Source organism: Setaria viridis, chromosome 5 (assembly GCF_005286985.2).
Source record: "Setaria viridis chromosome 5, Setaria_viridis_v4.0, whole genome shotgun sequence".
NCBI classification, from domain to species: Eukaryota; Viridiplantae; Streptophyta; class Magnoliopsida; order Poales; family Poaceae; genus Setaria; species Setaria viridis.
Window position 1 is genome coordinate 6,120,031 of NC_048267.2, and position 136,899 is coordinate 6,256,929.

Sequence of the window (136,899 nt, forward strand, 5' to 3'; positions counted from 1 at the left end):
AGGAAAGTTGGCTCCCCGCTACATTGGCCCTTATGAGATTGTGGAGATCTGTGGACCCGTTGCTTACCGGAGCCAACTCCCAGAACAGCTATCGGCCATACACGATGTCTTCCATGTGTCTCAACTGAAGAAATGTGTCCAAGTCCCAACCGAGATCTTAGAGCAAGAGCAGCTTCAGTTAGAGCCCGACCTAACCTACGCCGAGTACCCAGACAGAGTTCTTGACCAGAAAGAGAGGCATACCCGGCGCCAAATGGTCAGAATGTACAAGATCCTCTGGAGGAACCACACGGAGGATGAAACAACATGGGAAACAGACGAGTATTTCAACAAGCACTTCCCAGGTTTTCTGTCTCGTCAAGGAGGTAAGAACGGTACACCTTACTCTTACACCTGAATCTCGGGACGAGATTCTTTTTAAGAGGGGTAGGCTATGACGACCGACCCCGAAATCTCCCGAGTTAATCTTAATCTGAGCCCTGATCACCTGTCTTAGTTTTCCAAGCCTAAGTGTTCAACCTCCCGACCGGTCCCAACCCCTGAGACCCGACCCCTCTCCGCTGGCCTCCAGTTCCGACCCCGCCGACCCCAACTCACCCGTCGGATTCTTCTAAGTCTTCCCCAACACCTCCCTTCAATCTGACCGGTGGACCCACAAGATCTTTTCCCCCCAGATCCCCCGCGACAGGCGCACTCGAGTTGCATGCTCGCTTCAGAGTTCCCCCGCCGCGTGGCTCAACTCCTCCGACGTCCGCCGCTCCGCCTCGTCTTCGGCCCGCGACCGAATGGATTCTCGCGCCCTCCTCCTCAATCGCAGCGGAAGCCCCTCTGCAACCTTTCTGCAGCACCTCGCCGCCCGCGCCCATCATCACATCGCCAGATCCCGGCCGCAGAGCCCGATGCCGCCCGTCTTTTCCGTCACCTCGCCACAGTCGCGCCGCCCCGGTCTTCGCTACACGACGATTCCTCCTCCGCCAACCCCGACCATGGCAGCGACAGCTCCTTTTCCCGCCCTGTCAGAAGCCGCCCGACAATCTGTTGCTCCGCGCTCGCCCGCGCGCCCGCAGCCGCCTATCTTCTCACCTGTGCGCCCTCGATCCTAGCGTCGTTTTCCCGATCACTTCCATCAGCTCCACCGCACGACGATGCCCGCCTCCGCCAAATCTCAACCACCGGCAAACCCGCGCCTGCGCCGCCCTGACGCCAGTACCCAATGACCGCCGGCGTCATCCCCGAAGTCCTGCTTCACCGCCCTCGTCGCTCAATCGCCGCCCGGACAGAGCACTCCATCGTTTCTTCCCCGACCTTCGCGCCGCTCCCCTTTTCACTTCCGCGCCGCTATAAAAGGGAATGCCGGAGCCCAGCCGGAGTCCCCTTCGCCATCGCTGCCCTCCCGCCGTTCCTCTGTTCGAGTTCCCAGCGCCACCACACTAAGTCCCTGAGGAACTCTCCTCTCCGCTCCACGCCGCTTTCCCCAATCCACCCAGCCGCTTGCTCCTCCGTGCTGCGTAAGAGCTTACTTGTGATCCACAAGAAGCACCGCCACCGTCGGAGCACCGCCGGACATCTCCGCCGCAAGCCTTAGTGTTCCAGTTCCTCCGCCTGAACCTGCTCTTCCCGACCCCAAGCTTTCCTTGTAAGACGAAGGTAAGCTGCTGACCCCTTTTTCCGCCTCGTCCGACCCTTCCGTCCGCCCGACCCCTTTTCCGTCTCACCCGACCCTGTCTGTTCTGCCGACCCTTGTCCGCTTCGCCCGACCCCTCTTATCCGCCCGACCCCGGTTCCGTCTCGTCCGACCCTGTCTGTTCCGCCGACCCTTCTCCGCCTCGTCCGAGGACTCGGCTGTATCCTTTTTCTTCGAACCGAGGGTGTATGTGTAAAACTTGGGGACCTTTCAGCGTTGAGTCTGAGGACCCCTAGCACAGCTATTCCTCTAGTCTAAGGATCCGATCCTAAATCCCTTTCCTCCAACCCTTACCTCTTGATCTCCACCAACTCCTTTGAGCCTCCCCACCCTCCTGTTACTTGTCGCAAGTTTCTGGACTCATACTTGCAAGTGTTGCTGTTGAAATAACCGTCTATGCTAATTCTTGAATTGCATTCGTGTAGAGCTGCGTCTCGCCGACGGCTACTACGAGCTGCACCCGGCGCCAGAAGACGACGGTGTAGCCGAGCTCCTGCCCCCAGAAGCCGAAGCTGGCCCAGAAGTCGAGCAGTTCCCTTCCTCCTTGCTCGAAGGCAAGCCCCGGATGCATGAAATCCCTATGTTTTCTAGACTTGCGCATGCCTTCTGCATCTTGTTTGTGCATTTACGTATAGGAGTTGTTTGGAACCATAGATGTATAACTTAGATCCCTTCATGTGAACACTAGCTGTTGGACCGAGTAGCTGCTTTGCTTAAATAGGAAGCGGTAAAAGTCGAGTGATTTCCTGTTGCTCGCGAGTTGTAGGAGTTGGTTGTCTTACTCCTATCACAACTATAAGGACGATGGACGGGGCAGGGTTTTGGGTAACTCTTTGGTGGTCGGTTGATCGCCCCGTCTGTCTATGAAACTTGCTAAGGCCCGACAGTGGTGGTGTTCGTGATCAAGTGTTTGAAAGTACTAACCTCATACTTAGTATGGGATAAGGAAACCTAGTACCGGATTGAACCTAGACGTGAGCGGTCGCCCCATTGTTCTTGGAACGGAGTTTCCCCTACTAGTTGTCGCACGTGGTGGCAAGCGTGGTCACAGAACGGTAGAGGCCGGGTCTGTGGAACCTTGCACCAAAGGAAATGGGCCCGACACGGGTTAGGGGATTGATGGGGAAGGCCGACACAGGAAGCGACCTCCGTGGTGCGTGGATGTCGTGAGGTTAGGTTCACCATGCATGGTTAAAGAACTCGAATCGATTCGTCTGCCTCTCACAGTTTGAGACTGTTTGATTGCTATGCTACCCTGAGTAAGAAAGAAATATGATGATGACATGGTTTTGTTGATGATATATATACCTTTTGGTTGGTTCTATGTTTGCTTAGAGTAAGTTGCTAACTTGGACCGGATAATGAACTTAGAACCTGAGCTAAAACTTGAAAATAGGGATCTACATAGTGCTTTTGGCAAACAAACCCCTCAGCCAAAGAGCCTGGCATGTCTAGTTTTTGTGGAGTAGTTACTCCCTGTCGGTTAAGTCTTGTTGAGCTTAGTAGCTCAGCCTTGTTGTGGCTCCTATTTTTCAGGTGAAGTTGCTGCTCCCGAGCCTTCTTCTGCTAGCACTTGGCCGCCCCAGCTCCCTCCGAGTTGGACGGTCGAGTGGGATCCCTCCTCGGACGGCGAGGAAAGGGATCACTGACGTCTTGGCTGGCCTCACCAAGGACGTCCGACCCCCGCGTTTAGCTTCCGCTTGTTGTTTTACCTTCTGTTGTTTTCTTTTGAAACCTTGTAAAACTCTGATGATTTGTTTTTCTGGCTGAACTAAATGGTTAAGTTGTTCAACTTGGTGGACTTGTTGTATTCTCTGGAACCACTCACCTTCGTGTGAGTTTGCTAACTCGATCCTGTTCAAGTGGTTAATCGGATGAAATCCGACAGCACTTCGTGTTAACTTGGCTTAGGCATGGGTGTCGCATGTTAGGCGGCTTAACTCTGTTTAATCAAGCTAATCCGAAGTGGATCCGCCACAGCTGGCTTGCAGGTTTCCAATAATATCATGAAACTATCCAAGTAGCTACAACAAAGTGTGGTATTAGCAATAGTAAGTAATTTTGTACCTTATGTATGAACAAAATAAGTAATCGTTAATGACTCGTGGTATCGAACAAAATAGCCCTTGTAATGTATATGCAAATAACGTGCTATCAAAATGCAACATTGACCACGACCACGCACGCACACTCAATGCAAATGACATATTACATGTTTTATCAACAAATAATTATAATTCTCACAATAAACACAATTCTCTCACAAATGAACATAGTTTTCACAAGTAATCATGGTTCTCACAATAAACATAGTTGTCTCACAAATGAACATAGTTTTGACAACTAAAAAGAAACATGATCCAACTCAATCAACACGTTCATCTAGTTGGAGTCACTTTCACATAGTAACTCATCATCACCATCATCCCCCGCAATAACAACTTCCTTACCTTTTTTATCCACATTAACCTTATTGAGTGGTAAATCGACAACAAATGCCTTCATCGCCTCCATTTGTACCTCTTCCGCTTTTTCTTGTAACTCTTCCATTTCAATTCTTCTCTTCCTTACCCTAACCTGCTGCAAATATTCTTCCCATAAACTCTTAGAGTATTTCGTATTCGGATCAACCACAAAACCTATGCAATCTCTATCCTCCCTCAACCTTTGTTTCTCCAACTCCATCTCCTCCTGCAACTTCCTCCTATTTTCTCTCTTCTCATTTTCAGTTAGAGGTTGTGGATACTTGGTTCTGTTCGGCCTCCAATACTTAATAATAGTTTCCTTTGCATAAAATCCTTCAGGCTTCACTCCAGTCTCCCGAATCATGTCTTGGTATATGTTTCCCCAAAGCAAGTTGCCATCAGGTATAGGCACATCATACTCCTTCCTAATCTTTTCTATCAGTTCTTGTGTTTATCTTGACTTTCATGATTTCGATGTACTACCCAACTTTAATAATAAATCACAATAACCAGAAAAGTCTTGCAAATCACATGTCCTTCCCTCCTACAACAAGATTTTCATATTCTTATAAATTTGAAACAAGATCCAAGCTCAGTAACACAAAAGAGATGAGTAGTTACTCACCCAGTACTCGCCATGTGCATTGCCACAGAATAAACCATATCCAAGCTCAAAAGGCACCACACCTTTTGTTGCCAATATACCACACTTGCATCTACGACTAGAAGAGAACACACATGGCCATGGTGCCTTTCCACTCTCGAACTCCCGCACTTGCTCCTCCATTGACCACATCGCCTTTGGCCCGTAGATATACTCATTAAAATCACATAACGGCCACCCATCCTGCATAAAACCGGTGACAAGATTAAAAGTGACCATAAATCAATAAAACTATCACTACTTGCTACACGTCATACTAACATTCTCCTAATAAACTTACATGAGTCTTTAGTGAGCATCAAAAGAATGGAGTGAACTTAGGTGGAACCCCTAAGTTAGGACGCATAAGCTTAGTAGCAACTCCACACTTGCACATGGGAGGATCCCTCACACGCCTACAAACAGCCTCCTGCTTCTCCTCCTTGGTCATTCTAGATGGGTTTGGTGGAGCAGGACCCAACACCTAAACTGATAGTATGGTTTAAGCTCTGTGCTATGGTATGGGAATAGACAGATCTTAGGATCATATTTGTCGGGTCCATCTATCCACTGAAAGAAATCACAAGGTGCGGCAGGCATTGGATCAAAAGTCCACTTGCACACATAGAAGACTCTTCCGGCTGTCTTTGTATGCCTTGATTGTTTCACCTCAGCTTGCACGCCACATCTACAAAGAGGTACCGGAAGGGTAGGAGGTACGGGAGCACCAGCATTAGACTCGCCCACGTAACGCACGTACCACCTACGCCGCTTGTATTCATAACTACACGACGTCATCTCACCTACACGTCAAGTGCCCATAAATTAATACGCAAATAAACTTTAAACACATAATCCATCTACTCTACCATACGAACTATATACATCAATTCGACAAAATACAAACACTCTACAAAATACAAACACTTAACCATATAATCTATAGCAACTATATTAAGAAATAAAAATATTGGATAAACTAATTGGACATATTGCAAAAAAAACGTACTCATGTCATGTACACTACACAATTGCATACCAACTTTCACAATTCCACCATCAAACATACAAATTAAACAATCCATCTACAAAATATAAACACTTCACCATATAAACTACAGCAACTATATTACAAACTAAATATATTGGACATATTAATTGGACATATTGCAAAAAAAAATTACACATGTCATGTACACTACACAATTGGATGAATATATACCTAAATCGAACCATTCAACAAGTTCTACACGTCAATATCGCGGGCAAAGACTCTATTGCGTATGAACTACGCATCATCTAACTCATAACAACATTACATTTCATCAAAATTTCAAATCAACAACTTAACCCTAGCTCACCTAAACATCCTCCGATCTACCAAATGGAACACTAAATCAAGGGAAAAAGTTGAAGGATACCTTCCACACGAAGCGTTGACCAATTCTCAATTTTCCCCCACCGAAATTGCTGGATTTTGGGTGGATTTGAGGGTGGAGGCGGCCGGTGGCATGTGCAAGGGTTGGGCTCGGGATTACTGGAGGAAGAAGAAAGGAGAGAGGGAGGAGTGAGCCGGTGTGGGGGCAGTAGAGGACGCTGCCACGGCAACCGCCTCCCTACGTCAGCGCCTAGCTGGCGTCGTGCCAACGTGGCGGCATCCGCCATGCCAGTGCACGTGGCGTGGTAGAAGCTTCCGCCGCGCTAGGCGTGCTGGCGCGGGAAAAAGGGTCACCCGATGTAAATAAACTCCCGGACAGGTTATTTTAAAATTTTTATTTAAAAATAGGTTAAAAATAAAAAAAAATTCGGGAGTAGCACACCTGATAGGTGCGACTTGTGAGAAGTGCTTACCCATTGGCACTGGACTAGTCTTTTGTGGGGAAGTTGCGCAAATATTACTTTGTTCTTGCTCTTCAAATTAGGCCGGCTTGTGTAAAGCAGCTCGAAAGACCTAGGGAGCAGTCACCAGTAACTCAGCTACCTTGTCCCAGTCCGAAACTCTCACTTTTCCTAGTGCTTTGCCGTGCCAGCTTCACGAGAGTTTATTTCGCATTTGCACTAGGAAAAAAAAGGGCAGGACACGACGACAACATCCCGACGTCCGATCGTTCGAGCATTCCAACTCGGCCGCATCCATCGCCGTCGAAGTGTCGAACCAACCTGAATAGCACAGGCCGCTCCGACGTCCGACCCGCGACCGCCCCACACCCACCAGCTGAAAAACCCTCGGCGCCCCTGCACCCGCCTTCCACGCGGGCCCGGACGCGCCTTCCACCCCATCCATCCACACGCCCAAAACCGAAACCGACCAAACCCCAGATCCCAATTCCCCCCCTCTCTCGTCTCGTCCTTCACTCCGCACAACGCCGAGAGAGAAGCCAAAGCCCCCCGAAATCTTAAAAAAGCGGAGGGAAAATCACACTCCCCCTCCCCCTCCCCCTCCCAGCTCAAAAATTCCCCCTCCACTACTGCTCCAAACCCTAAGCTTCTGCTTCTAGGCGCCGCGCGCGGCCCCCTCGCTCCCCGCCGCTCCCACAGTCTACTGCGGCTCGGCGGCGGCGGCGCTCCTCGCTCGACCCTGCGGAGCGGAGATCCACGCGGGCGTGGATTGGTTTCGTGTCGTTTTTTGTTGGTAAGTGATCCTGAGCTCGCATGGATGGACTCCCGTTTCGTAAGAGTTGCCTTGGTTCTCAATCGAACCGCGCGTCCACTTCATTCATTTAGTCGGGGATTTGTGTGCGGCGCAGTGGTTTGGTTGGTGGATTCGATTGAGAAGTTCTTATTCAGTGCGTAGGATCGGCATTGGTTGACACCGTACGATTTATTGGTACCGATTAAGTTGCTGGTGCAGTTTGTTTCCCCGACTCGGTTCGGGGGTCCAACTGAATCCCCATTCCCAACCAAGTGCGCCCCTGTAATGGAACAAGGCATCTATAGGCCTCACATTTAGAGTTCGCTGGAACTTCCTTTGGTATTTCCTCTAATTAGCTTGACTGCAACACTCATAGCTAATTAGCGTGACCGCAACACTCGTAGCAATCTGTCTGTGATTGGTAAGGGGTGCACGGATGACAGAAGGTACAATTTTAGCATACATTTGCATTGTGCAGGTGTAGACTCTGTAACTACATTTGAATTGTACGGCTCTGGTTCTGGAGTCAGCTGTTACCTAAATGTTTTAAGTTGTTGTCATAATGGAAACAAGCTCTATTGAGCTGACATGGCTGCATCCTTGCTTAGAAATGCCATGCTTTAGATGGTGTTGCAGTGCATGGTGAGGCGACTTTGACCATGGAACTTCTGAATCAGTAGTTTAAGTGTTGTTTTTAGCAACATAATGGACCTGTAGGAGTTGACTAATCAGACCTCTACTACTTGCTGCAATCCTAATTGTTAAAATGAGTAAATGACTAACCAGACATACTTCACTCCATTATTCAGATATGTTAATCATCTCCTACGCCTGATGGTTAAAGTGATTAGCCAGACATATTTCACGCCAATTTTCAGATATGATAATCATGTCCTTACACCTTATAGTTAGTTTGTCTGAAATCCATTTACTTTTGCAGTGCTTGTGGGCATACACTTAAATCCTGAGCAGTTATCACAACATTTCTTCATTCCCATGAGATGTCACTGCTAAGTAGATTCTTCTACAAGAGGCCGCCTGATGGACTATTGGAGTTTATTGACAGGATCTATGGTACGCATAGAGGGTTTTGCTATATTGATCGCGTTCTTAGATCAGATTACTTATTTATGACTGCTTCAACTGATCATATCTTTTGGCATTCTACAGTTTTTGATTCATGCTTCAGCACTGAAGTTTTGCCTCAGGGAATGTACCCAGTCTATTTGAATGAGATTCTTACAGAGTTGCATGAAGAACATGTAGAATCCTCATTCCTGGCGATTAACTTTAGAGATGGAGATAAGAGAAGCCAGCTTGCTGATATACTGCATGAATACAACATTCCAGTCATTGATTACCCCCGTCATTTCGAAGGCTGCCCTGTCCTTCCTCTGTCTCTTATTCAGCATTTCCTTCGTGTCTGTGAGCACTGGTTATCTAGTGGGAACAATAAGAACATTATATTACTCCATTGTGAAAGAGGGACCTGGCCATTATTGGCTTTCCTGTTATCTTGTCTTCTCATCTACAAGAAATTGCATGGCGCTGAGCATAAAACTCTGGACATTATTTATCGCGAGGCACCTAAAGGGTTCCTACAACTCTTTTCTGCACTCAATCCAATGCCATCTCAGCTCCGTTACATGCAGTATGTGGCCAGAAGAAATATATCTCCGGAGTGGCCTCCAATGGAAAGAGCACTCTCTTTGGATTGCCTGATTCTTCGAGCCATTCCAAGTTTTGATTCTGATAATGGATGCAGGCCATTAGTCCGCATTTTTGGGCAAAATCTTCTTGGCAAGAATGCGAGCATGGTCAACATGATTTTTTCTATGCCAAAGAAGAAATCTCTGCGGCACTATCGGCAGGTAGGTGGTGCATGGAATTCAACATGAACAATTCAGTTGCTTTCTGTGACTCTATTTTGGGTTGACATCGTTGGGGGTGTTATCATGCAGGAGGATTGCGATGTGATAAAAATTGATATACAATGTCTAGTCCAGGGAGATATTGTTCTGGAGTGTGTACATCTCGATCTTGATCCAGAGAAGGAAGTTATGATGTTTAGGATAATGTTCAATACTGCTTTTATACGTTCAAATGTATTGATGCTGAATAGCGATGATGTGGATATACTCTGGGGTTCAAAAGATCGCTATCCGAAGAATTTTAGAGCAGAGGTAAAAATTGATGCACAAACTTCTTTGAAACTACCCTGAACTAAAATGGATCACTAACATGAACTTGAAAATGTAGGTGCTGTTTTGTGAAATTGGGGGCATGTCTCCCACAAGAGCTCCAACAGCAACACTGAACGGTGATATGAAGGGTGGTTTACCAATTGAAGCCTTTTCAGCTGTTCAAGAACTCTTCAATGGGGTTGACTGGATTGAAAGCAATGATGATGCTGCCTATTGGTTGCTCAAAGAATTCTCAGCAAACTCGCTGCAGGAGAAATTTCAAAAGCTTATACTCAATGACATGAAAGAACTCTCAAAAATGCAAGCTAAAGTTGGTCTACAGATGCCACTGATGTCTCCACTTGATTCTGATGAAGAAAAATATTCCGTGGCTTCTGATTCTGTTGGTTCAGCTGATCATGAGAAGGTTCAGCATGGTGGAAACTCATCTGACTCGGAGAACATTGATCGTGATCCTACTACTGAAGATTCTGAATCCAGTGGTATAACTTCTTACATGAACCAATTTCTGCTTTGGAAACTTCATGATAATGGTACACAGTCTATACATGGTTCCCTTTAGGAGAAACTTTGCTTTATGTTTCATGGCGCCACGGATTTCAGGGTCCCATCACTGTCCTTCTTTCTGTTGTTTTTCTTTTATGAACCTTTTTCGTTTAACTAAAAGTCTGATTCTAAACTATCACAACTTTTGCAGCTACTCTATCAATGAACAGCTCATCCCCGCCTCAACCGCCTCTGCCTCCGCCTCCTCATGGGGTACCGTCTAGCCTTTTGGATTCATCTGTGCCAACAACTGGGCCAAGTGGACCCCTAACAAAACCACCGCAGGAGCTACCAAGTAACAGGCTACCATTTTCACCACCCACTCCACCGCCGCCACCGCCACCACCACCACCAAGTGGAAGTAAGCATGCTTTCTCATCGCCACCTCCTCCACCTCCACCACCACCTCGGCTTAGCAGCGTAGGTCCTCCACCGCCTCCTCCACCACCGCCACCCCTGAGTGGAAGCAAACATATTCTTTCACCACCACCTCCACCGCCACCGCCACCTCCTCGAATTAGCAGTATGGCTCCTTCACAGCCTCCTCCTCCTCCTCCTCCGCCGCCGCCTCTGCCAAATTCTGGGGCAGCAAAACAGCAAAATGTTTGTGCAGCCCCACCACCACCTCCACCACCTCCGCCACGAACGGCTCATGGAATAGCTAATAAAGGCCCTCCGCCACCCCCTCCTCCCCCTCCCTCTTCTAGCAAAGCACCTACAACTGCTGCTGCTGCTACTTCAAAAGGACCTCCACCTCCACCTCCACCCCCACCCGGTACTTCATCAAGAACTGCTGGTCCTGCTGTTCCATCCCCACCCCCACCCCCGCCATTGCCTGGTGCTAATAAAAAAACTCCTCCGGCCCCACCACCACCTCCCCTGATGAATGGAAAGAAAGCCCCTGCACCCCCGCCCCCACCACCTCAAGCACCAAAACCTCCTGGAACTGTACCTCCACCACCCCCAAGCACAAAGATCTCAAACGCAGCAGCGCCGCCGCCTCCATTATTAGGAAGGGGACGAGGCAACACTACTGGATCAACTAAAGGCCGTGGCATTGGATTGGCGCAGCAAAGTAACCCTCCCAAAAAGGCTTCACTAAAGCCTCTGCATTGGGTGAAAGTTACTAGAGCAATGCAAGGAAGTCTCTGGGCTGATGCCCAAAAACAAGGGAATCAGGCTAGGTAGCTGCTATTGACATATTGTAGCATGATTTTCTATTCATAATATGTCCAACTGTTGATTTATTACTGACGAGTTTAAATTTCTCATACCACTAGTTTATTAAGTATGAAATATGTTATTTGTGACTATTACTAGCTAATTCTAGTATGTGCTATTTTTCATCATAAAATCTATCTTTTATTCTGGGCTTGGTAGTTCCTTTTACTTATTTGAGATATGGATCATCTCTTCACTAAAGCTGTGTTGCACCATTTGTCAGGGCTCCTGATATCGATTTATCCGAGCTGGAGAGCTTGTTCTCCACAGCAAGCGTAACCAGCACAAGTGAAAAGGGGGCGACAAAACGTGGTTCAGCTATTAGCAAGCCAGAAATTGTTCACCTGGTATGAAAATTCCCATTCGTCTGTCGTAATGTTTTCTCAAAACTCCTAAAAGTTTAATCATTCTCCCTATCTGTGGGAAATTTGGCTTTATTTAATATATAATGTTTTAAAGTTGTTCCCATGATGCTACTGCGATCAATTGCTTCCTCACACTTATTTTGTAACATTTTCTTTTCTCATTTGATATATTGGAACTTTGGAACTTAGACTGTTTTATTATTCTCAATAAAACTACTGCATGCTATATGATGGCCACTCTTTCATCAGTGAATCTATTTATATTTTTTTTTATCTTCACGCTTAGCTGATTAAAATTAGCCCACATGAAGTTTTTAGTTCCATTTGGCAACACGGGTAATAAAATGCTGGATAATTGTTCATTGGTGTTGTATATACGGTACAAGCATGTTGCCTTTGTTGCCCTCTTTATGCACACACTCCAAATGAAGCTTTGAAATTAGTTTCCAGTGTAGTGCATTTATGAAATCTGATTATGTAACTGGATCTGTGATATTAAAAAAATACTTTTCGAGTCAAGTTTACACACTTGATTTCATGCGATCCAGAATGTCTCTTTCATGATTGAAGGGAGTGTGTGGGTTATTTAGCTTTTTTTTTGGTTGTTTCACAAACATACATCTTGCACATGGCACAGCCCCCCAAACACAACTGTGAGTCTTTGACCATTGTTTTATGCTAACATGGATGTTCAAAAACCAAATAAAACTGTGATATTAATTTTGATAGGGGGGTATATACAACTTAGACCATTCATGACATTAATACATGAAGATATTATATGTCAAACTTAATAATTAATTGATTTCATGCTCTCCAAAGTGTTAATTTTTGTGGCTGGATGGAGTATATGTGATGATTCCAGTTGTCTGTGATTTTCCTTTCATGTTGGTATGCTCAATAAATATTCACTCAATAGAAAATGGACTAAGTTTTTGTTAGCTTCATTTCAGGTTGACATGCGGCGGGCAAACAATTGCGAGATTATGCTTACAAAAATTAAAATGCCTCTACCTGATATGATTGTGAGTTTACTTTCTGGTTCAACCTGTCTCTACCGATAATAGAGGAGTGGGCACTCCAGTTCCCCTTTGTGACACATTGGCAATTCTTAGTGACTGCTGTTATTCTGTGTACTTACCACGCTAACCTTATATATATCATAATCAATTGATTTCGTTGTATTAAAAAAATCAGTCACATTGACACTAACTCCCTACAATTATATCATGGTTTCATAGAGCAGACCGTTTTTATTGATGCATGGTAAATTTGTGGGTACCCAAATATGAGTGCCATAAAATATTTAAGAAGTCCATTTTTGGTCCCCTGGGCTATTGCGGAACTCCAATTTTGGCCCTTGGACTTTAAAGCCAGACCTCCGTGACAGTTCAAGGGCCAAAAATGCACTTGTACTATGTGATCATCACGTGCTATAGGCTTATAGCTACTGCTGAACTGTATTAGATTTCATGATGCATGTTTTTGTTTCTTAGGTAATTTATAACACCTATGAAATTGCTCATCGTTTTATGTTGTCACTTCCATTAAATTCCTGACAGTCTGGTACTTGTTTTTGTACTCCATGTAATTTTCTTTTGTGATTGTGTCTGGCAGAGTGCAATCTTGGCTTTGGATTCTTCTGTTCTTGATAATGACCAAGTGGAAAATCTCATTAAATTTTGCCCTACAAAGGAAGAGATTGAGATGTTAAAGGTAATTCTTTTCACTTGTTTTCTCTTTCATACCTTATGATTTGACTTGCCTTCCTAATCAGTATTTGACATGTTTTTATCTTAAATGGGCTTTTTTCTTTTTTTTCTTGTCTCTCGTTTCAGGGTTATAATGGCAACAAAGAAATGCTTGGGAAATGCGAACAGGTAAGTTCAGCATTTTGGCATTTTGGTTTCACATAGTGCCTCCTTTTGTGTAATGACGGAAGCTTTAAACTACACTGTAGTTCTTCCTGGAGCTAATGAAAGTTCCACGTGTGGAGGCCAAGCTAAGAGTTTTTGCTTTTAGAATTACTTTCTCAACACAGGTTTGGTGACCCCTTTCCCCAAGCCAACTTGCTTGGAATATCTTGTATTCTCCATAATTTTGCAGTATGTGATTGAGATAACTCACCTTGGCAGGTAGATGATCTAAGAACTAACCTAACCACCATAAACGACGCAACAAAGGAGGTACGGTGATACCCTGTTAAAAAATTGAGACATGTTTATACCTGCATGCTTGCTCAACGGCTCAACTTATGCAGGTCAAAGAGTCTTTGAAGTTACGGCAGATAATGCAGACCATTCTCACATTAGGAAACGCATTGAATCAAGGGACAGCACGAGGTACCTTAGGAAGGTGCTTCTATGCTTCACCCAAGACTGAATTTGAACCATTCGCCCCTTAGAGGGCTTTAAGAATCGTGTAACTTCATTGAAGGGGTGAAGCATGGAAGCATAGTTCCTGTCAAACAACTGTAGATAAATCATATGCAATGCCTTTTCTCTGACAATTTTGCCCAATGCCCTGATCTGTTGATTGATTAAACAGGATCTGCTGTTGGATTCAGATTAGACAGCCTTCTTAAACTGTCGGATACTCGAGCTAGAAATAATAAGATGACACTGATGCATTATTTATGCAAGGTATTCACTAATCACTGAGATTTGTTATAAATGTACTATATTCGCATGCTATTGATCTTAATTACATATGAAACGATCAAGGTCTGTTCGAAATGTCCAAAGCAGTAGCATGCCCCTAAGGCCCTACCCTCTCTTCTATAATATGGCAGAACACCCAAGATTATACTCCAGTGGGCAGTGACCCCTTTACATGATGTCGTGCTAATTCTGAATCACACTTTGTTAATATTTATCAGCTTCGTTCATCTTTATCCATGAACTTTTTAGTCCCCTAAATAATCACTATTATTAATGCCTTTTGTATATTTTTTCTTTCTTTTCCCTCTTTGTTGGTGGCTCATGTTGGGTTTCAACTCTAGCCTACCCCAACTTGCGGTGGAACTAAAAGGCTTTGTTGTTGTTGTTGTTGTTCGTTGACCTAGGCTAGTCTCAGTGCATTGTATCATGCACATTAAACAAGTGCCACATAGGATTTTTAAATTACATGTCATGAAGAGAAAGAGGAAAGTTACAGCCTAGACATGAAATCCAACTTGTTCAAAACTGAACCATACAGGTGACCTAGAATTCATAGTCACAAACATACGCCTAACAATTAATTATTTTGTGGGACCTAAGAAACAACCTATGATGCTATGCATTGGGGTAGTTGTATCTTCCATAGTTTCATATGACATGGCAGCTTTTGGAGATTGTGACAAGATACGAAGTATTGGGACTAGCGTTCCAGGGAATGTTATATAATTGCTTTTGTTGTAGTCATTGACGCATGCTATACATGGCTAGTATCTGTTTGTTACATGGTAGCGCAGTGCACTCTAAATTTTCTTTAGATTATTAATTAGTTATATCTATTGACAAACACTGATAAGTAAGAGAGCAATGCTAAGATGCTCCAAATACTCCAAAGGTCAGTTGTCACCAGATGTCCATGCTGATATTGCTTAAATGGTAAATGGATTCGCATTGTAACTAATCTTAGCAGTCCAATCAGATTCAGCACCTAATATGTTGACCTTGAGCCATTTTCTTTTGAGAATATCTCCCATGCAAGTTACAGCCCTGGGGAGGTGGTGATCAAAGATTGCTTGTGTGTTTTAAAGGTTTTAGAAAGCTGATGGTAAATGGCTGAAAACCTGACCAAGGTTTGGCTAAAGCTTGCTGGGCAGGTTTATGTCTGAGTCATCATTAGTTATTGTGCACTAGACTGATTTACACTGCTTACAAAATGAGTTAACCTAATTTACTGCAAGTCGTGGTTTTTGGTCAGAAATGTGGGTGGTTCCCAGTAAAGTGGTTGTGTCCGGGTACTGGTCCATTTCTAGTTTTCCAAACACGGGTGCTTTACATGGGCAACTGGGCAGTTTAAAAAGCAAACCTGATCTTACTTTGCTCTTTGCATGTCAAATTCATTTGGCTGCCTTATGCCTGTTAGTCTGTCATCTTTTTTCCCTTAATTTGCAGTGTTTACGTAATTTAGCTAACTTCTTTCCATTTCTGTTACGTGCCAGCTTCTTGCTGAGAAAATGCCTGAACTTCTTGATTTTGACAAAGACCTAATTCATTTGGAAGCAGCTTCTAAGGTATTTCAATTAGCTTATGTTTTGCACTTCTGGATGGATATTGAGCTTTCTACTCATCAAGTATGTTACAGAACAACTGAATTTCTTAATTCCCACAGATCCAACTGAAGCTGCTTGCGGAAGAAATGCAAGCAATAAACAAAGGTCTTGAGAAGGTGGAGCAGGAGTTAGCTGCTTCAGAAAATGATGGTGCAATTTCAATTGGCTTTCGTAAGGTATGAAAGAGTTTATCTCTTCTTTTAGCACTTGCTGGATGCCTGAAATTAAATCAGTTTACATCTATCCATCATGTTAAGATGCTTTAGGGTCAACTCATTTAATGCAAAAACGCCAGACTACTTGTCTCCAGATTGTGCACTCACTAGATTTCCTGTATTTTGCTTCCTCATCTTCTTACCCTGCCATCTCAATGCCTCTAGCCTGGTGGATCTCTCCACCACTGGTGAAATATGAGCAGTTGTTTGTGTATTTTTCTGATTTGTAGTTCTATAAGTAGAGCAGTAAAAGTACATGTAAATGTATGTACCAGTGACATACTTTACATGTGCAGTAGGTGAACGATAATGATGATCTTTTACAACTGAACTGAAACTGATGAGTTCTACAGGCATTGAAAAGCTTTCTTGACGCAGCAGAAGCTGAGGTTAGGTCCCTAATTTCCCTGTATGCTGAAGTGGTGAGTCACTGCTATAAAAAGTATTTACCCCATTTTTCTGTTTTTATTATAGATTCTGATAGTTTGTCTTGCAGGGAAGGAATGCTGATTCCCTAGCTCAGTATTTTGGTGAGGATCCTGCACGCTGCCCTTTCGAGCAAGGTATATTTTGGCCTTTCTACTATTTCAACATTTTACTTGTCATTGGCTCATTGGTCATTATTCATGCTATCCTGTCTGAATGTGCAGTGATGGAAGTTGATGCCAATGAAATTTTCTTTGAACTAGAAGATTTAAGCTTAGATTCACCTTTGAGTGATCCTGATTACATCATGTCAAAACATAATTAAGAATCAATGTTGCAATGTTTCAAAAAATCATCACAGAAATCATGTACCCCTCCACTTTTAAATAATCTGCATGTCCTAAATGTCATATACTTAAAATTGGAGGTAGTATGCAGTGCGCACAGTTAAATAAACCTGCAGAAATTCAATCTGAAATTGATCTTTGATGTCGGGATTCAAAAGGCACAAGTGTTTGTCCACATCTGATTAACAGTGCCAGATTAACTGCTTATCTGTTTTGGTTCTTGACATTTACGACAGACTTAAAACTGACTTGTTGCAGCCATACTTAATTTTGTGTATGTAATACACAATCTTTTGATGAATTTTTTAAACATTGCAAAATGATACATTCACTAAATGGGATGCCTGTACCCCTGGATACGAAATCTGAACTAATTAATACTCCCTCTGTTCCAAAATGTAGGTGTTTAGTTTTGTCCTAAGTCAAACTTCTCCAACTTTGATTAAGTTTATAGAAAAATCGATTAATATCTACAATACAAAACGTATGCACTAAAAAGACATTTCATTGTTGATTTAACTATGTTGTAGATGTTGGTGCATTTGTCTATAAACTTGGTCAAATTTAGAGAAGTTTGACTTGGGACAAATTAAAGCGACCTACATTTTGAAACGGAGGAAGTATTATTCTCTCAGCCCCTTTAAGTCTCTGCAGTGATTTTTGTTTTGGCCCAAATGTAACTTTTATTGAAGTTGCTAATATCGACATATGATTAGCTACTTGAACTGGAGGGAATAATATTCCCTTATCCCCTTTAAGTCTCTTGGCTTTGTCGAAACTGTAACTTTTATCGAAGTTGCTAATATCGGCAGTTGTTTAGCTACTTGAGGTGACCTGACTGCTTTGTCCACTAGGAATTGAACTTTGATTGGCAGTAACCTATTTTCTTGCACGGCTGTTTGTAAAGTTCTTATGTTTACCTGACCAGTTATTGCTCGTTTTATTTTCAGTGACATCAATTTTGGTTATTTTCGTGAATATGTTCAAAAAATCGCGTGACGAAAATGCTCGAAATGCGGAGGCTGAGAAAAAGAAACTGGAAAAGGAAAAGGAAAAGGCAAGTGTGTCTGCTAAATAAGGCTTGGAATGAGACTAATTGTGGACTATTTTACAAGGACCGGCCGCATAATATGTGGCACTGCAGAACCAGCTTCAAAATATTTTGTATATGAGAGGTGTGGTGTCAGGAATCTCGCTAGCTGGTCGCCATCTGTTAAATGGTAGGCACTTTAACTACATTCCTTACATATCTGTACTTAAGTTTTAGCGATTGCTGTCTGCGTGAATTTCTGGTTTGAGTTTTATAAGAACGCAGTATTTATTAGCTGTTGCCGCATCTTTAATACTGAATTCAAATGTCAATTTATGACATTTCACATACTCATGCTGTCCTTTCTTTTTTTTTTTTCTCAGGTTGCCTTTGCGAATGCCAAGATTTTGGAGCTCTCTGTGCGCACGTCCTGTCTTATGGACATCAGATGACTGAACAAACGTACGGACGCCACGGCTGCTGTAATTTTGTATGTAAATATAGCAGTTACTGGGGTATAGCTGTCTTACTTGTACATAAAATAGTCCAAGGCCCCACGCGGGAATGAAGCAAACAACACGAGTGTTCTTTTTTTTTCTTTTTCCCGAGAATAAACACGAGTCTTGTACAGTGTTACTGTATTACCGAGGAACAAACAAATCAGAGGCATTTTAGTTCAAATCCGTTGCGCTTCATGCTTCTACGCAGTGTTATCGATCGTACCTGACTATTGCGCTGCTAAGCATTGCAAGGCATTTTAACTGTTTGCCTCGCTAGAAGCAACCATAGGTCAGGTACGATCCGGTAACTGGGAGGTTTCCGTCAGGAGAAGAGGTCACCTCGTCTTATATATGTTTCGTCGTGCACTTCAATTAACCAACTATGTCCTGAAATAGCCTGTCACAAGTCATAACCCCGGTTTCAGGACTGCATCAGGCCTTTCTTGCGATAGATGCACAAATAATCCCATTGGAGTTGAATAACAGAGCAGCACAGCTTGCTTGCAGTCCAAACAGAGGATGCATGCTCATGTACTGTAAATTCAGAAAAGTGGCAGCCACTTACACGACCAGTATTTCCAGGTGGAGTGGAAGTCAAGCACTTGTTAACAGCATTGCCAGCAAGATGTGGTTACAGCCAATCGCAATTTGGGCCCACACACGATGACAACTAACAGCTAAAGGGAACCTCACAGTGAAATAAGATTACATAACATAACAGGACACCTCACTACCTCAGTTGCATCTGCAAATCAGGGTGCTAACTTTGCACAACACAGGATGGCCACATTTACACCATAAATCAAGCTGCGAGAAAACGCACTGTTTACAACAAACATATATAAGAGCTGGTCATGAGCGTGGTGATGCATGCTGTGCTGCTGCCCTTCTCCTGGTTGTAGGCCCCGGGCTACGAGATGTGTCTGGAGCTCTTGGAATGGAAGCAGCCTTCCTTCTCGTTGTTGATCCGGGAGTGCCTGAGGGCATAGATTTATTCCCTGATGTCTTCTGACTGTCAGGAAAACAAGTTTTCGTTGAAGGCATTCTACACTGAATTATAAGGGAAAGTGAAAAGGATTTGGAAATGATTATTTGTCAAACCTCTTTCGTTTGTTAGAGGCTTGTGCTGCAACACTATTGGAGCTTAAAGGACTAGCTGCCCCTTTCTTCTTCCTGCATTCCAGTGATGAATGTAGCAAATGGGGGGAAATATGAGCAATATGACCAGTTGTAGTAGTAAATGACCAAATTCTTAACTGAAATCAGTTTCAAATTACCTGTTCTCAGCGAGAACGGGTGGAAGAAGCTCATCGCCTAGTTCAGCACGGGTTTCACAGCAGTTCTTCCCACCACAACCGAAGTGGGAGCATCTTTTGCATGGGGAAGGGCTCTGAATCCGTTTATCACCAATAATTTTTACCCTTTCAACTGCCGCTGAAGCAACTCCAATAGCTCTTTTGCCCGGTTGGCTACTCAAACTTTGGAAGCCTCCATTCCCTTCATCCAAGCCACCTAAATACAGGACAAGATGAATTTGTCAAAATAAAAAAATATGCAGGTATGACAAGAAAACTACAGGCAGACATTGCAGGATGGGCTTTATCGAAAAAATATTACAGAATGGGCAAAAACCAAATAAAAAAAATGTTCAACATGAATGTGCTTCCACCATGTAGTTTCTTTGCACGAATTTTCCAATCACATTCCGTGCACAGATTTTGCCCTGTACCAATCTGTCACTATGCAATATTTTGGACGCAAACTCTGTTTTGACAGAACATTGCCTTACGGATAGCATATATCAGCAAATGTGGAGCCATTCTCTATTTCTGGATGTCTTGCCAAAATATGGTGTGAGGAGCATATAAATCTAGAGCATCAAGCACAACAGCTTAGGTGCAAATTCTCTTCCATGGCACAAATCTGATTGTTCCAAGGAAATAGGCATTGTAGCTTATTTGCTAGTACACATGCCAGACAGTGAGAACCTTCACCGGTGTTGATCAGGGATATCCTGCTTCAGATGCAGCCCTTCCACCAGATCCCAAACATGAAGATACTCTCTTAGGACTTGGACAGTGAGGGCTATATTGATGTCATTAACTTGAGCCACAGTGCAGTGCTTAAGTGCTCTTTTTGATTCAGATTCCTAAGATTTGTAGCCAAATATGAGATAGTTTTGCCCCATAATTAACAGTCTGTCAAGACTCCAGAACATAGTGGACTTCTCATTTCCAACAATAGACTCAGCTGCAACATTAAACAAGGCCTGAGTGTTTTGTGGAACTTGAATAGGTAAACCAGCCCACAGGCGATCAGCATCAGTTTTCTGCAACCATAATCATCTGAGGTGAAGTGCTCAGCCCAGACTTTCAAGGTTAAGAATACTAAGGCCACCATACTGGATTGAATGCTGAACTCGTTCCCAAGAAACAAGGCAGTTGCCACCATTGGCCTTCACTTGGACCTTCCAAAGAAACCCCCTACACCGCTTGTCAATGGCCTCTATCACCCACTGGGGCAAGTCCATTGCAATCACAAGGTAAACAGGAAAAGCAGTGAAGATCACACGTACTGTAATGAGCCGACCAGCACGATTCATGAGGGAAGCTTTCCACCCAGGGAGGATATCAGCAATCTTGTCAACTAGGGGAGTATTCTGCTTTGGTAGGTTTTCTTACTGTCAGAGGAAGGCCCAAATATGAATCGGCATCTTTCAGTGATAAAGTCACAAGTCATTGCTCTAGGCCTTCAGGGACTTTCATATCCTCAAGAGCATGTCTGCCAAAAACAAATACAATCGCCTCGACAGGATTTTCCAACAGATCATAGACACAACTGAGATGGTACAACCTTAATATCCAGATCAAATGGTACCAGAAACCAAAAGGAAAAGGTTGTGGAAATGGAAAAGGTGGAACTTTCCAAAATCTAATGGCTTAGTTGTAAAATAGTGGGAATTCAAACTTTTTTTCAACATAATGTGCCCTCTAAGCAGCGACAAGTCGAATTCCGAAAGTGCAACATGACAAATCACAAACTATATTATGCTGTATGTGCTGAATTTCAAAATTCCAATGTTCAGAAAGTAAGAACTACATGAGGAAACAATCATGAAAATACTTCCATACACTGATATGGTTCAAATACTTGTGATGAATACCAAAATAAGCTTAACATATTCCGATTCAAGATACCTAAGCTAGTTACACAAGGTCAATTTTGCAACTTGGGGTGGGGTGGTGTGTGTGTGTGTGTGTGTGGGGGGGGGGGGGGGGGGGGGGGGGGGCATCAGCAGAAATATCTGCCATCCTACACGCACACATGCTATGAGCATCCGCGACAACCAACACAAACTATCTTGACAAGAAACAAGCTATCTAGACAACCAAAAGTCCAAAACAACTAATAGGGTTATGAAGTGCCTAACTGGTACCGGGTTCAGCCTGCTCGTGAGGGTCGGGACTGTACAGCGAAGCCACAAGCTCCCGCGGGTTGCCCCATACCGGCAGCACGGCTATGTGATCCACGATGGCCGCCTCGTGCGCGTCGCAGAGCGCGTTGATCTCGTCGCACAGCTGTGATGCTTTCTTGAGAAGCTCCGCCTGCACATCGGCCTGCACAGCCACCCGTAATAGAGGAAGGTCACTAAACTCCGAAGCAGGAAAGGCGGAAGAAGCGAAGAAGGCGGAGCAAGCCAGGCAGCCAGCGAGGTGAAGGTTACCTGCGCGATGAGGTCGTCGAGGACGGAAGCCGAGGCGGCGGTGGCGGTGGCGGCGACGGGATGCGGGGAAGCGGGAGGAGATTGGGAAGCCGGTGGCTGGGGAGCGGGGAGCGGGGCGAGGAGCTCGGAGGCGAGGGCCTCCCAGCGGGAGAGCTGGCGGAGGCGCTTGGCGCGGAGGCGGAGGAGCGCGCGGCGGCGGCGGCGCAGGCCGACGATCTCGGGGTCGGGGCCCGTCGCCGCCCCCGCCGCCTGGGTGGAGGAGGGCGCGGCGTCGGGGTAGAGCCCGCTGGGGACCTTGTAGACGAAGCCCTCGTCGTTGCAGATGTCGAACTCCTGCTCCTGCTCCGGCTCCTCGCCTCCGCCGGCGGCGGCGGCGGCGGGCGCGGCCATGGCCTGCGACGGCGCGGGCACGGGAGGGGGCGTGCGGGGAGGAGGAGGAGGAGGGGGCCTCGGCCGAGGGGATCTGGGCATCGGGTGGCGCACGGGCGCGCGGTGGCCGGTGGATTGGGGGATTCGGAATTTCGAATTGGGTTTTGGGAGGTAGGAGCGCGGCTGGCCGAAAATGTGGCGGCCGAAGACCCGTCTGGTCCGCTCGGCTGACGAGCACACGCGCACTCTCGCACAGGCGCACAGCACCAGCTCCAGCTGGGTACTGGGTTCGGGAGTTCGCGTGGGATGCAGGTTTAGAGAGAGTTCCCATCTTGAGCTAAAATTCACATAAATATTTAAAGATTAATTACAAAGATTAAATATAAGTTAATTATAAAATTAATTATACAGATGGAGGATAATTCACGATACGAATCTATTGAGCCTAATTAATCCATCATTAGTATATATTTACTGTAGCATCACATTGTCAAAATATAAACTAATTAAGCTTAATAGATTCGTCTCGCGAATTAGCCTCCATCTATGCAATTGGTTTTGTAATTAGTCTATATTTAGTACTCCTAATCAGCCTTCTTTATTCTTCGTAACCAAACGAGACCTTACCTTTGTTCTTCGTAGAAGAAAAAAAAAAGTTCTATTAACATGCCTTATCCAGCGTAGCTAATCAGATTGGTTCCGTCTACGCTTTCCGCGAAGAAAATGTTTTGGGTTTGAACCAACTCCCAAGGTTAGATTGACTGGACCTACGAGAACATATCCGGTGCTGCCGTCCTACCAAACACGGTAGCACGGTTCTCCTGTCTGTTCGTTGAAAACAACTTGCTCAATTAGGAAAAGAAGCAGGCATGTTGCATTTTCATTTTCCGGCTTGCATTGAGCATACTCTATTTCTAAGTTTTAATTAAAGATATCTCTTCTTCGAGGAAAAAACTGTGAGCTAAAAAGGAGGTAAATTACCTCTTCTTTCCCGTGGACGTGTTTTCCCACTTTAATTTCTCAGGGGACCCCAAAAGCTGTGAGCTAACGAGTAACGAGGTAATTACCAATGGGCTGCTCCGCCATCTTCATCATGACTTAACGGATGCAATAAATGCTGAAAAATTAAGCATTTCTTGGCGAGCTATAATGAATAATCAGATTTATCTCTTGCATGCTCGTCCTCGTCGACACGCATTGTATCGGCTTGGTCCTCGTTAGCTGGGCTGGTTTAAGAAGCCCACAGATGACTAGGAGGCTAGTATATGGGCCTGGAGTAAGCCGTCAAGATTCTGGCGAACCTTCTTGGGCCTTTTCTCTTAAACGGGCCGTAGTTCTAGGCCTGAAGATCAGAAGACATCAAAGGAGAGATCATCAGACTGATCAGAAGACCTTCTTGGGCTTCTTACCAGCCAAGCTCCATGCCCCTGATCTTATCTTACTGCGTGCTTATCCACGACTGGAGATCAAACTGTAAACGTCTCTCAGGCATTACTGCAGAGATGAACATCCACAGTTCACACCGGAGGAGTAAAATGTCTAAAATTAACAGCCCTAAAGTAAACGGATGCAATGAAGACCAACACAACCAATTTCCGCGGAAGTTGACAGTTAAAATCGTTGCACAACTTTTTATCACGCCAGTCCAAGGGATCTTAAGTCTTATCGTTATCCATGTCTACACTCTCCAGTCCGATAGTCCCCAATGATTCGTCGAGCTTGTCGATGCGTCGGCAGCTTGCGCTCGTTCACATCCAGACCCATACCTGCTGACAAAAACACACGTCGCTCTCCTGTTGAATCGTGCCTTCCTTTCTCGCGTAACTGGAAATGTGATGCAAACCAGCATCCCTGTACACATTTGATGGGCTATGAAAAATCAACATTCTTTGAACAGTTGTAGTGTCAGTTCACTAGTTCGATCAGGCTGGGAAAGGTCCATGCAGAAACCATTATTATTTCTCCCAGCAAGATGGAACTACTAAAGTACCAAAAAGGGACTTTAATGTATGAACACAGGCGCACTCCATTTCATTTTCGACCATTGTTTTGGGGGTATGCACATTAATTGTGTGCTCCAATACATGACAAGGTTAATCCGCTTGATCAAGACTGTACAAGGACGAGGAGGATTTTAAATCCACTCCTAAGTTGGACCATTGGTTCCAGCCAAAAAAAAAAAGTCATGCAATTGAACAGTAACTTTTTTGAACCTGCCTGACACAAGCTAATACTAGCTAGCCAGGTAATGGATTAGCTGGATGGATCCAAATAGGGTTTTTGTCTTCCTGTTACCATGTGTAATCGTTGTTTGCAAAATTTAAACACCCCATCCTAGGATCCATGTCCCTCCAACCAAAGACATTATTACATTCCTCATGGCAGTAGATCATACTCTTGTGGTGCCCAGCAACCAGCTAACAGTGATGATATTACTCCCATTAAATGTACAGTTTGGTAAACAAGTTGATGTTGTTACTTACATTGAATGCGTGTACGTACTACAGCAGTAATGAAAAAGTGGTGTAATTTGACTTTTGATGGATACACTAAGATACAAAAAGTGGTGTATTTATTTAGGAAAAAGGTACTCAAAATGCTAGAATTTATTGATAGTTCAAATTTATTGCCAAAAATATTCATGAATCTTAAAACAATTTACAATATCATACATCTTGATTCACGAATCAAGAATATAAATGTGTTATGATGAAAAAAACATCTTAATGAACATAACCTGCCATGTGCCCATAATACACTCTAATCACAAATATAAACCATTTCCTACATTGACACGCACTATAAGCTATAACTTTAATAATCAATATCTAAAAATTATATTATTTTAAATAGAGGATGTTGTACGTTATGATATTACATTTCATGATGAGTATTATGTTATCAAATTTCGATTCTTTAGCTGTTGACAGTAGTCCAAACTTGAAAGTTGATTTGATGACGCAAACCTAAAACTAATTAGATTTGTGATTAAAGGGAGTATAATGATTTAGCCTTTTTCTATATCCTCTAGACCCATACCAACGAAACTTTACCATCCAACCAGGTTGCAAATTATTTTAAAATTTTAAAGAAAGATTTTTGTATAGAATGCATCATATTAGAGTTGGGCCTTAGCTACGTCATGCCAGTACAGTCCGACCCTCTTGTGTCTCGTGTTGCTTTAGTCGGCATAGTGCCCTATTCATGTTGTGCCGTCTCTAGGCCAAACACGGTCCATGGCACAATTTAAGTCATGATAGTCTGAGGCTAACCCTAATAAAATGTAACTTTATCTTATCCCGAATCAAGATTTCTCCAGACAAGTCGTGCATTGATGTATAGCATACGCCTTAGGATGAATGCTGTTGATGGATTAGTTAGCACCAAGTTGAATGACATATTGACAACATGTGGCCGTAGTGCGGTGCAGAGTCATCTACCTATCATCCTTTGTGCCTAGAAATTAATTTGTTTGCATTTTGTTCCTCAAATTTAGATACAAGGTAAACTATCAATATCTTTAAGAAGGATATTATTTTTAAAAATAAATGTTCTATATTATGATATTACGCCCTTTTCACATGAGTACATTGCAAAACTAATTGGAATTTTGCTATCAAAACTTAAAAACTTTACTTGGGATAAACCTAAACTAGTTTTGCTATCAAAAGGAGTAGATGATTGTGTCTTTTGTTATAAGCAACTAGTATTTATCTAAAATCAATGCAACCGAGTTAGTCTTTCCTTTTCTTGAATGCAAAATGTGCCATTTGGAGGTTTTATATATATGCTTCGCAACTAGACGCCATAAGGTTTTTATATAGATGCCTCACAATTAGAGATGGAATTGGGCTTATTATTGTCAGCACAGTCCGACCCTCTTGTAGTATTGTGTCTCGTGCCATATCATACAGTGTTTTAGTCGGCACACTGCTTTCATCATGTTATCCCGTGCCAACGGCCCATGGCACACCGTGCTTTTCATCATGACATGCTAGTCCAAGGTACAACCTTAATAAGATGTAATCTATTTTTCAGTCGATCACGATTTCTCCACGCAAGTCGTACAATTTGTAGCACGAAGAGGAAAATAAACACAAGGGAAGGATAAAAGATGAAAAGAATGCATCATGCCATGCCGCATAACTTGTCGAGATCCTACGCATGACACACTAATGTGTTCATGCTGCGGTTGCTTTGGAGCATGCCAAAAAGTTGTGTGATGAGCAATGTTATCAAGATCCCGATCCGTGTCCTAGTGTCTTACGGTACTATGAGATCCTACCAACCGAAAAACGAGACATATCCCACCTTATATATTAAATTTTATAATATTTTGATTCTACGTGAAGGTTCCATGTGATCCTACATGAAATTTCATAGTGTCCACTGCATAATAATTGCTATACATGACTCATCACTGTGATAAAAATATTATTTAAGTTCAAGTACACTGGAAAATGGACAATTAAAATTGATCAAAATTAATATTGTAGGCTTCAATCTATATAATATGTTATCAATCTTATATAAATGTATAAATGTTTTAGAATCTGATAAGATCCTAATAGTACGATCTGGTTCTACGATACGATATTGTCATGGAAAAAAAGATCCTACATAGGATCCCGATCCTAACAAACTTGGCAATTAAAATTGATCAAAATTAACGATATACCATCAATCTTATATAAATGTATATTTCTTTTAGAATCTGATAGGATCCTGATACTAATTCTACGATACGATATTGTCATGGAAAAAATATCCTACATAGGATCCCGATCCTAACAAACTTAGCGATTAAAATTTATCAAAATTAATGTTGTAGGCTTCAATCTATATAATATATTATAAACCTTATATAAATGTATAATTTTTTTAGAATCTGATAGGATCCTAATACTAATTCTACAATACGATATTGTCATGGAAAAAATATCCTACATAGGATCCCGATCCTAACAAACTTGGCGATTAAAATTGATTAAAATTGATGATGTAGGCTTCAATCTATATAATATATTATCAATCTTATATAAATGTATATATTTTTAGAATCTGATAGGATCCCGATACTAATTCTACAATACGATATTGTCATGGAAAAAATATCCTACATAGGATCCCGATCCTAACAAACTTAGCGATTAAAATTTATCAAAATTAATGTTATAGGCTTCAATCTATATAATATATTATAAATCTTATATAAATGTATAATTTTTTTAGAATCTGATAGGATCCTAATACTAATTCTATGATACGATATTGTCATGGAAAAAATATCCTACATAGGATCCCGATCCTAGCAAACTTGGCGATTAAAATCGATTGAAATTAATGTTGTAGGCTTCAATCTATATAATATATTGTCAATATATAGATATATAAATTTTGCAGAATCCAATAGGATCTTGATACTATTACGATGTTGTCATGGAAAAAAAAGATCCTACGTTGGATCCTGATCCTAATAACCTTGTATAGAAATAGCACAGCCCAAGTATTGTTGTACGGTTCATATTCACATAAGTGAAGGGGACAACCAGGACACATCTACCCGCACCATTCAACATGTTTGTAAAGTTGCAAAGCTTGGGACTAGCTGGATGGCTACGGTTGCTTCTTCAAACAGAACAGATATGGTAAGCATAGCCTAATTAAGGGATGAAATTCTGTTGACGGCAAAGCATCAATGTTTGCATGGCATACCTGCGGCTGTCACGGTGCGGCGCAGAGTCATCTACTACATTTTATCTCTGGGTAGAAATTAATTCGCGCCTTTTGCAATTTATTCCACATTTTATTATTCCCAACTGTCTACACAATGCCTCTTTTACGTAGCTACGAGTAAATATTATCCTTTTTTGACATACCATTGCTAAGCATGTATCGGTTCAAGTTGCATACCGAGACGTGTCGAAAATCTTTTTGGTTTTCGAGAGGGAACAAAACACGTTTTCACGTTAACGTGCCTTCGCAAAAATCCGCATGGCAGCGGAGAAGAAGTGCGCGCTGAAGTCTAAGACCAATCCCGTGCCGTGCCGTTCTGGACGCGGCGTGCTACAGGCGACGACAGACACTCGTGTCATACGTACGTGGTGCTCAACCAGTCAACCACGAGAAGCGGTAACGGGCAGTCAGACTCTGGCTCGTGGTGCACCTTGGCATCACCGTCACCTTGCGGCCCCTTGACCACGGAGGATAGGAGAGGAGTAGAGGACGGGCCAGCCAGCCCGATCGCATTAAGAGCTCTCCGAAAACGGTCGCGGTGTGGCGCACTGGCACACAGCACAAGAGGGAGGAGGGAGGCCATTTAATTAGCCGAGCTGGTGGTCGCCGCGCGGGCCGTGCCGGGCGGACGGACGGACCCGACCGAGCGAGCGGGGGCGCCGGTCCAGCCAGCCGAGACGTACCCGCCACCAAACCGCGAGCCGCCATTGAAGCGCCTCAATATTCGTGTGATCGCGCGTCCTCCGCCGCCCCACCGTCGGATCCGACTGGGCCCCGCCCGGCTCCAGCTCGCAGCATTCATTCACTGGGTCAGCGGCCCCAACGGCCCGCCCTGGCGTGTCCGCTTCCCCGGAGCCGGAAGGCATTGAATCGCCCACCCCCGCGGACCCACCCCCTCCCCCGTCCGATCCAGATCACACGGCCCCCACCCCCTCCCCGACCCGTGCCTCCCCCCCTCCCATCCCCTCCAGCGCAGCGCAGCGCGACGCAACGCAACAAAACAAGCGGCCCTGGCCTTTGACTGCGCTGCCTGCGCCCATCAGGGAGGGGAGCGTCAGCGTCGTCGTCGTCTCTCCTCTCCTCCAACCCCAAGCCTTTTTCACGCGTCCACACGACGGGACGGGACTCGGCTCTTCGTCTAGAGAAGCCAGGCCCCGCGCGTCGCGTCTCCTCCACTTGCTATTTTGACCCCCACCCCTCCCGTTCCTTTTTTTTTTCTTTAACAAATCAAATCCGCCCCGCTGCTCGCTATCCCTAGCTCTCCCCCTCTCCCTCTTCCTGACTCCCTCCCTGCCTGCCTACCCCCGCCGCGGAGGGTTTGGGCTTTTGGCGGAGGCGCGGAGGGGAGCGAGCTCGACTCGATCGATCTCACGCGCCGGGCACGAGGACGGGCGGGGCGAGAGCCGACAGCCGAGCCTTCTTCTCTTCTCGCTCCATCCTGATGCGAGGGTAGTAGGAGTCGGTGCGCGGATCCGGTCCTAGCGCTCTCGAGAGGCTGCTGCCTGCTTGTCCCTCCTACGAGCGTGGGGGGAGGCGCGGCGGCGGCATGAGCTTCGGGAGCCTGTTCGACGGCGGGGCGGGCGGTGGCGGAGGCGGCGGGATGCAGTTCCCGTTCTCCGGCGGCTTCTCGTCCTCGCCGGCGCTCTCCCTCGGCCTGGTACGTGCGCGTGCCTCTGCCTGCCGTGCCCGTCCGACTTCCAACACGACCGGCCGCGCATGTTTCGCGACGCGCTGTTTGCTGCGAGTGATTCGCTATTCATTTTATTTTCTGTCTGAAGTGAAATGCGGTGCTATCTCTCGTCTAGCAGGACAACGCCGGTGGCGGCGGCGGCATGGGCGGCGGGCGTGCGCTCCCCGGTGGCGCGGGCGACGGGTCGGCGAGGGACGCGGACGCGGAGAACGACAGCCGCTCCGGGAGCGACCACCTCGACGCCATGTCCGGCGGTGGCGAGGACGAGGACGACGCCGAGCCAGGCAACCCGCGCAAGCGCAAGAAGCGATACCACCGCCACACGCCGCAGCAGATCCAGGAGCTCGAGGCGTAAGACCCGGAACCCACCCCCTCCTGCCATTCGCGTCATCCTCCTTGCAGCCTTTTTCCCTCTCCTTGTCATCTAATGCATGGATTCTCGCCCCGTGTTGCGTTGCGTTTGCGTAGGCTCTTCAAGGAGTGCCCTCACCCGGACGAGAAGCAGCGCGGCGAGCTCAGCAGGAGGCTCGGCCTCGACCCGCGCCAGGTCAAGTTCTGGTTCCAGAACCGCCGCACGCAGATGAAGGTATTTTTCGTGTCGTGCCGATTTTTTTCTACCTCCCTGATTTCAGCCCGTTGCTTCTTTCGGTTCCTAACATGGTTCCCGTCCCGTGATTTCGCCTGCCAAGACGCAACTGGAGCGGCACGAGAACGCGCTGCTCAAGCAGGAGAACGACAAGCTGCGCGCCGAGAACATGACGATCCGGGAGGCCATGCGCACCCCGATGTGCGGCAGCTGCGGGAGCCCCGCCATGCTTGGGGAGGTGTCCCTGGAGGAGCAGCACCTGTGCATCGAGAATGCGCGGCTCAAGGACGAGCTCAACCGCGTCTACGCCCTCGCCACCAAGTTCCTCGGCAAGCCCATGGCCATGCTCTCGGGACCTATGCTGCAGCCACACCTGTCGTCCCTGCCCATGCCGAGCTCGTCACTCGAGCTGGCAGTCGGTGGCTTCCGTGGCCTAGGGTCTATCCCCTCCGCCACGATGCCTGGTTCCATGAGCGAGTTTGCTGGGGGTGTGTCCAGCCCGTTGGGCACTGTGATCACACCAGCACGGGCAACCGGATCTGCTCCGCCGTCTATGGTGGGCATTGACAGGTCCATGTTGTTGGAGCTTGCCATCAGTGCGATGGATGAACTAGTCAAGCTGGCACAGATTGATGAGCCTTTGTGGCTTCCGAGCCTCAATGGTTCTCCCAACAAGGAGATGCTGAACTTTGAGGAGTATGCCCAATCCTTCCTACCCTGCATCGGCGTCAAGCCTGTGGGGTATGTGTCCGAGGCCTCTAGGGAGTCTGGCCTCGTCATCATCGACGACAGCGTTGCCCTTGTTGAGACTCTTATGGATGAGGTTCGTGCTCATGTTTGCCATTTCTGTTCATACCATTGTTCTTTTGTATTATGATGAATTGTGCTGATGTTGCATGCTGCTCTCTCATCCATGTTTCAGAGACGGTGGTCCGACATGTTCTCATGCATGATTGCTAAGGCCACAATCCTAGAGGAGGTGACCTCCGGCATTGCAGGAAGTAGAAATGGTATGCTGCTGCTGGTGAGTGCCTAACAGTTCTCCGGGCTTGATCATATGCTCACATATATTATTGTGCCCACGAGTGTCTTCCAAATAGCTAACTTCAGTTTGCTTTTGCTTTTGTGCAACAGATGAAGGCTGAGCTACAGGTGCTCTCACCTTTAGTCCCCATCAGGGAGGTCACATTTCTCAGGTTTTGCAAGCAGCTGGCTGAGGGTGCATGGGCAGTAGTAGATGTGTCTATTGATGGATTGGTGAGAGATCAGAACTCTGCAACAATATCCAACGCTGGAAATGTAAGGTGCAGGCGGTTACCTTCTGGCTGTGTGATGCAAGACACTCCCAATGGCTACTGCAAGGTACTAACATCCAAACGCCATTTACTTCTTTTCTGTCTGTAGCGTTCGAGCATATCGAGGATGGGTAGTGTAAAATGGGACTCTTTGGACCACCATTCTTCACAGAAGTGTTGGGCTAATGAAGCTAATCGTGACTGTTACTCTGTAAAGTTTCTGAACTTTTACATCAAGTAACTGGTCAGAGCTTACCCCTGAGCTTAGAATGAGATTTGGGCTCTTTGGACCACCATTCTTCACAGAAGTGTTGGGCTAATGAAACTAACGTGATTGTTACTCTGTAAAGTTTCTGAACTTTTGCATCAAGCAACTGGTCAGAGCTTACCCCTGTTAGAACTAACCATGAGTTGTTCCACTTCTTCTCCACTACCTCCACACTGCCCTCACTCTCAGAGCATGGGACTACGTACGACGTTTCTTTTTTAGCACTGTATTAATTTAATGGCCTGATTTGGTGATGCCCATGCAGCATAGTGTTCACAAGTCAAGGCCTAATAGTTTAATTAGGGTCATGAGCCCACAACCCAAATAAATAAACTGCTTGGTCAACGAGGAGGGGTGCTAAACAAGTTGTTTAGAAATAATCAAGTGTTTTGTGGATCCAACACTATTCCCCAAGCATGTTTCCTTCTGGTTGTTTAGTCACAGCACCGGCTTTTTTAGGGGATTAGATGCTTCCACCCCTCGGTTGGAGCACCTTGGGTAACTTCTTGTCCGCAATTTAATCAATCTGTCCCTGCTTGTATGTTGAAATTTGGACCACTGGCTCATGTATCGGGGTTAAAAGATGTCAATACTTGTCCTCGAGTTTTTCACAAGTCTTGACATGATCTTGATCTGGGCCACTGATGAAGGAATTAAATATATGCTATAAACTATTTTGCTGAATACTGGAGAGTTCTGGGGAAAATAAATGTGCTGAAGAAAAGTGGTTTTGTGACTTTGGAGGTGTTTGAAGCGATATTGCCTAATCCAAGAACTTTGGGGGGGGGGGAAATAAATTAAACTATTCTTTTGGCACCTTAGTTGCATATTTCTTATGATGTGGGCTATTTGAAGAGCTCAACAGGAGATCTCTTGGTCTGTTTGTATTGTAATTTGAAAGCTGGGAGTTGGGGCATGTCATAAGGGCATAGTACAAATGCTTGTCAGAATGATGCTAATTTTTTATCTAATCCATGTGCTAAGAAATCTTGGTTTATATTATCACTTTGTGATATGCTCTTATCTAGATCAAGGTGCCATATATGATCTTATTATTTGATTCATTCATGTGGTTTCACATCTCGAGACTGCTTAACAGTCAAACAGCCCTCCTTTTTTCCCTTAAGTTTTTACCCTTGACCCACAGGGAAAAAAAATTCACAAGGTACAAAGAGGACTGCTCTCTCTACTGTGTAGCCACAGAAGTGCTGTATTGTTCTGCAGAGCCCCCTTGTGGACAATTGCATGTGGGCGTGCATTTATGGACTAACGGATGCATTTACCCTGTAGGTCACATGGGTCGAGCATACGGAATACGATGAGGCATCAGTACACCAGCTCTATAGACCACTTCTCCGGTCCGGGCTTGCCTTTGGAGCCAGGCGGTGGCTTGCGATGCTGCAGCGTCAGTGTGAATGCCTGGCCATACTCATGTCTCCTGATACAGTTTCAGCAAATGACTCGTCAGGTACAGAAAAGTTTGAACCTTTTCTTGCTATTTTCCATGTACACCCTGTAAAGGACTGTGTGTGCATATAGAGTAACATGTGCTAGTTCAATAACTGCATTGCTCATATATTAAAAAAAAAGAACTGCATTGCTCATGCATGAATCATTTCTGTTGATGTCAAAAGAAGGCAGCCAAAAGATACTAAGCATTTTCACCAAAGTTAAAAATGTTATATTGGTCGGCATATAGGTGCTAGCTTTAACTTCGGAGCATGCATGACTTCTGAGATGATAATAATGTGTGGGTAAAAAATGGCATATGGGTCAGCATATAGGTGCTAGCTTTAACTTTGGAGCATGCATGACTTCTGAGATATGATAATAATGCGCCGCTCCCATGCAGTTATAACACAAGAGGGGAAGCGAAGCATGCTGAAGCTGGCACGGCGGATGACGGAAAACTTCTGTGCTGGGGTCAGCGCGTCATCTGCACGTGAATGGAGCAAGCTGGATGGTGCGACAGGAAGCATAGGGGAGGATGTGCGCGTCATGGCACGGAAGAGTGTGGATGAGCCAGGGGAGCCACCGGGCGTGGTGCTGAGTGCTGCTACATCAGTGTGGGTGCCCGTGGCTCCGGAGAAGCTGTTCAACTTCCTCCGTGACGAGCAGCTGCGTGCAGAGTGGGATATCCTCAGCAACGGAGGCCCAATGCAGGAGATGGCTAACATTGCCAAGGGTCAAGAGCACGGGAACTCAGTGTCACTCCTCAGGGCCAGTGTGAGTATTGTTTGCTTATAACTACCGTTTTGCTCCTTTACATTGATTGTTTGTTCCAAACGGCATGTCTAGGCATGGTACCACAGCTTACATCACTTAAAAGTTATGCTGGTTGGTGAAATCACAAGTAATTTATGGGAACTCACATAGAATAACGCTTTCAGGGTCTTTAGAGTTACTAGTATCTAGTAAGTGATTTATATTGTAAAACGATAAGGACATTGAGAAAACTACAAGAAAAAAGTCTGGCAGCTTTCTATCAGATACTGCTGGGAGATGAAAAAAAGGCCGTGACTATTGTCCAAAAGCTAAAGCCTACTAGCGTGAGAACTGAGAAGCACCTAACTTTTCACAAGTTCAGTGGAAAAGGACAAACTGGGACCAGGCAGGGTAGGAAGGGCAGATCTGCTTGGAAAGGTGTCAGGTTGACAACTTTGTACTACTGTTTCGTACGTACAAATTGTTAGGATTCAAAACAATTGCTGGTCCAGATCTAGTGAACAGTTTTATTTTCCTTTTCTCATTGGCATGATTCTTTGGATTGTGTGAATGAATATATTTTGTCATGGGAAACCACTAGCCCATGCCCCAGCAGCCCAGCCCCATGCTATCAGCTTTGAATGTTTGCGCGTCAAGCATTAACTATTGGCATTTCTCATTAATCACACAGTAGCCGAGTAGCCTCACACTATTTCAACTTTTTTTTTCTGTACGGGCATCCTGAAGGTTTGCCAAAAGTTTCTCATGCTTTATGCCTTTCTTACCACAGGCCATGAGTGCCAACCAGAGCAGCATGTTGATCCTCCAGGAGACCTGCACTGATGCATCAGGCTCCATGGTTGTGTATGCTCCTGTGGACATCCCGGCAATGCAGCTCGTCATGAACGGCGGGGATTCCACCTATGTTGCTCTGCTGCCGTCTGGGTTTGCCATCCTGCCTGATGGTCCCAGCACCGGTGCTGACCACAAGACTGGTGGCTCATTGCTCACCGTCGCCTTCCAGATCCTCGTCAACAGCCAGCCGACCGCCAAGCTCACTGTGGAATCAGTAGAGACTGTGAACAACCTCATCTCCTGCACAATCAAGAAGATCAAGACGGCGCTGCAGTGGGATTCCGCCTGAGCGCCACAGTGGACATCGCCGAAAGGGGATGGCTGTCGACGAGGAGCCCGAGTCAAGAACGAACCGCGCGCTGGAAAGAAACCTTTGCTGGGTGATAAGGATCCAGCTTCGGCAGGTCCTTAGCACAAAGCAATGGTGGTGGTTCGGGCATTGACTCGGCCTCTACAGTCTGCTGTCCTTCCTGGCAGCCGGTGGTTGGATACAATGCCATGCATACTGGACAATGGTAGATGGCTAATCTTATGCTTCGGTCCCCATCGTTTCAGGGAATCAAACATTGAGAGTTTTTCAGCTGGCTCTTCGTTAGTTATAATACACTGTCCATTCTCTGTTGTGAGGTGAGCTATGTCATCTGTAAACCTTCGAGCTCAGAAATATTGGTTGCTGTCGTCCATAGGTTATGGTAGAACAAGTGTAGCTAGGCATCAAACTGCCAGCCAATAATAATGTCTGGAGTAGAGGGTTTATCTAGAAATGCTTATTTAACTATATATCAGTTGAAATGTATGCTGCGATACATGTAGAGTACATTGCTTCGATTGATTTTTTTTTTTGGTATTGTGGTGTTGCCCTTTGGTCAAATCATGAAGTTTGGAGACCATCTGTTTAGGGTCAATTTGTGGAAGATTGAGACTCTTCAAAAAATTGTGCACGAGGAAGGGTAGTCCTGCATTTGTAGACACTATGCCAGTAGATGGCAGCTCTGCGTTGCACCAGTTGGGGTCATGGCTGCTTTGGTGATGGTGACGGGTCAAGGGTCATTATGCTTACCCAGTTTGTTCGTACAGCTGAAAGGCCTTTGTTTGTCGTCTGTGCCAGTAGTCCAGTCTGCAACTCTCCATAAGATGATAAGAGACGGCATGTACGAGCAACTTGGCTTCTCGCTCTGGATTTTTCCTCTTTTTGTAGGCCTTCTTCTTGGAACCTAGAAAATTCACAGGACAGATTTTGCAAGAAACAAGCAATATGATTTTATTGTTGGTACATTCTGAAATGCTTGTTCAGTTTCCAAGCAGCTAGCGCGGCCGGAGCCAGCGTGCTCTCCAGGCTTGCCGACAGTCAACAACCATGGCGGCGGCAGTGGCATGCCCGCATCGATGACGTGAGTAGTGTACTGTTCATCCCCCGATATCACTCGAACATGTCATGTGCCCGTGCAAGTACTCAAGTACCACATGACCGAGACTTTTTGTACTCCAATAGAAGCCTTTTTCTCTTGACGAAAATGGCACGCATGGAGGCTGCTGAACGCTTGCTGCGACACTGCCGCTTGCCGGTTTACTAGCACGACAGGGTCACAGGGTTGACAGTGCTTTCGGCTTTTGTAACAGCCCGGTGGCCGGTGGTGTCAGCATGGCCAGAAAAGCGACAGGCTAACAGCTCAAGAAATGGACCCCACAGCTTCACAGCTCTCTCTCTCTCCCTCTCCGACCACCAAAACCAATGTAAATGGGCCTCAAATTGGAAGCCTGGCCCATCTCCCTTGTGGTTTGGGTCAGGATCATCTCCAAAATCAGGGACACTACACTCGTGCGCTCTATCTGGGCACCAACATTTTTTTTGTCAATGCTAAACGCTAATCTGTCTGAACAAACATACTCTAGTACTGAACAAACGAGCAGGGAGCAAACCGTTTCAATGCAGTGCGAGGATAGACCACCAAATGGCTTCGTATGATCTTTTGCCGTCAAATCATGCCTGCCATACCTGCACCATAAGTAAACTATGATTAGTGGTTTCGTACCAATGGATCCCTATAGAGTATTCCTGATTCAGAACCTAATAAACCTTAAGTAGTCTAGTCTTGTCTGAGGACTTTGTTTTGTTCAAGCTTAAATTCAGAGCCACGGTGCTGTGTGTTATAGATGTTTTCTGAAAAACTGCACCTTGGCCTTAGCATAAAGCAACAGCTACCTGCAGTTCTATGCATCCATTAAAATACAACACTTGTGTCCTCTATCTTACAAAAGGAAAAAAAAACATTTTCTGCCATAAACGTTTGTAGAAAATACGGTACATCATCACAAACTGAATACAACCATCATCAGAGCTTATGACAACTGCAACCTAGTACTTTACCTCGTACATTTATAGCACAAGGACATATCCATTTCACTCATCATCCCCGTCTATTTCATCCAGTTCGGAGGACAAACAAGAATAGCCCACCGTATGACCGTCCTCATCATCACAGAAGAATGGCCTCGGAGGTATTTGAAGGCCATCGATGCCAGCTTCAAGCATCTCTATGACCTCGCTCATGGCGGGCCGATCCTGAGGCTTCATCTGGATGCACCTGAGCCCAACAATGCATAGCTTCTTCTCCAACTCATGCATATCGACAGCTACACTAATCTCACCAAATACTTGTTGTCGAGTCAACTGGCTGTACACCCACGACGGGTAGTACACTTGACTTGAGTTTGCTGCATTATCAGCATTCCTGCGCCCTCCGGCCATCTCCAACAGCAGCATCCCGAAGCTGTACACATCTGATTTGCTGGATAAGGCGCCAAAGCACCGAAATATCCTCTCTGGAGCCATATAACCTATTGTTCCTGCTTTAGCACTCACCGGCATGAAACTGTTATCCCTTGGGTATAGTTTGGCCAGCCCAAAATCAGCAACTTTTGGAACAAAGTTGTTGTCAAGAAGGATGTTATGTGGCTTGATATCAAAGTGTAGAATCTGCATGTCACAACCCTGATGCAGGTAATTAATCCCCCTGGCGATGCCCAGTGCAATTTCATTGAGTTTGTCCCAGGAGAATCTCTTCTCTGGTGAAAATATGTACTTGTCCAGAGAACCATTGGGCATGTACTCATAGACAAGTGCCCTCCTCATTTCCTCCGAGCAGAACCCCACAAGGCGCACCACATTGACATGGTGGATCTGGCCGATTGTGGAGACCTCGCTGATGAACTCTTCTCCATTGCATTTGGAGTTGCTCAGCATTTTGACAGCAACATGGACATCACCTGGGAGTACCACACCCTTGTACACGGATCCATAACCTCCTTGGCCAAGCTCCTCTCTGAAATGGCTTGTGATTGCAGTGATGTTTGTGTAGGTGTATCTTGTCGGACCAATCATTTGTTGCATTCGCAGAAACTTCTCAACTGCGTCAATTGTTATTCTTGTTTTCAAGTATTTGTGGGCAAGGAAGATCAACACTGCTAGTGGTGCCAGGACGAACCTGCACAATACTGCGTGTTGAACAGGTTTGTATGTTTTTAGTTAGGAAACTGGAACATGCAGATGTGAGATTATCAAGAAATTATAGTTAAAAGGATATACAATGTTGAAGTACCAGCTATAAGCTTCACAATCAACAGGGCAAGTGCTATTCCTTTGCTGACATGAAGCATCCCGTACCAGACATAAAAATCAATCCAAAGGAGGTAGAAAATCCGATGATAATTGTTTCTGTCTTCACGGAATATGCTGCAAGACCAAAGCAAGGTACATAAAAGAGATTAAAGCGGGAGCAAGGCCATATAATTGTACGAGAACGAAAGCTCAGACTCACCGATATAGCTTGGCAAAGGAGATATCCCTGTTTGTCAATTTAGGCAGATTGTGGGTGTATGGAAATCGGACGGCGAATCCATTCCTCATGAATCTCACGACATCTTCAAAACTTGCGTTCTCTGGCACTCTCTTGCCCCAACCACCACCCAGAGGAACCATGGCAAAGTGTCCACAAGAAGCCTCGAGGTCTCCAACATAGAAAGGATTCTTTGAAGTGGCTACATAAACGAAAGAGTTGCTCGTGCTTAGGCAAGCGACTGGTTTGTACCTGCCATTGTTCCATACTGCCTGCGAGCAATTCAAAAAGCTTGCCCATGTAACTTCATTGGAAGGTGCCAAGCTTATGGTGTCCGGCTGGTACCCTGTCTGGCCATAAACTTGAGGAAACTGATCCCAGCTAGAATAAGGGCAGGTGCTGTGCATGTTCAAGTTGGCATCCACCACCCAGAAGGAAGAAGCTGTATAGTTGATGCCAACCACATAGTATGCCCCTGTGTTGATGTGAATTGTTGCCTTGGTATCGCTACAAGCAAGCTCGTACGACAGAACACCGCACCCAGCTGGATCACCTCGTTGACGGAAAGGATGAGACACATTTCTAAGATCCCCGCAGGAGAAAGGAGAACAGGCATATCTGCTTCTGTGATGTCTCCCCCCAACGTTTGCTACAAGAAATACGAGCACACACAAGAAAGTAGCAGAACCATGAAAAGCAGCAGAAATTGCCATGGGCACAACACAAGGACGGTTCACCTGTTTCGCTGGTGTTCTGCTGCTCCGGCTGCTCTTTTCCTTCCTCAAGTCTAGTGTGATAGTACTCGATAAAAATGTACCGTACAGGACGAGTTCAATCTTATATTTTATTTTATAGCTTAGTACAATTCTTTCGCCCTCCGATATCTTCTAGCTTTATTTATGATAAAGGCCTTTCAATAATGACGGCCACGGTCTCCAGATACTGCTTTCGTCAAAAAAGGTAGGCCGTCTTTGACAATTGACTTTATTTATTGTTGAGCCACGTCTGTGACCATTGACTTGCACTGATTAGCCCGGAATGATATCTTTTAGGCACATGTGCTGGTTGACTGGGTGATTAATGAGAAATCAAGAATGAGTATCAACTCAAAGATGATATGTTCTGTTTCTCTTCCTGCACATACCTGACTTGCAGTACCTTGGTCGTCCGTGCCCATCTACACTCTCCCCAGATGAGAAAGATGAGCAAATTTATCCTTGTTAGGATAGCCCTCCTGCTCTGTCTTGCCAACCATTGCATGGACATGGCCACTGCTTGGGATGACGGAGATTTCTCCAGGTACTGTCCACCATCCTGGTGCAGCCAAGATGGACTAGAGATCCGGTTCCCGCTCCAGCTTCAATCTAGCAACGCATCATCACCATCATGCAGCGGTGGCACAACATGCACGAAACTGGAGTGCTCTGAACAAGACACCATCCTGCATCACCCGTATCTTGGCCCATCCAAGGTAACCACAGTGGATTACAAGCATAGTTCGATGAAGATCATCCCGTTCGCAGAGCGCTCCTCTGCGTGCCCAATCCAGGAGCTAGCTCTACCAGCTTATGTCGAGTCCAGCTGTGAATTATACCTCTACGATCCTGGAAAATTGGTAGGCTGTTCAACGGAATTACCATGGAAATCATCTAGTTCTTTTTTCACTTATGTATATTCGACAGCGTTCATACTAAGTGATGCTCAACTTCTCAACTCCTGTGATGACTGCGGTCCTGTTGATTTTGTTGCTGGCCCAATTCCTTGCCTTAGCAACCCAGAACGCTTCACGTATTTGATGCATGCTGGTTTATCAATGCTCCTCCTTCCACAGGGCTGCAAAACCATCTCAAATAGTGTAATACCGATACCCCGCAGATCATACGGGGATCATTCAACATTCAAACAAAGGGCAGAAGCAATCTTCAGTTCCTCTGAAATCACAGTCAGCTGGATTCAGTGGGGAAATGGCAGATCAGACATTACCAGTAATTGCAGAAAGTGTGAACTTTCAGGCCACTACTGTGCATTAAGTTCACAAAGAAATCAAACATTCTGCATGCCAAAACCCAAAGGTATCATTTCTGACTAGCAAGAATTCAATATAACTACAATCGCATTATCCTGCTAAGTGTCTCCCTTTTCCCAAACAAGCTAGTTCCATAAATTTGAAGCCATAAGTTTCCGTTCACAATTTCCTCATGCTAATATATCACTGAAATATCATTCAGCATTCCTGTGATACTTGATGTAAAATCTGTACTACAAAATTGTACTACAAACCATTTAGGTACCAAATGGGAAACATGTTAGTTCATCTAGTCACATCAGACACCATGATCACAGCATACAATTTGGGACTTCACAGATCGTCTAACACTCCAATAAATATACAAGGCACAGAGAAGGATTACAAAATATATTAAAACTAGTGGAGGGAAATATAAACAGAATTTGGTGGAAAACAACAAATACCAATATGTCCCTGTTTGTGTTTGTTATGTTGTGCTGTGAAACCTTCTTCTTCATCTTCACTAATCCAGTTAGATACTTCCTACTGCTATTTAAAAAGATGGTCTTGATCATTTAATAAAACCGCATTGCTAAAGCATTACTCTGAGATCTTGTTCTCTTCTTTGTATTTGCAGGTTCACGTGTCAAAGTTATTGCAGGTATTGCAGCAACATAAACTTTAAATTTATCCAAAGAAAGTGCAAAAAGAAATAAATTTTTCTATCACATATCAATCCTTATTTCTGGCTACTCTAACATTCTCTTGTCCCCATCACAATCAACAAGCTGTAGCTTTCTATCCTATACAAAGTGTGCTGATCTCCAGTTCTCTGTTTTTATTTTCAGTAACATCATCGGTAGCCTCCTTTATAGTTCTTTCTCTAGTTGTGGCAACAGCGTTTTACCTTTCCCTGAAATCAAAGTATAATAAAGAGGTACATTTGAAGGTGGAAATGTTTCTCCAGACATACGGAACATCGAAACCCTCAAGGTATTCATTTTCTGAAGTTAAGAAGATAACAAGACGGTTTAAGGAAAGAGTAGGTCAAGGTGCCTTTGGAAGTGTTTACAAAGGCAAGCTACCAAATGGAGTGCCAGTGGCAGTGAAGACACTAGAAAACTCTATAGGAGAAAGTGAGGAATTCATCAATGAAGTTGCAACCATTGGGAGAATCCATCATGCAAACATCGTACGCCTACTAGGATTTTGCTCTGAAGGGACCAGAAGGGCCCTTATTTATGAATTCTTGCCGAACAAGTCGTTGGAGAAATACATATTTTTGTGTGGTCTTAATACTTCTCAAGAGCTCCTAGTCCCTGAAAAAATGCTAGATATTGCTATAGGAATCGCTAGAGGAATGGAGTACCTACATCAAGGATGCAACCAGCGGATCCTCCATTTTGACATCAAGCCTCACAGTATCTTACTAGACTATAACTTGAATCCAAAGATTTCAAACTTTGGCCTTGCAAAACTGTGCACAAGGGACCAAAGCATTGTTACCTTGACCGCAGCAAGAGGCACAATGGGCTATATTGCTCCAGAGATATATTCTCCAAATTTTGGTGGGATATCGTACAAGTCAGATGTTTACAGTTTTGGTATGTTGGTGCTAGAGATGGTGAGTGGAAGGAGGAACTCAGACCAAAGTATTGAGAACCAAAATGAGGTCTACCTCCCACAGTGGATCTATGACAGAGTAGTCACAGGACAGGACTTGACACTTACTAGAGGAAAAACGGAAGAGGATAAAGAAACAGTGAGGAAGCTGGCCATTGTGGCACTGTGGTGCATTCAGTGGAACCCCCAAAACAGGCCATCAACGACAAAAGTGGTAAACATGTTAACAGGAAGGTCGCAGAATCTACAGATGCCACCTAAACCGTTTGTGCAGTCTGAAAGCCACCCTATGCCGTAAAACATCAAGTCATATACTGCCACGGTTAAGTAAATATATTTGGAGTTATATGTACTCCATGTATGAGCAGCTGAGCACAGTAATGCCTAGCAATAACATGCAATGTATTTAAATTATACCGCTGTATCAACCATCCAAGTTGTCAGTCTTCAACATGTAATGGAGTAAATAGTAACATGTCACGTTGGATGATTGGAGTCAATTCCAGTTTCAGGGTTGATTTGCTGCAGTTATCTGACATTGCTGTTCGCGTGATTTGTCTGCAGCCTTCAATTTTGTGTGCCACTTCTCCCTGAACGGCTGAACATCCAGTAAGGTGTTTTTATCGCCCCCTTTTCATGAGTCAGGGGCTCAGGGCTCAGTATTTAGTCAAAATGTGACAAGAGCATCACCATGTAGGGCAATCGAAGCGTGCGTGCTTATTCCCCACACCCAGGCCACTCAAATTGCACAATGCGAGAGGACGCATTCACATGGGTTCGCACAATTTTTGTGAATTTCGCAACGCAGAAGATAAATTGCAAGGGTTTACCTCTGTCACTGCCGAGCGGGAGGCGGATCCGGAGCGCAGCACGAGCTGCCGCAGGAGGCCCTCACCGGAGCGGAGGGCGGCGGCAAAGGAGGCGGTGGTGCGCGCACGAGGTAAGACGTGCGAGAGACATCCTAACATCCTAACCAGTAACCACCGCCACCGACAAGCTAGGTACGGAGCTTGCTACATTTGGTCGGCCGGTGGCTACGGTCAGCGGCGAGCGGCGGCGCGGCGGCGGCCCGAGGCGGCCGCGCGCGCTTGGTGCCGGCGAGCGCGAGGAAATGCCAGCACATGGCCCATGGGCCTTGCTCGGCTTAGGGAAGTTTTGGCCCGTGTACGGGGAGCTATCACAACAACATCCTCCTACTTCAGAGTTCAGACTTCAGAGTAACTGAGGCGGGGGCAAAATTGAGCTATAACAGCTCTCCAGTTTTCTTCAGTTCGTTCATCATGGATATTTCAGCCTTCAAAAACTAGCAAATAGCAATTTATTTTTTTCGTTTTTCATGCTAAACAACATCAACTTCGGAGTTCATCACGGATATTTTCATCAGGTTTCAAAAATCCTCTACTTGCAAAAAAAGATTTCGTTTCCATGCTAAGCAACAGCGACATTGATTATTCCAGCGAATCCATGGCTAGTTGGCTACAACAGACACGCAGGCGCCGCTCCATTGATTATTCCAGCCATGGCTGAACAATGGCCTGGTACTTGCGCACACAAAAATCCCTTTTTTTTTCAAAAAAAAAAACTTGTGCAGACGAACAGGAGCAACGAACAGCCCGTTTAAATGCGGTACAAGGATGTGTCACCGAATCGTCCGCGAGACCGTACGCACGCCGTCAAGTCATGCCTGCCATGCTCGCACCATAAGTACGCCATGATTACTGATTAGTACTAACAGTGGACCTCCTGCGAGCAAGTGAACTGGAATTGATCCTGATTCTGGAACCTGAGCTTGAAGTAGCTTGGTCTGAGGATTTCTAGAACCTGATTCTGAGATGAATGTGTCTGGGTTGGTTTCAGTTCAGTGCAGTGCAGGTCCACACGCCAGCGCCATGTGCTGCACCAACCCTATCAGGTGGGGGAGTTAAGATGGCCTGCTTAATTGCGCCCTCTCAACAACCGTTGATCACTCCCTAATCAGTCCACCTTGGTAATGACTTGATGCTAACTAAACCTGACGAAATGCAGGAGGAGAGAGAGAGACAGAGAGAGAGAGGAGGGTGAAGGAAGGAGGAAGAAGATGGAGAGAGAAGAGAGGAGGTGGTGGTTGCAGATAGGCTTTGTCGTACTGTGGGTGATCGGCAGTGGGTTCGCCATGTCGGCGTCCCACACGTGTGCCTGCTTGCCGGTGCACGCATGGCGTCTCCAGGGTGTCATGTTGATACACTGACACACACCATGCGAATTCTTTTGGAACTCGTTGATCTGGTGTTTTAAGGAGGAGCATGAACCTGAGAGCATTTATTCGTGTCACTGAAGATCGCCGGATCCAAGGTTGAACACTTGAACGAGCGCATGTGATTGCTGATTGCTAGATGATGTTTTCTGATTCAGAGATTTTCCGAAGAAGAAGGGCAGAACCTGAGGAGCGTTCATTGGTTTCAGACTTTCAGTGGAGCCTGACAACTGAAAATGGAATTCAGAGCCACTGTGCTGTGTGTAGACAATCTCATCTCATCTCGATCACCTCATATTTCTTAGAACTTTCATCAGAAAGCCGAGCAGTAAGAAGCTCATGCCATACGAAGTTATCATTTTTTTTGAAAGAACAAGCAAAAGGCTTGCCTTTTTTTTTCTAAAAAAGAGGAGAGAAATGCGAGTTGGTCTAAACTAATGATCACAAGTTGATCAACAGGAGAAATGGAAATAAAATAGAATAGAATAAGAGAGAAAGAAATTCGTAAGAAGCATCGCATTTAGTTGGATGTTGATAGAACGGGATACATGGGAGCCCTCCTCACTGATTGCTGTATGCGGAAAGCCCAGGCACTCCAGCCAGCAGCCTTATCTGTCATGAACCCACTGTCCTGCCCGCATATGAGACCAACGGCGTGTATCCAATCTCCACCCATACTATACTGTATAAACGAGAAAAAGATCAGAACAATCTGCCCAAAAATTACACAGTGAAAACCAATTAATATGGGGGCAAAAAAGGATCGCATAATCGTTCAGTAGGAACCACTGGGATCATATCGAATTATCGATGTTCCACGATCGGATTGAACTTTGGCTGTTCATTACTTCCTGTTGGGGGACAGTTCAGATCAAATACTAGTACATTATATTATACGAAACATCTGAATTTCAAATAGTTTCTGAAAACAAAAGAGAAGTGTACTGCATGAACAAGTAAGAAGCATGGGCGTCTAACATTCTGCTCTACTGCTACCGCAAATGTGTCGTAAACATGACGTAAAGTCTGCAATTAGGGGGTTGTTCTCAAACTACTATAGCAATGTTGCATTCGTGCATTAGTCATGTCCCTTTAGGACCATCCCCTCACATCCATGCCATGATCCATGTGCCAGGCCCAGGCTAGGACATCCAAAGATAGGGGATGAGAGATGTGGTATGCAGCGGCTAGGCCCTATATATGTGCGCCTTGCAAGCATCTCAAAACACAAGCAACAAACTAGCAAGACTGCAAGTACCAAACTGTAGTGAACTAGTGATAGTCTGATAGACATAGGAAGGGGAGAGGGAGAGGGATGGGGAGGGATCAGGCAGCTGCAGCGGTGATGGCTCCTGAGAAGCTGAAGCTGTTCATGGGAGTGCTGGCCCTGCAGTTCCTGCTCGCGGGGTTCCACATTGTCACCAGGGCGGCACTCAACATGGGCATCAGCAAGATCGTGTTCATCGTCTACCGGAACATCATCTCCCTCGCCTTGCTCGCCCCGTTCGCCTACTTCCTCGAGAAGTTCGTAAACAGCCTTTTTTCTAACATAGCAGTGACTCATTTCTCGCTCCATGTTTTTTGAACTTGTCAGAGTGAATTTCTGATCATCTGCATATTTTGTTTCAGGAAAGACAGGCCACCACTCACCTTCTCTTTGCTGGTGGAATTTTTTCTGCTAGCGCTGTGTGGGTAAGTGAGACAGATTTTCCATGTCATTCTTTATCCTTTTTGTTGGATTCCTGAACTAAGTTTTCCTGCTATTGAATGATTATTGTTCAGGATAACTGCAAACCAAGGCTTCTATCTCCTGGGTCTGTATCACCTGTCACCAACCTACGCCTCTGCGATACAGAACACCGTCCCTGCGATCACCTTCGCCATGGCCGCTGTCCTCAGGTGCTAACTACTTGTCTGCACACAAGCGATGAGTCAAGTTTCCTTAACTAGGCCGGTTTAGTATGCTGCAGTGTTCACTGTAGTTTTTTTCAAGATAAGGAGTGTTCACTGAAGAATGTCTTTAATTGTGCAGGCTTGAGCAGGTCGACCTGAGCAGGAGGTATGGGGTGGCCAAGGTTGTGGGCACGGTGGTGAGCATCGGAGGGGCGACCGTGATCACCCTCTACAAGGGCCTGCCGCTGTTCCATCACAATCTCACCATCAAGTCACTCCTGACGCTGTCCTCCTCGAGCCCCATCCTCAACTGGACTCTCGGCTGCGTCTTCATCCTCGGACACTGCCTCTCTTGGTCCGGATGGATGGTTCTTCAGGTAGCCATTGCTCAGCACATGATCGCACACACTACATGTACATGCAAATCTCATTGATTTTGTGGAAATTTTTGCATCAGGTTCCGGTGCTGAAGAGGTACCCAGCCAGGCTCTCGGTTCTGTCACTGACCTGCATCTTCGGGCTCCTCCAGTTCCTGGTCATCGCGGCCTTCACCGAGGAGGACCTGAGCCGGTGGAAGGTCCGCTCCGGAGGGGAGCTCTTCACCATCCTATACGCTGTAAGCATCACCAACAAAACAAAGAACATGTGCAGTGTTACTCCTGTTTGATCTTGTACTGAAGAAAACGCCATCGATCTTTTTCCCGTAGGGCCTGGTGGCGTCTGGCGTCGCGTTCGCTCTGCAGATCTGGTGCATCGACAGGGGAGGCCCGCTCTTCACCGCCGTCTTCCAGCCGGTGCAGACCGTCGCCGTCGCCGTCATGGCTGCCGCCATCCTCGGAGACCAGCTCTACACGGGAGGGTAAGGGCACACGTGCGCTCGTACAGATACATTCGCGACAACAATGAGATAACAGGATCACATGGATCTCTGACAACAAACATGCCTGCGTGTACTTTGGCAGGATCATTGGAGCCGTGCTGATCGTAATCGGCCTGTACTTCGTGCTGTGGGGCAAGAGCGCGGAGAAGAAGAAGGCCGCCATGAACCACCAGGATCAGGAGCAGGGAGGAGGAGGAGGAGACATGACGAGGCACCTGCTCGGGGGAGACGGCGATGCTTCGGCGAAAGAAGAGGAAGCGCCGGCCATTGACATGCTGGCGTGACGATCGATCGATCATCCAGTCGATCGAGGGCATCCGCAGTTGTGTTGCATACTTGCGTTTGGGATTGTACGAGATGTGATCTCAACTGTTCCATTCAGGCAACCGAGAACAAGTGTGCATGGGTTGCCGGTGTGGAACAGTGGTCATGCTGCCGTGGGTCTGTAGTGTTTACTGTGCAAGTATAGGTAAGAAGCGTATATCGCCCAGAGTTAAATCCACTTCATGCTCTATCACAATTCACAAAGCAGTAGAGAGAATACAGCACAACGTAATGTTTCCTCTCTGATCTGATCGTAAATACAAGTCGTTTTAGGATTCCTGACGGTCGAATTTTCGTGTGTGTTACATCGAGGTCAGGATTTCCGACGATACTGATGAGGCACCTGGAATTAATTGGACTTATCTTACTATTATTAATTGGAGGCTCCTTTTGAAGTCTCTAGATGAAGCCATTAGGATTCTACATGGACACTCAAGAAAAAGAGAGAAATCATAGAAATTCTCACAAAAAAGCAAAACATCCGGTCATCAATCGGTAAACTCAAATCATCACCGCCATTGGATCTATTATATTTTCTAAAAAATTACTCATCTATACCATTATGAAAATAGCCTAAAATAACTCCCTAAATCAATATCTAATTACCCACCTATGCCATTATGAAAATAGCCTAAAGTAGCCCCCTAAGTCAATATCTAAATTACCCATCTCTGCCATTATATAAAATAAACTAAAGTAACCCCTAATCATCATCAAAATTACCACACTTATGCTATTATAAAAAAAATTAAAACAACCCCTAAATTTGCAGCTAAATTGCCCACCACTAATACTTCAAAAATAACTTAAAGTAACCTCTTAAATTTGAATCTATATTACCCACATATGCCATTTTTAAATAACACGAGGTAACCCTAAATTGATTCCATATCACCTTAATTAACAATATATACTAATATGTGATACTAAATCTTTCTTACACTATTACTATATGATATAATAGTTAAGGTATATACGCATATGTGTGTCGATATTTATAATGATACAAAGGAAGTGATGAGAATATAGATTTCTATGTTAAAGTTATAGCTCAAACTTAGGAACTATTAAACAAATTCAAGCATATACCTGCGATACAAATGAAAAGTAATAGATTATAAATATGGATGAAATTATTATAGATTAATTACTAATAAAATTTATAACAATCAGATGAAGATATATATCTATATACTTATTGTGTTCGAATATTTAACAAATGGGAGGTAGCTAAAGGTAATAGTTTTGTAGCCAGTGATCTTATTCTTTTCATTGAAGACTCTGCATTGGTTCTCACGAGACACACGCTAGAAAAAAAGACAAATTCTAAAAATTCTCACAAAAATAATAAGCATCGATCCTCCAAACTCTAATAATCATATTCATTGATCTATTATATTTTATAAAAAGTTACCTACCACTATCATTATAAAAATATTCTGAAATAAACCGTAAGCCTATATATAAATTACCGAGCTATACTATTATAAAAAATAATCTAAAATAACCCCGCAATCTTCTTACTCACGCATATCATTATAAAGCATAATTTAAAATGTCATTCTATATTTGTGTCTAAGTTACCCACATATGTCGTAATTAAAAAATAACCTAAAGTAAACACATAAATTTTAATCTAATTATCATGTTGCATCGTGCAGAAATTCCAAAAGTATACTAATATATGATTCTAAATTATCTATTTATGTCATTGTTAATATATAAATACTAAGTTAAGATATATGCTTACGATGAGTGTCATCATGTAGACCATTTATATAGAAAAAACAGTTCTTTTCAACTTCGTACCTGTATGTGAGAAAGTGATAAAAAAAGTATTGATTTTTATGCTAAACATAATATATGGAGGTGTGATACAAAATGAAAAAAAAAACTGTGAACGTGGATGAAAAAATGTACAGAGTAATTTTCAAATAAAATTAAGTACACATCTATATGGATATTATGTTGAAGTATTGAAAAAATGAGAGAGTAGAAGTTTAATTTTTAAATAATTTTTCAAATACATTAGTTTTTAAAAATATTAGTCCATACGGGAGCACGGGTTGATGGACTAATTGGATAAGCCAGATATAGCTTGGATTGTTCGCACATGCCAACGACAAAGATGATAATAGCGGTGATGCTGAAAGTTGATCCCATTTCAATCAGGTGCCTGTCCAGATAAATACGAGAGGTTCTCATTACGACGGTAGAGGCTTGACAGCGATCGTGTTGCTGCCCACAGGCAGAGCAGCAGGGACGGCCGTGGTCCGATCATGCGATCTTTATTGACGATGACACTAGAGATTTTTTGTCAACTATTCAAGTAGCAGGGACGGCATCAACATCGGCCGGGAACACCAGAAAGAACTGATTGGCTTTCGTTTAACTTAGATATATACCAGGTTTGATATGTACAATCTAATAAAGGTTTGCATTTTTTAAACAGCGGTACCTACATTATCTGAAGAAAAAAACAGAGAGCCAAGAAGGGTACCAAATGCAAGAAACAGAGGATCTAAATACTTGTGCAAATGAAACTAAGATTATGGACCTAATTAACGAAATAAAACTGCAGGTACAATTAGCAAAGTGATACAATTTTAAGTCCACTCGTAAAATGCTTAATCAGCTCATTACATTCTTTTTAGTTAGATTGGATCAACGACCGACTTTAGTTCTACTTTTCTTTTAAAAAAAGGCAAATTACCTATAGTGCACGTAAGTGTTCCTCTCGTGCCTCTATCTATGCTGCTCGTAAGATTCGGCGGTCCGACCGGAGGTTGAACTTTAATGGAACATGGATTTTTCACATATACATGTAACTACATGATCTATCTGCACCATTTATTTTGAAATCGACAATGAGATGAATTATGGATACGTGAGAGAATCATTGGTAAGTAAAAAATTTAACGGTTGGATAGATATCATGCAGGGAAAATGAACGGCGGAGATAACTAAAGCCTTTCCCAAGCCTAATGCCCGTACACCCCATAGTCATTCCGAAGATGTAGTGCAAGGCTTTGACATTCTTGTGTGCGTTTCTTCGTGCTATGATATTCTTTTTATCTTCGTATATTTTCGTGTTTATCACCACAAGTCCACAAAGCCGTGAGCGAGCGTAGTGGTCTTTCCATAGGTTTTTGTAACACTGTGTCCTGTGAAGATCTCATCTCAAAATCACAAACCCTAACAAAAAAAATATCTTGCTAGAGTTTGGGAGGACAACCAAGAGGAAGAAGAATGTCTCACTCAACGAATTGGACTGATCATAAATCAGGCACCCGAGGACTCGAGAACACACTCGATTGCGCATTAACATTTTCCCCTAAAACAAGAAGAAAGATCAAAATCAGGTCGCACTCGGTGTTTTCGCATGAGAACAGGAGTGCGTCCATCGATCGTACACGCATCAATCCGCATTAGTAGGCTTAACAGCCGCCTGCTCTGCTTTAAGAAGACAGCCGGACAAGGGGGGCACCGATCCGTCCTGGTCGACGACTAATGGCAGGGGCAACAACGGCGAACATGAGACGAGGTTCGTGATGACTGATGACAGGATGTCGCCGCCAGCCATGTGGGTCGCTGCCAGTGTCTCGTCTCCGGATGACAAACTGATCGATACCGCCGAGCTAGTTGATGCTATCGATCTGTTAAGACTGTTGTTAGTATTTTGGAGTGCTCTGTATTTGTATAGGAGTGTTAAAATACGTATGCTGATGACGATGACATGACGGTTCAATTGAAGACCCTGCTGCTGGGTGTGCATCCGACAAGATCCTACGAGCTGTCACGTTCCAAATTTTCTTTCTATGAGAGCAATAAATCTTCATAAGTTTTGGTGTCAGTATCCCACGGTTTCCTGTATTTTCAAAGGGAAACGATTCTATTATGTGGAGGATTGAAAGAACACATGAGAGTTGGAATACCGTCGTCTTTCCCCTTCCTTGTTTATATTTTGCCTGCAATGCAACAATGCAATGCAAGTGCTGCCGCTGCTGAAGTGCAACACAAGAAGCATGCAAGCGTGCGCGTGTCTGTATTGAATTATTTCGCTCGCGCGTGTGCTGTCGACCCGGCCGCCGGTTGCATCGCATATCATTGCGTTGCATGCGTGCTGGATCGGAGTCACCGATAGAGAGCTGATTTTTGAGGCGCCCTCTTTTAATCCCGATTTAAAGTAAGTCCAGTATGAAAAGGGTGTATTTGTAATCGGAACTAAAAGTCACCTTTTGTCCCGGTTCAAAAATCAGTCACTCGTGGGGAACCCTTTAGTCCCGGGTGAAAAAATCAGCTACCCGTGGGAGATCCTTTTATCTCAGGTGGTAAGAATAACCGGGACTAAAGGTCACTCTTTTAATCCCGGTTGGTGTTACCACTCGGGACTAAAACTCACGACACCAACCGGGATAAAATGGGGCCTTTTATCCCGGTTGGAAACTCCAACCGGGATAAAAGGATCCCTCACGGGTGGCTGAAAAAGAACTAAAGCCCTCGGACCCTTTTATCCCGGTTTGTAGTACCAACCGGGATAAAAGAGGGTCTTTTATCCCGGTTGGTGTTTCCAACCGGGATAAAATGGTCCCCCACGTGTGGCTGGGACAAAACTAAATCCTTCAGACCCTTTTATCCCGGTTTGTAATACCAACCGGGATAAAAGGGTCCCCACGAGTTAGTATAAAAGGATTGGATCCCCTGTATAGTTAGATGTGATGTGTAGGTGGAATGGCAAAGAAGTTATGCATGAGGCTTGAAGTTGTGGGTTCGAATCCCACGAACCGCGCACGCGCATATTTCACGTGAAAATTACGCGACTTGTAACTTGCGCGTGCGTATTTTATCCCGAATAGTTTTTCGAGAGATTTGCACCCTTCCAACCGGAACTGATACTCAGTTTGAGCGCGCGTGTGGCCGCGGACTCGAACCGATAAGGCCATAACTAGCTGATGGGGCCGTACAGCTCGTACTTGTGCCTCTAGGTCGCCTGCCCTGTCCGCGCACGCGCGCAAACGGACACTGGAAGACCTGGCCTGCACAGCACTGTCTGGGGTAGACGAAGCCGACCATGGATTGATCCAGCAACGATACAGTATGTCCCACCTCGATCTGACTCATGATAGCCTAGATGGATGGATCCACGCCACGCTCATTCATGGCGGGGAGGAAGACAACAAGCCGGGACAGATGGGGATGGGATGGGCGATCGGCTGATCGATGAGGTACACCGGCAGTTGCTGCGAGTGCTGGGCCTCATCACGGTGTCTGGCGTCGACCGCCGCGGTGGATTTGATGCGTGGCCGCTGGCCGGGCCGGCGAGCCGCGTATTCATGTCGCGCCGCTACGACGACAGGGCACACGGCAGCAGCTTTCGGATTGCTGCGTCTTTTGGTCGGAAGCTACGGCGTCGGCTCCACGTCTTGTCCACCACGTCCTCAGCTCCGCCCCCGGCCCGACACCCACACCGGCGCGGGAGATCGGGAGGAGGCCCGGCCCTCGTGCGGTCGGTCCCTTCTCCGATCGACCCTACCTGTGCGTCTTCCGGATCGATCAGTACGTACACGTTGCTGATCCATGCATATCAGTCTCGTCTCCGATCCGGCTGGCAGAGAGAAGAGCTAGCAGCGCTGACCACTCGCCGCCGGCAATGTCGGGGCTCGACAGGGGAGGAAGGGACACGCGTGGCAAGCTGATCTACAGCGTACTGTCGTTGGCTCCGGCAGCCCGGCAGCATGGCCCGGCCACCGCCGGTTTGCTGAACATGCAACCTCAGCATGCATGCATGGCTAGATGGACCTTCACATCCGCTTCACAAAAAAAAAAGGACCTTCGCATGCAAAGCTAGAGTGGCAGGCACGAATTCACGCAGATGCAGATTATAAACCTGACGAAAGATTGCACGGACTTTTTTTTGAAAAATTAGATTGCACGGATTATTATGCTGCAACGACATTCTCCCAACCTTTTATTTGGTTGGAGACACGGGAAAAGTTGTTCGCTGTACGAGACAACACAGAAACGAGTGTTCTCCAATATTTTTTTAATTTAATTTGCCTGCGAAATAAAGGACGAATAGTTTGTGTTTCACCGCGTTTGAAAGCTTGAGCCAACTACGGACTACCAAGCTTGATGCTCATGGTCTCAAGGCTAGCGGCTCTTCTTCTTCATTTTTATTAGGAAAAGACGTCACTACGACTTTGTCGGTGATAAAAAAAATGTTATATAGTCTATGATCCTACTAAGGGTGGGTTTGGCAACTGATTCTCTGCTGAATCCAGCATCAAACAGTTTTTCAGATAGAAGTGATTCTTTGCTGATTTTGTGAAGTGATTCTCTAAAATGAACTAAGAGACTGGGATAACTTATCCTGATTCTGTGAAGTGATTTTCCATCCTGATTGTAAGATTTTATGCTAAGGAATCAAAAAGAATCATTTTCAACCATGGAATTACTTCTCTCAAAAAATCAGCTCCCATTAAAAATTAAAATCAGATGGAGCTCTACCAACCAAATTTTAATAATAAAATATGAGAATTCATTGACCCAATGACATGCAATCTTGTAAAAAAACCAAAATCCAGAGAGAACTGCGGAGTGCGAAACAAACGATATTGGTGCAATGATGTCCAAGCGAAAGCTGATAGAGCCCTAAAAATAGCGAAAGCTAGTAGAGTGCTCGGAGATAGATCCGGGGAATTCAGTTGATTCATTGTCCAAGAAATGCAAATGGTGCGGTTCACGATGTAGCTGGGTCCAAGGGGGCTCCTGTATGAAGAACGGAAGCTGGATATGCACGGTGGTTTCCCGCCCATCAGGCTCATCTTCTTCTCCTCTTCCTCTCTACCAGCGCTGCCGGTTTCTTCTTCCCCAGCAAGCCTCCGCCCCCACCGCTGCCTCCATTGCCCTAGCCAGCGGCCGCCGCGCCGCCCACCCACCGTCCAAGGGAGAAGAAAGAGCACAGGAAGGAGAAGGAGAATCGACGGCCTGCAGCGCACGCACAAATCTTGAAGCGGTGGAAGCCAAGTAACTACGTGGCTTCTGGAAGCCCGATAGGATCGGGTCTAGGGACTCTTTTTTAATAATAAAATCATCCTTCATCTTTCTATGTTGAAGGCCCAACACATGAATGTAATACCAGCCCAGTTATACAAGAATCGACTCCCGGGCTTATATTTTCCACGTGGATTAGAAGCCTACTGGGCCTGATAGCCTGAAGGCCTCAAGATTCCAATTGGGCCTTCTGTTGCACGATTGAGATCACAAAGAAATGAAGAGGAAAGCAAACAAAATGGGAGTCACGAGCTAGGGGTCTTTTCGTAATTCCCAAGGGGCGCATCTGGCCTCGGTGGATCCGCCCGGCGGCGGAGAGAGCCAGGAGCCCAGGAGTAAACAGTATTCATCTTTAATCCTCAACGTACTCTGTATTTGTAGAAAGATACAAACACCTCGGTCTCCAGTTAAAATTCAAATAATCTAGTTGATCCGCTGCAATTTGATCAAGGGGCAATCAGTCAAAATCAAATATAAAGAGTATTGGAAGCTAAGCTCAAATACAATAGAGTAATTTGTATCTGAGGCTTCTGAGACGGCCATTTTGATTCAAAACGTCGGTGGAATGACCATTTTACAGTACAAATATGGGTCAAGGGTTTTTTCCACAAAAAAAAACTTGGATCAAAGTACAGAAAGGGACCTAAAGATAAAATCGCAACCTACTAGTTTCTCTCGCCTGCCACCAACCCACTTCCTCGGGGCTTCATATTCCTCGCCGTCGCGTCCTAACACAGGCAGCGATCACACGCACCAAAACATATAGCGATGGCGACGGTGAAGCTGAGCTCCCCGGCCACAGGCTTGCTCGCTGGCGGCCGCACCCGCCGATCCGCGCCCGCCCGCCGCGCCACGGTGATCCGCGCCGCCGCCGGCTCCTACTCCGACGAGCTCGTCTCCACCGCGGTGAGCGCCCCCCGCCAAACCCTACATCCCTTTTTCCAGAATTGTTGTCCGTCAGTGGGAGTCGATTAACTGCGGGAGGATCTGTTTTTTGGGTTGTTGCACGTGTAGTATGCGGCGATCTGTGATGTGGTGATGGTCCCTTGTTGGTATCTGGTGATCTGTGAATAGTGACGGGGACTTTTCGGCAGGACTAGGTTGGTGGGGGGAGAAACCGAGTCTTTTCTTGGTTTACTCGATTTTAATCAATTTTAGGTTGAAAATTTTCGTGGTAGCTATTTATCTTCTCTTTCACAACGTGGTATGCGTTTCAGAATCTAGGGCGATGTATAATTCAGTCACATGATGTTTTACTTAAACGCAAGCTACCTTACTCATCTCATTGTTTCCATGCAATCAACATTAAGATGACTTAGATATGTTTAATTAGGTGATGTGTAGATATATTGTTTTATTTAAAGATGTAAGCTGCAGTGCAGAAAGTCTTCTACTTGTGCTTGTATCAGCAATTCAGCTCAAATATCCCTTGGAAATATGCTTTGTCGAATACTTGAATCAGATTGACAAGGTTTACTTTACTATTCCTTGTCTCTCCTAGACTTCGAATTGGTTATCATGTGAATAGTGTGCTTATTGACAGGTGTTAGTTTTGATGAACTCTTTACCCCCAGCAATGCACCCACTGTCTGTTACTGCTACTTGTGTCATCCAGTTATGGTTAATATGATTTAGGACTGTCTTGATTGTCTGCCTTTGGATGGCACTTAAAGATTAAGTGCATTTGATTGCTTCAGTCTATCGACAACTTTTCTGTTAGCATAGACTTCAGGGGATGTTGATCTGAAGACAATCTAGGGTCACCAAAATGGTTCAAGGAATTAAAGGCAATACAAGTTTTTGACTTATTGTTCCATTTTTTGCTACTTTAGTGTAGCTACTGTATATCTATTTGTTAAAAATTAAAATGCTGATGTGGGATTCCGTGCAGCTGATTAATGTTTCAATGCAAGGATCTTCAATATACACAACTTACACGAACTGCTAAAGTAGAATTTTAGTAGTTTTAATCTGATTCTTCAATTTTGTTGAACACAGTGTGTTTTCTTTTACACTCTGTCCTCTGTACTGTGGATACATTACAGCTTATGTGATATGAGCTGTAATGCTTCTTTCTTTTTTTTGTATCCGATTAGTGCAAGCATGTCAACCATACTTTGAGATATGTGTTTCAGCTAGTGGAATCAACACTCATGATTGTTCTCTGTGCAGAAATCTGTTGCTTCCCCTGGGCGTGGTATTCTGGCAATTGATGAGTCGAATGCAACATGCGGGAAGAGATTAGCGTCCATTGGTTTGGACAACACAGAAGCTAACCGCCAGGCTTACAGGCAGCTTTTACTAACAACTGCTGGCCTTGGCGAATATATTTCTGGTGCTATTCTTTTTGAGGAGACTCTTTATCAGTCAACTACGGATGGCAAGAAGTTTGTTGACTGCTTGAAGGATCAGAATATCATGCCTGGCATCAAGGTTGACAAGGTATGTGTGTCGTGATTTGATGATCATCATGTTAGTTCACAAAATGCTGCTAGCATTATGATTCTCATTACTTGATTGCTTTGGTTTCATGAATTAGGGTTTGGTTCCACTGCCTGGATCCAACAATGAATCGTGGTGCCAAGGTCTTGATGGTTTGGCTTCAAGGTGTGCTGAGTACTACAAGCAGGGGGCACGCTTCGCAAAGTGGTTCGTTCATACTTTCACTATGCATGTGTCAACTAATCTTATTGGTGTTTTGTTTCTAAAGTTGCTAACTTTCTATGGTATATTGATCTTCTCCAGGAGGACTGTTGTTAGCATCCCTTGTGGTCCATCTGCATTAGCAGTCAAGGAAGCAGCTTGGGGACTTGCTCGATATGCTGGTATTGCTCAGGTAACAAAATAAACTTGCAACTGTGGAAACATCTTATGATAAAGTTTTCAGGCTGTTCGTTTGTGCTGGCTGCATAGGTAGCTGCAGCTGCACGGTATAACAGGCCCACAGGTTAGCCTCATGCTGCTCACTTGGTTGTTGCAGCTGCAGCTGCAGCGCTGCAGCAGCAATCTCTACCGAACACTCTCTTTGTTTGATGGCTCATGGAGCTTTGATGAACAACCTTATCTGTATTCATTTGAACACTTGTGCTGATACTCATTAGTCACGCACTCATGCTGCCGTTAAGGCATGGTGTTCGAATGGATTGAATGCAGGTCAAAGCTTTATTTAGACATGGATGCATCAAACAGGTTTTGTTTTTTGTTGAACCTGTTATGTTTCTAAAACATCTAATGGAGGTTACTATGTTTAGGCACCTTTAACAAGTTAACATGCACTTTTATTAGAGCTGACCTTTTGTTTCAAAAAAAAGAGCTGACACTTTTGTTTAAAAAAAAAAGAGCTGACACTATACAAGTATTCTTGAAGTGAAGGAAAAAAAAAGAAAGCATAGGAGTACATCATAATAGTTACTACAGACTTTTACAGCTCGATGTAGCTATGTGATCTAATACTTTGCATCGTTCAGAAATAATTTGTCATCTTTGCTTATCATGTTTCAACATGAATAATCTGCAGGACAATGGGTTAGTGCCTATTGTGGAGCCAGAGATCCTTCTTGATGGAGACCATGGGATTGAGAGAACTCTTGAGGTGGCAGAGAAAGTGTGGTCTGAGGTATTCTTCTACCTGGCCCAAAACAACGTTTTGTTTGAGGGTATCCTGCTGAAGCCCAGCATGGTCACCCCTGGAGCTGAGCACAAGGAGAAGGCTTCTCCAGAAGCCATTGCGAAGAACACGTTAACAATGCTTAGGAGGAGAGTGCCACCTGCTGTTCCTGGAATCATGGTATTGTCTTCACTCTTGGAGCAAAAGTTTCCATACGGAATCAGATCAAGAATGTTATAACTCTGATTTCTTCTACAGTTCCTTTCTGGTGGACAGTCCGAGGTTGAGGCAACTCTGAACCTGAACGCGATGAACCAGTCCCCGAACCCATGGCACGTGTCTTTCTCCTACGCCCGGGCTCTCCAGAACTCGGTGTTGAAGACGTGGCAGGGGCGCCCCGAGAACGTGGAGGCGGCACAGAAGGCCCTGCTGGCGCGCGCGAAGGCCAACTCACAGGCGCAGCTCGGTCGCTACACCGGTGAGGGTGAGAGCGATGAGGCCAAGAAAGGCATGTTCCAGAAGGGCTACACCTACTAATATGGCAGAGAGATTTCCATGAGAAACACATGTATCGTTTTGGTGTCACGGTTTTTTGAACACTTTGAGTGAATAATCACCAACTTGTTGCCTTGTTGGTGCCAGGGACTTCTAGCACCATTAGCATTTGGAGAAACCTTAGAGCTTCTGAAGTATCTTGAGAATGAAACTTACTGTATGCATACTCTGAGAAAGTTGATGTATTCCAAGCTGGTTAATTCAGTCCTATTTGCAGAATGGTTCATGCCTACTGCCAAAGCGAGCAAGCATCTCATTGGCAGGAGGCCGAGCTGGTTGTTTTTTGTTTGGAAAAAGACTGGTTGCGTTTTTTGCTGGGCCCAATAGGTCCGAAGCGCGTGTGGACAGTCCTGAAATGGAAAAAAGAAAGGTGCCCGTGTAAAAAAGCCCACAGAAATAATTTTTTTGAAACATTAGCCCACAGAAATATCGTGCACCCTCTTTGGGCCCATGTTGATAGCCAATGACAGCTCGCCAAGTCAGGACCCTCGCGGGCCCAAAGCAGCCGTCCATTACCGACGTTCGAACTGCGGCCACGTCGCCCTCGCCTAGCACAGGGCCCGCCCGCGTGCCCGGGCCCGCAATGCAGAGCGAATCGCCGTGTACGTGACGCGAGCTATCCCTCCCACTGCCTAGGACTGCTCTTTTCTTTCCTCACCGCCATCCCATCCTTCCTCCTCCCCCTTCAGCCGCCGCCCCACTCTCCCACCATCCCCCGCAATCGCCGCCGCCGTTTCCTCGCCGACGCCGGCGTCAGCGTTTTATTTTCTCGCGCAGAGCCCCAGGCCCCACAGTATAGCGGCGAGGATCCCTCCGTCGAGCCGGCCGCCCCCGCCGCACGCAGAGCAGCGGAAAGCGGATGGGGATTGCACGAGACATGTGAGCTGGCTGTCGCAGCGACGGCGCTGTTGGTGATGCTCCTGAGCTCCGTCCTGCGGGGTCGCGTCCGCAACTTCCGCCGGCCCCGCCCCCTGACCATGCCCACCCCTCTCTTCCTCTCCAGAAATCCTAATCCTAGCCCCGGCGCGACTAACCCCCACCTCCCATCGGACCCCCGGTCCGCCGCCATGAGCACCAGCGGAGTCTACGTGCCGCCGATGCGGCGGCTCCGCTCAGTTATCGCGTCCACCAACGGGAGCCTCGCGCCACCTCCATCCGCCGCGGCGCAGGCCCAGCAAGCGGCGCGGACGCCGGAGTGGCGGATGGACGAGCGCTCGCCCAGCCCCCCATCTCCGCCTCAGACGCGGCGGCGCGACATGCCACCCCTCCCGCGGCCACCCCAGCCAGAGCATTTCCGGCAGCAGAGCGCTGGGTATGCTCGCTACGCCTACGATGATTTCTCTGAGGATGATTCGGATCGGGAGATGGACCGTACATCGGTTTCAAGCAAGGTGAATGCCTTGTTCTTCCCAGTTGTTGATTGCTTCAACATTTGAAATGATCAGTTGAAAGTCAGTTATGCTTGACTAGACTGAACCAAAGTCTTTCCCAGAACTGGGTCCTTGGGTATTAATTGTAGTGCTTTGTTGCTGTATCTGTCACAGTGGTTTCCTTTTATTGTGTGTGCTTTTTAGCATGATTACCTTGTGTTTGCATCTATGCTGTTCAACTGTTTTCCATTGTTTGTGTAGGGTATTTTGTAGAGTAAATATAGGGAAACCATGGATGGCCATATAGCTGTATAACAATATATCCATGGATAGAGAAATATCGTGCACCTAATAGTTACAGCACTAAATATGTGAAAACCTTAAATAGCTAGAAACTAGAACTCTATTCAATGAAACCTGTGAAAAACCATAAATAGTTAGAAACTAGGACATGCTACATAATGCTGGTACCACTGTAGTGAGCAAATCATCATGCTTCCCATGCTTGCTTAAAAATGTGTAATCAAGAAAAACAATATCTCATGGTAAGTTTGCTAAAAAAATCCTTCCTAAAAAGTAGATGTTTGGCTCAACAACTTCCTTCTGCTTTGATTCTTTATGCTGTTGCTTTTTTTTATAGTTGTACTGAAATAAAATATCCAGGGTGCATCCACTTTAGATAATGTTGATGAATGGAAATGGAAACTGCACATGCTTCTCCGTAATGATGATGAACAAGAGATTGTCTCAAGGGAAAGAAAGGATAGGCGAGATTTTGAACAACTTGCCCAACTGGCTGAGCGAATGGGTTTGCACAGGTACTTCATTGCACCTTTAAGATTCTGATACTGCATAGTATTTTTACTGTAATCTGACAGTAGTCTACATGATGGCAGCCGTCAGTATTCTAGAGTTGTTGTTTTCAGTAAGGTTCCACTGCCTAATTATAGATCAGATCTTGATGACAAAAGACCTCAAAGAGAGGTATGCCATATCTCTAGCAGCTTAAGTGTCTAAGTGTGTATGTGTATTGATGTTAACTAATGTATTTTCTTTATAGGTATCTATACCTGCTGGTTTGCAAAGAGAAGTTGATGCTTTGCTTGGAGACTACATTGCACGAAAGAGAACAAACAGTGGGAACTTCCCTAGTGCTGCCTTCTCAAGGTCAAGCAGCACAGACAGTTTTGCAACTGATGAAGGCTTCTTTGATCAACAAGATAATCAAACTTCCACTAGTGCTGTGATGGAGAGAATCCAAAGAAGGAAAAGCCTACAGTTGCGGAACCAGCAGGCTGCTTGGCAGGTTTGTCTATAAGATTGACTTCTTGCTATTGTTTGTTCTTACCCTTCACATGTGAGGCTCGAAGTTCCTGCCATAATGTTGCATTTATTCTGAGGACATGTGTTATGAACTTTCTCTTTACGCAAACATGTGTTATGAACCTTCTCTTTACGCAAACATGTGTTATGAACCTTGATCTAGATGGCCCTGAAACCAAGCTGTGCGACCTCGCTGATAGGAGAAGCGGATTGGGATAATAGATTGATGTTCTTCTCGCTTGATTCCAAACAGTTTATATAGAGCTGGAGCTGACCATAACCCTAACAACCTAATCTTATCCCTAATAACAAACTAAGCACTGCTGAGGCTACAGTACTCGCTTCGATACAGTACTAGACCCAAAGGGCCCTGCTGGTTGCCCATGACAGCATGCCCCTTTTGAAGTGATACTTCACTATATTACTCCAAAGTTTCTAAAAGAGTGGATTTATGTAAACAGAGGTTCTGGCATCACCATAAGCTAATTCAGCCTGTTGAATTGTGCAAAAAATTTTCAGAAAAATTGTGTATGTAATATGCATATTTAATTAAATCTACAAAAATCTGGTTTGAGATCTATCCTAGATGCCAAGATACAAATTAGACAAGCAATCCTCTGACATTGTTCAGCATGTGCTGACGTACCACTTGTGTTTTAAAGTATCAACATCAAAGTTGAATTTGAAATTGAACTTTATGTATACATATTTTTCTATGGTATGCTTCTTTAATTGTATTTTTGCTAATGGGGGTGCTGGAGCCCCTGGGCAACAACCAGTTTCCCTTTCTAAAATTTATGTCGATTCTCAATATCCTTGCCAATTACTGTCCTCAAGTGGACTGGTTGCTTTTATGTTTGTATGCACTGCTAACTTAGTGCTTAGGTGCTTATCTCCTCTTTTTCTAATATGGTGTCATTTACCTCTTATGGTCTTTAAGATGAAATTACACCGTAATTTTATGCCAGCTACACAACATTGTATGCACTAATAATCTAAAGTATGAATCAGAGTGAGTACTATATTCTTACCATACCTTTGTTTTATGTTGAGATTGCAAGTGTGCATGTTAATCACAGTTTCAAAGTGTTATTTTAAGTATGTGTTTATTAATTTCTTCTGTCTTCGATTTGTACAGATCAGTATTTTTGGGGTTTGTTTCTGAGTCTTTGCTACATGTATTGTTGTATCAGTATTGATTGCCAGATTGAACGATCATACTCTGCTCTTTTGGAAAGAAACATACTCACAAATTGGTCTGTTTAAATTGCTAGAAATTCCATCTTGGATTTTTTTTTTGGTTATAGGTTTGATTTAGCACTGTTGATTTGGTATTATTCTTTCTGCTGCTGTTTGCCCTTCATGGATCAGTTTCAAAGGATGTAGTATCATAGATTCATTGCCCCCTGTTGTCTTGACTTCTCCCCTTTTCAGGAATCGAATGATGGTCAAAGCATGATGGAGTTTCGTCGCAGTCTTCCTGCTTATAAAGAAAAGCAAACTTTATTGGAAGCTATATCACAGAATCAGGTCCTGTTCTTAGTTCTATATATATGCGTGTGTATGTTATAGTATCAAACACTTACAAACTATTGTTATATAGAAGAGTTGCAGATATATATAAGTACGAATATTTACAATGAGAGATGACCATAGCCCATGATGGACAAAAAGTGGTGAAACCATAGCACACATATTGGGAAACAAGCATTAAAAAAATGATCTAGCAAAATGTTTGAACAATTTTACTGCTGAAGCTAAATGAGCTTACCCTTTTTTAATTATAAAACCTTAGAAGCTTGGATTTCTGTTGAAGTAATGAATCTGATATCTCGATTTTGTCCTTTCTACATTTATTTTCCATTCTATGTTTTAATATGTACATCCTTCCATTAATAGCAGAAAGATAGTAAATCAACTTACTCGTGCTTTTGTTATTTTGGAAATTTGCTCTATGCTAGTGGTTAACATGTCTTGTTTGATTGAACAGGTTGTTGTAGTTTCAGGTGAGACTGGCTGCGGTAAGACTACACAACTACCGCAGTACATTTTAGAATCTGAAATCGATGCTGCTCGTGGTGCTACATGTAGTATTATTTGCACTCAACCAAGAAGAATATCAGCAATTGCTGTGTCTGAAAGAGTTGCTGCTGAAAGGGGCGAGAAAATTGGTGAATCGGTGAGCTACTTGTATCTGCAGAATGATAATATTTTCTTTTAATGATGGGAGTATGATTTTGTGGTGATCATGGGTGAATTCAGTATTCTAGTCTGAGGATGCTATCCAAGATTCCAAAAGGCCTAGATCGTTTCGCTGTCGGTCAGTTAGTTGATGTCTGGCCAGTTGTCAAATTCTCCAGGGACCTCTATTGTATTAATTTTTTTTATTAAAATCAGCTCAGAATCACTTACCTTCTACTTGCGTGATCTGCTGAGATGCACTCAGCCTCATACTTCTTGCAAAACTTGATGAATTATTGTCGGGTTATGTATATCATGATAACGAATCCTTAATTTTAGGTTGGCTACAAAGTTCGACTGGAAGGCATGAGAGGAAGGGATACACGTCTTCTTTTCTGCACCACTGGAGTCCTATTGCGGAGATTGCTGGTGGACAGAAACTTGAAAGGTGTTAGCCATGTTATTGTTGATGAAATCCATGAGAGGGGCATGAACGAAGGTTCGCATTAGCCATATTAATTTTCTACTAACTTTAATTTATTTTTTTATGCTAATGTTTTTTGGTCTTTGTGCTAGATTTTCTTCTTATTGTCTTAAAGGACCTTCTTCCACGCCGTCCTGAGCTAAGGCTTATATTGATGAGCGCAACCCTTAATGCTGAGCTCTTCTCCTCGTACTTTGGTGGAGCACCCATGATACATATACCTGTATGATATTCTCTTAAGATCTTTTGCATTCACTCTCGTCTGTCATTTTCAGTCCATGGGCTTTGTATCAGTCCCATCTTTTCCGTTGGCTCAGTGTTTAGATTTTTGAAATCATGAACATAAGTCGCATGCCATAAAAAGTCTCACTGTACCTGCCACTTTGTCAGCCCTACCATCTTGGGAAAGGAAGATAGCATCAACATCTCATGTTCTCAGTTTGGTATCAGTTCCATGTTGCATCTTTTTTATTGTCTTGCTCGAACTTAGTTGAAATAATGTTTCCAATTATTTTACATGCATATTATGCACTCATTTACATCTATTGCTTTCTGACATGTAATATTTATCTCGTTTTCCTTGCTAAAATTTGTTTGTGTTTTTTGCTGCGTAGATGCTTCTTGTGTAAGTTTTGTTAGATATCTTTTCTAACAATTGCATTTATATCTGAACCTAGGGATTTACATATCCTGTTCGGAATCATTTCCTGGAAGACATTCTTGAATTCACTGGACATCGATTGACTCCTTACAATCAAATTGATGACTATGGCCAAGAAAAAAGTTGGAAGATGCAAAAACAAGGTCTACGAAAGAGGAAGAGCCAAATCGCTTCTGCTGTGGAAGTATGGAAGTTTGTTTTTTCTTTGACTGTTTATCTTCTGCTCAAGTGTTTGCTTATTAAGTTTGCTTTTGAACAGGATGCGGTTGAAACTGCTGATTTGAGGAACTACAGTCCGCGAACTCGTGATTCTCTATCATGTTGGAATCCTGATTCAATCGGTTTTAATTTAATAGAAAATGTCTTATGCCATATTTGTCAAAAGGAACGATCTGGTGCTGTTCTTGTATTTATGACTGGGTGGGATGACATTAATGCACTAAAAGAGCAGCTGCAAGCAAATCCATTACTTGGAGATCCAAGCAAAGTTTTGCTGCTCGCTTGTCATGGCTCTATGGCCAGTTCAGAGCAGGTATTACCAGAACTAAAACGATCTGTGTTGCATTACTGTGGCTACTTTTTGAACTTTTGCAACAAAAAAGAAAGCTCGGTTCTTTGTTTCAAGCAATAAAATATTGACTTAACTGTAGTGGTAACCCTTGTCTGATTGGCCAAGTTGTTACTTTACCACTTAATAGTTTATACTCTTTGTTTCACAATATAAGGCCACTTACTCAGGAGTTTTTTATTTCCATAGTACAAGTTAATTGAACAAAACAAGGGTGTTGCTATTGCTACATTTTCACTCACTAACCTTACTTTAATAGTACGAAAGAGGTTAGCTCGTTGTCCAATGCAATTTGAAAGGGGCATGTAGCCATTTTTTTGTTGGCTTGAACCTCCTTGGTCTCAACGAGTGAAACGTGGTGAGTATTGGTTACTCACCAACCACACTTTGTTGAGAATCTTTGGAATGTGAATAATGCTGGTTGTACGGGAAACTCTGTAGATTGATGCTGTGAGTTATATTTGACATATTTAAGATATTAAGATCTTGTTTGTTATTGCTTGTAAATTGCTTTGCTAATGCCTGTTCTGCATAGATGCAGCTGGAAGTTCTTTGACCTGATAACTTATGTTAATGATTCGATTCTTAAAGTCCATTTTTTTTCGTCCTGTTAGCCTGAATAGTTATCATAGTGTTCCATTGCACAATACACATTTCTTTTGTCATGTTATGGCATAATGCTGTGGTCAGGGATGGAAGAGTGCATCTTTTTGTCTCTTATGGTAATGAATATGAATTTATCTGTTGATTATTTTGTCCACCTTTGGTGCAGAAATTAATATTTGATAAGCCTGAGCCTGGAGTAAGGAAAATAGTTCTTGCCACCAATTTGGCTGAAACTAGTATTACTATCAACGATGTAGTTTTTGTTGTTGACTGTGGCAAAGCAAAAGAGACATCTTACGATGCACTGAATAATACTCCCTGTTTGCTTCCGACATGGATATCCAAGGCTTCTGCCAGACAAGTAATATTTTCTTTCTTATTTATATTGCTAACCGTTTTATTTTTGCCGGTGCTTACTTTGACCGATTAAATATTGCCATGGTGACAGATATGTTAATAGGGCAATTGCCATGGCTGAAATTTTTCATTGCCCAACTCCTTTCTATTGCATCATTTACCTCATTTTGTTTTGTTAACTAAATGAATATAATCTAGAGACGAGGACGAGCTGGCCGAGTCCAACCAGGGGAGTGCTACCATCTTTATCCACGATGTGTATATGATGCATTTGCTGACTACCAGTTACCAGAACTTCTACGAACTCCTCTCCAGTCCCTGTGTTTACAAATAAAAAGCTTGAGGCTGGGAAGTATATCAGAATTTTTATCCAGAGCTTTGCAATCACCAGAATCTCTATCAGTAAGTTTCTTCTGATATTTGTTACTATGTTTGCAAACAGATTTCGTCATTTAATTGGATTAACTTTACCAGGTACAAAATGCCATTGAATATCTTAAAGTCATTGGAGCATTTGATCAGAATGAAGACTTGACGGTTCTTGGTACTAGATCCACCCTTTTGATTAATTTTTACATTATCATGACTTTGCTCTGCATCTTGGCTTGTGTGCTGACTACACGTATTGTTTGTCATTCTCAGGAAAGCACTTGTCTATGCTTCCAGTTGAGCCTAAGTTAGGCAAGATGCTTATTTTTGGGGCTATTTTTAATTGTCTGGACCCAATATTAACAATAGTTTCTGGACTTAGTGTTAGAGACCCTTTCTTGACTCCCTTTGACAAGAAAGATGTAAGTATATGTCTTCTTGATACTCCAATTTTTGTCTGCATTTTCTGCATGCACTCGAATATTATTTTCTTCATTTTCACCCTTTTTCTTCATCAGTGCAAATGACGCTACCTTTGTCCATGCAGCTGGCTGAGTCAGCTAAACTACAGTTTTCATGCCGGGACTACAGTGATCATCTTGCACTTGTTCGTGCATACGAAGGATGGAGGGAGGCTGAACGAGATCGTGCTGGCTATGACTACTGCTGGAAAAATTTTCTTTCGGTGCAAACCTTGAAAGCAATAGATTCCCTTCGGCGTCAGTTCCTCTTTCTTCTGAAGGATACTGGTTTGGTTGATGAAAACATGACTGTGTGCAATAAATGGAGCCGTGATGAAAATCTAGTTCGAGCAGTAATTTGTGCAGGGCTATATCCTGGTGTTTCCTCTGTTGTGGTGAGTTGCTTATCTACTGTAACATTACTTGCGCTTATTCACACTTATTATGCTTCTAAAGTTTTATGGTTCCATGCTTTCTATGGAGGATAACTGTAACTACTGTTGACAGTCTGATGGTAGAATATATTGTGAACTGTGAATTCTACATCTGTGATTTTTATTTATCACTTGGAAATTTCAGAACAAGGAGAAATCAATTTCCCTCAAGACAATGGAGGACGGACAGGTTATGCTTTATTCGGTAAGTCTTTGCATTCTAAGTAACATAACTTATAATTTTATCAGCATCTTGACAGTTTCATCTACCTTCCTTTGTTGTTTCCAGAGTTCGGTTAATGGTAAAGAAGCCAAGATTCCATTCCCCTGGCTAGTTTTCAATGAGAAGGTGAAGGTGAATTCTGTTTTCCTCCGGGATTCAACTGCTGTATCTGATTCTATACTGTTGCTATTCGGAGGCAACATAAAACAAGGGGGCTTGGTATGTTCCTTTGCATTGCCAGTATTGGAATCTTTCAGACTAGCGAATGCATCATTGGATCATTTTTGCTCTATGCTGCAGGATGGCCACTTAAAAATGCTTGGAGGTTATCTGGAATTCTTCATGAATCGTGATCTTGCATCAACTTATTTGAGTCTAAAGAATGAGCTCGAGAATTTAATCCATTGCAAGGTATTATCGATTCATAATGTCTTCTATACCAGTTCATCATGATCTTATATTTTGTTGTTTCTTGAAGTTACTATCTAACATTTTGAAACTGTACTCCCTCCGCCTAACAATGTAAGGCGTATTACGAGAAAGTTTACAAAAACATATTTTGACCATTGGTTTCTCTTACATGATAGTCAATTGCTACAAAATCAACATCATCTTAAAGGTTGTTTGAATATGAGTCTTTTGATGCTCCTTTTTCACACATATTATGCATTAGTTTGATGAATTATTGTGCGAAGTTTGCAAGGTTTGACTTCATTAGAACAAAATATGCCTGGAAAGAGGGCCTAATAAATAGGCAGTGGCGGGTCGAACTCAACAGTCAACACCCTATATGAGATTTATTTATGTGATAACGCAATACCGTACACACTAGTTGCACACAGTTAATTGATACACACTATCGTTCTACTCCCTTACCTGGTATCTGGATGCTCACTTTGCATGACTAGCCATATGCGCTTATCTTGGTTCCATACCTTCTACATTGTGTCATTTGATTGAATTCAGTCAGAAATCAATCATTTATTGAATTCACTTAGGAACCAATTTTCTGACCTGATCGGATGGCAAACGTCATTATTTTCTCTATCTCCTGTATTGTGCTAATAACAGTTTCCCCTAAACAGCTCCAAAACCCAAGGATGGACATCCAAACGAGTGAAGAATTGCTATCAGCCATCCGTTTGCTGGTCAGTGAGGACCCATGCAGCGGCCGGTTTGTTTACGGCCGACAGGAGCAAAGATCAAAGAAAGCAAAGACGATGCTCTCATCATCCTCCATGAACGGCGGAGGTGGCAATGGTGGTGAGAACGCCAAGAACCAGCTCCAGACCCTCCTGACCCGGGCCGGGCACAGCAACCCGTCCTACAAGACAAAGCAGATCAAGAACAGCCTCTTCAGGTCCACTGTCGAGTTCAATGGCATGCAGTTCGTCGGGCAGCCGTGTGCGAACAAGAAGCTCGCGGAGAAGGATGCTGCCGCGGAGGCCCTGAACTGGCTGACAGGAGATGGTGGAGGTGCGGCCGCTGACACGAGAGACTCCCGAAATGCGGATCCCATGTCCGTGCTGATGAAACCGCCGCGCAGGCGGCGGCATAGCCATAGGAGGAGCTGATTTGAACGGCATGTTTTTTTTTCTTCCCACTATTTATGTAGCAATCAAGAAGCGTAGCTGAGCCTAGGAGCTAGTGAGGAACTATTATAGAGTGGACTCGGAACGTGGCAATATTTTTGACGGAGAGTGCCTGGATACAGCTTGTGCACTTGCAGCGAGTTGCGTGTCGACTTCGCAGAAGATAACCGCGGAAAGGACACTAGCTGTAAGGGTGATCCAATTTTGTTGGAGACACTGGATTAGTAGCACAGAATGAGTACGGACTGGAGGTCTGCACGATTGCAAAACCAGAGTTTTCGAATAGCATATCAATTGAGGAGTTAACTCGTTGAAGACAAATGCTTGGATTGCTTGCTCGGAACGCAGAACCTTGCTTTCTGTTGTCATGTGTTTTTTGTAGAGTGGGGGATTTCTTGCATATTTTTTTTTTGAGGGATGTGGTTTTGCAGAGCAATTGAGATGTTGACGCGCTTTCGTCTGGACTCGGGCGGAACAAGTGGGCTGGCCGGCCCAGGAACATGGATCTTGCATGTTACTATTTATGATGGTCGGGCCGAGCAGGGTCAGAGACAAACCACCAGAGGCCCAGAGCACACTGCTTGCTGGTGCTGGCTCGCAGCATTGGGGGTGGAGCCTTGGGAGTGACGGCGGCTGACGAGCGATGACGTACGTGCAAGGAGATGGATGAATATACTACCACTAGCAGTAGCAGAAGGGAAGGGGGAAAAAATGAAGTTCGAGGAACCGTACTGGCTGCCTCGGAATCCTATAGCGTGTGCCGCTGCAAGGAGATTGCTCCTTTTTTTTCCCTGGAAACAGGGAGAGATGGATCTGCAACTCTGCAAGCCGTCAAGCCCATAGTTTTCGTTATCTGGGGGGTTGCGATCGTGGCCTGAGATCCCCCGCGCATTATCATAGTCGCCCCCTGCATGTGCCGCTGCTCCAGCCGTCCCGTCCAGTCCAGCCACCTCCGTCGTCGTCGACCACGTTGGTTGGAGCTCAAGAAACAGCCAGGGGGGAGACGAGAGGCCCCGGGTCGACAAAGCAGCTGGACCGTAGCAGATGCCGCCTTGAATTGATTGCCCCTCGTGTCTCCACCTCCCTCGGTGTGTGTCAGTCAGAGCTCAGAAGGGTGCGGTCGATCGCACGCATATGCACGAATCTCGTGCGCGATCCGCGATACGCTTTGCTCTTGCTCCCGCTGATCCCGTGCCAGAGGCACTCACAGTAGAATGGATTTGTTTTCTTTTTTTTAAGAAAAAAGAAACGAGTAGTCTGAACGTTGACCAGTGTTAACGAGTTAATAACGTAGAGAGAGCGTGCATTGCGGCTGTACTTAAGCTAGCTGGGTGCAGTTTACTTTGCTTGTTTGACTTAATGAGCGAGCCTCCGTTTCCTACGGTGCCATTCGCTGAACCCTGAGACGTCATGCATCCTTAATTCGTTTGAAGTTTGAACACACACCGCGCGCGCGCGCGCGAGCGAGCGAGCGAGCGAGCGAGGCGGGGGCCATCAGATTTGGCGGCAAAGCTCCCGCCGCCCGCCATACGTGCGGTGCAGGCGCGTGCAGCGCAGGCGGCGCCACCGCGGCAGGGATAGCGCTGACCCCGCGAGGCTGAGCGCCATCATTGGCAGCCAGGGCACGCCTGCAGCTGCTAGCCGGCGGCCAGTGCTCGACAAGCACCGTGCACCAATCCCAGCAAGCCTAGTGCGCGCTCGACAGCTCGCTCGCTCGCGCGGTATATCTTCCTCGATACTGCTGGCTGGTTTTTGCTGGATGGCCGGCCGGCGGCCGGCCGACCTCCCGGCTGCTGCCGCGCGACCGGCCGGCATCTCCGCCAGCAGCCAGCCTCCCGGCCCCGGGCTCCTCTGACGCTTGCAATATTCACATTTAATGGATCCTGCACCTGCGCTATAGCAAAGGCAAAGCCTTTGCATGCAGCGTTCCTTTGCCGACTCCGCTGACCGAACGAGCGAGTGCGTAGCTACTCTATTACTCTCTGAACTAACTGACGTTAGATTAGCTGGATCCGTCGTCATCAAGGGTAATGTAGATTAACTAACTGGTTAAGTACTGGATGGACGGTGCAGCGCCTTAATTACCAGCAGCACGTGCCAGTGGTTACTGGCTTACTGCTGCAACCTTTTTTTTTTGCAAGAAGAGGACGCGCGGGGCCGATCTGAGTCGCCGGCCAATGGCTGGTTAATTGCTCCATCTTGACTCTTCTGGAGTAGCCCCTGCGGTGCACGTGAGCACCTGTCGTCCCTAAGCACAATGCACAAGTAAGCTCATCTCAAGGTGAATTAATCCTCCGGCCTCATGAGAAATGTAATTCCATTAAACCATTCCTGATTCCATTAATCCATTCGGAAGATGGAGAGATCGGGCTAGCGTCGAGCGGACGTGCATCGAGGCAGATTAACTAGCAACATGCATGCATGCGTGCTAGCATGCTCGGCGGGCAGCTGAGGTTGTCAAACACGTATGCCCTTTGCGTGCATCTTCGCACGTGGATCACGTGCGCGCGTCACACGCGTACGTCCCCCCGATCGTCTTCTGTTCCGGGGGAGGCACGCAGTTCATGCACCCCATCCATACGACCAAAAGTAAAATAGACGAGGGCACATGTAATTGCAAAGGCTTCTCTGGTCGTAGGCGACGATACCGCCCGATCTGCATGCAGGACGCAAAGCAAATTTGCAAACGCAGGCAGATTCAGAAAGCGTAGCCGGCCGGCGTCCATGCACCCTGACTGAAAAGCACTGCACTGCAGGCACGGTAGCACTGCAGGTGCAGGGAGACTTCACGATTCTGTGCTCTGATCTTACATCTTTACTATCTTGATTCAGGATATACCACATTCTACGATTCTACTTGATCGAATCTACGTTTCTACGATTTATATGTTGAAGATCCCACGATTCCGAGATCTTACTCGAAGACCATCGATCTTATAAAACCTACGATTTTGATAGCCTCTTCATCCTCCCGCGACAAGGAAAAATGCTGCGATTGTATCTGCAGAAAGCCTAGCCAGAAGCAGTTGGCTTGACTGGATGCGTTGTTGCGTAGCCGGCCGCGCGCAGCAGCTCGTGCTCCGTCCAGGCTGTGCCTGTCGACCGACCACTGCAGCTGCCTCCTCCTTTGTGGCTGGCTGCATCTATCGCCGCCGATCTCCGCTTCGTCCGCCGCCTACAGCTAGCTCATCCACATCCACCCGTCCTGAACCCGCCTGTTGCATACAATAGTGGCATCGGCCTCAGCCCTCATCATCAGTTTGACAGCCCGTGACGCCCGTGCCCTAGCTAATTCCTCCGTCGCCTATAATGTTCCCCGGCCAGCGGCTTCCAAGCTAGCCTGTTGGTGGTTGCAGCGCCCCGACCAATCAAACCCATCTCCCTAACCCCCGGTTAACTGGACAACCTTGGATCTGCCCTTCCCTGATCTGCTCTTCAGCAATCCCTGCACATGTACACATGTATCCCACTTGCCACCCTCTGACCACTCCTCCCTCCGTCCCAAATTATTATTTATTTTAACTTTTCTAGATACATAATTTTTGCTACGTATCTAGATATAATATATATCTAGATGCATAGCAAAAGCTACATGTCTAGAAAATCTAAAACGAATAATAATTTGGAATGGAGGGAGTAGAAGATAAGAGGGGTTTTTCAGAGGCATCAATCCTTGGACAAGGGCATATGCAGCAATGGATGTTTGATTTTTAAATACGGCCAGTCTAAACAGTTACAAAGATACATCGATTGATTATCTGCAGTGCTAAATCTGCTCTCAGTGTTCTATTGAATTCCATATGCTCTGCACTGCACTACTGTATTTTTTCTTTAAGGAAGGGAGCAACGGCTCCTACTGTTTCCAACAGGAATGTCCAGGACAGGACGTGTCTTCTCCTGTGGACCCGAGAGAGCTACTCCTTGACAGCTACTCCTGTTTTACCACAAAGATTCGGACACGGACAGGTGATCGAGTTTCTACTACTCCCAGCAGTGAGAGAGGCTCTTTTTATCTCTTTTTTCCAATTCGACAGTCGTGACCTTCTTACTATGTTCCTGTCGTCAGGCTAGCTACTAGCTTGAACATTGGCCTAGCTACTACTGTGCGTTCATTATTGCAAGTTGCCTGCAGGCAATAGGATCACCAACGACGACAGTAACCTGACTGGTGCTAGATCACTGGTCATCACCAGGAATGTGTCCGGAAACCACCTATGCGTGCCGGCTGCTTATGCAACACCGCAACAGTGCGCCTGATTCAGAACCAGCTCATCGATCACATTTGCAAAAGCACGCAGGCAGCATAGATTCTGTTAGCCATCTGGTAAATCTTTGCAATTGTATACGCTACGCATAGTGAGGATCGGACGGATTGGAGGTAGCTTTTCAGGTGCCCCGACGGTCTGTCTTTGCACATTATGTTTCTCGGGAACGCCTTTTGGTTCTTTCTTTTTTCGTTGCGAGGCCTTTTGGTTCTTCTAAAGTATCCATATGATCTTTGAGGTGAGCACAGAGCCTCCTGTGGCTATGGCACTTGGCGTAGGGACGCATTCCATTGCATCTGTAACCTTAACCTGCCTCTACGTCTGCACAAGACTCTGATCAATAATGGCAGTACAGATCATGAGTGTGTACAACACATTTTGCATTGCTGTGTTATTCTTCTGAATGCATCATATGGCAGACACATACAGCATTTTGGCATTTCACAGAAGCCTCCTTTTGCCCCTGTGAACCTCTCATGCTTCTGAAACAGTCCCAGCAAGGCTACGAGTTGAAGTTACAGCATGGAATTTCCGGCTGTTCTACTTCACTTTCCAGACATTTTTGCCGTCCTACGGTAGTAGGGCGCTGTTGACCGGACAACGGCTAGAGCAATAGGCAAGGCAAATGGTGGTGGCAAAGTCGGTGATCGGATCCTTCATAATAATGGAACCAACAGTGAAGAGGAAGTGAAAAAACATATGTGTCCTTTTTTCTTCTTTTAACCGTTGATACATGTAATAATTATTTTTTTAAAAATAACACACGTACTAAATTAAACACTAGTAATTTCTTTCTCTACCAAATAATCTTATGACAAAATCAGTTTCTTTTTACCTTTTTGTAATGCCTTTTTTATTTTCTTGGATTCAACAGCACTCCAGGACACAATCATGATTTATCGCAGATTAAGGCAGTCTTGAAACTAGTAATTTTGTGTTTTTGAGGGGGGAGAGACACCGCTGAACTTTAAAATGCATCGGAAGCCGTCTGCACTTAGTTTACATTTCACAAGTTGCTGATGCACGTCTCTTGACGGCCGGCATGTACTTGTTTCTTACTTAAAGTAGAAGGGGGACAGCATCAGATGGGAGTTAACGTGTACATAGCACAAACACTACAGGATTATGTTGATGCATATGTACTTTACAGTATCCATCTCCTCACGTCGAGGGCATCTTCTGTAGAAACTTCCCTTCTTCCAATGCCAGCAGCAGATGGCAACTTGATTTGTGTTGTACTAGTTTAATCATAGCATAAACTTGGAATGCTAACAATAATGCTTTTTAGAGAGCTATCCAAGTCCAAGATGACTCATGGAGAAAGGCAAAGGTCTCATCAAACTCGAAGCACCAAAACATGGCATGTTGCGCAGCACAAGGGCGTGTCCCTCGTAGAATCATCTTACTCTGGTCCCTTTTCTTATTGCTGCATTTTTTTAAATCAATTTGGTAGAGGATTTGATTGATGTGACCATCTCCTTTTAGAAGAAGAGAACTTGTTTTGAGCTGGAGCTGATCTCTGTTCCATGCATGGTTGTTTCCGAGATCTCATCTGATCCAATAATCAAGAACAAGAGATAATATTGATTTCATGACATGAGGTGCCACAACGATCCAGATCTCTCCTGTCACTCCAATTATCATAAAAATTATACTCAAATGATCAAAAGACACCAAGATTTTTAGATAATGAAAATAGTCGTCGTACAAAGCCGTAAGACTTTGGTGCACAAGAATGAAGAAAACCACTGAATATGCATCAGAAGAGGGTCAGGTGAGGGATCAGATTGTTGGGGACATTTACTGGGAGTCTGGGACATTCTTTATCGTACAGCTGCTGCACGAGTAACTGAGAGACTGAGAGGTGATGATGCAGCTTCAGCTCCAGCATCATGGAGCTCCCCTACTTTGTGCCGTCCTTGAGCTGGCGGCCGGAGTGATGGTGAACTGAAGCTCTGAAACTGGAAGGCCTTAGACGGATTTTGTTTCCTTGCCGTTTGGACTCGAGTTGCCGTGCAAGCCTTTGGTCAGAAACTTGACAAATATGGAGCAGTGCGAGTTAAATGTACTGCTAGCTGCTGCCCTGGAAATTCTTTATGAAGCAACCACCACTGTCCAAATTCGGACCCCATGATGATTGCTTACTTATCTGTTAAGAAACTCTCATGCGTGTAGCGCAGATGTAATTGCAAGAAATAAATAGTAGTGAATTTTATTAGAACGGAGGGAGGAGCAAAGTATTGTGCAATTTGAGAATATAGGTCGTATATATAATCAAAATACAGGTTCTTATTTTTTGACACTGAATAAAATATCGTGTACCAGCATATGTTTTTATTTGTCAAAAAGACCATATTTGGATGCTAATTAGCTGCTTAAGCCAATGCTGCTCTTGTGATTTTCTCCAGCCAGATCCAGTGAACGAGAGTAAAAAAATGAAGGGAGCAGATGGGAGAGAATACCCTGGGCCCTAATTGAGGGTCGGCGGCATGAGGAAATGCTCCTGTCTTTATTATTACTGTAAAAAAAAATTGGAGCCTCTAAAGAAATATTCTCAGTTTCTTCGTCGTCTCTTGCTTGAATGCTCTCAATTCGTGGACAGGCTCAATAATTTTATGTTTCGGTTTTTTCTTTTTACCTTTTGCTAGCATTTGCTGTGGTCCCCAGCAGTACTGACGGACCTGATGATTGACTGAGCAAGTGACGGAGCCAGTCGTAGGGGGGCTTGGCAGGAGCCGTGGGCCCCGCATGTCCGCATTTTGACTATTGAAGCTCTCTCCACGTTAGGAAGAAATTAACTAGCTACTTTCTTGAGTATTTGGTACATAGATTAACTTAGCTGGCACCCCTAATTCACCAATCCTAGCTCTGTCCCTGACTGAGCATTATCGCGTTGTGCTCAGATTTTTTTTGAAAAAGAAGTCTGCTAAGGCCCTGCTTGTTATCCAGCTTTTATAATCTAAGCTGTTATCCAAACACTTCAGATTCAGCTTTTATCATTCATCAGCCTCATATCATGGAAGAATCTCTCTTAGCATTCTTCCCAAGCTAGTTCTACCCGCTTGCGTGATCCAACCATCCACAATCCAAAGAATCTAGACAATCTCCAGCTTTTAGTAATCCAATCTTAACAATCCACAATCTATAAGCTAACTTCCACGATCCGGAGTGGATCTAAACACGGTCTAAACTCTAATTAAAATGAAGTCATACCCAAATTATTCGCTGCAGTTTAGATTAGTTTTTAGGGTTTAAAAATGAGAAGTCTAGCACTCAAGCTCTAACTTAATTTGTCTCCATATAATTTAGACATATAGAGTATTTTTATAGGAAATACATTTTTTCCTACATTGTCGTCAAGATCCAACTCTTAAGTTTGACACAAGAACGGACCGAATGCACAAAGTAGGCAAACCACCACATCACGCAAACAGACGTGTTGCGGCTGCAAAGTTTGGACCTTCTAATTAGAATTAGAATATGCAAAATTTAGAAGTTCCGAGTAGAATAGAAATTTAGGGTTTCTACAATAGTCACTAGTGAAATGTTCAACGCTCGCTCAAAAGAAATCTTGTTTGGGACAACTGGACAAGCACTCCACACTAGAGGGCCTCTAGTCTCGTCTGGCCAGCTAGAGCATCCTCAAATGCCACGGAGCCAAGAGAAAACATCAACTAGTTTTGAAAAGGTAAGGCGAAGAGATATTAATAAGAGGTAACAAGAGAAAAGGTTGAGCACCGCCACATGGAGCCCACTAGCTGAGTAGAGAACCTAGAGGTGCATTTGAAAAGTCTATGGACCTAAAACAAATTTATCTAGGCGTGCATTTTACTCTATTTTGAGATACTTAACAATGGACGCTGGATCTATCATTGCCCGAAACAAAATCATAAGATCAGTCCCATCTTCGGGACACCTAGCTTTCACATCACCCCTTGTACTCCATTGTATTTTGCTTTTGTTGTTTGACTAGCAGTCTCTAGCTAGTCCCCTTTTTTTTTGGTGAAACGATAGCGAAAAGGTGAGGACACCTTATATTTTTTTTCACTCCTTTGGGAGCACGAAAAAAAAAAGATCTTTTCACACATACAAAGAATCATCAAATTAATTATTTTATCACGATGTTCCTTTGAAATTCCTAACGAATTTCATTCTAACGAGACCTTAATAGTTCACGCGCAGCGAAATTAAAACAGAATATTGCCACCCAAATGGCTAACGATAATTTGCTCGCTCAAACTCGCAACGTTGCCTGAGAACCCCGAGCTGGAAAAATGGCGATAATTGTGGGGGAATATTCTGGAGGCGCTGGACGAGCATATTTCCGTATGGCAGGTCGCAGCAGCACAGCACATTCGGGTGTATTCTTGTGGTACGCCGTACACGGGATAGTGTATCGTCAGCTAGCTAGCGATGATGCATTGCAGTTGCAGGCTTGCAGCTAGCATGAAGATGACCTGAACGGGAAAGGTGACGGCGGCGACGATCGGCTGGCGACAGGCCGGCGGCGACCAATCCGGCACGGCCAACACGGCAGCAGCAGCTACGTACGTACTGCCGGGGAGGCTCTCGTACACGTGTACGGCCACATTTACAAGGCTCTGCATGACTGCATGGGCAGGCCCCCCAGTCTCCTGTGCACGTCTGTGGCTGCCACTGCTGCTGACATGCGTGCTCGTGCCTCTCATTTCCTTCCCGTCCTTGGTACGTATCGCTCACCTCTGAGCCTCCACCCGATTTAAATCCTGGTCGAGTGGTGGTGCAGCCCAATCATTGGCCGCCGCGCCATAAAATCACAGGCGGTGGTGTGGGTGAGGTGAAACCCTGCGCCACGGAACTCGGATTACGAATTTACACTCGTTATCCAACTACTGTGTACTTGGTCCCTCGGCCCACAGCATGCAAGGACTTCGTGATTTCAAAATTTGTTCACAGATACTTTCCTTTTGATCTTTATCTTAGGTTTATACATTTTGCTGTGCATGCATATATATTTTATGTTTGATACACATACACGGGGTAAAAAAATTGTACCTAGAAAGATCAAAATGATCTACAGTTTGTAACGGAGGGAGTAAAACTTTTGACCTAATCTACCTAGATAGGAAGGATTTAATATTGCCATTTATGATATCAGTTAGCAAAATTTAATTGCATAGCTGTAATCTATATGCTTGCTTAAGGGGTATAGGTGTCTTTTCCCTCCCTTGGTTAAGGGGTATATGTGTATTTTCCCTCCCTGTTTAAGTTTATCCCAAAATCCTTTTAAGTTTTGTTCTAGAGCAAGCGAGGGAATATGTGAATAACACGTATTGCAAAAGTGCGATGATTGGGCTGAGAAATCCTAAACTACCCATAGGAGCTTTCCTCACTTGCTCCATAACTCTAATGATGGAGTAGGCATATGCATGTTAGTATGTTACATGCAAGTTTGTCCAATCCACTAACATGGTTTGCCATGTCATGTCAGGCCACCATTAAAGGCATCAAAGGAAGCATATGGTGACCGTATTAGGCTCCCAAAACGGGAAGGCTCAAGATTAATGTCCAATTTGTGGTTGGGTGCCTGGCCATGTCTAGGTCATGGCAGGTGACCCAATAACTGTTGCTAGAATGGACCAGATGGGGTTCATTCCAGCCATTTATGGTTTGGCACTCACCCCCACCACTTCCATTTTTTTTCTTTTGCAAATGTACTTGAATGTGATTTTTTCCCCTTCTGATTTTGATGAGTGATGACCATCATTTTCCTTGCCCACATGGTCAAAATCCTGTCCACATAATTTTAAAGGAGATTGATTGATGGATGTCTTGTGGAAGTACTATTTGCATCAGCGGCATGGAAATCTTGTCTATCCTCCCAGCGCCCTTGCACAAGAAAGTAGGCTTTTACATGTTCCTATTTTTACCTCAGTCTTTTTCTTTGTTTCCCATTTTATGAGAGGAAGAATTCCAATTCTTCTCAAACACATTGCTAGAATAAAAATCATATTGTTCAGAGGCAATTTTTTTTTACTACAACTGTACATGGGAGAAGTTTTTTTACTACAACTGTACATGGGAGCTGTTTGAATCTTTTCTTTTTTTTAACATCTCTTATTATCAAACTAACAAATTCATAAAAATTTCAAGGACAATAAAAAAAATCACGTAGTACCACTAGACGAATAATTCGACCATCACAATTGAGGATCAAGCCTAGCTGGGTCGCTAGAGGCTTTCAAAAAGGAGCACAGCCACCTAGACCTGAACCCACACGCTCATTATTTGACATTGCAAATTTTCACAATGCGCTCTCTATGTTTCAATGACACATGGAGCCCACATATTGTGACGCTGCTAAGCAACAGATTGTATAAAATTGCAGGAAATCCGGAAGCGAATTCAGCTGAAAACACCGAGCCCAAAGAATTTGAATACGGTAAGTATGCACCTCCACCGGTAACATATTGCCAAATTATCGAATTAATCAATTGCACCATCCAGATTTGCAATTTGAAATTTTTAAAAAACGCCCCCATGTGTCGCATTAGCCGTGCCTAACCCAGCACAGTGGCACTGGACGGGGAGACATGGATTTAAGTTGGTTTTGGCGTCTTATGTTTAAAAATCAAAGAGAGAGACGAAGGAGGTGGCCGCGGGTCCCACCTTATGAGGAGCAACTTAATACACAAAGAGGAGAGAGAAACAGCATCGAGCGAGTCATCAATGCCCCCAATGATCCCTTGCGAGACTCCGATTTCTCCTCTCTGTCTACTCTCTCTCTCTCTCTCCTCTCTTTCTCTCTCTCCTCTCTTTCTCTCTCTACCTCCCTTCCCTTTGACCGACTCTCTCTCTCTCTTATAAAAAGATTCGCCGCTTCCGCTCTCAGGGCTACTACTGCAACACCTCCCTCCTCTCTCTGTTATCCCCTCCCCTCCTCTCTCTCCAAACAGTTTGGTCTGCAGCTGCCGCCGCTGCAAGGGAAAGCGAGCGCGAGGAGAGGGACAGCGAATCCCCGGGGGTCGCTTTCGACGGCCTGGATTGCCCGGCACGCGGGATCGTACGGCCAGCACGCGGCGGCTGTCGCTTTCCAACGCGTACGTGCTCTCTCTCTCTCTCTCTCTCTCTCCGACTTCTCTCCCCCGCCCCGCTTCCCATGCTCCTCTACTACCTCTCCCGTCGCCATCGCCGCAGGAATCCCGGATTAGCTTTCCTGATCAGGAGGGGGATTAGCCGCAGGAATCCTCTTTTGCTTAGCGGGCGCACCCCCGTGCCCTGCCTTCCCGCGATTCTATTATCCGGGGGGTTTTTCTGTTGTTGGCGGCGGCGGCGGTTACTGTTTCTGTTGCCCTTTAACTGGACTGTTGCGGCGTGGATTAATGCGCTCCCTGGCCGTCCGCCGGCGAGCAGCCCGAGGTGGTGTCCCGCCCGGCCGTGCGTGCGGGTGCGGCCGCCGCAAGCGTGCGGGGGGCGCTGCAAGGCGCCAGCTTTCCCGGTGTCTCGTGCTGTTAACGCCCAATGCCTTGTAAAAAGCTCGTCTTTTTTCCTCGATTTCGTTGCCTGCATCACTATGCGTTCGACTGCTCATCGAGCAGAGCTAGTGCGCTTCCGTTCGTGGGGGACTCTGAGCTCGCCGGATGATTTTCACCGGATTTGATGTGCGCATCTTCAAATTCTCTCGGCCTTCTTTTTTGCGGTGTTGCAAAAGCTGCTGCGTTTTAGCTTTTCTGCGTTCTTAATTTGGCGGAGGCGTACGGATCACTGTTCGCCCTAATTATTTCCACAGTTGTTAAACCGCGGGCCTGTTTTACATGCACTCTCTTCTTTTTTGAATTGCTCGATCCTTTTTGCCCCTCTTTTTCGTGCAGGTGTGTTCTTCTCCCGCTTGCTCCTTGTTTGGTCTGTTGTGCTCTGCTCTCGTGCGTGCGGCCTTTGGTTGCAGCACACACACACAGCCTTTATGTTATTTTGGAATATCGAAACGGGTTTGGAATATGGCACCTAGCAGGAACGCCACTGAAATCATTTTGGGGATGGGTAGGACTCACTGAGTGATCTCTGCCAAATGATAGAGCAAGCAGTACAGAACTTGTCTTTAGAAAAGTAGGTTTTGTGCTTCAAGGGTACAGCTAGATGTTTTATGCCATAGACCATAGTTTTTTTTTTAAATGGCAATTTTTTTTTTGGTTCTAGCAAATGATTATTCCCAGATATGCTGGACCATTCATGACATTTATCCACTTGTACCTACTGGTTTATTTCCTTGGCCTTGGTTGCGCACTATCCAGATGTTAGTTATTTATTTCACTGCAAGACTCGATATTGTGCATCTGTAGCAATGTGCTGCTTTTTCCCCCCTGGTGGAGTGGCGAATTTTTGCCTTCCTGAAGGTCAATAAGATTATACGGTCTCATATGCTACAATGGATATTTTGCAGACAGTAAATAGCCAAGGCTTACGATGGAGGTCAATGGTCATCACAAACCTCATGGAGAATATAATGGCAGCGGCTGCAATGGTAGTGTAGGATCGTCCAATAACTTTGGTGATGTCGATCCGTTGACAGAATGGTTTCGCAAACCTCGAACGGTCACGGTCTTGCTTCTGGGAACAGGCTTTTTAATGTGAGTTTATAGTCTTTTATCTGTGGAAACTTGTATAGACAGGAACATATGCTTTTTAGATATAATAATGATGTATTGTTGATTATGGTCTGTTTTGGCATTTTTGGTAAACCTTTTTCATCGATTTGAACCACCATTGTTAGTATTACTTAGAATATTACTTAGCAGATTGTTTTATGTTCTTTGTCAGTTGGGAAAGTGGTGTTCTGGATCCAGAAAGGAGCTTATCTGCTGATCGTGTTTCATCGGTTAAAAGGTATTTGTAAGGATTTGTCCTCTTCTATTGCTTTTTATTTTTTGCATTGATATTTTGTTAAGAACCTCCTTTGGTTCTGCACTCGATATTTTCCGATCACCATTTTTTCACCTCATGTGCTGATTGCCATTTTAAGGAGGGCTTTTGCACTAATTTGCACTATCTTTTGTTAACAGGGGTGTATTTGCGATGATTGCTGTTTTTTTGGCTTACTCTTTTCTTCAGGCACCTTCAACGTGAGTTACAGAGCTCTTTACCTAACTTTGATTATGTTGAACCACCATATAAAAAAAAGAAACACAACTCGTGGGGATGGGGAGAGATGTCCCCAAGGCATTGCAATTAATGTTGAGAAAGGCTCGGAACGCCTGCAGCCTAGGACACAACCGTGTTTATCTCTGAAAGCAGTTTACCCAATGAGTTACCTTATCGCCATATAGATAGATATAATAAGGATAATACACGCTTGTTGGTACAAAAGTGGTGCATTCCTGCATACCCGATGTTCAATCTAACATATTGCTAATATGATTCAGCAAACAACCTTCCCCTGCAGATTGCTTCATTTGCTTAATAGTTGTCCTTGCCCCCCCCCCCCCCCCCCCCCCCCCCCCCCCCCCCCCCCCTGATGACATGGGATTGTTTGCCATTTCTTAAAATAACTGAGCAAGGGATTCATTTCTCTGCAGAAAAGCATGACTTCCTCGAAGTCTTCTCTATAGATTTAGTTATTAAGGTATGTTGCGTTTAAGCAAACTGCTACTGACATTTGCTTCCACTGTGATTTAGTGTACTCATTAGACCACATCCTGCCATTTGGAGGCTGGTCCACGGGATGGCAGTTGTCTACCTTGTGGCCCTCACTTTTTTGCTTTTCCAGGTAAGTGCAGTTATCATTAACCTTGCTCAGTAACTCTTTTAAGATTCTTTCACTGCACGTACCTACTTTCTATTTTTTATATTTATTGAGCAAATCTGTAATTCTGTACCTACTGTTTCAAACATTGGTAATGAATCACATAGATGTCCAGATGTCCCTGCCTTGTTGTGCTGCTTAGCATATGTCCAAAGTACCTGACCTCATTCTTAACTTAATTTAAAGATAAGCCATTGATTTTTTTTAAAAGAAAGAGGTATCTACCAATCATATCAGCAACATAATATAAAGGTACCAACAACAAGTGCAAGGACAATTTGGTGTAACCTGGAATTAGTATAACTTAGTTTGAATCTTTTTTTTTTCTGAATAACTTAGTTTGAAACTAGGGTGACTAAAGAGAGTTATGATTTTTTATGGTAGGCCTTAGCTTGTTTATGCAGTAGGAGCATTTTCTAGATGGCATATTATACTCCTGTGTTTCAGATGGTAGAGGATATTCATATAGGTAGTCCAAATGCCAACAACACTTTGTCAAATATCGTATGATATTTATAGAACATATAAATAAAATCAGCTGGCTGTTTTGGAAGAAGTTGATTTCAGCTCAACTTTAGTTCATTCTGCATCACATTGGTTGTGCAGTTAAGCAATCGTGTAACTACTTTTATACATATTTTCCATATCTTTCTTCAAAGGGTGCTTTCACCCCCTCCGAGGTTTGTAACCATGTCAGGAGCTGTGCACTCCTGTGCTTCCACCATATGAAGCCGATCGCAGTCCCATATTTCCCTCCATACCTTTACTTTGATGCTATATTTTCTTAATTACTCCATGGCTCATCCTCATAAGATAAAACCAGTGTTTCAGCAAGTCAGAGTACAGTGGCGAAGATATTAAAGAGGAGCAGCGAAACCTAGTAAGCGTGGCATTTCATATTTTCATTTAATTCATTTTGCAGACTCGTGATGATGCTAGGCAATTCATGAAGTATCTTCATCCTGATCTTGGTGTAGGTAATGCATTCAATTTTCCAATCTGGTTCATAGTGTAGATTTTGAAGTGCTTGAATAAACTCTGATTTGATATATCTAATTTGAGCAGAATTGCCTGAAAGATCTTATGGAACTGATTGCCGCATATATGTACCTGACCATCCAAAAAGCAGGTTTAACAATGTTAATGTATGATGACTTCATTCACTGACCTATTTCTCATATACTTACTAAGCAGTCCTGACTATTCAATATGCTTCAAGTTACTGATTTGAATATAGGTTTTCTAGGAGATCATTTTTGATGAGTTTGTTATCGCTCATATCCTTGGATGGTGGGGTAAGGCTATAATGATACGGAACCAACCACTTTTGTGGGTGTTATCAATCGGCTTTGAGTTGATGGAGGTATGTCATATTCCTTTTGGCATGTACCTTCCAGACCTATATTCCTAATGTAGTGTATATGCAATGCAGCTCACTTTTCGTCATATGTTGCCAAATTTCAATGAATGCTGGTGGGATAGCATTGTCCTAGACATATTGATCTGCAATTGGTTTGGTGAGATTTTTATGTGGCTTTCAGTATTTTTCTGCATAGGCTTGCTTGTTTTGCCCCTGAATACCTGCATTTAGCACATATTGAAATCGACCTTTTGTTTTATGGCTTTATTGACTTACTGCAACGTGGGTTTACTGTAGTATAAATGTATAATACTAATTAAGTGGTATCCTCTGATGACCTCGACACTTTAATTACATGACAATACCTTACTTTTTTTGTACATGCCCTGGCAACATTGAACATGGCACTATGATGAGTCGATGATTGCAAACAAAAATGATCTGTCTTCTATTAGGTTTTTCCTTAGGTTTGGATGAGGAACAGAGCTATGGAGGTTTGCAGGAATTGTATTTCATGAACTGGATTATTAGTTTCTGAATTTAGAAAATGTTTCCATTCATATCTCTGTAAACTCAATGGTTACTCTCATTTGTCATTTCTCTTCAATCTGTTGGTTCTTGCATGTCATCTTTATACTGGTTTTCCTAAGTCTTTGACGAACACTTCTTGACTGAGGCCATTTTGTCTATGGTTCAGGTATTTGGGCTGGAATGAAAACTGTGCGGTACTTTGATGGGAAGACATATGTATGGGTTGGCTTGAGCCGCCAACCCAACATTATCAGTAAGGTACGTTCATTGGATGTTCAGGCAAATGAGCTGTTCTGCAAAGCGTGCAGCATCGCTGGATCTTTTTCCCTGTTTTGGTGGATGTTCCTCTTTGAGGGAACATATTGGCTCCCAAACTGTAGGTGATGTTTGTCCTGCTTTAGTCCCATGATAAGGTGATAAGTCCTAGGCATGTGGGATGTGCTGACAAATCAAGACAAGGACCCTCTTAGTCTATTAAAATGTCCCTTAGCTGGCCTGGACTTTGTGTTATTGAGTAATGAGTACAATCTCCCAAGTGTTTCAGTGCAACAGCTCGCACTCTCATATATGTTTGATACAGTAACTGCAACACATAGGCATTAACATAAAATAAAACTAATAAAATACATATTTTCCTCTATTTTTCAAGTTTGTAGAAACTAATAGCTTCTATAAGTTATTTCGTGTTTGGTAACCAGTAATTTTCGTTCAAGCTATGTGTGGCTATTTGTTTCAGGAACTATCATCAGTCTTTGAATCTTGATGTAACATTGATAGTTGGATTTTCACAGAGTTTATTTATTTTAACATTTTCTTCTCCTTAGTTCAAAAGGACGCTAGGCCAATTCACACCAGCACAGTGGGACAAGGATGAGTGGTACCCTCTTCTGGGTCCTTGGAGATTCATCCAGGTGCTGAGCCTTTGCATCGTTTTCATGGCTGTCGAACTGAACACATTCTTTCTCAAGTTCTGCCTGTGGATTCCTCCGCGGAACCCCTTGATCGTCTATCGGCTGGTTCTTTGGTGGTTGATTGCGATACCAACCATCCGCGAGTATAATACCTACTTGCAAGACAGGTATGATTTTGAAGTCACTTGTTTCAGAATTTACAAAGATGCCCTGCAGCAATCATTATTCAATTGCGATGACTTGTTTCATCCCAACACTAGTGCTGTTCCAATAGCAGTAAATTTGGATGCTCAGTCTACTGAAATGCTGACTATGAACTCTTTGCCGTGCTCACATGCTAGACCTGACAGTGGACATGTGCTTGTATGTTGGCTATAAATGGCTCCTGTCTACTAGACATGGGTTGCATGTGAACTGTGCATGTAATAACATTTTGGAATCAACAAGTTAATTTTTACAAATAGCATCCCAGTCTTGCCATTAGTTATTGTGTGATTTTTAGTGAAAATTAATTATGTAATAATCGTTTTCAGGAAACCTTTTAAAAAGGTTGGATCTTTCTGTTGGCTTTCCCTGGCCATATGCATTGTGGAGCTCCTAATCTGCATCAAGTTTGGATATGGTGAGTATCACTCCAATTTCTCTTCGCATGTAACTCAGCATCGCAACTTCGCAAGTAATCTTTTACCTCCTTGAAGCATGCTGACTTGTGCTGGATCCTGAACAGGTCTCTTTCCGAACTCCATGCCGTCGTGGTTGATCACACTCTGGACGGGGATCGCCTTGCTTCTCGTGCTCTTCCTTCTTGTCTGGACTTGCAAAATTTACCGAACAATGATAAGGAAAAGGTTATAAATTGTGATGAAAATTATTGATTTGCCCCCCCATTCTTTGCTCAATTTCAGTGTTGTCGTGTACATAAAATTTATTCAAATTGTGTACATGTAGCGGTAGCCAACCCTGGTGATCTGAAGAGGATTATCCATGAGAATTTTTTTATGCCTTTCTTTCGATTTTTCATCAGCAAAGTAGGATATCGGTTCCCCTTTATTTCGTTTGTAACGATGTACCTTATCCATTGGCTCTGAAATGCGAAGTTCCCTTGATGCAAACTATGAAATAATGATCCAAATCTTTTCAGTTGATAGTTGTTGAAATTTGTTTGAAACACTCTTTCGAGAACCGTATCCCACGACCCACGCTCTAAAAATTGTTTCTCCACGCGCGGGGAATCATTATTTACATCTGTTAACGTGCCCCTCATTTCTGAAGATTCGCTGACCGTTCTCTTGGGAGGGCGTATGTTTATCGGATCTGCTGGTTGCAGGCTTGCAGCGCACGGCCTTGGGCATGGGAATTTCACTTGATTTCCTTTCAGTGTTACAGTGTAGCAGCGTGTACCTGTATGATGTGAACCCATTGGCCATTGCTCAGCCTGACTTATTGGCTGGTGATTCAGGTGTTTCATTATAATAAAATGTGTGGAAGGTAGGGGGTAGTTCTGCACTGCTGATGAATGTGCTCATGTCCGGGACACTCTAGGTTGATCCTCCGTGTGGTTCCAGCAGGCCCATGCAAAGATTCGTATTGTTTGCTCCACTGTGCATTCACTTGTTCTTGCTCAGTGTCAGAGCTCGGACCTTCAGCACGCAATTGATGGATGAGAGGCGGGCGCGATTCAAAAGAAAGCGAAACTAGTGTCAAGGGCCCAAGGCAGGCCCAACTTCTTTCTTTTGTCCTTTTGAGTTTTGAGAGGATTGGGCCGCCCTCCAATTTGACAGCTAAGCACCCCACCACAGTCTGCGCTTTCCCCAGCAGCCCAACAGATGCGGCCCTAGTGGAGGCCTGTTTAGATGGGCCGGCATCTCGGCGAATCCATATACGATGTCCGAGACTCGAACTTAAATAATCCCGGCGCATCGAACGCTCGCCGGTCGCCGCTACTTGCGCCGCCGTCGCCGGCGCATCCGGCCCCCATCCCGACATCGAGCGCTTCCACTGGTCAAACCCCGCCCACCGGGTGCCTCCTCATTCGCACTTGGCCGCCGGTTACAAAGCCTCGCGTCTTCCTTCCTGCGCGCGCCGCCGCCCCCCAAATGCCGCACGAAGCTCGCCCCTTCTCGCTGCTGCGCTCCACTCCGGTGAGGACCACCAACGGCGGCTCGTGCTTCCCTCCAAGTCCGCCTGCCACTCGGTGCTGACAAAGGTAATCCCTCCGATTTTTGCTTTTGACTATACCAAGACACCCGAGACGCTGCGGCGGCCTTCCTTCCGGGTAGTGGACGCCAACTTGGACGGCCACTTCCTCGCGGGGATCAGCTTCCTTATCTTTATGGCCGGCAATTGTCGGACGGCCACGGCGTGGATTTGGTGTTGGCCCCTGCTGAATCGGTCGTGTGGGCGACATTTTTGAATTGTTCTCAAGATGTAAGGAATGGTAATGACTCGTACATACCAGTTGATTGCCTGACCACGAACAGTTCGTTCGTTTATGTGTTGTTGAGGAATACGTGGCCATCTTACGTGGGTGACCTTGAGGCTTCTTGCGGATACTTGGCCACCATTCCTCTTGGAGATCGTCCAGAGAACGCAAGTTTTGCAGATTTCGTGAGGTTCATGAGATATGGTTTTGACGTCCAATTTCCAGTGGTTACTGACAGCGAGCGCATCGCATGGGGAACAATCATCCTTGACGTGACATATCAGTGAGTCGAATTAAATGACCTTTGTATCTCATTCCATTCTCACCCATATTTATTTTAGTTTCGTTGGGCCTTCTCCTTTTGTCTCGAGCTTAGGTGCCCTTCACTATACTTGTTTGGTCTTGCAGTCAGTTCCCTAAGGAAAATAAAAAATAAAAATAAGGTTTTGGACATTCTTGTGGTTCATCTTTTTGCCTGGCAGCTGCATTTACACATTGCCGTGTTATTTACCAAGTAGTACCATTTTTTTTAGAGTATGGAAGAGTTTCCAATCTCTGCGACCATACACAGCCAGCCAAATAGTACCATTTGCCGATTCCTTGCGGATTGTGAAGTGGATCCCTGGTACTTTAAAATTGCATATTCTCGATTATAATTCCTTGTAACTGAATCTACATGTTAATGCATTCTAACTGAAATAATATAAACCTGTTCGTGCATTTGCATGCAGTATTATGCAGGTTCGTGTTGGCGCCACTAGTGGCATTGTTCTTTCTAGCCTACAAGTTTTGGAAAACAAGGATAACTATTGATGCCGTGGAGAAGTCTTTGCTCATGCAGCAAATGCTCGGTCCAATAAGATACACCTACACAGACATCACTGCTATCACAAGTCATTTTAAAGACAAGCTCGGGCAAGGAGGCTATGGCTCCGTGTACAAGGGTGTGCTGCTCCCGGGTGATGTTCGTGTTGCCGTCAAGATGCTAGGTGCCTCTAACTGCAATGGAGAAGATTTCATCAGTGAGGTGGCCACGATTGGTAGGATCCACCATGTCAATATTGTGCGCCTCATGGGGTTTTGCTCTGAGGAGATGAGGAGGGCACTTGTCTACGAGTACATGCCCCGTGGATCTCTAGACAAGTATATATTCTCATCAGAGAAGTGCTTATCCTGGGACAAACTCAATGAGATTGCTCTGGGTATTGCCAGGGGAATTAACTACCTGCATAAGGGGTGTGACATGCAAATTCTACACTTTGACATCAAACCACACAACATCCTTCTTGATAACAATTTTGTTCCCAAAGTTGCTGATTTTGGACTTGCCAAATTGTACCCAAGAAAAAGCAATTTTGTGCCAAAGAGTGCTATAGGTGGAACAATTGGATACGTAGCTCCAGAAATGGTGTCCCGCGGGTTTGGTGTCATATCTAGTAAATCAGATGTGTACAGCTTTGGGATGTTGCTGTTGGAGATGGCTGGAGGGCGCAGCAACGCGGACCCGAATGCTGCAAACTCAAGTCAAGCATACTACCCATCATGGGTGTATAGCCGGCTAACTCAGCAAGAAGTAGGCGAGATCAGTGACACCATTGATATGCATGATTTGGAGAAAAAGCTGTGCATCGTTGGGCTGTGGTGCATCCAGATGAGGCCCCATGATCGGCCAGCAATGAACCAGGTAATAGAGATGCTTGATGGCGGCGTTGATGACCTGGAAATGCCTCCGAGGCCATTCTTTTGGGATGACGATGAGCGGACGCCTGCGGCGGGTTCTTACTATTTGTCCTCTGAACTGAACACGATAGAGGAGGATGAATGAACTGTATATGCTTGTGACAAGCTCAGATTATGGTTGTATCGTGTGTGGTAATGTCCTATGTATTTCATATGAACCTTTGTGCTGCAACGTTCTGTTTCGGACAAGGAAGTAACAATAGAGCCCTGTACTGGTTATGAATGTGCTCATGTCCGGGCCTGGGACAGACACTCTAGTTTGGTCCTCCGTCTGGACTCTGGAGCGTGGTTCCAGTCCAGCAGGCCTATCTAAATATTCTTATTGTTTGCTCCACTGTTGGTTCACTTGTTCAGTGTCAGACCAATTCTTATTCATTGAGAGAGAGATGGGTGATTTCAAAAGGAAACGAAACTACTGTAGAGAGGACCCAAGGCGGCCTCCCAATTTCTGTTCTCCTCCTCCACCTTTTGAGAAGGATTGGGCCGCGCTCCAATTTTACAGCAGCATACGACCAGCTTAGATGCGTTCCTAGTAGTGGCCTGTTTAGATGGGCCGACATCTCCGCGAATCCATATAGATGGGCTGACATCTCGGCGAATCCATACAGATGGGCCGAAACTTGAACAGATCCCGGCGCAGCGAACGTTATCGGGCCAAGATTTTTCTAGCCTCTCCACACCATCCACCAGCGGGTGATTCGTTTCGGCCATCTGCACGAGACAAGTGCCAACAAGCAGCAAATCTGTCGCCTGATGGATTCGCGATGATTGATCAACCCATAACCGCGAGTTGCTAACCACCAACGATTAAAATTTGGTTCCGGAAATGGCATGTCCCGCATCCACGGACAATACCAGGGCGCATCTCGTGTCGTTTCTCGCTTGCCTGTCCCGGTTACCGGAGTTGTATGGTGCGGCTTCGTCACCTTTGCGAACGGAAAAAGCCTCTAATTTGTCGCTATGGGATCGCCCCGTGCTAAGCTATGAGATCGCCTGCTGGCTCGCACTGATTGGTCGTCATCAAGCTTGGTCGCGTCCTACACTTCGTCTCTTTTCCTTTGGAAACTGTAGTTTGTTCCTCCGTTTTAAAATATACGTTGTTTTGACTTTTCTAGACATGCATATATAGTAATATCTATGTATCTAGAAAGTCAAAACGTATGATCTACATCTAATATCTTAATACAATAGTGTTAAAAGAAGTCACCACATTCGTCAAGAGTGCCTATAAATTCCCACGTTAATCCAAAAAAAGAGAAGAATATGCACAATTGGATTTTATGAAGATCTAACGGTCTAAACTAGCCAAAAAGCACATATCAAATAAGACTGATAAATTAAACATATAATTCGGAAATTAAAAAAGTAATAAAATTATTGACAAGATATGGTATGCGATGGAAATAATAAGAATGTGTTTCAACCTTCCATAGACTCTACAATCCATAGTGTATGGCATGGAAATAAAAATGTCAAATACAGCATATAAAAACGTACATAACTTTGTTTTCTATACAATTGGAAAGTACAATAGGAAAACAAAGTGTCATGCAAAGTGTCATGCAAGATTTCCTTCCGTTAGTTTGTCGTTGGTTTTCGTTTGCTGCACCATCGTGCATACACGACAATGTACATCCATTCATATCAATGAAATTAATTGTATATTGGTACTAAAACCTATACGCATGTATGGTATCCAAATCAAAATCGTGAGACATCGCACATTCATATGGAAGAAAAAATAAACTCGAGCTTCACCTCTCGCCAAGATGTATCTGGATGCCCATTCCTTCGCTGCAAACCAACATCTTGTTGACACTCGTTATTGACACACTTTTAATGCTATTTAAGTGGTGTTTTCATACATTTTCTTATATTAACCCACCACTTGGCACCTGAAATAATCCTGTTTTCGCATATACATTGTATTTTGGAGGATATTCTGTTTCCGTAGGAAATTGGACTATATTGGAGCATAATTGGACAAGGCTCTGGACGAGCAACAACCCAAAGAAAGACGAAGGCCAACGGGCTCAAAAAAGGGCCTAGGTTGATCGGCCTAGGGTCCCTAGGGCCCCGATCATGCTCATTCTTGACGAGTACTCCTCCAAGAAGACTTAGGGGCTAAGTTTCACAGTATATGGCAAGTTCACTTCGGGATCAAAAATGGAAGCAAGCAGGACTTTGGAAAGATATCAAGATCCAACCTTATCCCAGGGTTATCGATGAGCTAGGCCCATATGCATACAAAAATAAGGTTCCATAACATCAAAGGAGATTTGGCGACGAAGGAGGGCGCGAGACGATGAAAGGAAGGCCTAGGCCGATCGGCCTGGACCCCCTAGGCCGATCGGCTTGGGGTGTTCCTTCGCCCGATTGCCTTCCAATTTCTGCAATGCGCTCTCCAGACTATAAATACTCCAAAAATTCACCGAGCCCGAAGATCCATCCACCAGAAGTCGACGAATAGAGGGACACACTAGAGGGAGCTGAGAGTCACTGCAAGTCTTCGAGGTTGTCTAGGAGATGGCTTAGGCTAGACCCTAGCCACCATGGTCATCCCAGCGTGACGCCATGGTGGAGTTCTGGAGCCGAGTCTTGTGATCATCAAGGCTTATGTACACATGATGGTGATATCAATCTAGTGCTTACTTTGATCTACTATGATGCATGCTTATTCTCATATGTTTAGCTACCGTATGTTCTTAGTAGGAATAGATGTAATCGTGGTGATTAGTCTATGTCTCACAAGAAAGTAGGCTGCTTGCGAGCCGTCTTTCTGAGAGATGACTCTTTATCAAGGTGCTACATAGATTGGTTACCACTTTAGCTGAAACTACAACAAGAAGACAATAAGCTCATGCTACCTTTGGTTGTGTTACCTCATATATATGGATGTAATCTATTTACCCTGTCTATAATACTTATCTCACGATTGGGTTTACCTTTATATGCAATTCATGCTTCATGATAGGATTAGATCCGTTTAGCTAGATAGAGAACCCTAGTCAGTTCGTTGCCGATCCACGGATTGATAAACCTTGGATGGAATACTCTAAGGGAAAAGCTATGATCATTTGTGCGCTTGCGGTTCACAACTTAGTGTACTAACTGCCGTCAACACATCTTTATTATTAAGCTGAATCCAGCATCGCCACCAACGAAAGCTAAGATGCAACATTCCAGCGATAGTGGTTCATACAAGCATACCTGATGTCGACACTATCATCAACGATGACCAGAGGGCGCAGAATGGTGGTAGATAACAAGAGCGCTAGCGACTTCCACGGCGGTGACCCAATAGGAGGAACGGTTTATCAAACCATGCGAAATCTGTTTTTAGGGTCAAGATAGCTGTGTTTTGTCCATGAGAGTTTGTCAGCCATGGATTTAGGCTTTGAGGTGTAGGTATGCTGCTATACCTGCATGATAGCATGGAACGAGCTAGCAGTATTGAAGCGTCCCCACATAAGTAGAGACTAAATGTGATACAAATATCAGTCCCAGGAGGCTGATAACACATTTATTCGACAGATAATTCAGTTACCGTACAACTCCCGAGGGAGTGGGCGTGAAAGCCACGCAGCGATAAACAGTAAATAAATAACGGCGGCTAACCAAGCGACTGCCAAAAGACAGCACTCGGGACTACACGGCAGCAGCAACATCTTGGGCAGGCCAACACCACAGGCAGCGTCGGGTGCGGACACAACCTCTACTCAAGGTCCTCGGCGACGAAGTCCGAGTCCTCCTCTGTAGCAACGAAGCAAGGGTGAGTACAAACGTACTCAACAAGTCCAACCCCATCCACGGAGGGGATAATACAAACAAGTTTATGCACAAGTATGACAAGGATAGGCTAGGGTTTATTTGCGGAAAAGCTACATTTTAACACATGCAGGGGATCGTTTCGAGAGGGTTTTTGTAAAGTTTTCCTTTAATACCCGGAACATTGAGTGGGGTGGATCCTACACAAAGGATCCAAGTTTTTATCGCTATCGGACTCCCCGTCCGCCATAGCGCACGGCACAACTGCCGGACTCTTCCAAAATTCCACACACACCCACACACACACACATGACATTCTTGCCCAATTGCTAGTTATGTGACCAAGCCGTAATTCGTCCAATGACGTGGACACGGCTACCCGGATAGGTTTTACTCTGCAGAGGGTGTACACTTTTCCCACAAGTAGGGTACCGCAGCACGATCACCGTAGTGTCGGTGCGGATCCTAACAAAGCCATTACCCACCTTAGTTAAGGCTGGCTAGCCCTCGTGGACACACCCAAGGGGTTCACGGCTCGTCCACGAGACCGTAACCAGGACCTAAGTCACCAAGATCTTACTCCCTTTCCATGGGCTCCCGCTGCTCATCAGCACCCCTGAGGACTAACAATTCAGCTAGTGGGATTTATGCTAAGCCGTTGCCCATACAACGGTCGAGTGGTTGCACGATGGTGGAATTAGGCAAGATGACACATCAACTCGGTCCTTAATCATGACAAGATGGATATCTCCCGACATTGCTCAACCACCGAGGTACGAGCACAACAACAGGGCATCCCACACAAGGGACACCCATCCATCCCGTCTACACATCCTCTTTTCCCGAACCCATAAGCCATTTCTCTTACTTGGACACACACACACACACATTCATTTTCCGAATACACCATTGTAATAATGATTGCAGTTGAGTAACAAATTCCTAAGCGTTCTAGCAGTGGTTATCATCTAAACAGAGCAAGTCATATTTAGAGATAAGCATAGGATAGCAAGGGATGTTCATAACAATCAAGGGGTGGCTATCCAACCATGTCTTGCGATGAAATAATATGCATTTTGTAAAACGGGCCAATGGGTTGTGTTTGAAAAACTAGGTATTAAGTATGCATCAAAGGGTGAGATTGGACTTGCCGTCTTCAAAGCCTTCCGGGAGTTCCGGCTCGCGGTACTGGTCCTCGGGCTCGGGCTCGCGGTCAAACTCTTCCTCGGGCTCCTCCTCGGTCAATCCGCGATCTACGGCACACACAAACAGGCACACAAATAAATAAAAGAGAAAACGGTTTTTAACCGTGAGCTCCGAACAGGAAACGCGAACGGAAAATAGGTAGGAGGATTATTTTTGGGAAATTTGGATATAGATCGGCGGAAGTATTTTGGAGGATGACGTGGTGAAATTCAGGATTAATTGGAGGAAGTTTGGCGCATGAAATGACGGGTTAAACATGAATTAGGGGCTTAAACGGAGGCTTAGGACTGATTTATACTAAACCAGGGACCTATTTGTAATTAATTTTGGAGGTGGAGGGGCTTATTTGCGAATAGCGGATTTCAGGGGGTTAGATCGGAAATCCGGTATCTTATCTTCTTCTTCCCTGGAACAGAGAGAGGGAGGGTGGGAAGGAGATGGGGCCGGCGGCGGTTGGCCGGCCGGGCTTTGCCGGCGGCGAGCCGTGGGTGGAGGGGGCGGTGGAGGGAGTCGAGGGGGCCCCATTTTGCTACTTACTTTGGGGACTCGGGTAGGGGAAGGGGTGCAGCCGGCGGTGGATCTTGGCGGCGGTGGTGGTTGCTCGGGCAGTGGGGGGTACCGGCGGCGGCGGCTATGTGGCGGCGGCGGTTTGTGGCGCAGGAGGATGGGGTGGGCGTGGAGGAGACGGCCAGGGCGGTGCCCCTTTTATAGCACCGGCGGGGAGCGGCCGGCGGTAGGGGTCCGGTCAAGCGTGGCCGGCGGTGGGGGACGGGCCGGCAAGGCGCGGCGGGCGGCACGGCACCGGCGGTGGGGTCGGGCCGACGACGACGCGGTGGCGTGCACGCGGGGCAAGGGCGGCCAAGTGCTGGGGCGGGCGGCGCGGTTGGCCGGGTCGAGCCGGGGGCCGGCAGCCACGCCGGCGACGTGCGGCGCGGGTGCCGAGGCCGGGCGGGCCGGCGCAACGCGCCGGGCGCAGGCGCGGCAGGCCCCGGGCGCGCGGGGCCGGAGGGAGCCGGGGCCAGGCGCCGGGAAGGGGGCCAGGCGGAGTAAACGCGCCGGGGTAGGTGGGCGCCAGGAGGAAGGAAGGGAAGGAGAGAGAAGGAGGAAGGAAGAAGAAAGAAGAAAGAGGAAGAAAGAAGAAGGAAAAAGAAAAGGAGGAAAAAGGGGAAAAAGAGAAAGGGAAAGGGAGAGACCGGCGGCATTCGCGGCACGCGGTCGGGGCACGCGCACGGCGTCTGACAACGGCACGCGGCGAGAATTACGGGCACGGATAAAAAGGTAGGTGGGGGTCGGCATGGGTACCGGGACGGCGAAATCGCCGGGGAGGTTTCCGATTTCCGGGAGCTCAGCGGTAAAAAGATTTTAAAGGCAGTTTTTAACGGGTGGTTTTAGTTGGTGATTTCTGCGGGCGTTACAAGTATAGCTCGAATTGAACCTCAAAGGAGGAGATCCAGTGTGTGGCATCAACCCTGGATTCAACGATGGCTCATACAATACAATTATGTCTATGAACCTAACAATATTTTAATATTTTAGTGTAGAAGATGATGCTAACATTATTTTACAAGAGGATCAAAGACTGTGCGAGACAATTGGACAATGAGAGTATGAATAACAAAGTATGAGGATACGATGGGAGTGTGGGCAACGATTGGTGGCAATATGAAGGGATGGGACTATACATCGACTGCAACACCCAAGCGTGGGCGATGCTAGCCTGACCAAAGACCATGACAAGGGTGCGCAAGTGACAAACAATAGGGTAGGCCTGATCTTGACGGCTACACGGTAGATTTTCATTATTAGTTCTTACACGTGCAATGACAACATTATTAGCGATATTTATGTGTGCGAGGCGCACATAACGATGATAGTTCTGTTGATCCACAAGCCATTCATGATCGGCTATATATGAATGCACATTTGAAAGATATCAGGATGCACACCGCAATATAAGAATGAGCAACAAAGTACAGGCATGTCACGGCGTTAATGCTTGGGGCAGAGAGAGAGGGAGGGAGGGAGAGGGAGAGGGAGAGAATTAGAGTACATGAAAATTAGAAGAAAAATAATAATAGCTTGCAGCCTTGAACCCAAAAGAAAAACTAATAGGAGGAGGAGCGCAAAATAAAAGGAACATAGAAAAGAACATTGAAGGATATATCGGGGATATGAATTTTTTTTCTCCTTTTTCTTCTTTTGGAAAATGGAGGAAGATGAATTAAGAAATTGTGAAAAAGAAAGATACATTTTTCTTCTTTTGAAGAAGTATTAGGATGAAAACTAGAGAGATGTCTATTTGTGATGTTGTGGGTCGGTAGTTGTGATGAACCAACGAACCGAATAAGGAGAAAATACATACACATTAACGGAAGTGTTTGATCCAAAAATTTCAAAAGATCAAATCCAGAAAACTTTACGCATTTAGTAGCTAAGATAAAAGATATTATTTTCTAGATCCCTGATGAGCGCTTGTGTAAAGGTTTATATCATGTGGTTTGAGAGGCTGATAATGAATCATCGAGAATTCTTTATGGGTCCAAATAACTTTAGCTACATTTGATATAAACCAACTCTTACAAATTAGCATATCATAACATGTGATTTGAATTTGATTCTAGCCACGCTATTTGCGCGGGTCATCTTTTTGAAAACGGAGGAAGTATATTATAACTTCGATGTGTGTTTGTTCAGTTGCATAATGCACGCGTACAGTATGATGTAGTGATGATGCTCCGGTCTTCCATGACGGATGACGGATCTTTGGATGATTCGGAGCTATAAACTACAAGGGCAACGCAAACGAGCTCAAAACGTGCGGTCCTCGATCTTCAACACACGGCCATGCGAACCACCGCGTCGGCCGGCCATGGCGGCGGCGGGCCGCCGGGTGCTGCCGTGCTGGGTGCTGCTAGCTGTTGCGTTGTCTTTATCATCAAGCCTCGGGTAGGCATACGCATGCTTGCTGTGAGTACGAGGCACCCATCAAGGGTTGACTAAAAGATTCCCTTGGAGCTGAGTGCACTGGCCCATCATAATTTGATCGACGCTGAGAGCCTCCAATGATTCTCCCGTGCACGAAACTTGTTCATGTCCTGCGATGACAGATGTTTTAATATTGTTAGCTAAAGCCAGCGGAGCTTCAGTTTTCGTTTTCAGAGAGAAAACGAAGCTTCAGCGTCCACAATACTCCTTGAGGATTTGCCAGCTCTCACTCACAACTTGTGTCGGTGACTGATCTCTCCTTGAGGCCGGGTTTCAAATTTATCCCCTTGACGGTTCCTTCCATCAGCGGCGACGAACGAACGAACAAAGCTTGGAATTATTCGTTGAACAACTCAACATTTGAATATGGAGGAAACTGAATTTGTGCTCACATGCTGGCATGCTGCCGCAATGCTTTGATGCAAATTATTGGCCTCGCGCGCAGGCAAATCATGGCTTGGAACAAGTTTAAACGGGCGCACGCCGAAGCACGAGACGCGATTAAGTAATCTGATGACCCGCCCGACGCCATTGTGCGCACGATCTGCAGAGAAATGAATTTAGCCGAAGGCGACTCGCCATCTAACCCTGTGATCTTAACCGCAGAGCTGCAAGCTCCCGATAGGCTAAACGAACACAAGCAGCATGGCCTTTAAGTTTCAGTCGCTGTGACTTGTGGTGCCCTGACAGGAAATAGGTGATGCAGATGCAGGTACTCTTGCCAGGTCTTACTAACGTTCTGAAATTAAAGGTTAATCAGTTGGCTTGTTACGAGACAGTGTGTAGGATTGCTACTTCTGAGCCAACAGCAGGGTGCAAGTCAAGGACTATAGGGCCCTGGATCAGCTGGTTGCCTTGCACAAATTGGTTTCTTGGCGGCTGTCCTCAGATTCAGAGGTCGTTTTCATTGGGCACATGCGGCATAGCCTAGCTGTCCTTCGTACTGCAAGTTCATGTCAAAGACTAGTAGACCATCTTCTCACACAAGATTGAGCTACCCATGAGGTGGATTTAACATCATTTGACTACCGCACTTAATCCCCCCTTCATCAATACCTAGTGGTAAATGCTAAATACCAGATTTTTTTTTGGCTTTCATTTTTCGTGGAGGGAGTTTTAGAGAGATGTTGGTGCATCACTAGCTTTGCTATGGTTATTTTACTTCGGTTATATATGTGTGAATGTAAAGTTGGAAATAGAGACTACAGCCTTTGGTTTAACACTCCCTCCGTTCTATTAAGAGTACAAGATTTATTTTTTCTTTTTACAAATTTCTATTTTTTGTGAAAGCCTTTTTATTTTTGTAAAATTTCAGTTTAGAGGTCGTTGTTGAAGTGTTGTCTTATTTTACTCAAACTATTGCATTAAACAAAATTGCTACAACGACTCGAGTCTTTCATAACCCTACTACAACACTTTGACTTTTCTTTTTTGAAACTGCACTTGACTTTTCTTTATGTGTAAAAACCTATGTGTTCTTACAATATCCAGTAATTGTTTTTTTAACTTATGTGTTCTTACAGTATCCAACAATTGATATTATTTTGTCTACACCTTAATAATAATAACTTTATGCGTGTTCATTTATACTGGAGTTACAACCATCATTCTAATTTTCATGTACTGTTGGTGTTAGCAGTAGTTGATTTTTTTTCATTAGTACAAAGCTAAAAATCGAATCTGTTATGCATATGTCAAATTGGAAGGCTGAATAAAATCAGGTGTTACAATCTAAAAACATTTAGTTAATGTATAGGTAAAAACCCGTTAACAAATAAGTTGGAACCCCAAATGAATTTACGCAGCAAAAATGCGGATCCAAATAATTCTCACTGAAAATTTTCATATATCCACATGTTGATCTAAAATTACGGGCCCAATTTCTATTTGACCATTTAACTTTTACTCGGATCCCAGGTAAAAACCTAAATAACTTGTTTGCCAGTGGTGACTTACGGGTGATGGAAAACAACAATAATCCTAGTTGCTTCTGTACAAATTTTTCTGAAAGGCATGAAAGTTTCTCCGAGATATTTTCCCAAACTATACCCGCCATTGGGGCATGCTATGTTAATTTAGCATCCAAAATGTCGTGGAATTCGTAGGGAGCTAGAGTGGATGGGATCATGGAAGACGGGATGGTAGTTCAAGCTTGAAGATATGTCAATTTCTTAGGTAACATCAGTATTCAGTACCTGTGATGATCATGGACTCGTCATAGCATCCGGTCCCCCACATATACATTCGGAGAAGACGCTCACTAGTGGGGACGAGTAACCTATGGCTACAACTTTATACTACTAACGAACAGAGTGTATGCTTCGTAAGAGGCCATAATAAATGCATTCCTTAATCTAAAAATAGGGACAAATCCAGTGCTAAAATGGTATCCACCCAAAACAAGGTCTACCTCCCTCTTCCACTGTAACAAGCCTCCATGTGATGCGGTGACCACAAAGGTCTCGCGGTAATCTTTTTCAAGCAAAAAAAAAGATTCACAAAAGTGTACATCCGTAATGATACATGCTCCAACTAAATAAATGTACGTATACATGGCTGTAGCGTATATACTGTGTAGCTCTGTACTCGATCGGCACGCAGGAAGCCGGCCGGCTAGCTCTCTACTGGGCGAGGTTGTTGAGCACCTGGAGCAGCACCTCCCTGAACCTGCCGACGTCGACGGTGATGTCCTGGCCGTCCATGAGCGTCTGCCTGATGAACCCGAACCCCTTCTTGTGCAGCGCCGTCGGGTTGGTGAAGATCTCGTGCCCCGCCGGGAACTTGTCCTTGAGCGTGGTCTCGCCGACGGCCACCTCGTACTGCACGTACCTGAGCCCCATCGCCTCCGCCGGGTCGCCGTAGTCCGCCCGCGCCATCCACTGCAGCCCTCCCCACGGCACGATCTGCACCAGCGTCGCGCCCGGCGGCAGGAACATCATGTTGGTCAGCCCGGCGCCGTGCACCCCCAGCAGCGCGTCGCACGAGTTGATCAGCGCCCCGACCTCCGAGATGTCGTTGCCCACGTCGGACTCGTTCACCACGGCCTCGAACCCGACCTCCTCCGCCGCCCTGATCACGGCGTCGATGTTCAGGAGCAGCCGCGTGCGGTGGCGGGAGATGATAAGCAGCCGGGGCTTCCGGCCCGTGCCGTCGCCGAGCCGGGTCGGCGCGTCGCGGGGCAGCGAGAGCGCGCGCCGGATGAACCGCGTGAAGTCCGGCGTCGCGAGCCCGTCGATGCTGCGCTCCCGCTCGATGATGAGCTCCTTGTGCGCGCGCAGGCTCACGGTGGCGTGCCCGAAGCAGTGGACCTCGCCGGCGGCCCCGGCCTTGGCGAGGTCCAGCGGCGCGTGGCGCGACAGCTCGCGGAGGAGCTTGTCGTACTTGACCAGCCACCATGACGCCACGTTCGCCATCACCAGCTGCACGTCGCCGCCGTAACGGTGCGCCGTGTTGAACAGCGGGACGAGCACGTCGGAGAAGTCGTGGAAGATGTTGCCCGTGTACCCGCCGATGGAGAACACCACCGCTGGCGCGGAGTGCGCCCGCGTGCACCGCGCCGCGTCGTCGCCCGTCGAGCGCACCGTGATCTCCGTGATCCGGCCCATGCACGTCTCGTCGCCCTTCCGCGGGTACGGCCGGACCTTATGCAACTGGCCTCCGTCACTGGCCCCGATCGCCGGGTCGACGACGACGAACGCCGACGCGTTGGCGTCCAGGCGGATGTCGCCGGCGAGGTCGCAGATGTCGCTGCGGAAGTCGGAGAAGTCGCACAGCGGCGGCCGCTGGTGGTGGTCCCCGCCGCCGGATTCTGCACGCACGCGTCGTGATGGCACGTCGGTTAATTCGTTATGCTCCACGATGTCGCACACTTCCTGACAAGTCTACGATTCTTTCTTCTTCCTCAAAATGAAATTTAAAAAACAAATCAAGTTGACGTGGTTTGGTCCGGCGTTGCTTTCGCCGTTCCATTTGCACCTACGTGCTGGCTCGTGGCGCTCCTCTTGCCGCTGCTGAGCTGGCTGCTCCTGGAGCTTGCTCTGACCGCCGGCAGCTCGCGCCTTCTCCTCTGCACACGATACAGATCAAAAATAAGAACCGTCACATCACACACATGCTGTTACCGGGTCCGCTAATCGTGACCGGCATCCGCCGTGCACGGCATGGCGGGTTTTGTCGGTTAGGCTAGTCGGGGAGCACGGACCTGGCCGGTCGGTCTCAGTCGCCGTCTTCTCCGTAGCGGGTTGCGCGGTGGTCGTCGCGGCGGCGGCCGTGGTCACCACGGCGTCGTCTTGGGCCTGCTTCGTCTCGACAGCTGCATGCCGGGTTAAAGAGGTTAGTCAAGTTCGCGTCTTGGCACCTGTGGAACGGCCTGGCTCGTTCCCGCGCGAGCACGTACCTGGCGCTGGCTGGTCGTCGGAGTTGGAGGCGACGGCGGCAGCGGCATTGCCGTTGCGGTCGCGCTCGGCCTCCTCCGGCTCGGCCTCGCTGACCTCGGCGTCGCTCCTCTCCTCCACGATCACCGTGTCCCTGACCCCTGATGTGAAAAAAAGAGCAGAGATTTTCACGAAACAAAACCACGATGCTGACTGATGAAGAGGATGATTCATGCTTGGCACGATTGTCGACGTACATTCTGTGGCCGTCTTGTCGCCGCCCTGCTCGGCGCTGCCCCCCTGCTGCTGCGGCAGGATGTCCACATGAAAATCCCCACCTGATCAAAAACAGCACGCACGTTGGCGACGCGACGGGTCCAAGCAAAGGGAAATACTATTACTGCTCCATCACTTCATCGTGCGAATTCGCTTCGCCGTGGTAATATCGGCGGCGAGGTAACGGAGCAAGGGAACGTACCGAAGCCGGCGGAGGAGGCGGTTCGCAGTGTCTTGACGGCGGCCGGCCGGCGGCGCGCGCCCTCCAGCGACGCCCTGGGGCTCACTGCAAGCATCAACCAGCGTCAACGTCTCAGCACGCGACGCCGGAGCGAGGGGGGAGATTAGAGAGGTCGAAGAGGAGAGATACACTGACCGGTGTCGAAGGCGGTGGCGTCGGGGCGGGAAGAGAGGAGGAAGACGAGGCAGAAGACGAAGCACCCGACGACGATGGACAGCAGCCTGAACCGCCGCGACTCGAGCCGCAGCGGCGGCGGAGCCTGCTGCGGCAGCCTGCCGCCGCCCCTCCCGGCCTTGTCTCCCGCGCCGCCCTTCATGCCCCGGCCGGCCTGCTGTGCCGTGCCGCGCGCTCACGCAAAGCAACCGTGCACCCAACTAGTTTACTGTGTCTCGGCAAGCTAGCGTGAGGATGCAAAAGGCCGGAACGACTAGCCAGCCAGCCAGCCAATGGCGTCGCCGTCGCCCGATCCGAGAACTCGCCCTGGTTTCCTCTCCTTTTTTTTCTCGTGCAGGTCGTCGTGTAGGTCGTCGTCGTAGGCTAGGCTCGCTCTCGCTCGCTCGCTCGATCACGGAACGGGCCCTGCGCGAGCCGAGCGGCGAGCTGAGAATAAAAATGGAAGGCGAGGCTGCGCAGAGCAGTGGCCCTTATATATTCTCTCGCCGGCAGCGCGCGGCCGTGGCCTGTGGCTGCGCGTGCATGAGGCGGCGCCGGCTGGTGACGAAGCGTTCGGCCGGCGGCTCGGGGTGCCGCCACCCGATGCCCCGAACCGAACGTTTCGTCCTGTCGCGGATCGCGTGGTGATTGGACCGGTGGGTATGGACCCGGCGCGGGCGGCCGCGCCGCCTGCCGTGTGGGGGTGTGGGTGCGTGCGAGGTTGTGATCGTGTATCATTGATGTGGGAGCATGACCCGGCCATGTTCCTCTCCGTCTCCCCAGCTCGGGCGACGCGTCGTGCTGGGTACTACTCCGAGCGCCTGAGCAGGGACAAATTCTTTTTTAAAAAAGAAATTGCTTCCTTTCGGGTCTTGGAAATTTCCATGTGATTCTTTTGCACTTTGCGTGCACCGTGGTGATGGCATGTTTGTGTTGATTTCTTTCTCGACTTCTATAATTTGGGATTGCTAATTTGCAATTTTTTAAAAATGAATAGCTTTATTCCGGTCTCCGTATGAGTGTAGACACGACCATCCATTATCATTCTAATGCCTTTAAAAAGATGAGATAAAAACTACGGAACACCATTTTACTACGGATCCTACATTCCTTATCCTGGTGTGGTCAAAATGAATTCTGACTGGGTTGCTGAGTTACAATGGTGGTAGGGACGGTTCGTTCGACCTCAAGCGAGCCTCCCTCTAATGTTCAAGCATATAGAGGGAAAGTGTGTCCAAAGTAGACGCGGTTGATGCGTGTCCTCGCGTGTCAGGGGAGGGGTTAGAGCCATCAGGATGGCAAAGGATGGCTAGTGGCTGTGTGGGAAGGGTCGAGATAGGGTTGTTTCATTTCGACAAGTTAGCATGAGCGAGGGGTATGAAACAGTGGAGGAACTTGCAAGAGAGTGAAAGAGATGGAGGAAGAACATAAATTGTAAGAGGTAGGAGAAACAACCACGGATTTTTTTTAAAACGAAACAACTACACAGACTTTATTTATTTAGGTTCACTGGATTAAAATTGAAATTGTAGAAAGGGGTGACCTCTTTCCTTTGGGCTCTAACTTCTTTAAGACTTGAGCACTAGACCTAGATCTCGCTCCCCATTCTCCACGTTACCCGGGCAAGTCAAATTTACCAGGGATAGACTAATGTAGATGCAGAATTCAATGTGCACCGCATGGGATGGTTTGTTGATCTCGCCACCACGAGATCAATTGCCAATTACACGCAAATAGCTCTGACAGTCCAGTATTAGTAACTGCATCATCATCTGTCTCAGGCTATGTACGTCAACTAGGATCCTCCACTAACCCAAGTGAACGAACGTAACGGTAGTGTCAAATGGGGGTAAATAAAGGTAAACATATCCGGGCAATATCGAATTTAACTTGAGAACGGAATGAGAAGACGATGCTGCTGCTGCTGCTGCTGCTTCTTCTTCTTCTTTCTTTACATTCTTTTCCAAAAGACTCTTACGATAGGTCGGCAGATCTATGATCCGAGCTATTAACGCCGTGGTACTATATTTTTGTCAAAGAAAAAACTAATGCCCGAAGTATAATATGTGGCGTGGTCTCGTACTCTTGTACCACTACTAGCACGCGGTGCTTTGATAACTTCATTGAAACAAAGACACCCGAATTTAACACACTGTCTACTGACACACACAAAAAAAAAAGAGCCCGGAAAAATGCACACGGAAAGCGAATGTAACACGAGGCAACTACTAAAAGACATCCGAATGAGCTCCCAAACACGTCCAAATCTCAAAAAGAAGGGATTCTAAAGAGAAGATTACGACGTGTCGAAATGATAATCTAGCTTAACATAAAAATCCAAGTGACACCCGGACATGCAAATTCCGGATTGACAACGTCTGATTGCATTGCATTGCTCCCTCAACACATGCATGACAGCTTGTTTGCCCTGCAACACGACACAAAATCAGCAAAAGCTCATTGTTCAGTAACGAGCTGTTTCAGCGGCTTAGGATCCGTCGACGAAACCAAAATTTTACCGACCGATGGTAATTCTGTATCGTGGTGCATGCAGTGATACAACAAACACAGTGCCCAAGTTCTCTGCCATTGCTCGTTTTTTTTATTTTTGGAAGAAAAATACACAACCAGCGGATTTCCGGGTTGCTTGCATTGGACCAACTAGGGCGGGGACATATTCCGTGCCTCAGGATGCCTGGACACACGCATCGCCTTTGCCATGAAACATGAATGCGGTCCTCGCCACTGGACAACGATATTCTTTCCTTGTGCAATGACAGGGAAGATCAGATAGTGATGCACCACTAACCTCCACTATTGCATTATGCTCTTAATTTCTCTCGAAACAGAAGCAACGGCGGCTCTATGTGTGCTACCTAAATCTCTTCACATGCAACATCAAATTATTCGTTCTTTGGCCTCAGAACAGGAACTCTCAACTCCCTCATTTTTAGATTATTTTGCGGTTAGACGTGTACGTAGAATGGCTATTATTGTCCATGGAAGTTTCCCCCAAAATCATTCTGCTTCACGTGAAATTCATAGTCCACCCGTCCATCAATGTAAGGTGTATTTTGATTTAAAAAAGTCAAGCTTTGTAAGTTCTCATCAAATGTTGACTGTATAAAAATGTATCCATGGATTTGTATTGAAAATGCTTTTAAGATGATGTTAGTTCTATAACAGTTGACAATATACCGGAAGGAGTACTTCGCAAACGGATGGTGCTGAAAATGGATCTAGTTGTGCAGAGCAGTACAGTACAACCACCATATCTTTTTATTCCTTTTTTTTTCCCACTATGCGCGCCATGCCGCCATCTATCAAGGCTCCCAAGGACAATTGATTCAGTTATATTTTCTTCTTCTTTGTTCAAGGACAATTGGTTCACTGAATTCTCTTTATTCTTCCAGCACATACAAAATAAAAGGTTACTGTATCGTCCATCCATGTTTAAGTATCGGGTGTATGCAGCCATGCCGCTCATATACCATTCTGAATTATTGAAGGTGCAGCGTGGAAAAAGAAACTGAAACGTACGTCCTTGTCATTGATCGTTTGGTGGCATAGCTAATCAGCTGGGCTTAACAGCTCTTTTTGAACGACTAATAACTAACAGCTTGATCGATCACGGAGCGCAGAAAATCCAAATGCATCAGTACACCAGAATTTGGAGTGTTCTTGGCGGGGCAACTCGTTGATCGTTTGCTAGCAGTGCTACTGACTGTGTGCCTGTTTTGTTTAACTGTTGCATGATAACGTGCGTGCATGACACACGATCACACAATAGTGCCTGTATTATTGCTACCTTCTGCGTATGATTGCAAACAAAGCCGTTGACCTCATCACCAGCGCACCCCTGACACCCGCACAATATATGCTTCGGTATAGTAGTTCACTAGAAAACTTGGGCGCGGCTTTGCCGCGCCATCGGCTAGAGGGACGTTGGTGAACATGCAAATATATGTGCCGTGGCCTGTAATATATGAAGCATAAACAATTGAGAATGTCATATTCTTTTTTAAACCAAAGACACGGCTTATTAGAGACACGATGAGTTTTGACATGATTCTTGGAGACAGTTCTGACCCTTTGGTTTACACGACGTGCAAGTATGTGCACATAAGATGCATAAAGCGCATAGGTTATCTGTTATTAGGAATAGCTAGAATAGGACAGATAGCAAGAATGAAGGTTTAGTTCAGTAAGAGATCATGAACAACTTTTACAGAAGAAAATAAAATCGGCAGTGCACTTCATATGATGCACATGAGGACATCAATATTGGAGTTGATAAAATCCCCGCCCTCTTCTTGATCTTGGAGTATTGTTCAACCTCATCACTGTCAGAGCAGTTCTGGAAAATGTGATTTGCATGTGTTTTTCATATTCCTCTGGTGTCGGCTCCTCTCGGTTATGTGGTCCTGCATTTACATATGTTGTGACAGTTTTTGGGTTAAGGATGAGGCAAAGCATGCACTGTTCCCTTATCAAAAAAAAAGCATGGAGATGACGTAAATGAGCTTTTTCTTCCCTTTCCACGGCCTCCAGCGGCGTAGCGTACCTGGATTCTTTTGGAGCGTGGCTGCACGCACCTCTGTTAGTCGCCGCCAGCACCGTAGTGTGGACTGCCGCTGCTCCGGCTATCCTCACGAACGGCCTAGAGCAGCACGCGCACACGTACGCACATGCACGGGCGCCCGCTACCTTGCGCCACGGCACGGCCCGACACTCGCCACGTTCGCGCGACGGCTTCTGCGGCATGGCATCGCGCGCTGAACCCCGCTGGCGTGCGCGGCATTACGTCGAACACCCGGAGGGCGTACCCTGTGGATGGAAGTTTCCAACGTGCCACGCTGTCGTCTTTCATGGGACGGTGCTAGAGGTGAGCATGATGATCGACGGAGAAGGAGGTGGAGGAGGCAGGCAGCGTGAGGACCTCGACCGAACCTTCGAGGAGCAGGTTGGAAAGAGAATTTGCCCTCTAAGACAACGATGAGGGATGGGAGGCGCGGACAGGGAGAGAAGGTGGAGACCTGAGGGTGAGGATGGGTAGAGGAAGAAGGTGGCGATCACGGGCTGGAGTACATGGCAAGAAGCTCGCCTTGTCCTCGTGGCTGCCGCTGCATCCGCCGCCCACAATGCAAGAAATCTTTGATGGCTCGGCGGCGGAGGTGCCAGTCACAACCCACGAGAACGCGCTGGCACGTGTTTTCGCAAGAAAGACGGAAAGAATGCTACCGCCTTAGCTTCTCGCCGATTTCGGCGTGCCCAGGAGCGGCGCGTTGGGAGGACGGGAGCGACGCAGAGTCCTCGCGAAGGGTGGCGAACCTGTCCTTGCGAAGGCCTGAGAACTATGGCAGATTGTCGCCTTAGCCCGGGATCAGACGGTAGAGAAATCTGGGCGACGTGGACCAGTGATAAGACATAGCTTGTCCGCAAATTTCGTCTCATAGAGATGCCTCTTCATATATTCACCACTGACCACTGATCATCTCTCTTAGGACACTCACCAGTCAATGGCGTGCAACTTGAAACTAGATTGGAAGTAAACCGTAAAACACTATATGAGAGCTAACTGCATCGTGCATATTTATGCAGATTTGTTGGTCTCCAAGAGCCGCTAGCATGTATAGGCTAATGCTGAAATCATCGGAAACGGCCCAATCCAGATGTTCCTGGGCCCTTATGGGCCAAGAAAATCCAAATCCAACATGCTACATCAAAGATGGTATACTGGAGAGACTTGGAATTGATTTTTTTTAAATAAAAAAGAGTTACAAGAAAACAAAACAAGACGCCGATAACACTAGCACGGTGCCACACAGATCCAGTACGGCTTTGTGCGGACGATCTCCAAATCTTGGTCATGAACCTGGACAACCTCAATGGTTTGTCCCTGAATGTCATAGACGCACAGATCCCCACCGTCATTTTTTGAGAAAGTAGACGGTGTTCCCGCTGATATTACCGTGGGCACTTGCGGAGCACCAAGTCCCACTAGGCCAGAAAAGATTTTTTTTCTGAAAGGGCACTGTGCTGGCGACCCTAGTACCCATCAGCAATTTTGAACCAGCATAAATGGCGATCTGTGCTGGCCTCTGTGCTGGCGAGCGACATTAGCCATCCGTTAGCACAGAGACTTTCTGTGCTAGCGGGTGGTTAGGTAGCCTGCAGTCGCAGATATTTTTGGAATAATAAAAACAAGCCCGGCCGCCCGTAACCCGCCACCTCCGTTCCCGTCCCCGCCGCCTGACGCTCGTCCCCGCCACCCATCGCTCCCGTCGCCGCCCGTCCGCCACTCCATCCGGCCGCTCACCTGCTGAAGCGTCCCCACATAAGTAGAGACTAAATGTGATACAAATATCAGTCCCAGGAGGCTGATAACACATTTATTCGACAGATAATTCAGTTACCGTACAACTCCCGAGGGAGTGGGCGTGAAAGCCACGCAGCGATAAACAGTAAATAAATAACGGCGGCCAACCAAGCGACTGCCAAAAGACAGCACTCGGGACTACACGGCAGCAGCAGCATCTTGGGCAGGACAACACCACAGGCAGCGTCGGGTGCGGACACAACCTCTACTCGAGGTCTTCTGCGACGAACTCAGGGTCTTCCTCTGTAGCAATGAAGCAAGGGTGAGTACTAACGTACTCAACAAGTCCAACCCCATCCACGGAGGGGATACAAGCAAATTTATGCACCAGTATAACAAGGATAGGCTAGGGTTTATTTTGCGGAAAAGCTAATTTTTAACACATGCAGGGGATCGTTGTCGAAAAGGGTTTTTGTAAAGTTTTCCTTTAATACCCGAAACATTGAGTGGGGTTGATCCTTCACAAAGGATCCAAGCTTTTATCGCTATCGGACTCCCCGTCCGTCATAGCGCACGGCACAACCGCCGGACCCTTCTGAAATTCCACACACACACACACACATGACATCCTTGCCCAAACACTAGTTATGTGACCAAGCCGTAATTCGTCCAATACCGTGGACACGGCTACCCGGATAGGTTTTAACTCTGCAGAGGTTGTACACTTTTCCCACAAGTAGGGTACCGTAGCGCAATCACCTTAGTGACGGTACGGATCCTAACAAAGCCATTACCCACCTTAGCTAAGACTGGCTAGTTCTCGCGGAAACACCCAAGGGGTTCACAGCTCATTCAGGAGACCGTAACCGGGACTCAAGTCACCAAGATCTTAATCCTTTTCCGTGGGTTCCCGTTGCTCACCAGCACTCCTGAGGACTAACCATCCAGCTAGTGGGATTTATGCTAAGCCGTTGCCCATACAACGGTCGAGTGGTTGCACGATAGTGGAATTAGGCAAGATGACACATTAACTCGGTCCTTAATTTCGACCGGATGGATATCTCCCAACAGTGCTCAACCACCAAGGTACGAGCACATCAACCGGGCATCCCACACAAGGAACACCCATCCATCCCGTCCACACATTTCTTTTCCCGGACCAAAAAGCCATTATTCTTACTTGGACACACACACACCTTAATTTCCCGAATACACCATTGTAATAATGTTTGCATTTGAGTAACAGATTCCTAAGCGTTCTAGCGGCGGTTATCAACTAAACAGAGCGAGTCATATTTAGAGATAAGCATAGGACAACAAGGAATGTTCATATCAATCAAGGGGTGGCTATCCAACCATGTCTTGCGATAAAATAATATGCATTTTGTAAAACAGGCCAATAGGTTGTGTTTGAAAAACTAGGTATTAAGTATGCATCAAAAGGGTGAGATTGGACTTGCCGTCTTCAAAGCCTTCCGGGAGTTCCGGCTCGCGGTACTGGTCCTCGGACTCGGGCTCGCGGTCAAACTCTTCCTCGGGCTCCTCCTCGGGCAATCCGCGATCTACGGCACACACAAACAGGCACACGAATAAATAAAAGAGGAAATGATTTTTAACCGTGAGCTCCGAACAGGAAACGCGAACGGAAAATAGGCGGGAGGATTATTTTTGGGAAATTTGGATATGGATCGGCGAAAGTATTCTGGAGGATGACGTGGTAAAATTTGGGATTAATTGGAGGGAGTTTGGCGCATGAAATGACGGGTTAATCATTGATTAGGGGCTTAAATGGAGGTTTAGGGCTGATTTTTAATAAACCAGGGACCTATTCGTAACTTCTTTCGGAAGTGGAGGGGCTTATGTGCAATTTGGGGAAACTTGGGGGTCGGATCTAAAATCAAAGGTAATTTTCTTCTTCTTCTCCAGGAACTTGGAGAGAGAGAGGGAGGGAGAGGATGGGCCGGCGGTGGCCGGCCGGCGGGGCTGCGCCGGCGGCAGTCGAGGGCCGGGGCGGCGGAGGACGGGGTGGAGGCCCCATTTTGCCTCACCTCGGTCGGCGTCGTCGAAGGAGGGGGGGGCAAGGGCGCCGGCGCCCTCGAGCAGTGGTGGCGGTAGGGAGGCGGCGGTGGCTTCGGCGACCGGCGGCGCGAGGGGGGGGGGGTGGCGGCGGTGAGCTGGGGAGATGGGGCGGCGTCGAAGGCCGGCCGTGACCCTATTTATAGGCCAACGAGGGGGGGGTGGTGACCGGCGGTAGGGGCCGGATTGCTGGCCGGCGGCGTGAGCTCGGCGGCCACGGCACCGTGGCGTGCTGGGCGGGAGGTAGGGGCCGGAGGGGCGGCGGCGTGGCGCGGGGCCGAGGCTGCCGGCGCGGGAGGGCGACGTGCGGGTTGGAGCGCCCGGCGTCGGGTCGTGGCACGGCGGCAGTGAGATGGGGTAGGGGCCGGCGGGCGGCGTGCGGTCCGAGGAGGCCGGCACGTCCGGCGGGACCGGCCGGCGGCGGGGCCCAGGCGAGCGGCGGGCCGGGCCGGCCGCCGGTTATGGCGCCAGGGAAAGGGGGCGCCGGAGTAATGAGCTGGGGCCGGCGGTTCGGGCGCCAGGAAGAGGAAGAGGAAGAGAGAGAAGAAGGAAGGAAGAAGAAAGAAGGAGGAGGAAGAAGGAAGAAGGAAAAAGAAAAGGAAAAAGGGGAGGAAAAAGAGAAAGAAAAAGGGAGAGACCGGCGGCACTCGCGGCACGCGGTCGGAGCACGCGCACGGCGTCTGACACCGGCACGCGGCGAGATTTGCGGGCACAGATAAAAAGACAGGTGGGGGTCGGCATGGGTACCGGGACGGCGAAATCGCCGGGGAGGTTTCCGATTTCCGGGAGCTCATCGGTAAGAAGATTTTAAAGACGTTTTTTTTTAACGGGTGATTTTTGTTAGTGATTTTCGCGGGCGTTACACCCGCCCGCTCGCTCCATTCACCGCTCCATCCGGCCACTCGCCCGCGTTGCCCGGATGCCGCCCGCCACTTGCCCGCGCCGGCCGCCCACCCGCACCGCTCGGGCACCTTCCGCCTGCGCCCCGCTCGGGTGCCCACTTGCCTTTGCCCCGCTCGGCACCCACTTGCCTCTGCCCGGCCGTCCTCCGCCTGCCCGCGCCGCGCCCGCCGCTCGCCCTGCAATCGCCTCGTTGCCGCTCCTCAGTGAGGGGCGAGCAGAGGGGGAAGGGGAGGGGTAGCGTGAGGATAAGGGAGGCGTGGTGGAGGGAGAGAGGAGGAGAGGGAGGCGCGGTGGAGAGAGGAGGAAGGAGGCGCTGCGCGGTGGAGGGAGGAAGACGGAGAAAGGTAGGAGAGAGAGGAGAGTGGGTCCCGCTTGTCATCTCTAGGAAGGGATAAGAGAGGATGGATCCAAGGAGAGAAGGTTCGGGCCAATGGGAGAGCTCGATTTTGGAGACACAGATTGCTGACGTGGCGGAACGTGTTTCTTTCATAACCTTGTAATGAAGTTTTGGGCAGCTAAATGATTTTAAATGAAATATTTATCAACTATAAAATTTTATATCTCGTTAAGCACTACAACGTTGATATAGAGCTTGTTTGCATCCGAGGTCATTTGAAAATTTTAAAATTTAATATTTTGAAATTAGAGAGCTTATGATGGTATTTTGAGCTATTAAACACTTGCTTGAATAAAAATAATTGTTTTAATTTAATGGGTATTTGAGTTGAAGAAAATAATTAAGTTAAAATTCTTTACATTTTCTATTAAATGTGTAGACATCCAATAAGCGGAATAAAAATTTAGTGATGAAAATAAAAAATATCATTAGTTTGAAAAGGATTTAAATACTTGCCAAATGATTTTGAAATTGTTTCAAACTTTTACACATGGACATAAATGTTATTTAATCAAATTTAAAAATATTATTTCATAGATAACATAGATGAGAATGAGTAGTTAGTTCACTTGTCACTATAGGTTGAAACACCAACTAACTTGTCACATGAGTTACAGGGTGTTTCAACCCATAGTGATAAGTCAACTAACTACTCATTATAATTTGTGTTATCTATAAAATAATATTTTTTAAATTCACTAAATAACATTTATGTGCATATGTAAAAGTTTGAAACAATTTTGAAATCATTTTACCAAGTATTTAAATAATTTTGAATTTTCTTGAAAGCATTGTGTTGGTGGGCCCGCCAGCACAGTGGCCACTGTGCTGGAGCGCCCGACGAAGCTTTGTGTTGACGGGTGCCAAACACGCCCACTAGCATGCTAATTTGTTTGTACCAGCACAAATTGTTGCGTAGTGTCCCCATGTTAGCGTCCGTCGAGATGAAAGCCCTATCTCTAATGTCATCCATCCTACGCCATGCTAAGGGTTCTTGTCGTCCGACGTCAGCATCGGAGAAGTCCATCTTGTAGACAAGGATGGCGCCAATGTTGTCGGAATCGAAATCCACGTAGCAAACACAGACGCCGAATAGCTCCTCCATGGACTCGACAAAGTAGGTCGTACCGGAGCACATGCCCTGAGGGGAACTCGAGGCGCTCGGAGACATCGAACTCGTGAAACTCCACGGTAGGAGGGTGGCGATGGTCGGGAGGGAAGTCGAGGTCGATGACGCACATCTTCTCTTCCATGGAGATGAAGTGCAGCTTCCCTCGGAACGCGGTGACCTCGGCGATGACGTTCTTCGTGGGCGTGGAGGAGGTGCGGAACCCCTCGAGGAGCTGGTAGTCGCCAATGTCGTACGCGTGCTGCCCCCACCTTCAGTCGTCGCCGCCGTTGACCCTGCAGAACCACATGAGGGTGTCGGCGACGTCGAGGAGCACGACGGCGCAGGCCGGGTCCGCGGCGGAGCTGTGGGTGAGCAGGCACTTGCAGTTGACAAGAATGTAGTGGTCGTCGTGTATAGGCGGGAGGGTGATGGTTTCCCCAGTGACCGGGTGCCACAGCCAGGCCTCGGACTATTCTCCCATGATGAGCACCCAGCCCTGCGGCATGCTGAAGGAGGTGTTGTCCGCCGCGGCCATCATCTCGGGCTTGCCATCCGTGTAGATGATGCGCCGCTCCGACAGGCTGTACATGAGCATCCCTGTCCCTGTGGGGTGGTGGCAGGGATCATGAGCATCATCTTGTTGGTCGATCTTGAGAATCTGGGTCGTCAATGGTATGCTCCAGCTGCTCCTTGTACTCGAAGACGAGCAGCGGCGAAGGAGTGAAGGACCTGCGGCGGGGGCTGGATGCTGTCATTCGTCGTCGTCCCCATGGTCGCGTCGTCGGGATCGCCGGAGGAGATCGAAGAGTCAGTTGCAACGTAGTTGCCCCGCCCCCTTCCTGCAAGTCGATGACGATAATGAGATGATAATTGGAAGCAGGGGGCTGGCTCACTCGCTTATATAGCCGGCCTCTCGGATCAGTGGTGGATTGGTATCCGCCTCGGTCAGGGGTTAACTGTGTCCTTTTCGACAAGGACAACGAGTCGTCAATTACTTGAGCCCTTTTGCATCGGGGACTTTCAAAATATAGATTTTTTTCATTTTTATATCTTTTATTTTAGTATTTTGTAAAAATATATATCCTAATAAAAAATTACAAATCTATACTATACCGTCATTTGAAACGGCTATAACCAAATGAAACGGCGGCGGAAGGTGCACAAACTTACCACCGGTTGAACCGGAACCGGCGGAATCTCCCTCCTCTGGACAGTACACTTTCAAAAAATTATAACTAATTCATATAAACTTGCATGGAGATAAACTTTATATGAAAATTATAGATTTCAATGATATCTATAACTTTTTAGTTTAAAGTTTTTTCATTTGGTATCATCTTAGTGCTCAAATAATCAACACAAGTTTCAAATCTAAAATTCAAATTTTAGATTGGAACTGGGCGGCACACTTTCAAAAAATCATAAATAATTCATATAAACTTGGATAGAGATAAATTTTATGTGCAAATTGTAGCTCTCGACGAGATTTACAACTTTGTAGTTCAAACTGTTTTCATTTGGAGCCATCTTGGTCCTCAAATAATCAATACAATTTTAAGTTCTAAAATTGAATTTTGGATCTGAAACTTTTATCAATTATTAGAGCACCAAGATGGATCTAAATGAAAAAATTTAAATTACAAAGTTGTAAACCTCATCGAGGGCTACAATTTTTATATAAAGTTTATCTCCATCCGAATTCATATAAATTAGTTATGATTTTTTGAAAGTGCGCTGCCCAGAGAAAGTAAATTTCGCCGGTTCAACGAACGGTAACGGTAAGGTTGCTACAATGCACCTTTTGCCGTTTCATTTGGCTATAGCCATTTCAAACGGGGTATATGTATAGATTTGTAATTTATTAGTACATTTATTTTTGCAAAATACTAAAATAAAAAATAAAAAAAATCCCAAATATATTTTGAAGAAAAGGAAGCTCATATTATAAGCCCATATGCTACCTAACCAGGCCTCTAGGCCCAAAGCAGATTCAACCCGAGAAGGAGGCCCACCATGCGGGAGGTTTGAATTTCTGAAACGAAATTCAACATAATTGCAAGCTTGGCCACCGGAGCAGATTACAATAGCCAACGGAAGGAGATAGATGAAAACTAGATGAATATCTACCTATTTTCTCCTACAGTCTAGTAACCAGTATTTTTCAGCCCGCGGAGTATAGGAAGAATAAATAAATAAATTTTGCATCGGCCATCCAGGTCCGGATGAAAAGGAAAAGAGTCGTAGGTCCCACTCGGTAACCAACTTGAGGCGCAAGGCGACTGCAAAACGGAAACGCTTGCCCCCTGTCTCTGTGCCTGTGCTGTGCTTGTGCAGTGCAGGGGGGCAGTTGGGTGGGGTGGTGTTACGCCGACCGACAAGCGGGCCATGCTACCTCCGGGTCCCGCTTGGCAGTGTGATTGGGGGAGATTCTGGGATTGCCAGCTTCCACGGTTGACGCAATCCGTCTCGTCCCTCTCCCCTCGTGTTCCTCCTCTCTTGTACAAGTACAAGAGGAAGGAAAAGCAGAGCATCTCGCCGTCCTGATCATCTCGCCCCACGCAGGCAGGAAGCGTAAGCCCCTTCGCGGCTTCTCCACCATCTCTTCGTCTAGATCTCAGCAACCCCGGCAGTAGGTTCTCATCTCGATCCATGCGCCTCAATCGTCGCCATCAGCAAGCAGACTAATCCATCATCCATCTCACCACTAGCCCCAAAATCTCAATCTCATGCAGGAATAGAAGGAGGAGCAGCAATGCCAAAGGGACTCACGTCCCCAAGCAGACCAAGGGGAAAATGTGGCAAAATGTGGCAACCTCATGCTACGACAACCTTAAGAGATCGATCAATCCATGGCAAAATGTGGCATTAGGTGCACAGAATTTTTTTTATTTACACCCATAAATGCATCTGCATGTAGTAAACCATCATGGTGTATCTGTTCTGCTCTGCTTCCTCACTCAGCCCAATGCCCAGTTGCCCTCCTCTTCTTTAGGATTAGCCATTAGGTCACATAGTTGTATGCACCAATTACAAGGTTAATTTCTTATCAGTGTGCTGTAACCAAGTGCAACAAGACAGGTTATCCTATCCAGCTATCTGCGTAGTTTTTTTTCAAACACTTATGATTTTGTATCATACCAAACATGTTCTATTGCATGCCCATCATACCAAAAGGATAAAACTGCATTAAAACTTTCCGCGACCCAATTCATTTCGTTATTGCAATTTAAGGACACGTGGTGGATTCGGTCAATTCCAACCTAGAGATCCAGATATGCTTCTCTACAGTGTTTTATATATCTTGCTGATAAATCAATCAATCCATGCAGCTATATCTTAGAATAGAAAAGCTCTAGCAATCTCCTAAAAACATAACATAGCATGCCAGTTGCTCAACTAGAGAATTGCTGCTTGTGTTGGATGTTTCTGTGGAATTAGTTGTGCATATTTTGAGTTAAACAAAAATGGCTCTGCGTGTAGTAAACTATCATGGTGTGACTACTGTTGGGCTTCCTCACTCGACCGGTGCCTGTTGCCCTCGTGTTATTTAGTATCAAATCACATAGTTGTGTGCACTAATCACAAAGGTAATACCTTATCAATGTGCTGTAACCAAGTGCAACAGATTGCCCTATCACACTAATCAGGTATCTGTGGACTGTGGGTATGAGGCATTCTGTTGTATAGCAGACATGTTTTATTGCATGGCCATAACAGCAAAAGGATGAAACTGCCTTATTTCAGCAACCCAATATCATTTCTTTATTGCAATTTACAGACTCTCAGTGGAATCGATCAATTCCAACCTAGAGATCCTGATATGCATTTATAGTATAACGCCAACAAAAGTGACATACAAAATTATATTTATTTTGTTTTTAATTTTTTCCCTCATATTTCTTATTTATTAATTTATATTTATATTTTCCTTTTATATTTCATTTTTATTTTTATTCTTGTATCAAAATAATTTATTTGTGATGTGAATGTATCAGTTCGCTATATAAAATTATTTATTCATGTGTTTATGCATTTTGTTCACATTTATAGACTTATTTGTTCTTAATGTTATAATATTTCTTAGTTTTATATACTGAATTGTTCGATAGTAATAATTTGTTCGTGATATTACAATATTTGGTCGCCATATAAACTCAATTATTTGTCTATAATAATAACTAGTTTGCATGTGATTCTAGTTTTTTAGACTGATTTATTCTAAATTATTTGTTTTGTTTTGTAGATTAAGTTGTTGATGATGTGGATTTATTTATTCACGATGATTCAGTTTATTTTTTTCCTACACAATTAAATGTTCGTGATGTTCAATATTTTTTTCACATCGTACCATTTTTTCGTCATATTTAATTTTTTTTGCAGAAAATAGTAATTTGTTTGTGATGTCAAGGACTAATTAATTTGTATGTTAAAAATATTTTTTAAAAATATTATTCAAACTAGGACCTTGTTTTGAAACCCTTCCGCTAATTATTAGGCTGAAAGCGGCCACCAATCCATACGCGCGAGATGAACGTAAGATGACAAACGACAGCCCACGACATATAACCGCGCCCTGTGGGCTGTGGCCTCGTGCCTCCCGCTCGGCTCGCGCTAATCACCAAGGCGCCACCAGACAGCCAGATCGTGTCACGTGCAGAAAAGGAAATGAGTGTTTATGCAATTTTATCAATCACGTTTGTACTCACGCCTGTGGGCTTTAAGAAAAACGTGGAAAGTTTGGGCTGCTAGTTGCTGATTAGAGGCCCATCACATTTCGGGGCCCAGCACAGGCGCTCCAATTGTGCGATGTAGGGCCCTGCCATGGCCCACTGCTTGCCGTAATATAGAATGACCACGTCCACGTGTACGTGCGTACAAACGGACCTGGGCTCCGACACGTGACAACTTTTCTTTTTTTTTTTTTGCGAAAGACAACCTTTTTTAGGACATGGTCTTCACCAACTAAATGCGTGCACCCGTGTGCCACGTGCCACGATTCATGCACAGCAGGGCTCATCCGGCCGGTTCCCAGTGCAATATCGAGAGACGAGAGTCCGCCGTCGTCACCGCCAGCTGCGGTTTGTAACCAGTTCACGGTGGCGTCCAACTCCAAACCAATGAACCATGCTTCCTGACCGCCTGACCCCATCGATAGCCCTCGCCGTCGCCGGGCGGTGGCCAGTCAGCCGTCAGCCCAAGATGACATCCATGGCTTGCCGCAATATCTTGGCCACGTGTACGTACGTACAAACGGACTTGGGCTCTCCGCCCCGTGACAACGACCGAGCAGCCGCCTGATGGAGCCTAACTCCGACGTCTATTTTGACACACCGTAAGCGTTATCTCGGGCCATGTCATTTCTCTTTCTCTGACCCGGACGTTACAGCTAAACCCTCGCTGTTTGGTACGCTCAAGCTCAATCAATCGCCAAGATTGCAGAGACATACAAAATTATAAAAATCAACACCTGCATTTTCAGCTAATCGGTGCCATTGATAATGACGATGATGATTGATGAGGGTGGTGGGAGAGTGGATTGTGACAGAAACAGTTATTTTTATTTGTGAGCAAACTGTTTTTTTTTGCCGAAAAGCTTTGTAAACAAACTGTGAATGCTAAAAAAATATTTCAATATGTGGACGCAGGGAGTATGAAAGAAAAAGTAGCTCAAATACCTGCAGGAGTCTACAAGCTTTAGTGCGCCGACGCCTGCTTGGTCGCCATGCCGAAAAGCTTAGTAACACTACTTGTTTGCAACCTTCAGAAAGTAATACTTGTTTGATCAGTATACAATTCACGGAAACACCGGAAAGGTTCAACTCGGTTGGCGATGTTAGGCTGGCGACGAAAATAAAGGTCCGGTGAAATGAGGGAAGCTTGGCCTGCCCGCTTTCCCCACACCCACGGCTCATGATGCGCGCATGGAACGGGGCACATGCGGAGCAAACGGAGTATAATATATAAGCGGGGGTGGCAAGCAAGAACAGAAATGATCCGGTTCTTGGATCAGGTATGCCATTTTTTTAAGTTCTTCAGCAGTGGACGACGCACGCTCGGATCTTCGTCGGAGAAGAATTGAGGAAGCTATAGATGGCTGCGATGGGCGGCCGCGGGCCGGCGGTCATCAAAGGCGGAGGCGGAGGCGGCGACAGGCCGGTGGGGAGCAGGCTGGTGTCCGTTGCCGTCGGCGGCTTCCTCTTCTTCCTCGTCCTCCTCCGCTCCTCCCGCCACGACGTCGCCGTCGTCCTCGACGCCCGTAAGTGCTCCTGCTTTATTTCTGACCATCTTCTCTGGATCGCCATGGACTACCACCTCCAATTAGTGAAGCGGTGGTGTTTTGGTTAGATAAGACTCGTCCGGTGGGCTTGTGCTTTCAGGAACAGGCGACGTCCGGGTCCGGCCGCGACAGCAGGGAGGGAGACACGGCCACCTGCAGCAGAGTGCCGAGCAGAGCAACGGCACGGCAGCCGCAGAACGTACGTTAGCTAATCGTGTATACTCTTTGCTCAAATTCTTGTTCTCTTGTGCGATCCGCTTAGTTGCGAGGGTCGCAATTCGCCAGCCTTCTCTTCAGGGGTTAGCGACGCGGTGACCGGAGGGGATAGGAACGACGACGACGTCGAGACAGACGCAGCGCCGGAGGAGGCAGAGCGTCAGAGCAACGCCGCCGCCGCCACTATAAACTCCGTCGAGCAAGCACAACCAGAACCAGGTACGTCTTCTTCCTCTTCCAAGAAGCCACAAGTGCGCCGACTTGAGATTTGACCTGCAAGCCCTTTACAGCCGCCGAGGACGCGCCCCAAGACAAGTCCTTAACCACCGCGCAACCCGCCGTGCAGACGACGTCTCCTCCGCACGGACTTCCAGGTGTGTTAACAAACGAGTCATGCACGGGCCGGAAATTCCCCCACAAAAAATTGTGCAGCTCCAATCCCGATGCACAGTTAACGTCATGAATCATGCAATAGATTTTGTACTCTTCTCCAGGGGACATTGCGTTCACGACGCGTGCGGGTCCAGTGGACCAGCAGCGGCAGCCGCTGTGCGACACCTCCGACTCCCGTGCTGACGTCTGCGACGTCACCGGCGACGTCCGCATGGACGCCAGTGCCTCCGCGTTCGTCGTCGTCGTCGGTTCGGCGGGCGGTGCCGACGGGCAGACGTACAAGGTCCGGCCGTACCCGCGGAAGGGCGACGCCACGAGCATGGGCCGCGTCACCGAGATCACCGTGCGGACGGCGGCCGGCGCGGGGGCCGCGCCGCGGTGCACGGCGTCGCACGCCGAGCCGGCGGTCGTGTTCTCCATCGGCGGGTACACGGGGAACCTCTTCCACGACTTCACCGACGTCATCGTCCCGATGTACAACGCCGCGCAGCGCTACGGCGGCGACGTGCGCCTCGTCGTGACCGACGCGGCCCCGCGGTGGCTGGCCAAGTACGGCGCGCTCCTGCGCGGGCTGTCGCACCACGCGCCGCTCGACCTTGCCAAGGCCGCCGCCGCCGGGGAGGTGCACTGTTTCGGCCACGCCGTGGTCGGCCTGCGCGCGCACCGGGAGCTCATGATCGAGCGGGAGCGCAGCCCGGACGGGGTCGGGATGCCGGATTTCACGCGGTTCCTCCGGCGCGCGCTCTCGCTGCCCCGGGACGCGCCGACGAGCCCCGGCGGCGCCACCGGATGCAAGCCCCGCCTGCTCATCGTCTCCCGCCGTGGCACTCGGCTGATTCTGAACACCGAAGCCGTTGTCCGCACGGCGGAGGAGGTCGGCTTCGAGGCCGTAGTGAGCGAGCTGGACGTGGCCGACGACGACGTCGGGCGGGTGGGGCGGCTGATCAACTCGTTCGACGCGATGGTGGGCGTGCACGGCGCGGACCTGACCAACATGGTGTTCCTGCCGACGGGCGCGGCGATGGTGCAGATCGTGCCGTGGGGCGGGCTGCAGTGGATCGCGCGGATGGACTTCGGCGATCCGGCGGAGGCGATGGGGCTCAGGTACATCCAGTACGAGATCGCCGTCCACGAGAGCAGTCTCAAGGATAAGTACCCGAGAGACCACGAGATCTTCACCAACCCGACTGCGTTGCACAAGAAGGGCTTCAAGTTCTTGAGGAACACGTTCTTGAAAAGCCAGGACATCATCGTCGACGTCGACCGCTTCAGGGCGGTGCTGCTCCAGGCGCTCGAGAACCTCTCGCAGTAATTCGCAAAAAAAAAAAAAAAAACAAGAAGCAGCTCTCGCAGTAGGAAGTTGTTGCGTGCGCAACTAGTTGCATGCATGCGTGCACACATGTGTAGATGGATATCTGTATTTTTCACACAAAAGGTGACTGTAAGAATGGTAATAGGCGACAAGGAATCCAACACAAGGCAAAGGTCGACGATTTACACTGCACATACGTAAAAAACAATATAGAGAGAGATCGACTGTGTTATAATTTTTTTACTACACAGCAAAGTTCATTAAGTATTTGTAGCATAATATATCCGTTTCTTTGCTATCTGTAAAAACAAATATATTATACAAGACAGTAAGATAAACTAGCAATTTTTCCCTTTTTCTACAAGGATGTATAAATGTAGGAACTAATAAAAATATTAATGATGATATGTTTATATTCATCTAACTATTTTTATTAAAATAATTTTATGTCTTGTTTACAATAATATTAAACTAATATTAGCCTAATATTTGTAAATAGTAATTGTTTAAAATATATGTTTTCCTTCCTAAGCTAGAAATCGGGTTTAGGTTCAAATGACCCGATTCGTATTCGTATTAAGAATATTTGGATTGTATCCATCCCCATTTTAAAATGTAGGATATAAATGTGGAAAGTATGCTATCCAATTTGAATTCGATCAATTTCCATCCCTACTAACATCTGGCCTATCAGTGGTGGCGAGCATGTGGGGAGGGGGGTTGAGGGGGGGGGGGGCAGCAATGAGCCAAGGCAGCGTGACGGTGCTAGCCTAAGTAATGGAGGACAATTGGTTTGGACTAGCGTCATGACATGCAACAGTATGATAGTAGACACGGGGTGGTATCCACCAAAGACAATAAGTAGGAGGTGTGACGGTGCTAGCCTAAGTAATGGAGGACAATTGGTTTGGACTAGCGTCATGACATGCAACAGTATGATGGTAGACACGGGGGTGGTATCCGCCAAAGACAATAAGTAGGAGGTGATCGGTGGAGTCACATTGTGGATTAGGATGAGGTTGCCTCGAATCAATGGTGTCATGAACAAGATTACTAGAGGAGGAAGAATGCTTAGAGGTAGAATAAGTAAGAAGATACAACTTAGAGGTAGAAGAAGCAAGAAAATGCTAGATGTTTATCTTATAGTTGATAAAATGGAATGAATGTTGAGATGTCTTAAAATGCTCGACATCGTATCCCAGCCCTAGAAGGTGTCTATGATCATTGCCTCTTATCAATCTTTAACTAACTAGCGGATAGGATTATCACTTGGGGACATCCTTCTCCAGTAGCACCAATCGAGTGATTACAACAATAGAATATTGAGAAGCCGAAGGGTGCGGGCACGATGCGTGTCTAGCGAGCCTAGGGATGGAGAGATGGCAAGGGACGGAGAGATGGCAATGAACGTAGCGCGGAGAGGATAGCTAGCTAGGGCAGGATGGGAGAAGAGAAGACAATAGTGATTGAGACAAGGCGAGAGGAGAGCAAGACATCTCCTCCTCCTTCCATCATCTACTATGTTCTCCTCTTCACTTTCATGCATTCGAGTCGTCAAGTCGTCGAGCCTATAAATAGGACATCGATTCTGTTGTCATTGCTTAATTTTTGCGCATTTTTTCTTTTACTTCTCTATTTTCCAACAAAGATGATACACACTATGCCCTTCCCTATCCCTTCCTCCATGCAAGATATCATACACTCAACGGCAATATCATTGGCAGACACAACACTACCTATGAGATAATGATATCCTCATGAGAATAGTATACATGCGTATTACCGTCATGACGGTGACAAAGCATCGCGCGGTTGCTTGCTCGGGTGTTGACACATATTTTTTAAAGTGGGTATATCTAATATTCATATTTTGTTTCTAAATATCTATCATTATGAATACATAATTTTTAATCAAGTAAATACCTTTTTGAATTAATACAAAGTTTTATTAACAATCTAGATCTAACAATTTTAGAAACATAGTAGCATGCCATATCGACAGTGCAAAGTTGGAGCTTTTTAACCTTTTTACAAGTTGTGTGAATTTATGTGTTTTTTTCCATTCTCTCTTCACATGTTATCTCTATTTCGATAAATGTCGTGCTAGCTATTAGATTTCAATGTTGAGAAAGTTGTTGGTTAGTTGGCTAATCGATCAAACTATAGTTTTTCTAACCAAAACATAAAAAATGAATAGTCTCTCATTTAACCATATTTAAAATACATACACTGCCATTTTTACGTGGCACTGTTAATATTTTTTGTGTATAAGATCCTTTATCTAGAAACATCTTTAAAAATAGCAAGCCTTATATGATCTCTATATTATCTTGCAAGAATTATTTATCTATTTTATTTCAATAACATTCTAGAAGTTTCATTTGTGAGGTAAAAGTGTTTAGAGGTGGGAATTGGCACGCTATGTTATAATACTTTTGAAGAAATAAAAAATATTATAAACATTTTCTATCAAATATTTGGGATGGATCAAGGTAAGAAAATGTTTTTAGGATTGTAAGAGAAAAAATTATATATTGTTAGGCTCAAATATTCTTCTAGCCTTACCAATATCACATACATTTTATATATCGGTATATGTGTATTCAATCCAAAATGGTGTGCACATCGAGATGCTAACACTGTCTGCTCGCAAATGCATTATCGATGTTGTTGCTTGCATAGGCTGGTATGAATGAGCGCTCTCTATGTCATGGAGACTTGCTAACAAAGATGCAGACTTTCTGTAACAACTTAGAGCTTAATTATGCGCAAAATCATATTATCGAGAGCATCATTATGTATCTAAGCATGTTGAAATAGCATGTGGACCCCTAATTCGGTTTTAACAATTAATGACAACATGATCATTGCAATTAATGTGTGTTTTACGGTGGCAATCTTAAAGTTAATACCATTATGAGCTTTCACGGTATTCTTGGCCCCACCGTTGGATTTTCATTGTATTAGTGCAGAGCATATGCACGAAGACTAAGGATAAGCTAATTCTGAGTGTCATTCGGAGTTGAGATATACTTGGAGTAGTTTAGATTTTTATCTTCCTTTGGTCATACTATTAAAGGGCCGAACAGTAGTAACTTGACCTAGATGGGGTGCATACGTGAAATTTGACACTTGGTATGTCAAATGAAGCCAAGAAAAGTGAAAAAAAAATAGCAAGGTTGAAACTTAAAGAAATTGAATTGGACAAGTTTTAAATTCTTTTGGTAGCACTAGAGCTTTTTACCTGATGATATTGTGTCAACAGTATGCAGGAAACTTTTTGGAGGAAAATAGTGTCGACAATATCGAGCACCAGATAAATCAATGTTGACATCTATTAATGAAGAAAGTTTCTAGAGGTTATTAGCGTGACACCAATCGTTCTAGTGTGTGGCATAACCGTATAAGCAAATAAGTCCGTGACTATCAGTATGTATGGAAAAACATCCTATCTTTATAACCATATTCAAAAATACTAGGTGGTGAATCTTAAAACTGATGAAGTCACGCAGATGTCATGATGTCAATAGGCCTATCACTAAAAAATAATTATCCAAAAATATAAACACCGGCTCCGAACCAAAGATTCGAGCTTGAGTGAGCATGTTCCACCATAATAAAAACCTAACCAACTAAACTACAGTTGACAACCCCTACCCTATTGCGCGAGGTTCTGGAGCGCCTGGAGCAGCACCGCCCTGAAGCGGTTGATGTCGACGGTGATGTCTTGTCCGTTCAAGAACGTGTGCCTCATGAACTCGAAGCCCTTCTTGTGCAACGCAGTTGGGTTGGTGAAGATCTCGTGATCTCTTGGGTACTTGTCCTTGAGACTGCTCTCGTGGACGGCGATCTCGTACTGGATGTACCTGAGCCCCATCGCCTCCGCCGGATCGCCGAAGTCCATCCGTGCGAGCCACTGCAGCCCGCCCCACGGCACGATCTGCACCGTCGTCGCGCCCGGCGGCAGGAACACCATGTTGGTCAGCCCCGCGCCGTGCACGCCCACCAGCGCGTCGAACGAGTTGATCAGCCGCCCAACCTGGACGATGTCGATGGCCACGTCCAGCTCGTTCACGGCGACCTCGAAGCCGACCTCCTCCGCGGCGCGGACCACGGCTTCGGTGTTCAGGAGCAGCCGGGTGCCGCGTCGGGAGATGATGAGCAGGCGGGGTTTGCTTCCGGTGGCGCCGCCGGGGCGAGTGGGCGCGTCCCGGGGCAGTGAGAGAGCGCGCCGGAGGAACCGCGTGAAGTCCGGCATCCCGACCCCGTCCGGGCTGCGCTCCCTCTCGATCATGAGCTCCCGGTGCGCGCGCAGGCCGACCACGGCGTGGCGGAAGCAGTGCACCTCCCCGGCGGTGGCGGCCCTGGCGAGGTCGATCAGCGCGTGGCGCGACAGCCCACGCAGGAGCGCGCCGTACTTTGCCAGCCACCGCGGCGCCGCGTCGGTCACGACGAGGCGCACGTCGCCGTAGCGCCGCGCGGTGTTGTACAGCGGGATGATGACGTCGGTGAAGTCGTGGAAGAGGTTGCCCGTGTACCCTCCGATCGAGAACACGACCGCCGGCTCGGCGTGCGTCGCCGTGCACCGAGGCGCGGCCCCCGCGTCGGCCGCCGTCCGCACGGTGATCTCGGTGACGCGGCCCATGCTCGTGGCGTCTCCCTTCCGCGGGTACGGCCGGACCTTGTACGCCGGCCCGTTCGCGCCGCCCACCTGGTCGACGACGATGAACGCCGAGGCGTTGGCGTCCATGCGGATGTCGCCAGTGAGGTCGCAGACGTCGGTGCGGCGGTCGGAGAAGTCGCACAGCGGCTGCCGCCGCTGATGGCCCACTGAATCTGCACGCGTCGTGATGTCCCCTGGCCCTGAGAGAGTGGAGAAAACAGCACTGCTGCAAAGTTAAACCACATCTACAGGCTGCCAATGTGCATTGGGATTTGAATTGAATTTGTATTTGCTTTTGAATTTCCCGTGCATGACTCGATGCTAATGTGCGGATGAGGAAACGTCGTTTCCGCAGCGGATGCGGCCGGCGAGGATTTGTGCGGATGAAGGAAAGTAGGGGGCTGAAATCTGGATGAGAGAGAGGGAATAGGGGCTCAAATTTGAGAGTTCCATTGGAGTTGCCCTTAAGCTCTCCACTTTGAGAGAGTCGTTGATAGATCTGAATCTAAGCATCCGAGAAGAAGTTGAACGAGAACGACCCGAGTGCACTTTACTCTAGGCAGCCAAGGATTCAGACAAACACTACCATTTGCATGTCACTTTTAGCTATGCGTACGTTGGGTGACTGCCATGCCGTTGCTCTGCTGCTTGTGGCCGTGGCTCGCTCCCTGCTGCAGCGGGATGTCATCGCCACCTGAAATCATAAATTGACCCAACAATTAACGATGAGTTTAATCCAAAACGTTACTGCACTTCATAGGAGTATTATTAATCCACGGTGAATTGGTCAAGCGAGCACTACACTGAGCTGCACCGGCGGATGATGAGCACAAGTGTCGAGCTGCTAGAAGGACGGAGAAGCTAAGCAGAAGCACTTACGGATGTTGGGGTCGACGGTGGCGCCGTGGCGGGACGAGAGGAGGACGAAGAGGAAGAAGAAGAAGAAGCAGCCGACGACGACGGACATCACCGGCCTGGACCGGTGCCAGTCCAGCCGCCGAAGCTGCAGCCAGCTCCCCCACTGCTTGACGGCGCCGCAGCCTTTCATGGCAAAACCCGAGGCCCAGCCGTCTAGCTCCTTGTCTCAAAAAGCACCGAGCATAAGCTGGTGAGCCGTGTGTGTGACCGTCGTCCAGTGCTGCGCTACAGCGTCCGCGGGTCCGGTACGAAGCAATCCTGCGCTAAACGAGCTTACCTGGTGTTCTTCTTCATCGTAGTGCTACAGTAATAAAGTATAAGAGGGGGGGGGGGGGGGGGGGGAGGAAATTGAAAAGGAAAAACAAGGAGAAAAAGGGAAGATAAAACAAAGGCAAGGAATGGAAACAGGAAAAGGAGGAGGGGGCCGAAAGCCCTACAGCTACAGGGCGTGCGCCTGCTGCCGGGCACCGTCGACCAGCGGTCACCTTCGCCACCAACTACCTGTTACGGGAAACGACGAGGGTAGAATTGTAGAAAGGAGAACGAAGGGTGAAGCCGAGAGGATAAGGCGGCCTGCAAAAATCCTGTTCTTTGGCTTGTGCTGTAGACCTGTAGTGCCGTCAGGTAGTCCATGGATCAAGGGTCGTCCCACGTGTAAGCAAGTCATGTTGAGATGCTTTCGTGTGCTTTGCTGCTGCTGCAAGGACATGAAGCTGTGCCTGACTCCTTCCTCTTCGTCGTCGTACTCACGTGCTCCGCCTTTGGCTCCGCTACCACACGCGCCCTTCCGCTCTGCGTGTTGGCGAGCCGAAGCGAGTCAGCGACTAGCGAGGCATCGAATTGAATCGATTGCAATGGGGGGTGCTGGAGGTGTTACATGGAAGTGGCACCTGACGTGCAGCGCGGCCTTCATGCCGATGCACTCATGCATGCAAACACACAAAAGTAGAAAAACGTACGAGTGGTCCACTTGGCTCGGCGTGATCAACACCCATGCATGCATGCATGCATGGTCGCCGTCGCCGATCGCGAAGCATGCGAGCGCAGGTCACAGCTTTTGGTGTTTAACGATGACCGGCCGGCAAGGGCATTTGTTGCTTTGTACGTACTCGCTGGGAAGTATAGATGGCCAGTGGATGGCACCACACTACACGACCCTAACACTATGCGGCCCGACACGACTAGGCACGACACGATTAAGCACTAAGACCTAATCGTGCCGTGCCGTGCCGAGGTCTCAGCCCAGCACTAAGTCGTGTATAGCGTCGTGTCGTGCCGGCCGGCACGGCCAGCCCGTCATGCTCGTGCTGGCATGAACCCTTCACGGTGGCGACCTGCGGCAGGCTCCATTGCTCCAACAATTCATGGCGCGGCCAGCACGTTGAAGGGGCACCGTGCGTCCGCCCGTCGACGTGGAGACAGGGCGAGGAAGGAAGGGATGGAGGACGCAGAGAGGAGAAGCGCGACGGCAGCTATGCGGGATTGGGGCTGGGGTGGTAGGGGAATTAGGGTTTGGGGCATAGTTTGTATCCAGGATTTGGGGCATAGTTTGTATCCAGGGTTTGTGGCCTGGGGTAGTGGGTTGGCAGGCTGACATTTAGGGCCTTGGAACTGAGGATTGCAAAACAAAACAGACGAATAGGAAAAAATGCAGGAATAGGATAGGAATGGAGCGTAAAAACACAGGAAAATCACAAATGAGGCGTTTGGAACAAAGGAATTGAAAACATGGGAAACTTTTAGTTTGTGGGTCCCACAACAAGAAAAAAAATGCATCCACGCACCATACGCAGGTTGGATCCCTCACTGTTTTTTTTTATAATTAGATCTCTCACTGTTAGCACACGCTTCTCACTGACACGTTGACCCAACAAACATGCGGTCCCACAACCAGTGAGTGTAAAATGAAAATCAAAACGCTCTCATTCTGGTCCACTGAATCTTTATCCCTCTCTCCCATCGTTCTCATCCATTCTATCTTTTTCCCAAACCCAATCGTTCCTATCTGGTCGATCTTAGCAAATGGGAAGAAAGCAAGCTCCTGGCCGGTGATGGAGCAGGGGCAGCAGGCAGACCGGTGGACACTAGGCAGCATAGTTGCGACGCAGCAGAAGCATGCCGGCGTGGGGGAGCACAGGACGACGGAAGCTGTGGTCCGAGAGCAATGGAGCAACGAACAGCGGCGAGTATGTGACGAACCAGGTTCTTTCTTCTGCGAACGCACTGCCTCGGACTTACGCGAAGGAAGAAAAAACAAGAGATCGGAGTGGAGTTTTTGCTTCCTGTGAAATCGGCATCTAGCCACAGTATTCCACAGGAAAGGAACGGGTGCTTCCTTCGTTCCAAACACTCACCTTGCTTTCCTTTCCTTCGTTTTCTCATTCCTTTGTCCTTTGAAATTCCTTTGATCCAGATGAGGCCTTAATTGGGCCGCTTTCATGCCTGGCATAAAATCGTGTCGTGTTCGTGCCAGCACTACGGGCCGAGGTTATGGCCCAGACCCTACACGACTCATCGTGCCGGGCCAGCCCGAGCACTATGCCTATCGGGCCGTGTCGTGTTCGGGTCATGTTTTTAGTGTCGGACCTCGTGCCGTCCGGTGGGCCTGGCCCCATTTGGCCATCTGTACTGTGCAGAACATACTCCCAACACGTTACATTTTTAAAAACCGGAGGGGGGCATCATTTCGGCATCATGTGACCATCCACCCACACCCAGGCACCCAGCAACAATTTAATCGTTCTTCAGGGATAGGCGTCATTGATATTTCTGGGAGGAAAATGTTACATGAGCTAACCAAGGATTTATTCAATAAAATGAGTGTTCATTGTTCATCAAATCTTAAGCATTCTATATTTCGGTTATTAGCTCAGTGAGTTCAAACGTTGCATTATTCATCAAACCTGAAGTGTCCAATGAGCCCACCTCAACGTGGATTAGGGTAACCGGCAAATCATTGACACCAGGGATAAATTCATCTCTTGTCTTCAATTATTTCTTTTTTTTTTCAATTTCATTATTGCAATTCACTTTGATTATACATGAAACTTTTGGGCCTGGAAGCCTCCACCTTCTTTTTAATTTATACATGAAACTTTTGGGCCTTCAAGCCTCCACCTTCTTTTTAATATAGCGGTAGCTCTTCTGCCGGTTTTTTCAAAAAAAAAATAATAACCAAGAAGGTGGCCAATAAATATATGCACGGCCAGATGTGTACAGGACTCTACTTACAAGTACGATTAAACTTTCATGGTACCTACCCACCTCCTGCTTTGCTGAAGTATCTCATGACTTCAGTAACCAATCAGTAACATAAGGACTCCCACATATTCCTGTTGTACCAACCTGACTAGGGGTGTTTGGATACTCCTGCTAAACTTTAGCACCTATCACATCGGATGTTTGAATGCTAATTAAGAGTATTAAACATAGTCTAATTACAAAACTAATTGTACAGATGGAGTCTAATTCGCGAGACGAATCTATTAAGCCTAATTAGCCCATGATTTGACAATGTGGTGCTACAGTAACCATTTGCTAATGATGGATTAATTAGTCTTAATAGATTCGTCTCGCGAATTAGACTCCATTTGTGCAATTAGTTTTGTAATTAGCTCATGTTTAGTCCTCCTAATTAACATCCGAATATCCGATATGACCCTGCTAAAGTTTAGCACACACCCCCATAATGTTTTACTGACTTGCCGTGCTGTACTACCATTCATTAGCACAACATAAGGTTACAACTACATGGACTTTGTGTCAGGAAAAAAGAATTAACTGACAAAGAATGAACTATATATTGTACAAGAAAGAATATAGAACTGTCACCTTTCTATCACACTACAACTGAAGAAGGTCCAGGGCCTGTAAAAGTGTAGGCCTGAATCTCCTGAGATTGAGTTTCACATCCTGTGCCATGAAAATGTTTGCCAATGCATTCCACCCTTGACCATGGATTGCCATGGGGTCCTTGAACACCATGTGGTCTCTGGGGTACCTCTGAGCAAGGCTGCTCTCTTGTTCAGAGATGTGGTACTCCAGGTACCTCAGGTTCATGCCGCGGGCTGGTTCCCCATAGAAGTTGGTGGCCATCCAACCCATCTTCCCCCATGGAACTATCTGAATCACCACCGCCTTTGCCGGCAGGAAGATCTGGTTGGTCAGGCCGGCGCCATGGACAGCTAGGAGTACGTCACACGAGTTCACCATTGTGGCAAACTTCTTCAAGTTTCCCCTGGCCTCGGAGACGGTCACGTCAAAGCCTAGCGCCCTTGATATTGCAGCCAGTTGACGAAGGTTCAGGAGCTTCCTTGTGCCTCGCCTTGATATGATCAGCATTCTTGGTTTCTTGCCAGGCTCTTCACCAAGGACTAACGGTCTGGCCCTTTTGAGGCCATATGAGTGGCGCAAGAATCTTGTGAAGTCAAGCATTGAGTACCCTTGTGGGTTTCTCGTTGGATGCGGCCGAAGGATGAGATCCCTGTCTCTCACCAAACCAACAATTACTTGCTCAAAGCAGTGAACATCCTTGTTTGAGTCAAAATCAATTATGTCATAATGCGATAGCCTCCGTAGCATCGGTTTGTACTTCTGAATCCACCACTGCTTGTAGTTGGTAATGAAGAATTTTACCCTCCCTTTGAACCGAAAGGAAGTTAGATATAGTGGGATCAGCACATCTGACACGTCATGGAAGAAGTTTCCAGTATAGCCACCAACAGAGAAGACAACTGCAGGGACATCATGGTTGATGCTGCATCTGGGAGCATCATTTTCACTTGCAGCTGCTCTGATGTCCACTTCTTTTACAAGAGGTAGCAAGGAATCGTCACGGCGAGCATATGGCCTTACCCGCCGTCCTTCAACGCCTTGTTGCATTGGCATAGTAAGAGCAACTGATGAGCTTCCTGGAGAAACTCGCACATCACCAGACATCTGGCAGATGATTGGCCTTGCATAAGGGAAGCCCTCATCTTTACCCTTGTCATCACAATATATCTTACTCTTAGGCTTTGGAACCTCAATATCTGTGACTGGTGGAAATGAAGAAATCGAAGTTAGAAAATCCTTTGCTACAGTATGTGCTTTACAAGGTAACATGTAACTTATTGATGTTCGAAATTAGTATCCAAATTAGTATTATTGATGGCCCGATTTCATGGTAGAAGCAATTAGTATTGCGATTAGTCATCTCACCTGATTGTTGAAAATTCGTGAAAGAGTTTTCAGGAGGCGAACCAGACTTTGCAGATGATGCAGTCTTCCTCTCAATACCTGATTTATTATCAAAATCTGTTCTATTCTCGGCATTGCTGTTTTCAACTCCTGTATCTACAGAGGATAAAATTTGGATTACAGATAATGACTGAAAGCAGAATGACAGCTTCTGAATTAAAAGAAAAAAAAGCATCCCTCCCTGGAGTGCATGCAACTTGTGTTCCATAGTCACATTGTAGCCAAGCAATTGAAGGTGTATAAGGTTATCAAAAAATAAAGCTAAGGCATAACATTTCATAAAATTATCGTAAGATACATTGAGAGTTATACATGAATGTATAACTTGGATTCTATTCAAATTATCCTCTTCAATTTCAAACTTATTTTTTGAGAAGGAACACGTACTGTTTAACTATCCTTCTATTGCAATTTGGAAACGAGCATTACGAAAGGCACTAGCTGGCAGTGACAAACGCAAGGTCCTTGCAAGTTTCAGGCGCATCTCAAAACACGGCCCTGCCCCTTGAAGCACCGAATGCCGAATCCCTTAACCACCTCGTAGCACACTAGAATCTATCAGCTAATGCATGATTGAGGGCCATACCAATTATAGAACTGCAAGGTGGCCCCAATGAGAAGATCCCAAACCTAGGCATGCATTATACAGTACTTGCATTTGCACTGTCCCTGATCATGATGCAACCATTGTGGTCCACTCCAGCACACTCTGATGCCACTCAATCACAACCATGCAAGCAATGATCTGTCTGGATAGAGGCAAAAGGGAAAGGAGAAAGAGCTCTCTGCTCACCTAAACTTCTGACAGGATCAGCACCAAATCTTGCAGGAACCGGAGCAATAGGCCCTGGAGGTCCATGTCCATCCACAATGCCCTGCTGGAACGAGTTCAGAGCTCCAGCCCCTGCTACAGGCAGCTGTGCAAGGTCAAAGGGATGCAAAATTGAAGAGAATAATTGGACAAAACGAAGAACTTCAAGAATTCTTGAGGTGCCCCACCTTCAGCATCTTCAGAGCTAATAACATAGTTTCCCTCGGCCAGATAAACTCCATCGCCAGCTACAAGCACAAACATTTCAAGAAAAATTCAGTCCTACTAGAGCTCAAGAAGAGGAGGCAACCTATTTCGAATGCGTAATTGTAGGTTGGTTCGACGGGTGATCCCTGACTCACACGAGACCCGTGACGAGAGCGGGGAGAGGAGCCTGGCCGCGCAGATGCAGAGCAGCGGGGCGAGGAGGCACGCCGCGAGGAGCAGCCTGCCGGCGAGCTGCCTCGGCTTGGCCGGGCTCTTGGCCGCCGCGGCGGCCCTCGTGCCGGGCCTCGGCTTCCTCTCCCTCGCCGCTGCGGCGGCGACGGCGGCTCTGCTCTTGCCGTGCTGCACCATGAACGCCATGGGCTCCCTCAGCTAATCATCAGCTGCGGGCGCGGGTTTTGGGGAGGTGGGGGTGCAGCGGAGTAAAAGAGGAAGGAGCACAGTGAGGGGGAGGTCGTTGGGAGGAGTGGCGCTGTGACTGAGACTGCCGCATGTGTGGGTGGGTTCGTGCACAGTGGAGATCGGAGGGAGGCAAGGCAAGGGTGGGGCTGGAAAGCGGCCATTATTGTAAGCTCGCTTTGCGTCAGCTGGTTACTGTATTTGGTTAGTTGAGGTGGGTTCAGGAGCTTGAACAGTTAGAAACACTGCCGAATTAATACTTGTTCTGGTTCTTTTTTTTGGTGTCTCTCTGAATGAAGAGGTGACGGCAGTAAAGCGCCATGAATGGGCATTAATAACCTTCATGTTTGGTGGATTTCGGTTCAGGGAGAAGGAACGTAGGATTCTCTTGGCAAACCTGAATCAGCTGTGACTAATTAGAGGAGGAGTAGCGTAAGACAGACTGTTTATGCCATTCTGAAATGGGTTTATCACTAAAAGGGTGTTTGGATCCTGAAGCTAAAATTTAGTCCGTCACATCAGATATTTGGATGCTAATTAGGAGAACTAAACATGAGCTAATTACAAAACTAATTGCAGAATCCCTAGGCTAAATCACGAGATGAATCTATTAAGCCTAATTAATCCATCATTAGCGAATGTTTACTGTAGCACCATATTGTCAAATCATGAACTAATTAGGCTTAATAGATTCGTCTCGCGATTTAGCTTAAGGGTTGTGAAATTGGTTTTGTAATTAGCCTATATTTAATACTACTAATTAGTGTTAAACATTCGATGTGACAGGAGCTAAAATTTAACCGGTATCCAAACAACCCCTAATTCAGTATGCTCCGCAACTCAAGTCTGCATGCAGACTCCACAAATGCAGCGCCAATGTAAAAGGCACGGGCGTGCTGTTCTGTAGCGGTCAGTCAGCTAAAAGCTGCCACCTACTCTACACTACACGGATGCCTGTGTGGCGGCCGCCCATGTGAGGCAAAGCATGCCGTGAGCTGTTTTCATCTCTCCACTGCACAGTGCACAGCGACAGACACCCAAACGATGCATGGATGGATGATGGATCACTTGGGAGTTGGGACTCGAAAATTTGGAAGGGGTCATGTGCGAGTCAGATGCTACTTCTGCATAGTGAATGAGAAGGAAAGTCCAAAGGCATGTGCCTATCTTTCTCCCTCAAGACTGAAACGACAAAAAGGGGAAAAGGAAACTTTCCTCGTGTGTATTCAGAGCCAGACACATGCATGGGCTGCTAAGCATGCTGGTCCAGTGTTAGGCACAGGCAGGTATCCATGCCAACAAGTATCCGTCTCCTTTTCGATTTTTTGCCAAATCAATTTGAAGCAAATTTGTTTGTATGTGTTTGCAACACTCTGGAAATTCAGTACCCAAAACACCACTTTACAGGTAGAATGCGCGCCTCGCTTGGACTCCGTCGCCGCCGGGCGTCGGTGAAGCGAGCCAACATGCCCTACACTGTTGCGCCACATTGCTCTTCTTGTGCCATTTCCTAGAAGCATCGTTGTCATGTGCCCGTGCTACTACACGGCCGTAGCTTGCTTGCACGTATCTGCCGCCTCTCCTCCTCGCTTGCAATGCATTGCGTTGCCGTTGTGTGCAGATCACCTACCTAACAACCCAATCTGTTAACAGCTTTGGTCAACGCTGGCGACTGACAGCTACCCCTCCCCTACCGGCCCAACAGCGTGGCCCATCTCCAT

General features: G+C 46.1%; 14 protein-coding genes and 1 pseudogene across 22 annotated transcripts; 9 read left to right on the forward strand and 6 right to left on the reverse strand.

Annotated features, from left to right (window-relative positions):
* Positions 1–7,125: 7,125 nt before the first annotated feature.
* On the forward strand, positions 7,126–18,725 carry LOC117858880 (formin-like protein 3). Its single transcript, XM_034742025.1, has 20 exons — positions 7,126–7,424; positions 8,365–8,498; positions 8,595–9,295; positions 9,386–9,607; positions 9,684–10,110; positions 10,326–11,358; positions 11,619–11,742; positions 12,714–12,785; positions 13,378–13,476; positions 13,599–13,640; positions 13,721–13,801; positions 13,896–13,946; positions 14,021–14,102; positions 14,308–14,402; positions 15,914–15,985; positions 16,084–16,200; positions 16,593–16,661; positions 16,736–16,802; positions 17,963–18,232; positions 18,426–18,725. Exons 2-19 carry the CDS (start codon positions 8,426–8,428, stop codon positions 18,088–18,090), a joined length of 3,555 nt encoding a protein of 1,184 aa, XP_034597916.1. The 5' UTR covers positions 7,126–7,424; positions 8,365–8,425; the 3' UTR covers positions 18,091–18,232; positions 18,426–18,725.
* A 400-nt stretch (positions 18,726–19,125) lies between these two features.
* On the reverse strand, positions 19,126–22,911 carry LOC117858884 (uncharacterized). Of its 2 annotated transcripts, none has more exons than XM_034742034.2 (5): positions 22,267–22,911; positions 21,979–22,159; positions 19,820–20,054; positions 19,644–19,715; positions 19,126–19,554 (listed from the first exon to the last, which is right to left on the reverse strand). In XM_034742034.2, exons 1-5 carry the CDS (start codon positions 22,735–22,737, stop codon positions 19,395–19,397), a joined length of 1,119 nt encoding a protein of 372 aa, XP_034597925.1. In that variant the 5' UTR covers positions 22,738–22,911; the 3' UTR covers positions 19,126–19,394. The 2 variants fall into 2 exon arrangements, with proteins under 2 accessions (XP_034597925.1, XP_034597924.1); XM_034742033.2 differs by having other exon boundaries at positions 21,973–22,159; positions 22,267–22,909.
* A 6,543-nt stretch (positions 22,912–29,454) lies between these two features.
* On the forward strand, positions 29,455–36,087 carry LOC117858881 (homeobox-leucine zipper protein ROC5). 2 transcript variants are annotated; one of them, XM_034742026.2, is made up of 9 exons: positions 29,455–30,028; positions 30,177–30,412; positions 30,530–30,647; positions 30,751–31,470; positions 31,570–31,671; positions 31,782–32,009; positions 33,501–33,678; positions 34,063–34,436; positions 35,206–36,087. In XM_034742026.2, exons 1-9 carry the CDS (start codon positions 29,918–29,920, stop codon positions 35,557–35,559), a joined length of 2,421 nt encoding a protein of 806 aa, XP_034597917.1. In that variant the 5' UTR covers positions 29,455–29,917; the 3' UTR covers positions 35,560–36,087. The 2 variants fall into 2 exon arrangements, with proteins under 2 accessions (XP_034597917.1, XP_034597918.1); XM_034742027.2 differs by having other exon boundaries at positions 29,456–30,028; positions 30,180–30,412.
* Positions 36,088–36,505: 418 nt separating this feature from the next.
* LOC117858883 (rust resistance kinase Lr10) lies at positions 36,506–39,968 on the reverse strand. Of its 2 annotated transcripts, XR_011898369.1 has the most exons (5): positions 39,089–39,968; positions 38,870–39,003; positions 37,639–38,765; positions 37,191–37,266; positions 36,506–37,100 (listed from the first exon to the last, which is right to left on the reverse strand). XR_011898369.1 is itself a non-coding variant. In XM_034742032.2 (4 exons), exons 1-3 carry the CDS (start codon positions 39,817–39,819, stop codon positions 37,672–37,674), a joined length of 1,959 nt encoding a protein of 652 aa, XP_034597923.1. In that variant the 5' UTR covers positions 39,820–39,968; the 3' UTR covers positions 36,506–37,266; positions 37,639–37,671. The 2 variants fall into 2 exon arrangements, 1 of the variants encoding a protein (XP_034597923.1); XM_034742032.2 differs by having other exon boundaries at positions 36,506–37,266.
* A 123-nt stretch (positions 39,969–40,091) lies between these two features.
* On the forward strand, positions 40,092–43,264 carry LOC117858882 (rust resistance kinase Lr10). Of its 2 annotated transcripts, XM_034742030.2 has the most exons (4): positions 40,092–40,721; positions 40,938–41,178; positions 41,752–41,775; positions 41,963–43,264. In XM_034742030.2, the coding sequence occupies exons 1-4, from the start codon at positions 40,224–40,226 to the stop codon at positions 43,033–43,035; spliced, it is 1,836 nt and encodes a 611-aa protein (XP_034597921.1). In that variant the 5' UTR covers positions 40,092–40,223; the 3' UTR covers positions 43,036–43,264. The 2 variants fall into 2 exon arrangements, with proteins under 2 accessions (XP_034597921.1, XP_034597920.1); XM_034742029.2 differs by having other exon boundaries at positions 40,092–41,178.
* A 2,843-nt stretch (positions 43,265–46,107) lies between these two features.
* On the forward strand, positions 46,108–48,310 carry LOC117855139 (WAT1-related protein At3g18200). The gene is made up of 7 exons (XM_034737423.2): positions 46,108–46,494; positions 46,600–46,662; positions 46,753–46,869; positions 47,003–47,240; positions 47,321–47,479; positions 47,571–47,722; positions 47,826–48,310. Exons 1-7 carry the CDS (start codon positions 46,286–46,288, stop codon positions 48,025–48,027), a joined length of 1,140 nt encoding a protein of 379 aa, XP_034593314.1. The 5' UTR covers positions 46,108–46,285; the 3' UTR covers positions 48,028–48,310.
* Positions 48,311–55,816: 7,506 nt separating this feature from the next.
* Positions 55,817–59,486, forward strand: LOC117854880 (fructose-bisphosphate aldolase 3, chloroplastic). Its single transcript, XM_034737142.2, has 6 exons — positions 55,817–56,026; positions 57,293–57,562; positions 57,660–57,769; positions 57,866–57,956; positions 58,638–58,907; positions 58,986–59,486. The coding sequence occupies exons 1-6, from the start codon at positions 55,889–55,891 to the stop codon at positions 59,262–59,264; spliced, it is 1,158 nt and encodes a 385-aa protein (XP_034593033.1). The 5' UTR covers positions 55,817–55,888; the 3' UTR covers positions 59,265–59,486.
* A 441-nt stretch (positions 59,487–59,927) lies between these two features.
* On the forward strand, positions 59,928–70,232 carry LOC117854879 (DExH-box ATP-dependent RNA helicase DExH3). The gene is made up of 19 exons (XM_034737141.2): positions 59,928–60,673; positions 61,316–61,470; positions 61,549–61,636; positions 61,713–61,958; positions 63,410–63,505; positions 63,966–64,154; positions 64,496–64,655; positions 64,733–64,863; positions 65,318–65,485; positions 65,561–65,833; positions 66,642–66,836; positions 67,031–67,234; positions 67,307–67,376; positions 67,475–67,623; positions 67,749–68,057; positions 68,242–68,301; positions 68,386–68,538; positions 68,620–68,730; positions 69,405–70,232. The coding sequence occupies exons 1-19, from the start codon at positions 60,197–60,199 to the stop codon at positions 69,891–69,893; spliced, it is 3,723 nt and encodes a 1,240-aa protein (XP_034593032.1). The 5' UTR covers positions 59,928–60,196; the 3' UTR covers positions 69,894–70,232.
* Positions 70,233–81,028: 10,796 nt separating this feature from the next.
* On the forward strand, positions 81,029–87,868 carry LOC117858207 (CDP-diacylglycerol--serine O-phosphatidyltransferase 1). Of its 3 annotated transcripts, none has more exons than XM_034741230.2 (13): positions 81,029–81,255; positions 82,600–82,782; positions 82,973–83,038; positions 83,215–83,274; positions 83,828–83,918; positions 84,877–84,931; positions 85,020–85,099; positions 85,201–85,317; positions 85,387–85,471; positions 86,012–86,103; positions 86,670–86,923; positions 87,290–87,378; positions 87,484–87,868. In XM_034741230.2, the coding sequence occupies exons 2-13, from the start codon at positions 82,619–82,621 to the stop codon at positions 87,609–87,611; spliced, it is 1,281 nt and encodes a 426-aa protein (XP_034597121.1). In that variant the 5' UTR covers positions 81,029–81,255; positions 82,600–82,618; the 3' UTR covers positions 87,612–87,868. The 3 variants fall into 3 exon arrangements, with proteins under 3 accessions (XP_034597121.1, XP_034597120.1, XP_034597122.1); XM_034741229.2 differs by having other exon boundaries at positions 81,030–81,255; positions 82,596–82,782; XM_034741231.2 differs by lacking the exon at positions 81,029–81,255 and adding an exon at positions 81,310–81,683 and having other exon boundaries at positions 82,596–82,782.
* Positions 87,869–89,233: 1,365 nt separating this feature from the next.
* Positions 89,234–91,272, forward strand: LOC117855880 (rust resistance kinase Lr10). The gene is made up of 3 exons (XM_034738276.2): positions 89,234–89,461; positions 89,712–89,803; positions 89,910–91,272. Exons 1-3 carry the CDS (start codon positions 89,373–89,375, stop codon positions 91,001–91,003), a joined length of 1,275 nt encoding a protein of 424 aa, XP_034594167.1. The 5' UTR covers positions 89,234–89,372; the 3' UTR covers positions 91,004–91,272.
* Positions 91,273–101,266: 9,994 nt separating this feature from the next.
* On the reverse strand, positions 101,267–104,561 carry LOC117854605 (alpha-1,3-arabinosyltransferase XAT3). The gene is made up of 7 exons (XM_034736834.2): positions 103,903–104,561; positions 103,729–103,812; positions 103,508–103,588; positions 103,274–103,411; positions 103,079–103,189; positions 102,857–102,943; positions 101,267–102,685 (listed from the first exon to the last, which is right to left on the reverse strand). The coding sequence occupies exons 1-7, from the start codon at positions 104,081–104,083 to the stop codon at positions 101,499–101,501; spliced, it is 1,869 nt and encodes a 622-aa protein (XP_034592725.1). The 5' UTR covers positions 104,084–104,561; the 3' UTR covers positions 101,267–101,498.
* A 5,168-nt stretch (positions 104,562–109,729) lies between these two features.
* On the reverse strand, positions 109,730–115,321 carry LOC117856160 (uncharacterized; annotated as a pseudogene).
* A 5,075-nt stretch (positions 115,322–120,396) lies between these two features.
* Positions 120,397–123,188, forward strand: LOC117855434 (alpha-1,3-arabinosyltransferase XAT3). The gene is made up of 5 exons (XM_034737786.2): positions 120,397–120,982; positions 121,104–121,202; positions 121,289–121,438; positions 121,510–121,593; positions 121,714–123,188. The coding sequence occupies exons 1-5, from the start codon at positions 120,817–120,819 to the stop codon at positions 122,922–122,924; spliced, it is 1,710 nt and encodes a 569-aa protein (XP_034593677.1). The 5' UTR covers positions 120,397–120,816; the 3' UTR covers positions 122,925–123,188.
* Positions 123,189–126,442: 3,254 nt separating this feature from the next.
* LOC117858603 (alpha-1,3-arabinosyltransferase XAT2) lies at positions 126,443–128,798 on the reverse strand. The gene is made up of 3 exons (XM_034741706.2): positions 128,467–128,798; positions 128,204–128,281; positions 126,443–127,787 (listed from the first exon to the last, which is right to left on the reverse strand). Exons 1-3 carry the CDS (start codon positions 128,633–128,635, stop codon positions 126,583–126,585), a joined length of 1,452 nt encoding a protein of 483 aa, XP_034597597.1. The 5' UTR covers positions 128,636–128,798; the 3' UTR covers positions 126,443–126,582.
* A 3,414-nt stretch (positions 128,799–132,212) lies between these two features.
* On the reverse strand, positions 132,213–135,328 carry LOC117854630 (beta-1,2-xylosyltransferease XAX1). 3 transcript variants are annotated; one of them, XM_072294106.1, is made up of 5 exons: positions 134,917–135,328; positions 134,743–134,802; positions 134,537–134,650; positions 133,705–133,839; positions 132,213–133,541 (listed from the first exon to the last, which is right to left on the reverse strand). In XM_072294106.1, the coding sequence occupies exons 1-5, from the start codon at positions 135,137–135,139 to the stop codon at positions 132,349–132,351; spliced, it is 1,725 nt and encodes a 574-aa protein (XP_072150207.1). In that variant the 5' UTR covers positions 135,140–135,328; the 3' UTR covers positions 132,213–132,348. The 3 variants fall into 3 exon arrangements, with proteins under 3 accessions (XP_072150207.1, XP_034592751.1, XP_034592752.1); XM_034736860.2 differs by having other exon boundaries at positions 134,537–134,647; positions 134,917–135,327; XM_034736861.2 differs by having other exon boundaries at positions 134,537–134,660; positions 134,917–135,051.
* Positions 135,329–136,899: the final 1,571 nt, after the last annotated feature.

Excerpts from the sequence above, each read along its gene's own strand:
- LOC117858880 (XM_034742025.1), top strand. The coding sequence starts at position 8,426 with ATGTCACTGCTAAGTAGATTCTTCTACAAGAGGCCGCCTGATGGACTA. Across the intron at positions 9,608-9,683 it reads CGAAGAATTTTAGAGCAGAG|GTGCTGTTTTGTGAAATTGG; the intron begins GTAAAAATTGAT and ends TTGAAAATGTAG. Across the intron at positions 11,359-11,618 it reads AAACAAGGGAATCAGGCTAG|GGCTCCTGATATCGATTTAT; the intron begins GTAGCTGCTATT and ends ACCATTTGTCAG.
- LOC117858884 (XM_034742033.2), bottom strand. The coding sequence starts at position 22,737 with ATGCCCAGATCCCCTCGGCCGAGGCCCCCTCCTCCTCCTCCTCCCCGC. Across the intron at positions 22,160-22,266 it reads TCGACGACCTCATCGCGCAG|GCCGATGTGCAGGCGGAGCT; the intron begins GTAACCTTCACC and ends GTGGCTGTGCAG. Across the intron at positions 20,055-21,972 it reads GCAGGCTGAACCCGGTACCA|GTGGCTTGGATGAAGGGAAT; the intron begins GTTAGGCACTTC and ends TCCTGTATTTAG.
- LOC117858881 (XM_034742026.2), top strand. The coding sequence starts at position 29,918 with ATGAGCTTCGGGAGCCTGTTCGACGGCGGGGCGGGCGGTGGCGGAGGC. Across the intron at positions 31,471-31,569 it reads TTGAGACTCTTATGGATGAG|AGACGGTGGTCCGACATGTT; the intron begins GTTCGTGCTCAT and ends TCCATGTTTCAG. Across the intron at positions 32,010-33,500 it reads CTCCCAATGGCTACTGCAAG|GTCACATGGGTCGAGCATAC; the intron begins GTACTAACATCC and ends TTTACCCTGTAG.
- LOC117858883 (XM_034742032.2), bottom strand. The coding sequence starts at position 39,819 with ATGGCAATTTCTGCTGCTTTTCATGGTTCTGCTACTTTCTTGTGTGTG. Across the intron at positions 39,004-39,088 it reads TCCTTTGCCAAGCTATATCG|CATATTCCGTGAAGACAGAA; the intron begins GTGAGTCTGAGC and ends TTGGTCTTGCAG. Across the intron at positions 38,766-38,869 it reads GATTGTGAAGCTTATAGCTG|TATTGTGCAGGTTCGTCCTG; the intron begins GTACTTCAACAT and ends TTCAACACGCAG.
- LOC117858882 (XM_034742029.2), top strand. The coding sequence starts at position 40,224 with ATGTTCTGTTTCTCTTCCTGCACATACCTGACTTGCAGTACCTTGGTC. Across the intron at positions 41,179-41,751 it reads CTGCATGCCAAAACCCAAAG|GTTCACGTGTCAAAGTTATT; the intron begins GTATCATTTCTG and ends TTGTATTTGCAG. Across the intron at positions 41,776-41,962 it reads ACGTGTCAAAGTTATTGCAG|TAACATCATCGGTAGCCTCC; the intron begins GTATTGCAGCAA and ends TTTTATTTTCAG.
- LOC117855139 (XM_034737423.2), top strand. The coding sequence starts at position 46,286 with ATGGGGAGGGATCAGGCAGCTGCAGCGGTGATGGCTCCTGAGAAGCTG. Across the intron at positions 46,663-46,752 it reads TTTCTGCTAGCGCTGTGTGG|GATAACTGCAAACCAAGGCT; the intron begins GTAAGTGAGACA and ends ATTATTGTTCAG. Across the intron at positions 47,723-47,825 it reads GACCAGCTCTACACGGGAGG|GATCATTGGAGCCGTGCTGA; the intron begins GTAAGGGCACAC and ends GTACTTTGGCAG.
- LOC117854880 (XM_034737142.2), top strand. The coding sequence starts at position 55,889 with ATGGCGACGGTGAAGCTGAGCTCCCCGGCCACAGGCTTGCTCGCTGGC. Across the intron at positions 57,770-57,865 it reads GGGGCACGCTTCGCAAAGTG|GAGGACTGTTGTTAGCATCC; the intron begins GTTCGTTCATAC and ends GATCTTCTCCAG. Across the intron at positions 58,908-58,985 it reads CTGCTGTTCCTGGAATCATG|TTCCTTTCTGGTGGACAGTC; the intron begins GTATTGTCTTCA and ends TTTCTTCTACAG.
- LOC117854879 (XM_034737141.2), top strand. The coding sequence starts at position 60,197 with ATGCTCCTGAGCTCCGTCCTGCGGGGTCGCGTCCGCAACTTCCGCCGG. Across the intron at positions 63,506-63,965 it reads AAGCTATATCACAGAATCAG|GTTGTTGTAGTTTCAGGTGA; the intron begins GTCCTGTTCTTA and ends TTGATTGAACAG. Across the intron at positions 68,302-68,385 it reads GACAGGTTATGCTTTATTCG|AGTTCGGTTAATGGTAAAGA; the intron begins GTAAGTCTTTGC and ends TGTTGTTTCCAG.
- LOC117858207 (XM_034741230.2), top strand. The coding sequence starts at position 82,619 with ATGGAGGTCAATGGTCATCACAAACCTCATGGAGAATATAATGGCAGC. Across the intron at positions 86,924-87,289 it reads AATACCTACTTGCAAGACAG|GAAACCTTTTAAAAAGGTTG; the intron begins GTATGATTTTGA and ends AATCGTTTTCAG. Across the intron at positions 87,379-87,483 it reads CTGCATCAAGTTTGGATATG|GTCTCTTTCCGAACTCCATG; the intron begins GTGAGTATCACT and ends GATCCTGAACAG.
- LOC117855880 (XM_034738276.2), top strand. The coding sequence starts at position 89,373 with ATGAGATATGGTTTTGACGTCCAATTTCCAGTGGTTACTGACAGCGAG. Across the intron at positions 89,462-89,711 it reads ATCCTTGACGTGACATATCA|AGTATGGAAGAGTTTCCAAT; the intron begins GTGAGTCGAATT and ends CATTTTTTTTAG. Across the intron at positions 89,804-89,909 it reads GATTGTGAAGTGGATCCCTG|TATTATGCAGGTTCGTGTTG; the intron begins GTACTTTAAAAT and ends ATTTGCATGCAG.
- LOC117854605 (XM_034736834.2), bottom strand. The coding sequence starts at position 104,083 with ATGAAGGGCGGCGCGGGAGACAAGGCCGGGAGGGGCGGCGGCAGGCTG. Across the intron at positions 103,813-103,902 it reads CGCCACCGCCTTCGACACCG|TGAGCCCCAGGGCGTCGCTG; the intron begins GTCAGTGTATCT and ends TGATGCTTGCAG. Across the intron at positions 102,686-102,856 it reads GGAGCGCCACGAGCCAGCAC|AATCCGGCGGCGGGGACCAC; the intron begins GTAGGTGCAAAT and ends GCGTGCGTGCAG.
- LOC117855434 (XM_034737786.2), top strand. The coding sequence starts at position 120,817 with ATGGCTGCGATGGGCGGCCGCGGGCCGGCGGTCATCAAAGGCGGAGGC. Across the intron at positions 120,983-121,103 it reads CGCCGTCGTCCTCGACGCCC|GAACAGGCGACGTCCGGGTC; the intron begins GTAAGTGCTCCT and ends TTGTGCTTTCAG. Across the intron at positions 121,594-121,713 it reads TCCTCCGCACGGACTTCCAG|GGGACATTGCGTTCACGACG; the intron begins GTGTGTTAACAA and ends ACTCTTCTCCAG.
- LOC117858603 (XM_034741706.2), bottom strand. The coding sequence starts at position 128,635 with ATGAAAGGCTGCGGCGCCGTCAAGCAGTGGGGGAGCTGGCTGCAGCTT. Across the intron at positions 128,282-128,466 it reads CACCGTCGACCCCAACATCC|GTGGCGATGACATCCCGCTG; the intron begins GTAAGTGCTTCT and ends TTATGATTTCAG. Across the intron at positions 127,788-128,203 it reads CGGCATGGCAGTCACCCAAC|GGCCAGGGGACATCACGACG; the intron begins GTACGCATAGCT and ends CCACTCTCTCAG.
- LOC117854630 (XM_072294106.1), bottom strand. The coding sequence starts at position 135,139 with ATGGCGTTCATGGTGCAGCACGGCAAGAGCAGAGCCGCCGTCGCCGCC. Across the intron at positions 134,651-134,742 it reads TAGCTCTGAAGATGCTGAAG|CAGGGGCTGGAGCTCTGAAC; the intron begins GTGGGGCACCTC and ends AGCTGCCTGTAG. Across the intron at positions 133,542-133,704 it reads CACGAATTTTCAACAATCAG|TCACAGATATTGAGGTTCCA; the intron begins GTGAGATGACTA and ends CATTTCCACCAG.